Genomic DNA, 144,179 nt, shown 5'->3' with positions numbered 1-144,179 from the left:
GCCCGGTTGCTTATGTGAGCAGGAGTTTAACCTCTTCTGAAAAAAATTATCCAACCCACAAGCTTGAGTTCTTTGCATTAAAATGGGCGGCTGTAGACAAACTCAGACTATTCGTATGGGGCCAAATTTGTGGTGAGAACTGACAACAACCCCCTCACTTACCTTCTAACCACAGCCAAGTTGGATGCCACAGGAAATCGATGGCTAACAGCCCTTTCAGGATTCAATTTTGGCCTGAAGTACCAGCCAGGAGTGGGAAATAGAGATGCTGATGCACTTTCTAGAAGGCCTCATGGATCAGCTGTGACTGAAAAAGAGTGGACTCAAATAACCTCTGATGGGGTGCGTGCTCTGTGCAAAGGAACAGAGTTACAGATAAGGGGGGGCCCAGAGCCGAAGAGATAGGAGTTTTGGCAGTGGGAGTGCCCAAGTTCTACTGTAATGTGACCCAAATGGGGAGTGAAGACCTACCCAAGCTGTCAAAGAAGGATCTAAGGAGAGATAAAGAAGAAGATCCCCTTGGAAGGTTAGTCTTAGGCCGCGTACACACGGTCAGACCAAACCGATGAGAATGGTCCGACGGACCGTTTTCATCTGTTCACCGCTGAAGTGGCCTTATGGTCTGATGTGTGTACACACCATCGTTACAAAAACCGATCAGGTCAGAACGCGGTGACGTCAAACACACGACATGCTGAATAAAACTAAGTTCAATGCTTCCAAGCATGGGTCAAATTGATTCTGAGCATGCGCGGGTTTTGAACCGATGCTTTCTGTACTAACCATCCGTTTGGACCGATCGGGCAGCGGTCCATCAGTTCGGTTTTGAAGCATGTTTTAAATTTTTGGACTGAAGGAAAACAGACCGATGGGCTATACACACGGTCGGTTTGGACCGATGAAACTGAACCTCGGTCCATTCTCATCGGTTTTGTCCGACCGTGTGTACGGGGCCTCAGAGGCTTTGGAAGATCACAATCCCAGTGTACTCCTTACCAGTCCCTCAAAGGAAGCACGGCTGGTGCATAAACAGTGGGATAGGTTGCAGCTACATCAAGGGGTGGTCTACCGAAAGGGCCCCTCTGATGGTCCTGAAGAAAAATGGCAAATGTTCCTACCCAGTAAACACAGAGAGACCGTGTTAGCTGCACTTCATGACCATCACGGCCACTTAGGTCCTGAGAGGACCTTCCAGCTAGTCAGAGACAGGTTTTACTGGCCAGGTATGAGGGCTGAAGTTGAAGGATACTGCCATTCCTGCATCCGGTGTATTCAAAGGAAAACTTTACCTCGTCAAGCTGCCCCAATGGGCCATCTTCAAAGTCTGGGTCTACTGGAGCTGGTGTGAATAGACTTTCTCTGCCTGGAGCTTGATTTGAGTGGGCTAGGAAATGTCCTTGTAGTGACCGACCATTTCACTAGGTATGCTCAAGCATATCCAACTAAGGATCAGAAAGCTTCGACAGTAGCCAAAGTACTAGTGGAAATTGTTTTTGTTCACCACGGGTTACCGCAACGAATCCATTCCGACCAGGGGAGAGATTTCGAAAGCAAGTTGATACAAAAACTGTTAGATCTATTGAACATAGACAAAACCAGAACTACTCCCTATCATCCTCAGGGGGATGCCCAGCCTGAACGTTTTAACAGGACTGTTTTGAACATGCTGGGAACATTGAGCTCAGAAAAGAAGCAGTACTGGAGCAAGCATGTGGCTGCCATTGTGCATGCATACAATTGCACCATGAATGATGCAACTGGATACTCACCCTACCGTTTGATGTTTGGAAGGGAAGCCCGACTACCAGTTGATTTGGCTTTTGGAATATCCCGGGATCATACATCCGTAACTTCCTATAAGGGCTATGTAGACCGACTAAGGAAGAGTCTAAAGACAGCCTATGAGAAGGCTCATGCTAGCTCAGATAAACGGGAGCAGAGGAATAAAAGGAACTTTGACTTGAAAGTCAGGATTCAAGACCTACAGCCGGGAGATCGAGTGTCATTAAGGAATCTGGGTATCCCAGGAAAGCACAAGTTAGCTGACCGCTGGAGGTCTCAGCCGTACATTGTATGTAAAAAATTACCTGACCTCCCTGTATACCAGATTAGGCCGGAGGGGAGTGTGGGCCCTTTAAAGACTTGGCACAGGAACCACTTGTTGCCCATCACTGAGGCTGTCCGGATGCCTCCTATATCTGATCCTCTGGACTTACCCTCAACTTCCAGGTCATCTAGGCCGGTTACTAGATCCCAAGATACAGATCCTGATTCGGAGGATGAAGAGTCCACAGATGAATGGATAGGGTCAGAGTGGTTATGGCCCTCTCAACAATCAGAGCCTAGTACTTTGTTCCTGCCCTCATCTGAAGTGACACACAGTGGGACACGTTGACCAGAGGCAGGGCCGGACTGGGAATAAAATCCAGCCCTGAAAAAAAATTCATACCAGCCCCATAGCATTTTTATACCAGCCAAACAGCAAACGTCATTATTTTCTTGTTCATGAAAGGGAAAACCATACATTTTAAAGCACATTTGAAGAATGTATTATATATATATATATATATATATATATATATATATATATAGAAGACAGATATGAAAGTAGTAGGTATATGTAGGTATAGCGGTAAACTGGGAAGCCTATACTACATGCTGTGTACCCCTGGCGGGGAGTTGGATCTGGTGAGTGGGGACCCTTGTGGGGGAGTACCGGGACCACCGTGAATGCTGTATCAGCTGTATAGGAACACCTTTCCTCACTGCAAGAACCTGCATCCATAAGCCCTGACTGGAATCAATAGAACTTCTCCCACTAGAGACTATTGTGTTTTATGTTTTTATGTGATCTCCTTCATGCGGTATTACCGGTCAGACATCATATAGCCTTAGACCTGAGGCTGCAATTGAACTATATACTTTCATTCACTGTATGATTATTTTGATTCTCACCTGCACATAGCATTTGTTAATAAGCTGGCACAGGCCCACACTAACGGTTTTATTTTCTCACTGTTAATTAATGTGGAGGCTTACACATCTAGCCAAGGTTACCACTGCCAGCTGTTGTGGAAGCTCATATATTGAATTTTTTCACATATTCTATTATATTTAGTGCACTTATTTGTAGCTCACCTTATTGGATCCTATATTTGGGTCCTTTTCTCACCCTTTATGGTATAAAGCGGGCATCACTAAATGGCGGACCGCGGGCCACATGCGGCCCGCGGCACTCTGCCATTCGGACCGCTTCGGTACTGCGATGTAGGAGCCTTTTCTTCCTCCTGTGATGGCTCTGTAATCCTCACAGAGCTGACAGCGGGAGGCGGAACAATTCTGGGTGGAGGGCAGAGCTGCTTGAGGTTATCAAACAGGCGATTGGCTGCTAGGACTGTCCTTCATCCTAGCAGCCAATCACCTGTTTGTTACCTCGGCCCTCCATCCAGAACTGTCCCGCCTCCCTCCCTGCAACTCCTCTCCTGTCCCTATCCAGACATGCTGTGCCTCCCTCCGATCTGTCTGTGTAAGGTAGGACAGTGAGGGGGTGAAGTAAAGAGCTAACATCTGAATGTGGGGGGAGGATTCCGAGCCTCAGGATTGCAGTGATGTGGGGAAAGGGGCTAAGGACATCAAAGAGGGGGAGCTGAGCACTGAAGTGTGGGGGGGGGGACTGAGGACTGGAGTGTGGGGGGGGGGGCTGAGGACTGGAGTGGGGGGGGACTGAGGACTGGAGTGTGGGGGGGGGACTGAGGACTGGAGTGTGGGGGGGACTGAGGACTGGAGTGTGGGGGGGACTGAGGACTGGAGTGTGGGGGGGGACTGAGGACTGGAGTGTGGGGGGACTGAGGACTGGGGTGTGGGGGGGTGCTGAGGACTGGAGTGTGGGGGGACTGAGACTGTAATGTGGGGGGAGCCGAGGACTGTAAGGTGGGGGGACTGAGGACTGTAATGTGGGGGGGCTTGAAGAAGTTAAATTGGGGTGACCAAGAAGGACAGTGATGTGGGGGGAGCTGAGGACAGTGATGTGGGGGGAGCTGAGGACTGTAATGTGGGGGGAGCTGAGGACTGTAATGTGGGGGAGCCGAGGACTGTAAGGTGGGGGGCTAAGGACTGTAATGTGGGGGGGGCTGAAGAAGTTAAATTGGGGTGACCAAGAAGGACAGTGATGTGGGGGGACTGAGGACAGTGATGTGGGGGGACTGAGGACAGTGATGTGGGGGGAGCTGAGGACTGTAATGTGGGGGGAGCTGAGGACTGTAATGTGGGAGGAGCTGAGGACTGTAATGTGGGGGGAGCTGAGGACTGTAATGTGGGGGGAGCTGAGGACTGTAATTTGGGGGGAGCTGAGGACTGTAATGTGGGGGGAGCCGAGGACTGTAAGGTGGGGGAACTAAGGACTGTAATGTGGGGGGGGGGTGAAGAAGTTAAATTGGGGTGACCAAGAAGGACAGTGTTGTGGGGGGACTGAGGACAGTGATGTGGGGGGAGCTGAGGACTGTAATGTGGGGGGAGCTGAGGACTGTAATGTGGGGGGAGCTCAGGACTGTAATGTGGGAGGAGCTAAGGACTGTACTGTGGAGGGGCCTGAAGAAGTTAAATTGGGGTGACCAAGAACTGTCATGTGAGGGGGGCTAAGGATATTAAAGTGGAGGTTGGGAATGTAATGTGGGGGGTAGGCTGAGGACTGTGATGTGAGGGACTGAGGACAGTGATGTGGAGGGGCTGAGGACTGTAATGTGTGGGGGGGACTGAGGACTGTAATGTGTTGGGGGGACTGAGGACTGTAATGTGGGGTTATGATATAAATAGGGGCAGAGGACAGTACTGGTAATGGGGGTTGATGTTAAGGGAGTGTGAGAACATTACTGTGGAAAGAGTGGAGGGGGTGATGTAAAGGGGGAGCTGAGGACACTCTTTAAGAGGGGATCTTGATGTGAAGGGGATTAAGGACTGTTATGTGCACTGGGGACTAAGGACGCTGATATAATAATGGGTTAAGATCTGTGCATGTGCATTAGGTGCACACGTTGTGGGTGGATTAGCCTATTTTAATGGGCTGCACTACCCACAAGAAACAGAGAGAAAGAAGTCCTTGACCTTTTTAAAAAAAAAAAAAAAATTGTGCTGCAGCAACAGAGGTCCAAAAGAAAATTAAATAAAAACCTGCGCTAGGATGTCAGAGGTAAAAAGCTGCTGCCTCCCTAAAAAAACTGTCCCCTAAGGAACAGGTGTAGATAATAGATATATGGATAGGGATGTTGGCGCTGCTATGTAAGCACTATGTGAAGAGCTAGATGAGGGGTATATATCACAACCCCCTGATAGGACGCTGGGTATGCAGTGTGTTCTGACAATACTCCTCAAGAAACTACAGTAATGAAAGTCCGCAGTTAATATGTGCTACTGGTAGAATGATAGAATACAGTGTGTACTAATACACAAAATATGCTATTCACTGCACTAACCCACAGTGTATAACATTCTATACTTAGGTAGCTATATATGGGGTATCAACTGCAGATACTATATTCTTGATAATAAACCCCTGCTGTATGGTAACAGTTAGATGTAACAAGAATACAGCTAGGTGCATAAATCACATACAACTCAACCCAATCGATCATCCACGCCTCTATTTAGACACAATCTGTCCGGGCGCGATAATACTAGGTAGGCTCCTGTCCCCTTAACAGGAAAAAAGGGGGGGGGGTTATTGCTGTAAGCGTGCCCCAGATGGAGCAGTGGGTGGACTATAAATGTACACTAATTATAACATACATGTATAAAATGTGGAATAGAATGTCCATCCTGGGAAAAACATTGCACAAACTGTCAAAAAAAATATTTTGTCAAGTAAATATATAGTTCAACATTCTTCTTTCTGTAATCGAAACCATAGGAAAATATACAGAAAATCTTGGTAGTTTGGAAAGAAGTCCAACAGACAGGTGGGTGTGAAAGTGGTGCCTCTGTCACACAACTCCGAGTGCTCCCGGTGCTCCCCTCAGGCTACCCCACTCACCAGATAGAGGTCCCCTCTTGGGGTAATCCGCATATATCGGGGGTTTCAGGAGGCCACTGCTGTTAGATGCTGCTGGATCCCTCCTCCTAAGCGTGTATGGTGTTGCTGTAGATCCAGTTGGTGTGGTTCCCTTGGTTCCTCAGATAGGAAAAAAGCACATACAGGGGGCTCCGATGGTGTAATAAAGTTTTGACAGCTTGATCTTGTAAAAACGCTGGTTTATTCAAAAAGCATGTGGATACAAACCACTCACAAGCAACATTTAAAAAATAATAAAAGTAAAAAACTCATAAAAAATAATAATATTGAATGGCAATGTCCGCACCTACTGGCTGGTATTAAGGTGTGCGGGCTGGCTGCCAGTCAGACGGTAATCCCCTGCGGGCAGGTGGGCAGAGGCCACCAATGATAAAAAATAAAGAGGATAACTGAAATCACTCGTAGCTGAATTGGCTGGCTTCAATTCGCCCTAGATGCCGGCTCAGCCTAGCTACACAGAGTGATAGCGTGTGTGTCCTAGGTGGTGGCGTGCATTCCAGCCAAACCACCTCTCGTACACCCGGAAGTGACGTCACACGTACAGGCCTGACGTACGTTTCGAATTAGCTGTTCGTCTTCTGAGGCTTGTCAGCGTGGCGTCAGCTGTTATGATTTATAGGAGTCGCAGAGCAATGTTAGTGATCCCCGCCCCCGGGGAATGTCCAATCGCTACACTCCGTCCCCAGACTTCTAACCAATGGGGATGTAGTAGGGGAAGTACAGATTTTTATCCCGGGAAATGTCACCGCCGCTCTGCGTCTCCTCCTCTTAACATGAGATAAAGTTGCCAGTTCAGACACTATGCTATCTATGTGCAAACAGAGGCCTTATGCACCAAAACATAAAACCAATAGCTGTATGTCCTAACATGCATAGACCTCGGGATGTTAATATTGTCATCTCTGTGCATATAGATAGATGGAGAGTGTTTTCCATTGTGGGCAAATACATTGGGTTTAAGTATAGGTGGATGCAGATTGCTGCATATAGTGACCACCAGATGTGTCGGATATTATTCCGTACATCTAGGACCCAAGACTAATAGATGCCATATGTGACTGGGGGGTCATAGTGGGAAAATAAGATCGAGTGAAATCTCGACGGGATGGCAGGAGGACCCAAGTGAAGGTCTATATATGTCATGTCCTGCACCCATCTAGTGTATCTTATATTTATAGAGATAGAGAATAGGGGCTCGCATACAGGAGGAACTCCCTTATATTTATAGAGATAGAGAATAGGGGCTCGCATACAGAATGGACTCTCATACGTGAGTAGTGCGCAAGTACGTCCGATATGGGATGGTTGGGTAATGGGTCATGTACGGTTATGCTATATTGAAGCGGCCTTCGTATTGGGACCAATAGTTACCCTGTGACTCCCCGCTGTCCGCGAAGGAATGTCATAATCCCGTATGTACATTATTTTGAAAAAAATATATATATATATATAAGGGATAGTCATAAACCATCTTATGTGAAAATTAAGTGCATAATATAATAAGATAGTGGAAAGGTAGTGTGTCTGGAGACTCTAGTTTAGAGTATTGCCGTTTGTTCCAGTATATTGGAAGACGGTGTTAATATCCAATCTACACTACATGATAGTAACGTGTCTAACTGGGTGATAGACGCGCATCCAGTTAGGATGCGTAGAAACCTAAAAACAAAAGATATGTGTATATGCGGTGAAAATACATAAAAGCTAAAAAACAAGTGTGATACATGGGCAGGTGTGGTATCATATCCACTCCCTATAAGAATTTTTTCAATTTATCCATGGTAAATATAATGTGGTGCTTAATAGAGGGTACATAAAAACTAAAAACATAGTGTAATGCAAGGGCAGATGTGGTATCATACCCAATGCCTAAAGCGTTTGTACAATTTATCCATAGTAGGTGCATTATGGTGCTTATGTGATCACCTATGATAAATAAATATTGCTAGGCATGGTTAGAGGATATATTCATCCAAACATGTCAGACAATACATGTTTATCCTACATACATAAAGATGTGGAAAATGTTGCCACCCATTTAAGCAATATAAGTGAAAAGCTTAATAGTGTGTGTGATCATGAACAATTAAATCAAAGTAATGCAGTGAGAGTACTATTACATGTTGAGATGTGTACATCTCAATGCTAGGGATTGGCCAGAAAACAGTTGAGATCTATATCGACATTCAGGCCGTGTGGCACGAGAGTCCCTAACCGATAGATCCAGCTTGTTTCATTCTGTGATACTGCTATTTCTTTATTGCCTCCCCTCCAGTTGTCCTTGATACTATCTATGCCGTAGAATATAAGCCCCGAAGGGTCTTTCTGGTGTACTTCTTCAAAGTGGCGGTATAGGTGGTGCTTAGATGACCCTTTCTTAATAAGGTTTATGTGCTCCCGTATCCTAACCCGCAATTCTCTTGTGGTTCTACCTATATATAATAGGTGACATGGGCACTCAATAGCATATGTAACGTGGGTGGTGTTACACGTTATTAAATTTCTGATCTTGTACACTTTGTGGTCGTTTCTTGATCTAAACTCTGTTTTCCTGCGCGGTTGCTGCTTACTTTCTCTACACGCTAAACACCTTTGGCATTTGTAAAACCCCTTAAGGTCTGGGCATATTTCCACCTGTTTAGGGGGATTAATGATGTTGTGCACCAGATGGTGTCGAAGAGTGGGTGCTTTTCTATAGATAAATGTAGGCTCCCCAATAAGCCTACATTTATCTATAGAAAAGCACCCACTCTTCGACACCATCTGGTGCACAACATCATTAATCCCCCTAAACAGGTGGAAATATGCCCAGACCTTAAGGGGTTTTACAAATGCCAAAGGTGTTTAGCGTGTAGAGAAAGTAAGCAGCAACCGCGCAGGAAAACAGAGTTTAGATCAAGAAACGACCACAAAGTGTACAAGATCAGAAATTTAATAACGTGTAACACCACCCACGTTACATATGCTATTGAGTGCCCATGTCACCTATTATATATAGGTAGAACCACAAGAGAATTGCGGGTTAGGATACGGGAGCACATAAACCTTATTAAGAAAGGGTCATCTAAGCACCACCTATACCGCCACTTTGAAGAAGTACACCAGAAAGACCCTTCGGGGCTTATATTCTACGGCATAGATAGTATCAAGGACAACTGGAGGGGAGGCAATAAAGAAATAGCAGTATCACAGAATGAAACAAGCTGGATCTATCGGTTAGGGACTCTCGTGCCACACGGCCTGAATGTCGATATAGATCTCAACTGTTTTCTGGCCAATCCCTAGCATTGAGATGTACACATCTCAACATGTAATAGTACTCTCACTGCATTACTTTGATTTAATTGTTCATGATCACACACACTATTAAGCTTTTCACTTATATTGCTTAAATGGGTGGCAACATTTTCCACATCTTTATGTATGTAGGATAAACATGTATTGTCTGACATGTTTGGATGAATATATCCTCTAACCATGCCTAGCAATATTTATTTATCATAGGTGATCACATAAGCACCATAATGCACCTACTATGGATAAATTGTACAAACGCTTTAGGCATTGGGTATGATACCACATCTGCCCTTGCATTACACTATGTTTTTAGTTTTTATGTACCCTCTATTAAGCACCACATTATATTTACCATGGATAAATTGAAAAAATTCTTATAGGGAGTGGATATGATACCACACCTGCCCATGTATCACACTTGTTTTTTAGCTTTTATGTATTTTCACCGCATATACACATATCTTTTGTTTTTAGGTTTCTACGCATCCTAACTGGATGCGCGTCTATCACCCAGTTAGACACGTTACTATCATGTAGTGTAGATTGGATATTAACACCGTCTTCCAATATACTGGAACAAACGGCAATACTCTAAACTAGAGTCTCCAGACACACTACCTTTCCACTATCTTATTATATTATGCACTTAATTTTCACATAAGATGGTTTATGACTATCCCTTATATATATATATATATTTTTTTTCAAAATAATGTACATACGGGATTATGACATTCCTTCGCGGACAGCGGGGAGTCACAGGGTAACTATTGGTCCCAATACGAAGGCCGCTTCAATATAGCATAACCGTACATGACCCATTACCCAACCATCCCATATCGGACGTACTTGCGCACTACTCACGTATGAGAGTCCATTCTGTATGCGAGCCCCTATTCTCTATCTCTATAAATATAAGGGAGTTCCTCCTGTATGCGAGCCCCTATTCTCTATCTCTATAAATATAAGATACACTAGATGGGTGCAGGACATGACATATATAGACCTTCACTTGGGTCCTCCTGCCATCCCGTCGAGATTTCACTCGATCTTATTTTCCCACTATGACCCCCCAGTCACATATGGCATCTATTAGTCTTGGGTCCTAGATGTACGGAATAATATCCGACACATCTGGTGGTCACTATATGCAGCAATCTGCATCCACCTATACTTAAACCCAATGTATTTGCCCACAATGGAAAACACTCTCCATCTATCTATATGCACAGAGATGACAATATTAACATCCCGAGGTCTATGCATGTTAGGACATACAGCTATTGGTTTTATGTTTTGGTGCATAAGGCCTCTGTTTGCACATAGATAGCATAGTGTCTGAACTGGCAACTTTATCTCATGTTAAGAGGAGGAGACGCAGAGCGGCGGTGACATTTCCCGGGATAAAAATCTGTACTTCCCCTACTACATCCCCATTGGTTAGAAGTCTGGGGACGGAGTGTAGCGATTGGACATTCCCCGGGGGCGGGGATCACTAACATTGCTCTGCGACTCCTATAAATCATAACAGCTGACGCCACGCTGACAAGCCTCAGAAGACGAACAGCTAATTCGAAACGTACGTCAGGCCTGTACGTGTGACGTCACTTCCGGGTGTACGAGAGGTGGTTTGGCTGGAATGCACGCCACCACCTAGGACACACACGCTATCACTCTGTGTAGCTAGGCTGAGCCGGCATCTAGGGCGAATTGAAGCCAGCCAATTCAGCTACGAGTGATTTCAGTTATCCTCTTTATTTTTTATCATTGGTGGCCTCTGCCCACCTGCCCGCAGGGGATTACCGTCTGACTGGCAGCCAGCCCGCACACCTTAATACCAGCCAGTAGGTGCGGACATTGCCATTCAATATTATTATTTTTTATGAGTTTTTTACTTTTATTATTTTTTAAATGTTGCTTGTGAGTGGTTTGTATCCACATGCTTTTTGAATAAACCAGCGTTTTTACAATATCAAGCTGTCAAAACTTTATTACACCATCGGAGCCCCCTGTATGTGCTTTTTTCCTATCTGAGGAACCAAGGGAACCACACCAACTGGATCTACAGCAACACCATACACGCTTAGGAGGAGGGATCCAGCAGCATCTAACAGCAGTGGCCTCCTGAAACCCCCGATATATGCGGATTACCCCAAGAGGGGACCTCTATCTGGTGAGTGGGGTAGCCTGAGGGGAGCACCGGGAGCACTCGGAGTTGTGTGACAGAGGCACCACTTTCACACCCACCTGTCTGTTGGACTTCTTTCCAAACTACCAAGATTTTCTGTATATTTTCCTATGGTTTCGATTACAGAAAGAAGAATGTTGAACTATATATTTACTTGACAAAATATTTTTTTTTTTGACAGTTTGTGCAATGTTTTTCCCAGGATGGACATTCTATTCCACATTTTATACATGTATGTTATAATTAGTGTACATTTATAGTCCACCCACTGCTCCATCTGGGGCACGCTTACAGCAATAACCCCCCCCCCTTTTTTCCTGTTAAGGGGACAGGAGCCTACCTAGTATTATCGCGCCCGGACAGATTGTGTCTAAATAGAGGCGTGGATGATCGATTGGGTTGAGTTGTATGTGATTTATGCACCTAGCTGTATTCTTGTTACATCTAACTGTTACCATACAGCAGGGGTTTATTATCAAGAATATAGTATCTGCAGTTGATACCCCATATATAGCTACCTAAGTATAGAATGTTATACACTGTGGGTTAGTGCAGTGAATAGCATATTTTGTGTATTAGTACACACTGTATTCTATCATTCTACCAGTAGCACATATTAACTGCGGACTTTCATTACTGTAGTTTCTTGAGGAGTATTGTCAGAACACACTGCATACCCAGCGTCCTATCAGGGGGTTGTGATATATACCCCTCATCTAGCTCTTCACATAGTGCTTACATAGCAGCGCCAACATCCCTATCCATATATCTATTAGCAACAGAGGTCCGACATGATATTCGGACCTCTGCTAGAAGAAAATGTTACTGACCGGACCTCGGCGAATTGTAATTCAATACCCCTGGTATAAAGGGATAAGGCACAGGCAGCGCCATCACCCCAATCTTCACATTTTCTATCACGTTCACCTACCCCTTTAAGGCCTCATTCACACGGACGGACCGTTTGGGTCCGCATGTCAGTTTTGACGACAGACCTAAACGGCAGCTCCGTGCATCTCTATGGAGCGTCGGATGTCAGCAGAGACATGTCCGCTGACATCCGACCCTATCCGATCTGCTAAAAACAGACGTATGGGGGCCACGTCCCCATCCGTCCATGCGGATCGGATCGGGTATGATTTGATGAAAACGGACATGCTGTCTGTTTTCATCAGATCGCTCCATAGGACACAGTGGTGCCCGACAAGCCCCTCCCCGCTCAGTGAGCAGAGAGGAGCTTGTAATCCGTCGGCTCAGCGGAGATCATGGCATCCGGCGGCCGCCACCGTGGCCCACAGCTGATACATTTGACTGACAGCAGGCGGCCTACCGGGAATTTTCCCAGTATCCCGGTAGGCCAGTCCGGCCCTGACCAGAGGCTCCTGAGTTTGTTCCCTCTAAACGTGCTTGTAGAAGAGTTGGAGGAAGATGCTGACTTATACTCTGCAGATGGTTTCATAGAGGCCTCAAGCCTTCCTGATAGAGACTTAAATGATTCAGAGGATGTGGAATCTATCGTATCAAATACTGAGGACATTGCTGATCCGAAAGAAAGTGAAGCTGACCCTGTTCTTCCTGAACCTATAATGCCCAGAGAACAGAGAGAAAGAAGGATCATTCACCCACCAAAGAGACTAACCTATGACCAATTGGGGGAATGCTCTGAAACAGCCATCATTACCTCTAAACGGTCCAATACTCTACTCAGCCCTCCCACCGCAAATTTGGTGGAGGACGACCCCAGCTCACCCCCTGGCACATCTGAACAAAACACCTCAGTGTTAGTGAGTAGTGGACAGAGTAGCTTGCCCACACCCAACAATTGGTGGGAGGATCCCCTGTCCACTTTGTGTCAGAAGATGAGCTGTCTAGCTTTGCATAATGTCAGGAATAATGCACAGTGTTTGTTGCCTTGCATTACCTAACCAATTTCTCCCCGCTTGTATTTTGAAAAAGCATGTATCAGGATACATACTGTTGTCCTCTTTGGGGACCAAAGACTTTGAGTGGAAGGAGTGTGTAGCGGGGTCATCCTATCAGAGACTATTGATAGCCTGAATCCACATCGGGCCTCCAGTTACATCTGTATATATGTTGATATGCCTTAGAGTTATGCATTGTGGGACCAGAAGTACCGGGAGATATGGACTCCATTGACACTTACTGTAGTAGAAACAGACTACACTTCCCACAATGCCCTGCCTTATTGGAACATGTGTGAAAAAAGAAAAGTGTGGCGCAAACGAAAATGTTAACACATATAAGTGAAATAAAAATAAAAATAAATATAGAAATAAAAATATGCCAATGAATAAATGTCCAAGTGTCCAAAAATAGTGTCCTTTAAGTGAAGAAAATCACACAAATAAATCCGGCAAGGGGTGAAGGTGAAGAGGAGACACCAGAGGAAAATCCGCCACCAAGGTCAAGATGGACTCTCACCTCATTGCTTCGACCCGTAAGAGTCACAAAGCATGTCAGCAAACAATTCTCAGTCAGGTCCAACCTCCAGATAAATCACCAAATCTTATAGGTATCCGCAGACCACCATAAATAAGAAGAAAACACAAAGAAACTCTAGTGCTCTCTGTATAAACCGGTTTAATAGTTAAAGATAACAATTAAAACACTCACATTTAAAATCACTCAAAGCCGAGTGCAAGCTGTATCAGCATAGTCAGAATGGTCACAGTAAACAGCGGCAATGATCGAGGTGACGTCCAGCGTAACTCCTCCTCCTTCGTACGCGTTATGTCCCGTGGGCGGGACTTCCTTAGCGTCAGGTGGAGAGAGAACGCCGAACGTCCCCAATGGCAAAGAATATATAGCAATACCCTAATTCGGCAGCCAATCGAATCGCTCGCGGATGCGGCCAATAGGAATCCTGGATGGCCAACAACATCTGGGGCAAAGGCAACAGTATTTTTACAATGAGGACTCGGCAACCAATCACAACGCTCACGGATGTGGCCAATAGACCATATACAGTGGACATCAACATCTGGGGCATGGCACAGAGTCTCGGTTATGCGGAAGTAAATGAAAAAATATAGTAATAGATAAACAGGACTCGGATAACTGAATGGAATAAGGAAATAAAAACCAAACAGTTAAAGTCCAATGCCTCCCAGTGACTAATAAGTTCATTCATTTACAAAAAATATATAAAAAAGTGTATAAATACCTTTCATATTAATAAAAATTTAAAAATATACAAAAAATATATATAAATATATATAAATTATACATATATAAAACGGACGTCAGCCTCGATCATCGCCACTACTCAATGACTAATAACAACATTAAAATTAATTTAAAATTAAAACTTCCTACATGATTAAATTATTACATAAATATAAAAATCAAGTTGAATAAAAATTTCAAAGACCAATAATACTAACGATTAGAAATGAAACAGTTTAAATCAGACTCCACGTTAAGGCCCCGAGGGGAGGCAACTTTGAGCTCAAAGATCCAGTAAGATTCTCGTCGGCTCAGCTGGCGAATAAAATGCCCCCCCCCCTCCAATGTCTGGACACTTTTTCGATTCCCCAGAACTTCAAACTTTTAGGGTTGCGGTTATGATGTTGTCTGAAATGCTTTGACACACTATGTGTTTTGACACCTCGTTTAATGCAACTGATGTGTTCGCCTACACGAACATGTAGGGCACGTGAAGTACGGCCAACATACTGAAGTCCACAGTCACATTGTAACATATAAATAACCCCTTCTGTGTCACAAGTAACAAGCTCCTTAATAGTGTATTCATTACTAGTGACCGTTGAACTAAAGGTTTTCCGTTTCTTGATGTTGTTCTTCGCATGTTTGCATGTGGCGCATCTTCCACATGCATAAAAACCAAAAAGGAAGTTAAATAGTCTGGGTCTAGGCACAATAGGCGGGTCGATGACCCCTGGTGCGATAACATCACGCAGAGCTGGGGCTTTCTTATAAACAAATTGGGGCCGATCAGGTAGGACAGGACCCAGGACGGCATCTCCTTTTAACACTGCCCAATGTTTGACAATAATCCATTCAAACTTTTTGTATTGGATATTGTAATCCAGTAGGATTTTATGATTGATGTTTTGATGGGGTCAGATGGTTTGTCGGAGACAATAACCTCCCTGTTCATTAAGCGTACCCTTTCAATTTCTAAATCCATATCCGAGGCAGAGTAGCCTTTCTGAACAAATCTCTTGGCAAGAATCTGTGACTGTGAGACATAATCAGCTTCTATAGTGCAATTTCTACGTAATCGCACCAACTGACCCCTGGGTATATTGCATAGCCAGAGTCTGTGATGGCAACTGGTCAAAGGTATGTAACCGTTGCGATCCGTAGCTTTAAAATGGTTCCTAGTTTGCAGTTTAGAATCATTCTTAAAAATCTCCAAATCTAAAAAAGTAATTTTGTCACATGAAACTGTCCAAGTAAGGACTATATTTTTAGTGTTGGCATTAAGTAAATCCATAAAGTGCTGAAGGCTAACCATATCACCCTCCCAAACCATAATCAGATCATCTATGTACCGTTTGTAACATAGAAGCTGAGGGGGACGGTTTTTGAACACTGTCTCTTCCTCCCAGTGGGCCATAAATAAGTTGGCCACACTGGGAGCAAATCGTGCGCCCATAGCAACTCCTCGTTGCTGTAAATAAAAGTTCTTATTGTACCAAAAGTAATTTTTTAAAAGGCAAAAATTTAAACCATCCAAAATAAATCGGACCTGTTGATTGTTCAAATCTGTGCCCTTTAAGGCCCAAATGGTCGAGGCTATGGCTGCTTCATGGTCAATTATAGTATAAAGGGATCCGACGTCTGCGGTCACTAACATAGTATCTTTGGTACATGTTAAAGTATCAAGAATCTGTATAACCTGCTTAGTATCTCGTAGATAGGCCTCCATTTTGGACACCAGAGGCTGAAGAAAATGGTCCAAATATTGGCCAAGTCTAGAGGTAACAGAATCTATCCCATTGACTATGGGACGACCCGGAGGTCGCTCAGAGTCTTTGTGGAGTTTGGGGAGAAAGTAGATAATTGGTGTACGACAATAAAAGGGATCCAAATAGGTGCTTCCTTTTTGTTTAAAACCCCTTCCTGTTTCCCCCTTTCCACAAGAGCGTGCAACTAATTTTTAAAATGAACCATCAGGTCACCTCTCAACAGTAAATAAGTATCATTGTCACTAAGGAGTCTGGCCATCTCCTCCTGATAGTATATTTTACTGAGCACAACCAGACCACCCCCCTTATCTGCCGGGCGGATCACAATATCATTCCTAAGCTCTAATGACTTAATGCCCTTTTTGATATGGTGGGAGTCCCGGACATTTTTGATCTTTAGGTCATCCAGATCTTTACAGACCAAATTCTTGAAAACATAAAGATGTCTAGTGTCCTGACCCTGAGGGTTAAAGACAGACTTATTCCTTAAATTGGTATGTTGCACAAAGGATGAGGAAACATTCCTTTGGATCGGGTTAGAGAGAAAGTACCTCTTCATATTTAACCCGCGCACATATTTTTGAACATTGACATAAGTGTGAAACTTATTAAGATTTCTAATCGGGGCAAATTTTAAGCCCCTATCCAGGACTCGTATTTCATCCTCAGAGAGTAAAGTCCCACTAAGATTGAAGATACCGGTCTCTAATGAGATCTTGGCTTTTTGGACTCGTCGGCCCCCCCTGTTTCCTCTCGGTTTTCCTTTTTTGGCTGAATTGACCATTTCCGGGAGGAGCCAGTGGGGGCGGAGGGTTTCTCCAAATGTCCCCCAGGGAGGTTGGAGCTCCCTCCATCCTCCCGAGGTTGGAGTATAAGGCGGAGGACCCCTCCAAGGGATCCTCTCCTGTCCTAAAAAATGATTGGAAGACGTAGTGGGCTGTTCCCAATGGTCCTGTAAGGGGGTATAATAGTTGTAGGTAGACAAGGGAGGTGGGCCTGCAGGGTAACCACCTCTCCCGCGTTGTTGGCCACCACCCCTCATTGGTGCTGGTCTCCAGGGGGGATTATCCTGATAATTAGATGGCACCTGCTGCAATTGATGACCGTTGGATTGGAAGTAACCTCCCCTATTTTTCCCTTTCCCTTTTCCCCTTGGTTTAGAGGGGCCTTGTCCTCTATTATTAGACATATTGGTCCTAATAGGAGTAACTTGGGCTTCCACTATGTTGGCCCAGGTCTGTGAAGGACCCTGATTGATTTGATGAGAATCATCAAAAGGTGGCTCCATGGTATCCATGGATACTGACTGAGGGGGATCAGCCCGTGTGGTAATAAGGGACTGCCATTTGAACACCTGATTGGATGTAAAGTCATTATAATCACGCAAGAATTTTTTACGTTTCTTATCTTGACTCTCTTTATCCCATCTTACTAGTTTGGTCTTCAGTTCACCAGAAAGACGAGTAAATTCCGGTGATTCTTTACTGGGTTCAATGAGATCAGTAATAGCCTTGATCTGCCCTTCAAGCCACAGCTTTTTCCGTTGTTTGCGTGCTGCCAACAGACGGATCAGATCAAAACTCTTATTGGTGAAGAACTCATACCACTCTTTAATCGACTCAATATCTGTAAGACCATCATTAGGTGGTAAATCCCACCGTAAGCGTCTCGGGATGATCTTAGCAGTCAGATATTGATCAAATGATGTGATATCCCACCAGGTTTTGATCTTTTTGTCAAATAAATGACCTAATTTTCTAAACCATGGAGCCACCTTTTGATGATTCTCATCAAATCAATCAGGGTCCTTCACAGACCTGGGCCAACATAGTGGAAGCCCAAGTTACTCCTATTAGGACCAATATGTCTAATAATAGAGGACAAGGCCCCTCTAAACCAAGGGGAAAAGGGAAAGGGAAAAATAGGGGAGGTTACTCCCAATCCAACGGTCATCAATTGCAGCAGGTGCCATCTAATTATCAGGATAATCCCCCCTGGAGACCAGCACCAATGAGGGGTGGTGGCCAACAACGTGGGAGAGGTGGTTACCCTGCAGGCCCACCTCCCTTGTCTACCTACAACTATTATACCCCCTTACAGGACCATTGGGAACAGCCCACTACATCTTCCAATAATTTTTTAGGACAGGAGAGGATCCCTTGGAGGGGTCCTCCGTCTTATACTCCAACCTGGGGAGGATGGAGGGAGCTCCAACCTCCCCCGGGGGACATTTGGAGAAACCCTCCGCCCCCACTGGCTCCTCCCGGAAATGGTCAATTCAGCCAAAAAAGGAAAACCGAGAGGAAACAGGGGGGGCCGACGAGTCCAAAAAGCCAAGATCTCATTAGAGACCGGTATCTTCAATCCTAGTGGGACTTTACTCTCTGAGGATGAAATACGAGTCCTGGATAGGGGCTTAAAATTTGCCCCGATTAGAAATCTTAATAAGTTTCACACTTATGTCAATGTTCAAAAATATGTGCGCGGGTTAAATATGAAGAGGTACTTTCTCTCTAACCCGATCCAAAGGAATGTTTCCTCATCCTTTGTGCAACATACCAATTTAAGGAATAAGTCTGTCTTTAACCCTCAGGGTCAGGACACTAGACATCTTGATGTTTTCAAGAATTTGGTCTGTAAAGATCTGGATGACCTAAAGATCAAAAATGTCCGGGACTCCCACCATATCAAAAAGGGCATTAAGTCATTAGAGCTTAGGAATGATATTGTGATCCGCCCGGCGGATAAGGGGGGTGGTCTGGTTGTGCTCAGTAAAATATACTATCAGGAGGAGATGGCCAGACTCCTTAGTGACAATGATACTTATTTACTGTTGAGAGGTGACCCGATGGTTCATTTTAAAAATGAGTTGCACTCTCTTGTGGAAAGGGGGAAACAGGAAGGGGTTTTAAACAAAAAGGAAGCACCTATTTGGATCCCTTTTATTGTCGTACACCAATTATCTACTTTCTCCCTAAACTCCACAAAGACTCTGAGCTACCTCCGGGTCGTCCCATAGTCAATGGGATAGATTCTGTTACCTCTAGACTTGGCCAATATTTGGACCATTTTCTTTAGCCTCTGGTGTCCAAAATGGAGGCCCATCTACGAGATACTAAGCAGGTTATACAGATTCTTGATACTTTAACATGTACCAAAGATACTATGTTAGTGACCGCAGACGTCGGATCCCTTTATACTATAATTGACCATGAAGCAGCCATAGCCTCGACCATTTGGGCCTTAAAGGGCACAGATTTGAACAATCAACAGGTCCGATTTATTTTGGATGGTTTAAATTTTTGCCTTTTAAAAAATTACTTTTGGTACAATAAGAACTTTTATTTACAGCAACGAGGAGTTGCTATGGGCGCACGATTTGCTCCCAGTGTGGCCAACTTATTTATGGCCCACTGGGAGGAAGAGACAGTGTTCAAAAACCGTCCCCCTCAGCTTCTATGTTACAAACGGTACATAGATGATCTGATTATGGTTTGGGAGGGTGATATGGTTAGCCTTCAGCACTTTATGGATTTACTTAATGCCAACACTAAAAATATAGTCCTTACTTGGACAGTTTCATGTGACAAAATTACTTTTTTAGATTTGGAGATTTTTTAGAATGATTCTAAACTGCAAACTAGGAACCATTTTAAAGCTACGGATCGCAACGGTTATATACCTTTGACCAGTTGCCATCACAGACTCTGGCTATGCAATATACCCAGGGGTCAGTTTGTGCGATTACGTAGAAATTGCACTATAGAAGCTGATTATGTCTCACAGTCACAGGTTCTTGCCAAGAGATTTGTTCAGAAAGGCTACTCTGCCTCGGATATGGATTTAGAAATTGAAAGGGTACGCTTAATGAACAGGGAAGTTATTGTCTCTACCATCTGACCCACCAGTTATTGATCAAAACATCAATCATAAAATCCTACTGGATTACAATATCCAATACAAAAAGTTTGAATGGATTATTGTCAAACATTGGGCAGTGTTAAAAGGAGATGCCGTCCTGGGTCCTGTCCTACCCGATCGGCCCCAATTTGTTTATAAGAAAGCCCCAGCTCTGCATGATGTTATCGCACCAGGGGTCATCGACCCGCCTATTGTGCCTAGACCCAGACTATTTAACTTCCTTTCTGGTTTTTATGCATGTGGAAGATGCGCCACATGCAAACATGCGAAGAACAACATCAAGAAACGGAAAACCTTTAGTTCAACGGTCACTAGTAATGAATACACTATTAAGGAGCTTGTTACTTGTGACACGGAAGGGGTTATTTATATGTTACAATGTGACTGTGGACTTCAGTATGTTGGCTGTACTTCACGTGCCCTACATGTTCGTGTAGGCGAACACATCAGTTGCATTAAACGAGGTGTCAAAACACATAGTGTGTCAAAGCATTTCAGACAACATCATAACCGCAACCTTAAAAGTTTGAAGTTCTGGGGAATCGAAAAAGTGTCCAGACATTGGAGGGGGGGGCATTTTATTCGCCAGCTGAGCCGATGAGAATCTTACTGGATCTTTGAGCTCAAAGTTGCCTCCCCTCGGGGCCTTAACGTGGAGTCTGATTTAAACTGTTTCATTTATAATCGTTAGTATTATTGGTCTTTGAAATTTTTATTCAACTTGATTTTTATATTTATGAAATAATTTAATCATGTAGGAAGTTTTAATTTTAAATTAATTTTAATGTTGTTATTAGTCATTGAGTAGTGGCGATGATCGAGGCTGACGTCCGTTTTATATATGTATAATTTATATATATTTATATATATATTTTTTGTATATTTTTAAATTTTTATTAATATGAAAGGTATTTATACACTTTTTTATATATTTTTTGTAAATGAATGAACTTATTAGTCACTGGGAGGCATTGGACTTTAACTGTTTGGTTTTTATTTCCTTATTCCATTCAGTTATCCGAGTCCTGTTTATCTATTACTATATTTTTTCATTTACTTCCGCATAACCGAGACTCTGTGCCATGCCCCGGATGTTGATGTCCACTGTATATGGTCTATTGGCCACATCCGTGAGCGTTGTGATTGGTTGCCGAGTCCTCATTGTGAAAATTCTGTTGCCTTTGCCCCGGATGTTGTTGGCCATCCAGGATTCCTATTGGCCGCATCCGCTAGCGATTCGATTGGCTGACGAATTAGGGTATTGCTATATATTCTTTGCCATTGGGGACATTCGGCGTTCTCTCTCCACCTGACGCTGAGGAAGTCCCGCCCACGGGACGTAACGCGTACGAAGGAGGAGGAGTTACGCTGGACGTCACCTCGATCATTGTCGCTGTTTACTGTGACCACGCTGAATATGCTGATACAGCTTGCACTCGGCTTTGAGTGATTTTAAATGTGAGTGTTTTAATTGTTATCTTTAACTATTAAACCGGTTTATACAGAGAGCACTAGAGTTTCTTTGTGTTTTCTTATTATTTATGGTGGTCTGCGGATACCTATAAGATTTGGTGATTTATCTGGAGGTTGGACCTGACTGAGAATTGTTTGCTGACATGCTTTGTGACTCTTACGGGTCGAAGCAATGAGGTGAGAGTCCATCTTGACCTTGGTGGCGGATTTTCCTCTGGTGTCTCCTCTTCACCTTCACCCCTTGCCGGATTTATTTGTGTGATTTTCTTCACTTAAAGGACACTATTTTTGGACACTTGGACATTTATTCATTGGCATATTTTTATTTCTATATTTATTTTTATTTTTATTTTTATTTTTATTTCACTTATATGTGTTAACTAGAGTTGAGCGGACACTTGGATGTTCGGGTTCGGACCCGAACCCGGACTTTGAAAAAAAAGTTTGGGTTCGGGACTGAACCCGAACCCGGACTTTGACCCGAACCCGAACCCCATTGAAGTCAATGGGGACCCGGACTTTTGACTACAAAAATGTCTCTAAAAAACTAAGGGAAAGTGCTGGAGGGCTGCAAATGGCAGCAAAATGTCGGGAAGAGCATGGCAAGTACTCTGGAAATAAATGTGGATAGGGAAATAACTCGAAATAACCTAAAAAAATAAAAATAAAAAATATAATGATTTTGACCTTGGAGGACGAGGTCCATACAGTTTTGTTCAAAATTATTCAACCCCCCAATGCTGTAAAGGGTTTTAGGGAATTTAGTGTACATTTGTAATTGTATTCAGAATGAAATCCTACAAGGACTTAATAAAGAACCATATGCAACTAAAATGATATCAATTGGTTTTGTAATACAGTAGTAAATGCAAAATTCAAGGCAATGGGCACTGTTGAAACGCTACCTGGTCGTGGCAGAAAGAAGATGCTGACTTTGACTGCTGTGCGCTACCTGAAGCGTAGAGTGGAGAAAAGTCCCTGTGTGACTGCTGAGGAACTGAGAAAATATTTGTCAGATGTGGGTACTGAAGTTTCTGCTCAGACAATACGGCGCACACTGCGTAATGAAGGCCTCCATGCCAGAACTCCCAGGCGCACCCCCTTGCTGTCTCCAAAGAATTTTTTTTTTTTTTTTTTTTTCCTTTCCGCCTCAGAGAACTATCAGGATATTCAATCAATTTGCGTTCATTTCGCAGTCTCCTTAGTTCGCATCATGGTTGGAAAATTTATTTATCTATTCATTTCATTTTCTTCCCCCTTTTTTTTTTTTTTTTTTTTTTAAAATATATGTCAGTTAATATACAAAAGAAGAGAAAGGAAAAGATACTTAAATACATAAATAGATACATTAGTTTCCCCTAGCCGAACAAACCCTCGTCCCACCCTCAAGCCACCCCCAACCCTTATCCCCTCCTTCCCACCCTCCCCTATCTCCGGAAATCAGTCTCTTATTGAATCGCTCTTTGCCCAATAATCTTCCTACACTATATCAAATCATCATATCATCCTGTCAATATACCTTGGTGCAAGTTTAAAGTTAGCCCAGTCCTGCCATTTTCGTTTAAATCCGCCTTCTCCTTCCTCTCCCATATACCTGAGCTGTTCGGCATAATATATATCATTAATTCTGCAAAACCAGCTCTTCTCTGTCGGGCTCATAGGGTCCTTCCATTGTTTGGGAATCAAACTCTTTGCTGCATCTAGTACGTGAGGAAGTAAAGTTCTCATGTACTGTTTAGTTGACATTTCTGTCCCATGGAACAAGCAGACCCATGGATCAGGAGGTATTTTAATTCCGGTTATCTCCTCGATTACCAATAATACATTATTCCAGTATGTTTTAATTTTTGGGCAGGTCCACCATATATGTGACATAGTTCCCACTTCAAGACAGCCCCTCCAGCAATTTTTGGAGGTGTCGTCTTGATATCGGTGTGCTATGGCCGGGGTTATATACCATCGTGCTAAACACTTAAAATTCATTTCGATCAGTGCACAATTAAATGAGGTCGTATGGGTCCTTTCTAATATTTTCCTGACCTCTATCTCGATTTTACCCGTTCCCAATTCCTCTTCCCATTTATTAATATAAGGAGGGAGGCCGGGGTCTTTCAATCCCATCAATATTTTATAAATTGCGGAAATCGCGCCCCTTCCCCTTGGGGCTAAACACAAACGCTCCAAAGGAAGCAAGTGTCTATCTGATCTCAGGGGGGAGGGGAGGGAATCTACAAAATGCGTCAACTGCAAGTATCGCCACCTGTTCAACTCAAACAAATCTTTTTTTTTACTTAGTTCCTGGTAGGTAAGAATTTTGCCATCTGTTAATATGTCTTTCAATTGTGCATCTGGTTTTTTAATCCAATTACCAAACAGGTCCATTTTCCCAGGTACAAAAAAATTTGTGTCATATAGAGGGATTAGTGGGGAGTTATAGCCCCATCTATGTTTTTTATGTGCCCTATCCCATATAGACGTGGATGCCAATGTGATTTTGTGCATGTGCGGATTTGTTTGTCTAAGATGTGGCGGTATCCAAATCTCTTTTCCTAACCGTGACTTATTTGAGCAACTTTCTATTCTCACCCACCTTTTCTCTTTGTTATCTCTGACCCAATCGATCACCCGTGCCATGTGTATAGCCCTGTAATATGTGTAAATATCCGGTACCCCCAAACCACCATGTTCCTTATCTCTAATTAACACCTCCATACTTATGCGCACCTTTTTGTTCCGACATATGAACCTATTTAGTAACTGTTTTAGTATTTTAAAATAAGCACCCGGTAATGCGATTGGTAACATTTGCATTATATATAATATCTTAGGGAGTGTAAACATTTTAAAACAATTTATTCTCCCTAGTAGGGATCTTTGTCTCAATACAATTCTCTTTAAGTCTTTTTTAATATCATTTAATAATGGTATATAATTCTGCAGGTAAATTAGGTCAGGGGATGATGTAATATTGACTCCCAAATATTTTATCTCCGTATCTTTCCAAATAAATGGGAACTCTTGCTTATATCTCCGTACATCCTGTGCGTTCACGCTAATATTAAGGATTTCTGATTTTAGAGGATTGATTTTAAAATTAGATACGTCTCCATACAATTTGAGGGTTTTTAATAGATTCAGGAGTGTTATAGTTGGATTCGTTATAAATAATAAGATATCGTCGGCGAACGCTGCAAGTTTATGTTCCCCATCATTTGTTTGAATCCCCCTGATGTCGGGGTTATTTCTAATCCCGGCCAGCAATGGTTCCAAAGATAAAATAAATAAAAGAGGGGACAGGGGGCATCCCTGTCTAGTCCCATTGAACATTTCGAATGACCCTGACAATGTCCCGTTCACCTTAACTCTTGCCGTTGGGTGTTTATACAGAGCGCTTATCCACCCCATCATCTTTGGACCGATCCCGATAAATTCCAATGTGTTCAATAGAAATCCCCAGTCTACCCTGTCGAAAGCCTTTTCGGCGTCTATAGACAGGAGTAGACCTGGGGATTTACTATCTTTTATTATCTGTGTCAACAGAAGTGTTCTGATGCTGTTGTCCCTACCTTCCCTCCCGGGGACAAAACCTACTTGGTCAGTATGTACTAAATCTTTCATGATTGTTTTCATTCTCCCTGCTAGGATTTTGGCGAACAATTTTACGTCTGCATTTAATAGCGAAATGGGTCTAAAACTAGAACATAAGGAGGGATCTTTACCTATCTTAGGGATTACTGTAATTGCAGCCTCCAAAGCCTCTTGACGAATATCCCAATTTAAACCAATACCGTTTATATAGGAGCACATCCTGGGGATCAGAATGTCACTGAACTTTTGATAGTATGCAATTGTTAGCCCATCGGGGCCTGGGCTTTTCCCCTTTGGTAACTCCTTTAAATTATTACGGATTTCCATTTCCGTTATAGGTTCTTCTAGAAAACTAATTTTGTCCTCTGGTATTTTATTTAAACATGTGTTACTTAAGAATTTTTTTATATTAACACTTCTCCTTTTTGTTTTTTCTGAGGTATCCCCTTGCGATATCGAATACAACTTCCCATAGTATTCTTGAAATTCTCTTGCAATTTCTGATGTTGTATGTACCTTACTCCCTTTGCCTGTTTGAATACTTTCTATATAATTACCCTTAAATTTGTTTTGAAACCTTTTTGCTAGGTATTTACCAGACAAGTCCCCCAATTGATAGTTCTCTTTCTTACGTCTGTAGGATGCCGCTCTATTATCATATTCAATGAGATCTCTTAATTCCTCTCTTTTTAAGATAATGGTACGCTCCGCTTCCTGCTCTCCTGTTAGTTTATGGGTCTGTTCAAGATCCAAGATAGTTTTGTATAGCTCATCATATTTTTTCTTAGTTTCTTTTTTTTTCCCTGATCCTATTGCGATCAGTATGCCCCTGATATAGGCCTTGTGAGCCTCCCAAACTAATGATTCCGACATGTGTTCGGAACAGTTTGTCTTGAAATACCATTCCAATTCCTGTTTTATCCTTACTACAACCTCTTCGTCCTGTATTAAATCCTCGTTAAGTCTCCATTTGGTGTTACTTTTAGGGGTTCCCTCGTTTTTTAAGTTGATTGAAACTGGCGCATGATCCGACAGGGTCGTTATCCCAATTCCCGAACCTGTCACTACATCCAGTGAGCTATGATCCACTAGAAAAAAATCGATCCTAGAGTACGTCCCGTGCACAGCGGAGTAGAATGAATAATCTCGTATTTTCGGATGCTGAATTCTCCAAACGTCTATCAATTGGAGTTGGTGTAATTTTTTTTTAAGTAATTTTCTTTGTACATCTCCAGTCCGCTGTGCACGGGACGTAGAATCGAGGTCCAGATCCAGGCAGAGATTCATATCACCCGCCACAACTGCCCTGCCTATCCTAAAGTCCATAAACATCTCAATGACCCCCCTAAGAAATCTCATGGAGTTCTTATTTGGGCAGTAAATGTTTGCAATAGAATAGTCCACTTCGTTTATTTTTCCTCTAAGTAGGAGATACCGCCCCTCGGGATCTACTTTTCTCTCTGCCAGGACGAATCTAACTTCCTTAGCAAACCCTATGGCAACCCCCTTTGCCAGTTTAGTCGGTGAGTCTCCATAGTACCATAGTGGATATTCCGGTGAACTTATTTTAAGATTTGACTCCTGCGAGATATGTGTCTCTTGTATGAGTACTATGTCTGCTTTAAGATGTTTAATTTCTCTTAAAATATTACCCCTTTTTAACGGGGAATTTAATCCCCTTACATTATATGAGAGTATTTTTAAGGTTCCCATAGTTCTACTAGATAATCCCTCGCCCCCGGACCACTCCCGTTACATTGTTATTATTATATTCAGTTGTTATGAATTGAGTCATGTCACTCGTCATCTTACATAGATAGGATTTCCAATAGGCATCAGAGCAAAGCCACAACAGGCAGCTTATTTCTAATACTGCTAACCGGAGATACTCCCCCCCAAACCCTCTCCCGCACCCCCCCACCTCCCCCCATATACTCTGTGCTATGACCCCTATATTCACCCTAACCCTCCCCCCCTCCCTCCCTTCCCCCACCAATAGGGGCATTGCGGCCTAAAATAGGCACCTGGATCCGTGGCCAACCTGCACCACCCGGCCCACGGTTCTCGCCCCAGAGGTTGAGCTCTGTAAGTGTGACTACATCCGGAACTGCCCCCGCCCCCCCCCCCTACCAGGGGCTGGGGGCGGGTGAGTAGCCCCAGGACCCCCGAACCCCCCCGGGCCCACACCAGCCAATCCCCCCCCATCCCCCCTTAACCCCCCCCCACCCCCCGACTCCCCCCATCATCTCCCCTTTTTATTCATCTTATGTGGATTTTTCCCTAATTATTTTCCTCTTTTATTTCCTGGGATGAGGTTCCATGTCTGATGACCCGGTATAGGTGATGTCTTCTCTTGTGGTTCATTCCATCCAGGTATCTCTATCAATGGAATGTCTAGTCTCTTACAGAACTTAGTCATCTCTTCAGGGAACCTTAAGGTCGCGGACCTGCCCTCCTTCTTCCCGATTAAACACGCTGGGTAACCCCAGGAATATTGGATACCATGCGCTTTTAAATGTTCGAGTAACGGTTTTAATAATCTCCTTCTAGAGAGGGTCTCGGTGGCGAGGTCCGGAAAAATCTGTAATTCAGTCTCATTGAATGTAACCGGCCTGATGGTTTTAAGACGCTGCCATATCTGTTCTTTATCTTGGAAATTATGAAATCTTGCGATCACGACTCTGGGGATTCCGGCTGCCAATTCAGCCGGTTTTCTAATCCGATTAAATCTTTCAAATTTGATTTTTTCCGTTTCAGTTTTACACAGAATGGGGCCGAATAATTTATCGAGTTTTACTTGGAGGTCTTCTCCTTCCAGGTCTGGTAGACCCCGGATCCTCAAATTTTTCCTCCGGTTCCGATTTTCTTGATCTTCCATACGATACCTCAGATTCCTTTGTTCTATTTGTAGTTCCTTCATTTGCATTTTTAACTCTGACACCTCCGCTGCTTGGCTATCCAGTTTTTCTTCGGTTTCTTCCACTCTTCTCAATAAGTGACTCATGTCTTCGTGTACAATCGTTATCTCATTTTTTAACGAGAGCTCCATTCGTGAGATTGATAATTCTAGTCGCGAAAACATCTCTAATAGCTCTGTTTTTGATGGGGGTAGATCTTTATGGGTGGCACCGTGTGGTCCTGCAACCTCCTCCTCAGACTCTCTGATTGTCACTGTTTCTGAGTACCTTCTCTGTCCATTTTTTTGTTGGCCCAATGATGATCTGCTTTTGGCCCCAGATGTTTCGCTAGGGCAGTCTTTGGAAGTGTCTTGTGTCATGTATTTTTTTATGGTGCCAGGGCTGGCACTTATTTTGGGGGCGTTAGCCACCGCACCCCTTACTGGGCGGCCTCTCATTTCCAATATTCAGTTGATGAACCTCTGAAGATAGAAAGGTGTCCTTTGTTTTCCTTAATTTTTCTCTTTCTCCTTTATCTCACATCTCCTGCTCAGTCGTCTCCCATCCTTTGGTATTTAAAGTGTAGTGAGAACCTGCGGACTGTGGGAGCAATGTGAGCTGGTAGGTGAGCTTGAACTTAAGCTGAAGGGTGGTAGGAGGCAGGGAAAGAAAGCTACGTCTCCCCGCACACTGTTCTGGCACACTATTCCCCACACACCCCACGCCCCTTGTGATCCCTTAAAGTGGCAATCCACTATCCACTATCCACTTCGGTTTCTGCTTCAGCTTCAGCCTCGCTCACTAAAGTGCCCTGTAGTGCGCTGTCCCCTGATACGCTGATCACCACTCCATCGCTTATAATTGTAATCATTTAAGATGACTTATAGTTACTTATGGTTACTTATAGTTGCATACAGTTGCTGTATAATTAGCTTATGATTAGCGTAATGAAGGCCTCCATGCCAGAACTCCCAGGCGCACCCCCTTGCTGTCTCCAAAGAATAAGAAGAGTCGACTGCAGTATGCCGAAAGTCATGTGGGCAAACCACACACGTTTTGGGATTGTGTTGTGTGGACTTATGAATCAAAATTACAACTGTGTGGGCCCATGGATCAACGCTATGTTTGGAGGAGGAAGAACAAGGCCTATGATGAAAAGAACACCTTGCCTACTGTGAAGCATGGGAGGGGGTCAATCATGCTTTGGGGCTGTTTTGCTTCTGCAGGTACAGGGAAGCTTCAGCGTGTGCAAGGTACCATGAATTCTCTTCAGTACCAAGGAGATATTGGATGACAATGTGATGCAGTCCGACACAAACCTGAGGCTTGGGAGACGTTGGACCTTTCAACAGGACAATGATCCCAAGCATACCTCCAACTCCACTAGAGCATGGTTGCTGATTAAAGGCTGGAACATTTTGGAGTGGCCATCGCAGTCACCAGACTTAAATCCGATTGAGAACCTCTGGTGGGACTTAAAGAAAGCAGTTGCAGTGCGCAAGCCTAAGAATGTGACTGAAGGTGGAAGCGGCGGTGTAGGAGGAGGAGGAGGAGGAGGTAGCCAACACAGCAGGTTTTGGTTTTTAATTGATTTATTTTTTAAATTAGGGTAAACCCCAAAATAGTTAGACAGATCTAGGGTTGCTACCTCATCCCTTTAAACCTGAACACAGAGTTACACAGGTTCTGGGGCCAATTTAATGTCGATAGACTCGATAAGGCACCAAGTGAGTTTCATTAACAGCACCTTAATCAGCCAGAGAACCTGTGTAATTAATATGTTTTTGCTTTGAAAGGGATGAGATGGCAACCCTAGAAAGCTCAGAAAAAAACAATGGCTGGGTAAGGCCGGCCCGGTGTCTATTCTGCACAAGGTACGGACAACTCCTCTGGGATCCATGCCTGGTTCATTTTAATGAACGTGAGCTTGTCCACATTGGATCTGGACAGGCGGCTGTGCTTGTCTGTGATAACGCCCCCTGCCGTGCTAAATACACGTTCAGACAATACACTGGCCGCAGGGCAGGCCAGCACCTCCAAGGCGTAAAGGGCAAGCTCAGGCCATGTGCCCAATTTGGAGACCCAGAAGTTTAAGGGGGCATTGCCGTCATTCAGTACGTGTTGGGGTGTGCTGACATACTGCTCCACCATGTTGCTGAAATGCTGCCTCCTGCTAAAACATTCCATATCAGCTGGTGGTGCTGTTTGTTGTGGCGTGCTGACAAAGCTTTTCCACATTTCGGCCATGCTAACCCTGCCTTCTGAGGTGCTGGCGGTGCCCCTGCTGCGTTGGCGACCTCTTCCTCCTCCTCTGCCTTCACCTTCTGCTTCCACTGTGGCCCCGCTGCCAGGTGGGAATTGCACCAGCAGCGCGTCTAACAGCGTGCGCTTGTACTCACGCATCTTGCGTTCACGCTCCAGTGAGGGGATTAAGGACGGTACATTGTCCTTGTAACGGGGATCCAGCAGCGTGGCCACCCAGTAATCAGCACCTGTCATAATGTGCGAAACACGCCGGTCGTTGCGGAGACACTGCAGCATGTAATTGCTCATGTGCGGCAGGCTGCCCAGAGGCAACGAAAAGCTGTCCTCTGGGGAGGTGTATCATCTGTTTCCTCTGTATCCCCCCAGCCACGCACCAGTACTGGCCATGAGCTGGTCTGGATGCCATCCTGCTGTGAACATGGTTCCTCCTTGTAACGGACACATGCATGCTGCCGAGACAGTTATAATCTTCGTGCAGGGGGACTACAAGGAACTGCATGGCTTGTCACAAGTGGATGTACCACATTGTATTCTGAGCTCAAAGGGTTAATTGGACAAGTCTCTTTCATTGCTGGAATGCTAATGTTCCCTTCGCATACCTAATGAACTCTCTTTTGTGTGCAGGTAAACAGCCCCCCTGTGAGGTGTATGCTGATGGGGATTATGTGTGAGTGATAATTGTTTTAAAGGTTAATTGAATTCTATGTGCCTGGCCAGGAAATGTTAAGTGGGGTGAGGTGCCGAAGCGTCTAGAAACTGGCCAAGTGATTAATTCAAGGAGATGTCATTGTTTCAGGGGGTCTGTGTTGAAGCCCCCTACTGGGAAAAGGGGAGGGCGGAAACTGTCATTGTTCTTGTAACAGTTGTAACCAGATATAAGCAGGTGAAATATGCCAAATAAAGTCAGTCTGCTTGACCCTCCAAACGTAGCCCGTCTCGTTTCTTGGAAGGGCGTTCGATGGGATATACCGGCGGTAACTGCATATCATAACTTGTCAGCAAAAAGGACGTCTCCAACGGCCGATACCCCTCACTACCAGGGGGTAGCCGTTACATTGGTTGGCAGTAGTGGGATGGTCCTTTTATCCAAAGAGCAAGTTCTGAATGGAGTCGCAGTACGCCAGGCTGAAAAGATCCACACTGAAAGATCTATTGGAGATTCGTGGTAGGAGCGCCAGCAACAGACCACGGAGGGAGCTGATAGCTGAACTGCTGGAGCTGGACGAAATGGATGGATCCATGGAAGGAACGGAGCCCCTTGCACCGGTCAGCGAGGAAGATGTAATTACTGGGATTGTACAGCGGAGATTATCCTTGTATCCAGAAACGTCCGTGGAACTAATCAACCAGCTGTTCCGGGAAGCAAGGGAAGAAATACAAACGAAGAGGGGACAAGAACTGGAACTGGTAAGAGCGAGACAGCCCATTACACCTGCAGTTCCTACCCCCCCACCTGCTGCTACAGGAAAGAAAATACCGTTCACTGCATTTAAAGCTTTTGTAGAAAGTGAGGAGGAAATCGATGGATATTTGGCGGACTTTGAGAGGCAGTGCTCACTACACCAGGTACCACCAGACCAATGGGTCACTATTTTGTCGGGGAAATTGTCGGGCAAAGCCAATGAAGCCTTTCGGGCTCTCGCTCCAGAGGATATTTTACAATATCAGCAAGTTAAAAAGGTGTCAGGGTACTAGCTCCATCTCTGACAGATTCCCGCACATGCCCAGTAGAATGACATTTCGGCGCATGCCTGTGCGTGGTTTGCGCGCACGCATGCGCGGTACGGCAGCGCGCCGTGTGCGTGGAAGCGCGCACGTGCACGTATGCGGCAACCCTGGGGCCAATCAGAGGCCGGACATTCCTATTTAAACCAGCAGCCTTCCCTGAACAGGTTGCTGGTTTGTCTTCAGCTCCTATGTGTTTACCTGTTGCCGTACCTGCCTGTTTTGACCCGGAATTCCTGACGACTCTCCTCTCACCTGGAACCTCTGACCCTTTGGCTAACGTTACCTGGATTGCTGTTATCTCCTGCCCATTGACCTTGGCTTGCTCTCATGGACTCCCTCTGAACTCTCCTGCCCTTGACCCTCGGCTTGTGACTCGGATTTGCCCTCATCTCCTGTGGACCCTACCAGACTCACCTACCAGTTCCTGCCTGACCAACGCTTGTCTCCAGTCTTCTGCACCTGCCCTGCTTCTGTCAGCTGCACCAAGTCTTCCTGCCAGCTCCCGGCGCCGGTGCCTCCTTGTGCCGTCCCTCCTCTGTCCCAACTCCAGGGAGTGGTCTGCACAGGGTCGCAAAGGTGAGCCGCCCTCAGCATCTCGGTCTCGGTGAGTACAGGTTCTGACAGTACAAACCAGCCAGATGTCTGAGACCGACAGGGCGCGCTCACCCTTTGAGACGCTGTGCCAACAGGTCTCCGCCTTAACAGAGGCAGTCCAGAAGCTTCAGGAAGGCTACCTCCAGATTGATGGCCGCCTCCAACAACTGGCCGGTTCCCCAGGTCCATCCACTGCGGCCCTAGCCTCTTCACCCGGACCTTCTGCTGCCCAAGCTCCTACAAGCCCTGCCATGATGGGGAGTAATCCCGAACCCCGGGTCTCCATGCCCGAGCGATTCTCAGGCGACCGCCGGAAATATCGGGCTTTCAAGAATGCCTGTTCCCTTTACCTGGCCTTGCAACCTAGAACTTTTGCGACCGAAGCTGTTAAGGTTGGATTCGTAATCTCTCTCCTTTCTGAGGAGCCTCAAGCATGGGCACACTCCTTAATGGAACAACGCAGTCCAATACTTGACTCTATGGACACCTTCTACACCCACATGGGGAAATTATACGACGACCCCCTACGTGCAGCCACCGCAGAGGGTAAATCAAGGGAGACGGCCGGTGGAAGACTACACCGCCGAATTTAGAAAGTGGTCTGCTGACACAGGCTGGAATGAGTTGGCCCTCAGGTACCAATACCGCCAGGGCCTCTCTGAGAACCTAAAGGATGAGCTTGCAAGGTCGGCACCCCCTGCCTCTCTGGAGGATTTAATCCAAACCGCCACTCAGCTGGATAGGCGCCTTCGAGAACGTCGTTCGGAGAGGTTCCAGTCCAACCGGCCTAACTGGGTTCCACCAAGATATGCTCCAGTACCTCCGCCTCACCCAGCTCCACCAAACACCTCATTACCCGACCCAGAGCCGATGCAGCTTGGTATAGTACGGGCCCCTCTGACTCCAGAAGAAAGACTCCGGAGGCGTCAATCTAACCTCTGTCTGTACTGCGGAGCCGCCGGACACTTTTTGCGCACTTGCCCAGTAAGGCCTTGTAAGTCGAAACCTCCATCTGCTATCAATTTCCCTGTTACCAGTTTGCCTCAGACTTATGTTATCCTCTTTCTTTCCCTACAGCTCCCGGAAGGGGCAACACGTCTGCCGGCGATAATTGATTCCGGGGCCTGCAGCTGCTTCTTGGACTCATCCTTGGCCCAAAAGCTGCGTATCCCCTGCCGTACCAAGGATTTTCAGCTGCAAGTTCATCTGGCTGATGGCTCTCTTCCCCGTTCCGGATTGATTACCCAGGAAACCCTTCCTCTTTGTGCCATCTCAGATTCTGGGCACCAGGAGTTCCTCTGTTTGGACTTGATCCCGTCCCCCATGTTCCCTATCATTCTGGGTCTCCCTTGGCTACAAGTTCATCTGCCCTGCATTGATTGGCTCAAGAAAGAAGTCAGCTTCCCTTCCACCTACTGTTCCCAGCACTGTCTCGCACCCGCTCCAGTCGCCTGCTCCACGCTAGCTACTCCACCTGAAGACCTACAGCATGTTCCTCCAGCCTACCTAGACTTCAAGGATGTCTTTGACAAAAAACAAGCCGATTGTCTCCCACCACATCGGTCATATGACTGCCCCATTGACCTCTTGCCCGGATCTGAAATTCCCTTTGGGCGCATATTCCCCTTGTCAGAGACTGAGTTGAAGACCCTCAAGGTCTATATTGAAGAAAATTTAAGTAAGAAGTTCATCCGTCCCTCCTCCTCGCCAGCGGGGGCGGGGATCTTCTTTGTCGAGAAAAAAGATGGATCGCTTAGACCCTGCATTGATTATAGGGAGTTAAACAAAATTACCATCAAGAACCGGTACCCGCTGCCTCTAATCCCCGAGCTCTTTCAAAGGTTCCGATCAGCTCAGGTTTTTTCTAAATTGGACCTCCGGGGCGCCTACAATTTGGTCCGAATAAGGGCAGGAGATGAGTGGAAGACTGCGTTCAGGTCCAGATTCGGGCACTTCGAGTATCTGGTCATGCCCTTTGGGCTCTGTAATGCGCCCCGCCACCTTCCAGCATCTAGTCAATGACATTTTTCGACAATTTTTAGATGACTTCCTCGTAGTCTACTTGGACGATATTCTCATCTTTTCAGCCACAAAGAATTACATCGGCAACATGTCAGGCAGGTTCTCACCATCTTGAGACAACACCGGCTTTATCTCAAATCAGAAAAATGCGAGTTCGAAAAGACATCAGTGCAATTTTTAGGATTTATCATTTCTGTGCATGGGGTAGCCATGGATCCCCAGAAAATCAGTGCTATTCAGGAGTGGGCACCTCCAACAGACAAAAAGGGCGTTCAGCGCTTCATTGGCTTCGCCAATTTTTATAGACGATTCATCATCGGTTTTTCATCAATTGTTTCTCCCATCACCAAGTTGACCCGCCAGGGGCACCGCTTCCAGTGGCCACAAGAGGCTCAGGAGGCCTTTATCAAACTCAAAGCGGCCTTTACCTCGGCACCTGTACTTTGTCATCCGGATTCTACGTTACCTTTTGTTCTAGAAGTGGACGCCTCGGAATCTGCTACAGGCGCTATTCTTTCCCAGAGACAGGGACCGAAGTCGCTTCTTCACCCAGTAGCCTACGCCTCTCGGAAACTAAGTCCTCCTGAGCGCAATTACGACGTAGGCGATAGAGAACTATTGGCCATAAAATTTGCACTGGAGGAGTGGAGGTACCTGCTGGAGGGGGCAGCGCATCCCATTATCATTTTCACTGACCACAGGAACCTAGAATACTTACGGTCTGCAAAACGCCTTAGGCCCAGACAAGCCCGTTGGGCTCTTTTTTTTGCTCGCTTCAATTTCCATATTACCTATCGTCCTGGCGCAAAAAATGGAAAAGCTGATGCCCTCTCCAGGATGTTTCCAGAGACGCCCGATACTTCCGAGCCCAGCACGATCCTGTCACCTCAAAATTTTTTGCTTCTCCCTCAAACAGATTTGTTGACTGCTCTAAAGACCGCATGCCAACGGTGCCCTGATCATGAGGTTTCCTCCTTGGAGAAAAAGGACGACCTGCTGTGGTCTCGTGGAAAGATTTTTGTTCCAACAGAGGCAAGACAGTTAATCCTCAGCACCTTCCATGATCGTAAATTGGCTGGCCATTTTGGTACCCGTAAAACTTCCGAACTGATCTCTCGCTCCTTCTGGTGGCCTAAATGGAGGTCCGACTGCAAGGATTATGTCTCTTCCTGCATTCGCTGCCAGCGGAGTAAGGGGCCAAACACGAAGACCTGGGGGCTGCTGAAACCCCTTCCTATCCCAGAACGGCCCTGGATTGACATCTCCATGGACTTTATTGTCGATTTGCCTCCTTCAGCCGGGTTTACCACGATCCTAGTCGTGGTGGACCGTCTGTCCAAGATGGTGCATTTTTTGCCCATGGTGGGTACGCCCTCCGCGGCAGACACAGCCAAAATCTTTTTTAAAGAGATTATCAAGCTCCATGGAGTGCCCAAAAGCATAGTATCTGACAGAGGTACTCAATTCACATCCAAATTTTGGAAGGAACTTTGCAGAGCTTTGGAAGTGAAGATCTGTCTGTCCTCTGCCTATCACCCTCAAAGTAATGGCCAGACAGAGCGCACTAATCAAACGCTAGAACAGTATCTACGATGCTTTTGCTCAGTCTCCCAAGACGATTGGTCCTCCTTGTTATCTACAGCCGAGTTCGCTTACAATAATTCCATACATTCTTCCACAAACCAAACCCCGTTCTGGGCTAACTTCGGTTTCCACCCTTCCTTTTTGCCGGACTCCATCCCGGAAACATCTGTGCCAGCGGTCCAGGAACGTGTGACCTGCATCCAGCAAAACTTTCAGAAGTTACAGGAAAGCATGCAGCAAGCTCAGCAGGACTATAAGAGGTTCCATGACAAGGGGAGGAAGGGTTGCCCTGTCTTCAAAGTGGGTGAGAAGGTCTGGCTATCCGCCATCAACCTCAAGTTACCTATTCCCTCTCGGAAGCTGGGTCCAAGGTTCATCGGGCCATTTGAGATCAGGCGAGAAATCAACCCAGTAGCTTTTGAGTTGGCTTTACCCAGGTCCTACAAGATCCACCCTGTGTTTCACGCCTCTCTGCTTAAGCCCGTTGTGTCTGACCCCTTCAACAGTAGAGAAGAACTGCCACCTCCACCAGTGGAGATTGAGGGTGAAAAAGAGTTTGAGGTGGAGGCTATTTTGAGCTGCAGGAAAAGAGGAAGGCAGTTGCAATACCTTATAAAGTGGAAGGGATATCCCCCTGAAGATAACTCTTGGGAGCCTTCCCGCAATCTCCATGCCCCTCGCCTGATTCGGGCCTTTCACCTGGAACACCCGGAGTTAATGACCAGTTTGGGCGTCCGGAGTCCGCCCCTTGGGGGGGGGCACTGTCAGGGTACTAGCTCCATCTCTGACAGATTCCCGCACATGCCCAGTAGAATGACATTTCGGCGCATGCCTGTGCGTGGTTTGCGCGCACACATGCGCGGTACGGCAGCGCGCCGTGTGCGTGGAAGCGCGCACGTGCACGTATGCGGCAACCCTGGGGCCAATCAGAGGCCGGACATTCCTATTTAAACCAGCAGCCTTCCCTGAACAGGTTGCTGGTTTGTCTTCAGCTCCTATGTGTTTACCTGTTGCCGTACCTGCCTGTTTTGACCCGGAATTCCTGACGACTCTCCTCTCACCTGGAACCTCTGACCCTTTGGCTAACGTTACCTGGATTGCTGTTATCTCCTGCCCATTGACCTTGGCTTGCTCTCATGGACTCCCTCTGAACTCTCCTGCCCTTGACCCTCGGCTTGTGACTCGGATTTGCCCTCATCTCCTGTGGACCCTACCAGACTCACCTACCAGTTCCTGCCTGACCAACGCTTGTCTCCAGTCTTCTGCACCTGCCCTGCTTCTGTCAGCTGCACCAAGTCTTCCTGCCAGCTCCCGGCGCCGGTGCCTCTTGTGCCGTCCCTCCTCTGTCCCAACTCCAGGGAGTGGTCTGCACAGGGTCGCAAAGGTGAGCCGCCCTCAGCATCTCGGTCTCGGTGAGTACAGGTTCTGACAAAAGGCGTTGCTAACCCGATATGCCGTAACGCCAGAAGCCTACCGCCGGTGCTTCCGGGAGTCCAAGAAGATGGCTGTGGACTCCCACATGGAATGGGCCAACCAGTTACAAAGGGTGGCATCCCTTTGGGTCCAAGGGTGCAAGGCCAACACCGGGGAGGAAGTATTGCAGCTGTTCCTAATGGAACATTTCTTCCAAGACCTGGCCGCAGACATACAAGACTGGGTACGAGATCGCCGTCCCGCTAACTTAAACGAGGCGGCTCGGCTAGCCGATGAGTACGCGGAAACAAGGAAAGTAAGCCAGGGTACTACACGGCTGGCTCATAAGGTAGAACCGCGTACTCCAACCGTCACCCCACGCCCAGAGTCTCCGGCTCCAGTTCCACCACATCCTCAGGGGCCTAGCAACTACCCCCGGGATTCGCCTAGGGTGACGTGCCATCACTGCAGCGACACGGGACATATTGCTCGTTATTGCCCTTTGAGAGCTACAAATAACAATTGGAGACGCACAACACCCAACACAGAGGTCACTCCATCACGTCCCTCTGCGGCCCACTGCCTGGAGACCGAGGGGGGCCCGGAGGAATGTCTGGGAATTTGGTATGAGGCGGACCCAATACAAGCGGCCTCTCCGGATAACCGTCAGCATCACCGTCAGGAGGTACGGGTGAATGGACAAGTAGCACAAGGCTTAAGAGATTCCGGGACTACTATCACTCTGATTCAAAAACATCTGGTAAAGCCAGAGAACGTGTCCACTCGCACAGTTGCCGTCCGGGTCGCAGGGGGTGCTGTATTTCGCGTACCCACCACCCGGGTGCACTTAGACTGGGGAGCCGGGTCAGGAAAGACCACAGTTGGTATCATGGACAACCTACCTGCCGAGGTGGTGCTGGGCAACGACATTGGCCCTCTGACTTCGGCTTATTTACCTACACCTGCTGCTGCTTGTCCCGTGACCACCCGCGTTGCTGGAATCAACCCGCTTGCTGCTGAGAACCGGGTAAGACTACCTTCCCCGACATGTACTGTAGATCCGGCACAATATCACAGTCTAAAATGGGAATGTGACAAGTTGGCCAGTGAGAAATCAGAGATGCAACGACACTATGTCATGTATTATGAGATGTCCCGTGGCTTGAACATTGAAATGCACAAACAGGCGGAAATTGTCAAAAGATTAAATGGGATTTGCATCCAGGTGGTGCCGTATCTGTCCCAAGAGCATCAGCAACAGGTTTTGGGAGCCATTGAGAGAGCAAAGCAAGTGACTGTCTCAGAACTGAATTCTATTATTCACCGTCACCATCAGCTACCGACCTGGTAAGCCAATGGGAAGGCCGACGGACTGTCCAGGCAAACGGAACTTTTACCCTAACAGCAGACCGGACATCCCCAAGTTGATCCGAAAAGGATCAATCCGGGTCTGCCGGAGTGTTCCACAAAGGGGGAGTAGTGTAACGGACACATGCATGCTGCCGAGACAGTTATAATCTTCGTGCAGGGGGACTACAAGGAACTGCATGGCTTGTCACAAGTGGATGTACCACATTGTATTCTGAGCTCAAAGGGTTAATTGGACAAGTCTCTTTCATTGCTGGAATGCTAATGTTCCCTTCGCATACCTAATGAACTCTCTTTTGTGTGCAGGTAAACAGCCCCCCTGTGAGGTGTATGCTGATGGGGATTATGTGTGAGTGATAATTGTTTTAAAGGTTAATTGAATTCTATGTGCCTGGCCAGGAAATGTTAAGTGGGGTGAGGTGCCGAAGCGTCTAGAAACTGGCCAAGTGATTAATTCAAGGAGATGTCATTGTTTCAGGGGGTCTGTGTTGAAGCCCCCTACTGGGAAAAGGGGAGGGCGGAAACTGTCATTGTTCTTGTAACAGTTGTAACCAGATATAAGCAGGTGAAATATGCCAAATAAAGTCAGTCTGCTTGACCCTCCAAACGTAGCCCGTCTCGTTTCTTGGAAGGGCGTTCGATGGGATATACCGGCGGTACCTGCATATCATAACTTGTCAGCAAAAAGGACGTCTCCAACGGCCGATACCCCTCACTACCAGGGGGTAGCCGTTACACTCCTCCTCCTCCATGTCTTCCTCCTCCTCATCATCCACCGCGTCATCCTCCAGAACTGTGCCCTTGCTAGACAATTGTCTACCTGGCCTTTGTTGGTGCACAAACCCACCCTCGGAGCCACTTGTGAATGACTGCCCTGAAAGCCTTTCAAATGATCCCGATTCCTCCTCCTCCTCTTCCTCCTGTGCCACATCCTGTTCCATCATCGCCAGTAGGGTTTTTTCAAGGAGGCATAGAAGTGGGATAGTCACGCTGAGAGCGGCGTCATTGGCACTGGCCATGTTGGTGGAGTACTCAAAACAGCGCAGCAAGGCACACAGGTCTCGCATGGAGGCCCAGTTATTGGTGGTAAAGTGGTTCTGTTCCGTAGAGCGACTCAAGCGTGCGTGCTGCAGCTGGAACTCCACTATCGCCTGCTGCTGCTCGCACAGTCTGGCCAGCATGTGCAAGGTGGAGTTCCACCTTGTGGGCACATCACATATGAGGCGGTGAGCGGGAAGGCCTGAAGTTACGCTGCAGCGCTGCCAGGCGAGCAGCAGCAGGGTGAGAACGCCGAAAGTGCGCACAGACGGCCCGCACTTTCTGCAGCAGCTGTGGCATATTGGGGTAAGATTTCAGGAAACTCTGCACCACCAAATTCAGCACATGCGCCAGGCAAGGAATGTGCGTCAAACCGGCTAGGCCCAGAGCTGCTACGAGATTTCGCCCGTTATCGCACACCACCAGGCCCGGCTTGAGGCTCAATGACGTCAACCACTCATCGGTCTGTTGTTCCATGTCCCTCCACAACTCCTGCGCGGTGTGTGGTTTTTCCCCCAAACAGGAAAGTTTTAAAACTGCCTGCTGGCGTTTACCCATGGCTGTGCTGAAGTTGGTGGTGAGTTTCTTAAGCTGACTGGATGAGGAGGCGGCAGAGGATGAGGAAGCGGAGTAGAAGGAGTTAGGAACAGGAGGCAAACTGAAGCGCCCTGCAATCCTCGGTGGTGGAAGGACATTCGCCAAACTGCTATCGGCCTCAGGCCCATCCGTCACTGCATTTACCCAGTGCGCTGTTAGGGAGATATAACGTCCCTGACCGTGCTTACTGGTCCACGTATCCGTAGTTAGGTGGACCTTAGCACAGATGGCGTTGCGCAGTGCACACCTGATTTTGTCCCCCACTTGGTTGTGCAGGGAAGGGATGGCTCGCCTGGAAAAGTAGTGGCGGCTGGGCACGACGTACTGTGGGACAGCCAATGCCATCAGGCTTTTAAAACTCTGCGTCTCCACCAGACGGAATGACAACATTTCAAAGGCCAGTAATTTTGAAATGCTGGCATTCAGGGCCAGGGCTCGGGGGTGGGTAGAGGGGTACTTCCTCTTACGCTCCAGTGTTTGGGAGATGGAGAGCTGAATGCTTCCATGGGACATTGTGGAGATGTTTGGTGACCCAGGTGGTAGTGTTGTTTGCCGGTCCTCTAATTAAGGGGTGGCAGGTGGCACTGTCACTACGGAGGTGGATGAAGAGGCAGAGAGGCCCGAGACTGATGCAGAAGAGGAAGCAGGAAGAGCCAGAGACCTTTCTTGTTTTTTGCGGTGTCTACTCCACTGCAGCTCGTGCTTTGCACTTAGATGCCTGGTCATGCAGGTTGTGCTCAGGTTGAGAACGTTTATGCCTCGCTTCAGGCTCTGATTGCACAACGTGCAAACCACGCGTGTCTTGTCATCAGCACATTGTGTGAAGAACTGCCACGCTAGGGAACTCCTTGGACCTGGCTTTGGTGTGATCGGACCCTTGCTGGGTTGGGCAGTAGCAGGCGTACTGTCTAGGGGACGGACGCTCTGCTTTGGCACCCTGCTCCCTCTTCTGCTGTGCTGGTGGCTCTGTGCGACCACCGCCTCTTCCTCCGAACTACATGGGTCACCTGCACGAGGTTGATTCCATGTCGGGTCGAGGACCTCATCGTCCTGCACATCATCTTCCACCCAGTCTTCACCACTGCCCTCCTTGTCGCTCTGCACAATTGCAAAAGCACCAGCAGTTGGCAACTGTGTTTCATCATCATCATCATGCAAGACGTGCTGTGATGGCCCCCCCATGAACTCATCCTGAAATAGAAGTGGTTGGGCATCAGTGCACTCAATCTCTTCCCCTTCTGGGCCTGGGCTAGTTGGATGGCCCTGGGAACACATGCTAACAGACTCATCAAAAAGAAGAAGATACTGCTACATGCTTTGGGGCTCAGACTGCTTGGCTGATTTGCAAGGGGGTGAGGTGAAAGACTGATGGTGGACATCGGCTGCAGGCACCAACTCTGAACTTTCAGCACAAGACTGGTTGGAAAACAATGTGAAGGAACTGGAGGCACTGTCAGCAACCCAATCTACTACCGCCTGTTCTGCTCCTGGCCTCAACATTCGTAGAGCTGGATTAGGCCCGACCAAATACCGCTGCAGGCTCTGTCGGCTACTCGCACCTGAGAAAGGTGTTTCACTTGTGCTTGTAGCTGGCACAGATCGACCACGTCCTCCCCCTCTAACAGGAGCTCCACCAGCAGCACCACGCCCGCGGCCACGTCCCTTATTTGACGGTTTCCTCATATTTCTCAAATTTAGGGTCTTGCCCTAATTTTGAGAAATTTTAAATACAAAAAAGTGTAAGCTGGTGAAATAGGCAGAGATTCACCTATATATTTATCCACCTATAGCAAGAAGCAGGAAGCCAGCACTAAACAATGTACTGCACAGACAGTATATCACAGGGGACAGGTAGACTGTGCTGGTGAAATATACAGAGTCACCTATAGAGTGCTGACTGCCCCTACAGAAAATATATTTCAGGAAACTCTCCCTGACTATGGAACTTGACAGGAACACAGAATAGCACAGATGTGCACAGGTGGTGTGGCAGATGTACTGTTAAATGAAATATTTGTCACCTCACATATACAGTACTGACTGTCACTGGCACTACAGAACTAATATGTCAGCAAACAGTGCCTGATAAGGAACTTGACAGCAACACAGAATACAACAGATGTGCACAGGTGCTGTGGCAGATGTACTGTTGTTGAAATACTCAGTCACCTTTAGTGCTGACTGCCCCTACAGAACAAATATTTCAGCAAACTGTGCCTGCCTGCTAAGGTACTTGACAGAAACACAGTATATGACAGGTGGGGTGGCAGGTGTACTGTTGTTGAAATACTCAGTCACCTTTAGTGCTGACTGCCCCTACAGAACAAATATTTCAGCAAACTGTGCCTGCCTGCTAAGGTACTTGACAGAAACACAGTATATGACAGGTGGGGTGGCAGGTGTACTGTTGTTGAAATACTCAGTCACCTTTAGTGCTGACTGCCCCTACAGAACAAATATTTCAGCAAAGTGTGCCTGCCTGCTAAGGTACTTGACAGAAACACAGTATATCACAGGTGGGGTGGCAGGTGTACTGTTGTTGAAATACTCAGTCACCTTTTGTGCTGACTGCCCCTACAGAACAAATATTTCAGCAAACTGTGCCTGCCTGCTAAGGTACTTGACAGAAACACAGTATATCACAGGTGGGGTGGCAGGTGTACTGTTGTTGAAATACTCAGTCACCTTTAGTGCTTACTGCCCCTACAGAACAAATATTTCAGAAAACTGTGCCTGCCTGCTAAGGTACTTGACAGAAACACAGTATATCACAGGTGGGGTGGCAGGTGTACTGTTGTTGAAATACTCAGTCACCTTTTGTGCTGACTGCCCCTACAGAACAAATATTTCAGAAAAGTGTGCCTGCCTGCTAAGGTACTTGACAGAAACACAGTATATCACAGGTGGGGTGGCAGGTGTACTGTTGTTGAAATACTCAGTCACCTTTAGTGCTGACTGCCCCTACAGAACAAATATTTCAGCAAACTGTGCCTGCCTGCTAAGGTACTTGACAGAAACACAGTATATGACAGGTGGGGTGGCAGGTGTACTGTTGTTGAAATACTCAGTCACCTTTAGTGCTGACTGCCCCTACAGAACAAATATTTCAGCAAAGTGTGCCTGCCTGCTAAGGTACTTGACAGAAACACAGTATATCACAGGTGGGGTGGCAGGTGTACTGTTGTTGAAATACTCAGTCACCTTTTGTGCTGACTGCCCCTACAGAACAAATATTTCAGCAAACTGTGCCTGCCTGCTAAGGTACTTGACAGAAACACAGTATATCACAGGTGGGGTGGCAGGTGTACTGTTGTTGAAATACTCAGTCACCTTTTGTGCTGACTGCCCCTACAGAACAAATATTTCAGAAAAGTGTGCCTGCCTGCTAAGGTACTTGACAGAAACACAGTATATCACAGGTGGGGTGGCAGGTGTACTGTTGTTGAAATACTCAGTCACCTTTTGTGCTGACTACCCCTACAGAACAAATATTTCAGCAAAGTGTGCCTGCCTGCTAAGGTACTTGACAGAAACACAGTATATCACAGGTGGGGTGGCAGGTGTACTGTTGTTGAAATACTCAGTCACCTTTTGTGCTGACTGCCCCTACAGAACAAATATTTCAGAAAACTGTGCCTGCCTGCTAAGGAACTTGACAGAAACACAGTATATCACAGGTGCACAGGTGCTGTGGCAGGTGTACTGTTGTTGAAATATTCAGAAATAAGATGATGCAGATATCAAATTAATAAAGTGTGCCTCTTGATATTTCTGGATCAGTAGAACAGCATAGACCTAACACTTTCCCTCAGAACAATCAGGAACCTTCCCCTCACATAAGTGCAGCAGTGACAACGAGCCAGATACAATAAGATGATGCAGATATCAAATTAATAAAGTGTGCCTCTTGATATTTCTGGATCAGTAGAACAGCATAGACCTAACACTTTCCCTCAGAAGAACAATCAGGAACCTTTCCCTCACATAAGTGCAGCAGTGACAACGAGCCAGATACAATAAGATGATGCAGATATCAAATTAATAAAGTGTGCCTCTTGATATTTCTGGATCAGTAGAACAGCATAGACCTAACACTTTCCCTCAGAAGAACAATCAGGAACCTTTCCCTCACATAAGTGCAGCAGTGACAACGAGCCAGATACAATAAGATGATGCAGATATCTAATTAATAAAATGTGCCTCTTGATATTTCTGGATCAGTAGAACAGCATAGACTTAACACTTTCCCTCAGAAGAACAATCAGGAACCTTTCCCTCACATAAGTGAAATCCAGCCAGATACACCTAACTTTCCCTATGCAGCAGATTCCACCAGCCTTTCCCTATCTACAGTGAAGCAGAGTGACGATCTGTGCTGTGTGCCTCTATCTAATATAGAGGCACGTCACATGATGGGTCACATGCTGCACTGGCCAATCACAGCCATGCCATAAGTAGGCATGGCTGTGATCAGTTCCCAGTCACAGTTGTAACACGAATGGCGATTGGCTGCCGTGCAGCGCTCCGAAACATACCCGAACACCGAACCCGAACCCGGACTTTTTCCAACTATTCGGGTCCGGGTTCGGGAAAAACCCAAAGTCCGTACCGAACCCGAACTTTACAGTTCGGGTTCGCTCAACCCTAGTGTTAACATTTTCGTTTGCGCCGCACTTTTCTTTTTTCACTTATGCTTTGGGAATATTTTTATGAATTTATTCTTAGTGCTGGCTAGCATATATTTTTTATTATTGTTTGTATTTCCCAGCGCTGAATTTTCATATTTTTTATTATTGGAACATGTGACACCTCCGCACAGAATTATGGGGGAGGTTACTTAAGGACAGGGAGGAGCTGATTTCTCTCTCTCGGGACCTGCATTTTCTCCTCTGCGGAGCTGTGTAGAGCTCCACAGCCAAGTTGTTAGGCCTGAAGCCTGGGTCTGGATCCACCGGAAGACCAGCCATCTGGAGGCAAGCAAGACCAAGAGTTCCCAGTTTGTGTTCCAGGAGACCGGAGAAGCCGCCCAGCTGACAATTGAAACAGTGGAGAGCCTGTTACCGGAGGCCTTTTTGCCACACAGCAGTGATTGGCCAGCACGCCTCTGAGGAGAATTCAGGCGGATAGGGCCTGTTGGGTGAGAGAGCACATGCTCAAAACCTTGGATCTCACTTCAGCTTATAACCTGGTGGGCACTCCATGAGTTGGAGCCACAGGTTGGATCTCTGACTGAATCAGAGAGGCCTAGTGACTTAGGGGTTGTACTTGCGAAATAGACTGACGCTGACGAGCGATCAGTTTATTAGCATGGGTGACTGTCCTACCCTGTTTGACTGAGCTTACTTCCTCGTTTACCCTTGTTCTACATTAGCTGATCTGCAGGACTGCCCGCTAGGGGAGCTCGCGAGCATAGACTATTAAAAGTGCACTATAGGGTTAACCTGTTAGGCCTAGTACACACGAGAGGATTTATCCGCGGATACGGTCCAGCGGACCGTTTCCGTGGATAAATCCTCTCGAGGATTTCAGCGGATTTGGATCCGATGGAGTGTACTCACCATAGGATCGAAATCCGCGCCGAAATCCCCTCGCGATGACGTGTCGCGCCGTCGCCGCGATGATGACGCGGCGACGAGCGCGACGCTGTCATATAAGGAATTCCATGCATGCGTCTAATTATTATGACGCATGCGGGGGATCCCTTCGGACGGATTGATCCGGTGAGTCTGTACAGACCAGCGGATCAATCCGTTGGGATGGATTCAAGCGGATAGATTTGAAAGCATGTCTTCAAATTTATATCCGCTTGAAATCCATCCCAGGGGATAAAAATCCGCGGAAAAAGATCCACTGGATTGTACACATCATAGAATCTATCCGCTGAAACCGATCTGCTGAGATTTTTCAGCGGATGGATTCTATCGTGTGTACGGGGCCTTAGACATTTCTTTTGCTGTTTTCTGACTCTCGCAAGGGCAATTGCAGAGTCATTGTGTGATAATATCTGTGTTTAATTAATTTAATATTCAAACCCCTTTATCCTCTTTACAATATACACAGTAAAGTTATTCTTTTGGTTTGAATATAATAATTGTGTGACGGGTGTTTACTCCTGGGTTAGGTTGAGCGAACCCGAACTGTAAAGTTCGGGTTCGGTACGGACTTTGTTTTTTTTTTGCTCCCGAACCAGAATAATTGGAAAAAGTCCGGGTTCGGGTTCGGAGTTCGGGCATGTTTTGGCGCGCTGCACGGCAGCCAATCGCCATTCGTTTTACTACTGTGACTGGGAACTGATCACAGTCATGCCTACTTATGGCATGGCTGTGATTGGCCAGTGCAGCATGTGACCCAGCATGTGACCAGCCTCTATATTAGATAGAGGCACACAGCACAGATCGTCACTCTGCTTTAGTTATGATAGGGAGAGGCTGCTGATTCTGCTACTTAGGGACAGTGTCAGTGAATTGTATCGTGCTTCAGAAATCGAAACAAGCACTCTTTATTCATAGAACTCTGCTGCAGTTATGATAGGGACAGGCTGCTGACTGATTCTTAGGGACAGTGTCAGTGAGGTGTATCGTGCTTCAGAAATCGAAACAAGCACTCTTTATTTCTTTGACATCATTATCATCTTATGGTTTATGGGCCCCTCGTCAGTCTGTTGTAGCTACGGTAGGGACAGGCCCCGGATTTTGAGGGACAGTGTCAGTGAAGTGTATCTAAACAAGCACTCTTTATTTCTGTGACATCTGCTTCATATAGTACATTGTTTAGGGCTGGGTTCCTGCTTCTTGCTATAGGTAGAGAAATATATAGGTGAATCTCTGCCCATTTCACCAGCACTCCACCTGTCCCCTGTGATATACGGTCTGTGCAATACATTGTTTAGGGCTGGGTTCCTGCTTCTTGCTATAGGTAGAGAAATATATAGGTGAATCTCTGCCCATTTCACCAGCACTCCACCTGTCCCCTGTGATATACTGTCTGTGCACTACATTGTTTAGGGCTGGGTTCCTGCTTCTTGCTATAGGTAGAGAAACATATACATGAATCTCTGCCCATTTCACCAGCACTCCACCTGTCCCCTGTGATATACTGTCTGTGCACTACATTGTTTAGGGCTGGGTTCCTGCTGCTTGCTATAGGTAGAGAAATATATAGGTGAATCTCTGCCCATTTCACCAGCACTCCACCTGTCCCCTGTGATATACTGTCTGTGCACTACATTGTTTAGGGCTGGGTTCATGCTGCTTGCTATAGATAGAGAAATATATAGATGAATCTCTGCCCATTTCACCAGCACTCCACCTGTCCCCTGTGATATACTGTCTGTGCACTACATTGTTTAGGGCTGGGTTCCTGCTTCTTGCTATAGGTAGAGAAATATATAGGTGAATCTCTGTCTATTTCACCATATTACACAATTTTTGTATTTAAAATTTCTCAAAATTAGGGCAAGACCCTAAATTTGAGAAATATGAGGAAAACGTCAAATAAGGGACGTGGCCGCGGTCGTGGTGCTGCAGACCGATGAGTGGTTGGCGTCAGTGAGCCTCAAGCCGGGCCTGGTGGTGTGCGATAACGGGCAAAATCTCGTAGCAGCTCTGGGCCTAGCCGGTTTGACGCACATCCCTTGCCTGGCGCATGTGCTGAATTTGGTGGTGCAGAGGAGGAGGAAGAGGCCGCCAACACAGCAGGGGCACCGCCAGTACCTCAGAAGGCAGGGTTAGCATGGCCTAAATGTGGAAAAGCTTTGTCAGCATGCCACAACAAACAGCACCACCAGCAGATATGGAACGTTTTAGCAGGAGGCAGCATTTCAGCAACATGGTGGAGCAGTATGTGTGCACACGCCTACACGTACTGAATGATGGCTATGCCCCCTTAAACTTCTGGGTCTCCAAATTGGGCACATGGCCTGAGCTTGCCCTTTATGCCTTGGAGGTGCTGGCCTGCCCTGCGGCCAGTGTATTGTCTGAACGTGTATTTAGCATGGCAGGGGGCATTATCACAGACAAGCGCAGCCGCCTGTCCAGAGCCAATGTGGACAAGCTCACGTTCATTAAAATGAACCAGGCATGGATCCCAGAGGACTTGTCCGTACCTTGTGCAGAATAGACACCGGGCCGGCCTTACCCAGCCATTGTTTTTTTTCTGATCTTTCTAGGGTTGCCATCTCATCCCTTTAAAAGCAAAAACATATTAATTACACAGGTTCTCTGGCTGATTAAGGTGCTGCTAATTAAACTCACTTGGTGCCTTATCAAAATTAAATTAGCCCCAGAACCTGTGTAATTACTCTGTGTTCAGGTTTAAAGGGATGAGGTAGCAACCCTAGTTCTGTCTCACTCTTTTGGGGTTTACCCTAATTTAAAAAATAAATCAATTAAAAACCAAAACCTGATAGTAACAATGGGTGATCTATAGAATGCGCCCTAAAAAGTCGCCCACCGTTGCGCCTATGGAGGAGTGGATGATGCCTAGCTGCTGTTTAGAAGATTAGAAGTGAACAAAAAGAATGTAAGATGATGAAACTCTCTAAGGAGTGTCAACAAATTAAAACAGCGCTATCAAATAACTGTGCATATTTGACTATATAAAATACATTACTACAACCCATATGTAATGATATACAGTGATAATAAACAAAATATATCCAGTTTAAGAAATAAACACTAAACTGTGACTGTAATAATAAACACCCGTGATTGACTTAAACGTGAAGTGAACGCACTGAAAGTGCAAGAGACAGTCTTTAAAAATAATTTAGAACGTGGCCAAACAAAGCAAAGTTCATGTGTATAAGGATCCTGCGATCTTCAAATTTTTTCAAAAACTTCCACCACACCCGACAGTGCTCAGTGACTCCTCCCCCATCAAATGGACACTCACCGGATAGGTATGCCTCACACTCTCGTGTTTTGGCACAAAAAACCTTATCAGATGTAGTTGTTCCCGTCAATAGAGATGTAATCCAAATATGACATCCAATCAGTTCCACATATATGTCAGAGAGAGACAAAAGAAGTGCAAATAGTGTGATACCATCAAAGGTTTAATAGCACACCAAAATAAAACTTCAAACAGTGCACTCACAAACAAAATCTTGTAAAACAGCAGAATATCACATCAAGAAACTCCTTCAAACGTCAAAATGGTGAGAAGCGGTCACGGCGGACCCCCGATCAGCGAGAAAAAGTGAAACCAATTCTCCTACTCACGGTGCCATGGACTTCTGTCAGATGCAGCTGCACATCCACTTAAATAAAAAACTTCAAACGCACTCAGTCCCATGAATAAGTTTTTATAACGAAACATGTCGGGGTATTGCCATACAGTCTAATTTTACTAGTGAGTGCTGCGTTTTTGGATGCAGAGTGCGTTTGAAGTTTTTTATTTAAGTGGATGTGCAGCTGCATCTGACAGAAGTCCATGGCACCGTGAGTAGGAGAATTGGTTTCACTTTTTCTCGCTGATCGGGGGTCCGCCGTGACCGCTTCTCACCATTTTGACGTTTGAAGGAGTTTCTTGATGTGATATTCTGCTGTTTTACAAGATTTTGTTTGTGAGTGCACTGTTTGAAGTTTTATTTTGGTGTGCTATTAAACCTTTGATGGTATCACACTATTTGCACTTCTTTTGTCTCTCTCTGACATATATGTGGAACTGATTGGATGTCATATTTGGATTACATCTTTATTGACGGGAACAACTACATCTGATAAGGTTTTTTGTGCCAAAACACGAGAGTGTGAGGCATACCTATCCGGTGAGTGTCCATTTGATGGTGGAGGAGTCACTGAGCACTGTCGGGTGTGGTGGAAGTTTTTGAAAAAATTTGAAGATCGCAGGATCCTTATACACATGAACTTTGCTTTGTTTGGCCACGTTCTAAATTATTTTTAAAGACTGTCTCTTGCACTTTCAGTGCGTTCACTTCACGTTTAAGTCAATCACGGGTGTTTATTATTACAGTCACAGTTTAGTGTTTATTTCTTAAACTGGATATATTTTGTTTATTATCACTGTATATCATTACATATGGGTTGTAGTAATGTATTTTATATAGTCAAATATGCACAGTTATTTGATAGCGCTGTTTTAATTTGTTGACACTCCTTAGAGAGTTTCATCATCTTACATTCTTTTTGTTCAAAAACCAAAACCTGCTGTGTTGGCTACCTCCTCCTCCACCGCCGCTTCCACCTTCAGTCACATTCTAAGGCTTGCGCACTGCAACTGCTTTCTTTAAGTCCCACCAGAGTTTCTCAATTGGATTTAAGTCTGGTGACTGGGATGGCCACTCCAAAATGTTCCAGCCTTTAATCTGCAACCATGTTCTAGTGGACTTGGAGGTATGCTTGGGATCATTGTCCTGTTGAAAGTTCCAACGTCTCCCAAGCCTCAGGTTTGTGACGGACTGCATCACATTGTCATCCAATATCTCCTGGTACTGAAGAGAATTCATGGTACCTTGCACACGCTGAAGCTTCCCTGTACCTGCAGAAGCAAAACAGCCCCAAAGCATGATTGACCCCCCGCCATGCTTCACAGTAGGCAAGGTGTTCTTTTCATCATAGGCCTTGTTCTTCCTCCTCCAAACATAGCGTTGATCCATGGGCCCAAACAGTTCCAATTTTGTTTCATCAGTCCACAGAACACAATCCCAAAACTTGTGTGGTTTGCCCACATGACTTTTGGCATACTGCAGTCGACTCTTCTTATTCTTTGGAGACAGCAAGGGGGTGCGCCTGGGAGTTCTGGCATGGAGGCCTTCATTACGCAGTGTGCGCCGTACTGGCTGAGCAGAAACTTCAGTACCCACATCTGACAAATATTTTCTCAGTTCCTCAGCAGTCACACGGGGACTTTTCTCCATTCTACGCTTCAGGTAGCGCACAGCAGTCGAAGTCAGCATCTTCTTTCTGCCACGACCAGGTAGCGTTTCAACAGTGCCCTTTGCCTTGAATTTTGCATTTAATACTGTATTACAAAACCAATTGATGTCATATTTGTTGCATATGGTTCTTTAACCACGTAGCTCCCAAACAAAATTGGCGTCCTTTTTTCCCCACAAATAGAGCTTTCTTTTGGTGGTATTTGATCACCTCTGCGGTTTTTATTTTTTGTGCTATAAACAAAAATAGAGCGACAATTTTGAAAAAAATGCAATATTTTTTTACTTTTTGCTGTAATAAATATCCCCCAAAAACATATATAATTTTTTTCCCCCCTCAGTTTAGGCCGATACGTATTCTTCTACCTATTTTTGGTAAAAAAATCGCAATAAGCGTTTATCGATTGGTTTGCGCAAAATTTATAGCGTTTACAAAATAGGGGATAGTTTTATTATTTATTTATTTTTTACTACTAATTGCGGCGATTAGCGATTTTTTTCGTGACTGCGACATTATGGCGGACACTTCAGACAATTTGGACACATTTTTGGGACCATTGTCATTTTCACAGCAAAAAATGCATTTAAATTGCATTGTTTATTGTGAAAATCACAGTTGCCGTTTGGGAGTTAACCACAGGGGGGCGCTGTAGGAGTTAGGGTTCACCTAGTGTGTGTTTACAACTGTAGGGGGGTGTGGCTGTAGGACTGATGTCATCGATCGAGTCTCCCTATAAAAGGGATCACTCGATCGATGCAGCCGCCACAGTGAAGCACGAGGAAGCCGTGTTTACATACGGCTCTCCCCGTTCTTCAGCTCCGGGGAGCGATCGCGATGGAGCGGCTATAAACGAATAGCCGTGCCGTCGTCCCGGTTCGCTTCCCGCGGGAATCCGACCGCCGCATGTAGCGGGGGGGGTCCCGATCGGACCCCCGACCCGCGGAAAGGCAAGGACGTACCTGTCCGCCCATTTGCCTGTACGTGCCATTCTGTGGACGTACATATACATGTGGCGGTCGGCAAGTGGTTGTAGGATTTCATTCTGAATACAATTACAAATGTACACTAAATTCCCTAAAACCCTTTACAGCATTGGGGGGTTGAATAATTTTGAACAAAACTGTATGGACCTCGTCCTCCAAGGTCAAAATCATTATATTTTTTATTTTTATTTTTTTATGTTATTTTAAGTTATTTCCCTATCCACATTTTTTTCCAGAGTACTTGCCATGCTCTTCCCGACATTTTGCTGCCATTTGCATCCCTCCAGCCCTTTCCCTTAGTTATTTAGAGACATTTTTGTAGTCAAAAGTCCGGGTCCCCATTGACTTCAATGGGGTTCGGGTCCGGGTCAAAGTCTGGGTTCGGGTTCGGTCCCGAACCCAAACTTTTTTTTCAAAGTCCGGGTTCGGGTCCGAATCCGAACATCCAGGTGTCCGCTCAACTCTACTCCTGGGGACCGCCAACAGGAAGAAAAGGTAACGATAGTATTGTATTACCATTACATATTTATGTATGCTATTGTGGCCTCAGCCAAGTAGAGGTCACAATACATTACAGGTTATCTGGTGTGCCAAGGGAGGGTTCGAGCCAGTTATCAAGGGGTGAGCCAAATAAAGAGAGTAGATCCCAAATCTAACCAGCGTCTCCTCCAGGGGTAGCGCTACATATATTTTATGCACTGCAGAGTCACCTGCCTGAAAGTGTCTTTGAACACGTACACCAAGAATGGCCTACAGTCAGGTATAGGCTTGGCTGGTCTAGAATGCAATGGATATACTGTACAGGGAGTGCTGAATTATTAGGCAAATGAGTATTTTGACCACATCATCCTCTTTATGCATGTTGTCTTACAAGCTGTATAGGCTCGAAAGCCTACTACCAATTAGGCATATTAGGTAATGTACATCTCTGTAATGAGAAGGTGTGTGGTCTAATGACATCAACACTCTATATCAGGTGTGCATAATTATTAGTCAACTTCCTTTCCTTTTGCAAAATGGGTCAAGAGAAGGACTTGACAGGCTCTGAAAAGTCAAAAATAGTGAGATATCTTGCAGAGGGATGCAGCACTCTTAAAATTGCAAAGCTTCTGGGGGCGTGGCCAAGATGGCGACCTAGACGGACGTGTGCTAGAGGAGCTCCGTTCATCAAGACCCGTTTACCCGTTATTCCAGGGATCCACCACTACCTTTTACCCTGACTGAAGCTGGAGGCACTCGGGTATGCGTAAGGCCAAGGCCGGCTCTGGACGGAAAGGAGGCTCCACGACTAAAGCAAGTCCCCAGCCGAGATTGCCGTTGACCCCTGTAGGCCGCACGCACATGGCATCCCAGACGGCGCCTCCCCCGGCAAATGCATCGGAGGAAGACCGCTTCCAGGCGCTCATGCTGGCGATACAAGGCTGCCAGACCACCCTTACGGGTAAGATCGACACCCTGCAGCTGGACCTCGGGCTCCTGCGGAGGGACCTGGACGGCATACTGGAGCGGCTGGGGGAGGCGGAGCGGCGGGTCGGGGATTCGGAGGACTCCATCCGCGATCACCGTGCCTCCATACATACTCTCCAGGTGAGAGTGAAGGCCCTAGAGTCGCGGGCAGAAGACAGCGAGAACCGCAGCAGGAGAAATAATCTCCGTGTGGTGGGTCTCCCGGAGGGGGCGGAGGGCCAAGACCCGACGGCGTTCACTGAAACTCTGCTCAGGAATTTGCTGCCACAGGCCCAATTTTCCCCGCACTTCGTGGCTGAGAGGGCCCACAGGATGCCACCGGGCCGCGCCGTGCCTGGGGCCCCCCCCGCGCACCTTTATTTTCCGTCTGCTCAACTTCCGCGACAGGGATCTGGCGCTGAGAGAGGCCAGGAGAGTGGGGGAACTCCGCTTTGAAAACACGCGGCTGATGATGTTCCCGGACTACTCCTTGGACACCCAGAGGCTTCGCAGGACATTCGACCATGTCAAGGTGCTGCTACGTGCTAAAGGCCTGAAATATAGTATGCTTTTCCCGGCTCGCTTGAGGGTCATTGACGGCGAGTCCACCCGCTACTTTACTTCGCCGGAGGAAGCTTCTCACTGGCTGGACACCCTGCCCCGGCATCGGTAACTGTATTGTTTCAGCTGTGGTCCCCACCTCGCTCTCTTCCCCCTCTCACTTTGTTTCTCCTCCTTAAAAGTGGCTGCACATGAACGTTGCTCTCTTGACTACCTGCCACGTGGACTGAGGAACAGAGCTGGGCCTCTATGGCGTACTTGGCCGGGGGCCCCCGCCATTCCCTCCCCCCCTGTATATTGCCAGTTCCCTCGCATGATCATCCATGGGTAACACACAGGGCACTGTTTGGTGCTGGCCTGCTGGACCTCGGGTTTGTTGGCGGTGCATTAGAGGATGGGAGACTCGGGGCAGCTCGGGAGTGGGTACGATTGGAGGTGGGGAGGCTCGGGGGGCTCTTCCGAGTTGATGCTGACCGGGACAGGGTTGTAACGTTATAATGTTTAAGTGTGTGCCCCTAGTGTAGACTAGGAGAACCGTTTTGTGCCTTTAATTTTTTATGTTTTACATTTGTTTAAGATAACCATATTTCAGTCACTATGCTATGGGTGGATCCAATGTTATCCGGTGCTCTGTATGGGTCTGGGAGCGGTATCCTCTTCTGAGGCTGCTGTTGAGCCGGGTGTTTGCTCTTCTGGTACCTCTGGATTGGTCGCCCTGCCAGTTGCTCCCATAGGAGACCTTCCTACTGTTTGATGGGGTTGGTTTGGGGTGTATGCACTCCGGTCCTTTTTTCGGACGTGCGGGGTGGGGGGGAGGGGCGGTTTGGTTATGTTTTCATGTTTTCTTTTTTATTTGATGTTTTTATGAGTTGCCAATCCATTTGTCAGACGAATACATGCAGTAATATGCCTTGGGTGCCTAGCTCGGCCTCCTTGGGGCGCTTAGGCTGGGCGCCCAATGCTCTTGAGGTGACGGTTTATGTGTGGTCAGGGGGGTACCCTTTCCCACGCTGGCTCCACTGTCATTATTTCAGCTGCCCTGTAGGGTTTGAACTCCAATGGCTCCCATTAGGCTAGTCTCGTGGAATGTCCGCGGGCTGAATGACAAAATAAAGAGGTCATTGGTTATGGCCTACCTCAAGAAATACTCTCCCCATATATGCCTCCTGCAGGAGACTCACCTGACGGGAAGGAAGATTCTAGGCCTGAGAAAGCAGTGGGTGGGTCATTCATACCACGCCACTTACTCCAACTATGCCAGGGGGGTTAGCGTGTTGGTTAGTTAGGCAGGGGTACCACGGAAGTACCAGATGAGGTAGGTACACAGGGAAACCCAGGGGCGGAGTCAGGAGCCAAGCCGGAAGTCATGCACAGGAAGCAGGATGTAGTTGGAGTAGATCAGAAGGCAAGCCAAGGTCATACACTGGAACAATCAGGCAGGAACAGGATAAGGGTAATCCGAAAGACAAGCCGGGGTCATACACTGGAGAAGTCAGGTCAGGCAAGCCGGGTCGTCAATGGGTAAACAGGAACACAGGAACAAGGGCTCAGGAACACACACAGGCTAACGATCATGCAGCAGTTGGTAACTGCTGCAGCAAGTCTTTAAATAGGGCACTGACGCCAGGAGTCCCGCCCGCATTGCGTGCGTACTGGCGCACACGCATGCGCAGTGAAGAATACAGGATTTGCAGAGTTGTTGCCCGTTTGCGCGCGCATGCGCGTTGCGCGCATTTGCGCGCGCATGCGCACTGTGCTTGCTGGTCCGTGAAGAGCACATCTGACAGCTCTTCCACGGTTGGTTCCCTGACAGCCTCCTTGTACGGTTTTACAGATGTTTGGCGATGGAAGTTCCCAGAAGTTAAAGCCTACACTTGCCACTCCACCTCTTATAGAGCTATGTCTAGGATAGATCTAGTATATGCCAGTGGGGGAATGCTCTCGAGGGTCAGGGAGGTGCAGATACTCCCCAGAGGTATCTCGGACCACTCGCCCGTGCTCCTAACAATACAGACCCTAACGCCCCCATCGGAGAGATTGTGGCGACTTTCTCGCTACTGGATCTCGGATGAGAGAGTGGCGGCGGAGATCCCCAGACGCATCTCTGAGTTTTGGGGTGACAATGAGGAATCCACGACGGAGGGCAACAGGTGGGATGCATTCAAAGCATTTACACGGGGGTGTTATCAGGCCGTTATCTCTCGGGAGCGCAGGGCCGCCACTATCTGTTTGGAGGAAGCTGAGGCTAAAGCCCTAGATTTAGAGGGCCAATATGTAGCGACCCAGAACCCAGTCACATACGTGGACATGCAGGCAGCCTATCGGGAAGCTATGCTTCTTAGGGTGGCTAAGGCGGGGAAGAGACAGTTGGCCCAAACGCAGCGCATCTTTGAGCAGGGGGAGAAGACGGGGCGCCTCTTGGCCTGGTTGGCTAGGGAGCAGCAACCCGTTACTACCATAGCTAGGATTCAAAATACTAACGGACTGGTTGAGGTAGACCCAGTGGCCATCAACGCATGCTTTGCTTCCTACTACGAGGCGCTATACTCGTCCAGGGTTGACTACACGGGAGAGGAGCTGGACTCCTTTCTGGGACAACTGACCTTTCCGAGCCTCTCGGATGAGGCCCGTACCCACCTGGACAGTGGAATAACCCTTGAGGAGGTGCAGCAGGCTTTGGGGGAGTTGCAGGCGGGGAAAACACCCGGGGTGGATGGCCTTCCCCCAGAATTTTATAAGGAGCACGGAGAGCTGCTGACCCCAAGGCTTCATGCGATGATGGTTGCATCTCTCAAAGATGGCAGTCTCCCTCCTTCTATGGCGGAGGCCGTCATCGTAGTGATCCCTAAGCCGGGCAAGGACCCCGAGTTGTGTGCCTCATACAGGCCTATCTCGCTTTTGAATGCGGATGCTAAAATCCTCACTAAGGTTCTGGCCAGACGTCTTAATTCGGTTATTCTGACGTTGGTGCATGAGGATCAGACCGGCTTCATGCCTGGAAAGGGCAGGGATATAAACCTCCGTAGGTTGTACACGGTATTGGGTGCTCAGGGGGCCCTGGCCGAGTCCGACGTTGTGGCCTCCCTAGACGCGGAAAAAGCTTTCGACTCAGTAGAGTGGTCATTCCTGTGGGAGGTCCTGCGTCGGTTCGGCTTTGGTCCCAGGTTTGTATCGTGGGTGCAGGCCCTCTATAGGGCACCCACTGCTAGGGTCCGTACCGGGTCGGCTCTCTCCCAACCATTTCGCCTAAACAGGGGTACAAGGCAGGGTTGCCCCCTATCTCCCGGCCTCTTTGCTCTGGCTATCGAGCCTATGGCGATCCTCCTTCGCTCCTCCCCGGCGGTGCGCGGTATTCCTGTGGGCCCGATCCACGAAAAAATATCTCTATACGCGGACGATACACTGTTGTATTTAAGGGACCCCGCTGTCTCTCTTGGAGCGGCCCTCGCGCTTATCGACACCTTTGGCAGGTTTTCCGGCGTTTGCATTAACTGGGAGAAGTCGGTCGTTTTCGCCCTAACGTCTTCGGAAGCGGCGGTCACGGCGGGCACCCCTTTGAGACAGGTATTGCAATTCAGGTATTTGGGGGTGGAGATCCACAGGGACCTAAGACAGTTTATCCCCCTCAACTTGACCCCGGTCCTGTCCCTCCTGACTCAGAGGTGCGCTGCTTGGAAGACACTACCCCTTACCCCGGTTGGGAGGGTCAATCTGGTCAAGATGACTGTCTTGCCGAAGTTTTTGTATATTTTTAGACAGACCCCCGTCCCTATCCCCAACACATTTTTCACGAAACTGGATGCTGTGATCACTTCCTTCATTTGGAATGGAGGCACTCCTAGAATAGCCAGGTCCACCCTGCAGTTGCCGGTCACTCTTGGCGGTCTGGCTTTGCCATGCTTCCAGAAGTACTATTGGGCGGCGGTCCTTGTCACACTCAGGTGGTGGCTTTCGGAGGAACCGGCCAACCCGGCTGCTACTCTGGAGGCTGCGCTTCTGGGATCCTACTCTGAACTCCGCAACCTGATTTATAGGGGACCTAGGTCCAGCCCGTCTGTCACATCTTCTATGAAGACTACCCTGCGGGTATGGGAGGTAGTTAGGACCAAGGTTCAGGGCCCAGGCCGCTATTCTCCGCGTACTCCGCTATGGGGGAACCCGCGACTATTACATTTCCACACCATACCTGACCCGGCCCTATGTGCTCGCTTTGAGGTAAAGACGCTAGCGGACATAGCCCCGTCGGGTAGGCTACTCACCTTTGACGAATTGAAGCAGAGGAAGGGACTCACGAATCCAATGTTCTTCCGGTTTCTTCAGCTGCGTCATGCTTTTAAATCGCAATTCCCTGGACTGGTGGTGCTGGAGACTACAGGGGTGGAACGCTTGCTGAGGGCAGAGGACGAGACTAAACCCTTGTCTGCCTTGTACTCACTGTTGATAGGCTTAGACACCTCTAAGGTCTCTCAGCTGTACTCGGTGTGGCAGGGGGACATTCCAACACTGGCCGATGACGACTGGGAAGAGGGGATACAACAGTATCTTACCCTGGTGGTGTCTGCCAGGGATAGATTTATCCAACTGAAATTCTTGCACAGGGCTTATTACTCCCCCCAGCGCCTGGCTAAAATATACCCGCAGCGGAGCCCCATCTGCCCAAAATGCGGAGAACAGGAGGGATCCTTTTTCCATGTGGTCTGGTCATGTCCCACAATGAAAACCTATTGGCAGGGGGTGGTGAGTGTGATCCAATCCGTTAGTAAGATAAATGTACCCTGTGAACCCCAGCCACTGCTCTTAGGTATAGTTGACACACTGCCGGGCACTCAGTCAAAGAAATTGTTCATCTTCTTCGCTGCTTTCTATGCCAGGAAAGCAATTCTCTTAAAGTGGAAGGAGGCCCCTCCCCCTTCGGTGCAGCAGTGGAGGGCATTGATCAATGCGGCCCTTCCTCTGTATAAACTCACATATATGGGTTGCAACTGCCCCGGGAAGTTCGAAAAGGTATGGGCGGCCTGGGTAAAGGCAGAAAAGTTGCAGCTAGACTAGCTGGAAGGCACCCCGGGATGGCCTGGTCGCCCCTTTCTTCCCCCTTCTTTTCCTCTATGTTCTTGGGTCTTGGGGCTGATTGCACTGGGAGCCACGTGGGGTCACATGGGGGCGGTGGCAAGAGCCACGAAGATCCTTAGATCCGGTAATAGAGGCCTCTCTCCCCCACCCCATCCCTCTTTTCCCCTGAATACACGACTCATGGTACAGTGGTGGAGGTCTTCTCCCTTTTGCCCTGTTAGGAAAACTTATATCCGTCTCAAGGGTGGAATGAGTGTTATTGATATTGTTCCCAACATGTGTGTTTCTGTATGGGGGGGGTCTCGGGGGCTACTTGGGGTATACAAGTGTTGACATATTTATTGAATCTAAGCTCTGCACTCCGTCTCCCTCCTTCTTAATTCTTTATCTCCTTCTGCGTACCCTTCTCTTTTCTTGTCAATTTTGATACAGGGAGTACGCACTCATACATGGACGCTCACCTTATGTGTTGTTTTAACTTGCTTTCAGGTATCTAAACTGCATTTACTGCTGATCTATGTATAACCAATGTCTGGCAACTGTATATTTACTCTGTTTATACATCAATAAAAATCTTTTTGTTAAAAAAACAAATTGCAAAGCTTCTGAAGCGTGATCATCGAACAATCAAGTGTTTCATTCAAAATAGTCAACAGGGTCGCAAGAAGCGTGTGGAAAAACCAAGGTGCTAAATATCTGCCCATGAACTGAGAAAAGTCAAGCGTGCAGCTGCCAAGATGCCACTTGCCACCAGTTTGGCTATATTTCAGAGCTGCAACATCACTGGAGTGCCCAAAAGCACAAGGTGTGCAATACTCAGAGACATGGCCAAGGTAAGAAAGGCTGAAAAACGACGACCACTGAACAAGACACACAAGCTGAAACGTCAAGACTGGGCCTAGAAATATCTCAAGAATGATTTTTCAAAGGTTTTATGGACTGCTGGAATGAGAGTGAGTCTTGATCGGCCAGATGGATGGGCCCGTGGCTGGAATGGTAAAGGGCAGAGAGCTCCAGTCCGACTCAGACGCCAGCAAGGTGGAGGTGGAGTACTGGTTTGGGCTGGTATCATCAAAGATGAGCTTGTGGGGCCTTTTCGGGTTGAGGATGGAGTCAAGCTCAACTCCCAGTCCTACTGGCAGTTTCTGGAAGACACCTTCTTCAAGCTGTGTTACAGGAAGAAGTCTGCATCCTTCAAGAAAAACATGATTTTCATGCAGGACAATGCTCCATCACACGCGTCCAAGTACTCCACAGCGTGGCTGGCAAGAAAGGGTATAAAAGAAGAAAAACTAATGACATGGCCTCCTTGTTCACCTGATCTGAACCCCATTGAGAACCTGTGGTCCATCATCAAATGTGAGATTTACAAGGAGGGAGAACAGTACACCTCTCTGAACAGTGTCTGGGAGGCTGCGGTTGCTGCTGCACAAAATGTTGATGGTGAACAGATCAAAACACTGACAGAATCCATGGATGGCAGGCTTTTGAGTGTTCATGAAAAGAAAGGTGGCTATATTGGTCACTTATTTGTTTTTGTTTTGTTTTTGAATGTCAGAAATGTATATTTTAGAATGTTTAGATGTTATATTGGTTTCACTGGTAAAAATAATTAATTGAAATGGGTATATATATTTTTTTTGTTAAGTTGCCTAATAATTATGCACAGTAATAGTAGTCAACTGGACACAAAGATATCACCCTAAAATAGCTAAAACTAAAAAAAAAAAAACTACTTCAAAAAATATTCAGCTTTGATATTAATGAGTTTTTTGGGTTCATTGAGAACATGGTTGTTGTTCAATAATAAAATGAATCCTCAAAAATACAACTTGCCTAATAATTCTGCACTACCTGTATATGCAGGAGACTGTATGTATATTTTATGCACTGCAGATCACTGGGTCACCTGCCTGCCAGCCTGAAAGTGTCTTTGAACTGTCATGGATATAAGGCAGTACGCAGAGCACACAGCCAAATCTCCTGTCTCCTGTGCTAATAGGCACACATTTTGTCTAATGATATAATGCATCTTACCAATCATTCCACCACCCGTTCATCCCCAGTAAACAGACACCACCACAGCTACATTCCCAGCTCCGTCAGCATCTCTGACTGAGCCTAGCCAGCTCAGCCTTTTATTTGTAAATCACTAAAGCTTTCACAAACAGGAAGTGATGGCTCCAGCAGCCAATCACTTCCTCCATGGGAAGTGACATCACAGGATGTGACCTCCACACAGGAAATTACCATATCAGGATGTGACAATACAATACTAACTGGGTTAGTTAATACAATCAACAACATGAGTAACAAAAGAAGGTGGTGGCTTCACACACAGCCAATCAGACATTTGTTTTCTTTCAAAAGAACCAATCGCAGACATGTATATATTCAAATAGAATGCTTACAGTAATGTGTGCAAACGGTCAGGTGCAGAGCCATGCTTTACAAAGACGGCTCTGTACAAGACAGTGTGCAATCCAACTAACTGCTTCCAATGACGCAAACCATACTCTATCATGGCTCAGTGACAGTGGGCCATAATTTTCGTATAGGTATGCCATAGTTCCCATGTACATAGATGTGTTTGCTTGGAGTCATTAAATGCAGTCGCCAAGAAGTGGCCAGTCTCTTGGTGAGGCATAAATGAACATCCCTAAAAGAGCAAACATATCTGCTGTATCCACGGTAAGGTTTTCGCGCCAATGGTCTTCCACCAACATAAGCGCATTACAGCAAAATCGACACTGGGGGACATCTGACAACATACATTAATACAAATTTCCATAACAGAACACATACACCAGGAAATGGCCTACAGTCAGGTATAGGCTTGGCTGGATTAGAATGCAATGGATATATATGTAGGAGACTCTATATATATATTGTATGTACTGCAGATTACTGAGTCGCCTGCCTGAAAGTGTATTTGAACATGTACAACAGGAATGGCCTACAGTCAGGTATAGGCTTGGCTAGACTAGAATGCAGTGGAGATTATTATATATATATATATATATATATATATATATATATATATATATATATATATATATATATATATATATATACACAAGCCTGTATATATATATATATATATATATATATATATATATATATTGGAAGATACTGCGCAGGTCTAATATGTGAAATAGTGATGACACTATAAAAATAATGTGAAAAATAATAAAAATGAAAATAATAAAAATAAAAAAAGGCTGCTGCAGCTTATATGTCAGATACACACAAAAATACGATTTTAAAAGGAAAAGCTGCGCTGCAAATTACATCAACATATATTCAATTTTGTTATGGGCACACTAAACCCCAGTGCATAAAACTGAAAAAAAAAGGTTGTGCAAAAGTCCATAAAGGATGTATCACAGAAGATTGCAGGAAGTGACAAAAAGTTCTCCGAATGGGTGAGGCTAAATATCCAGGCAAAATCTTGTGAATCAGATGACAAATCCTCCACCACTTATGTACCAACTGCTTACCAGAGCAAGAAATAAATCAGGCATGTATACACATAGGTCAGTAAGGGTCCTGGGTAAACTGCCACTCTCTCTCCTGTTTCACCAATCTTCTATATCAGATCAACTTTCTCCACCTGAAGAAGGCACAGGTTGTCCCTCAGAGAGGCCAGGACACCAATGAAGGACACCACAAACATGACCAATCCAAGGAGGATAAGAATGATAGCTGGAGCCAGGAAAGCACCATGGAGCGTTTTATACTTCTGCCTCTCCACTTCAGCATATATCCCGATAGCCAGGACCAACGCACCGATCAGCCAGAAAATGGTGCAGTATGCGATGAGGGTGAACTTCAGGCACAGGTAAGGAAGGTTCCCGCCCGATGTGAATGCCCGACGTAATGTGTTGTGCTGCTATGGCAAAAGGTGATTGGTGTCGCCATTTGGCAGACATCCTGGGATGAAGCGATAGAACTTTGCTTTTGTCGAAGTTAATTCGAAAGCCTGAACAGTCGGCAAGTATGAAAGAGTTGACAGTCTATCAAAGTCTGTGAGGGGTTGTGTGGAGAATAACAATATGTCGTCCGCAAATGAGGCGGAGTGGAAAGTTTGGTTACCTATTGTGATGCCACTGACCCCGTCAGGTGAGTTGAGTATTCTGGATAGCGATGTTGAAAAGTAAACGGTAAAGGGGGCATCCCTGTCTAGTTCCTTTTGATAGGGGGAAAGTCTGGGTGACCAGACGCGCAGTTGGGGATTCATACATTCGCTGTAAAAAACACACAATTCATCCACCCATGGTTAAAAAGTTAATGGACGATCTACGCCAATGGTCCCTGTATAATTTATCTTGGCTTGGCCGTGTTAATGCAGTTAAGATGACCCTCTTACCCAAAATTTTGTATCTTTTCCGCTCCCTTCCCATTCCGGTCACTAAATCATATATTGACTCTCTTCAATCTGCTATAACTCGATTCATTTGGGAGAAGAAGGGAAACCGCCTTTCTAAGACAGTACTTTTTAGGCCTAGATTGAAAGGGGGCCTTGGTCTACCTAATTTGTGGTGGTACTATTGTGCGGCCCAACTTAGCCAGTTTTTGATAATCTACCTAAATGGTCCCAAACCAGACTGGGTCTCCATGGAAAGAGCTGCTACCCCAGGGTTCACCCTGGATTTCCTTTTATGGAGTCATCCTAGGAACCGACCCCTAATCTTAGCTCCTACACTGTCCCACTCTATGTCCTTATGTGACTCATTATACAAACTGAAATCACTGGTATCCCATTGGCACCCTCTTGCACATATCTTTCACAACTCCCGATTCCCACCCCGGGTTAGACATTGTTGCCTTCAAATGGTGGCTTAACAAAGGCTTATACAGAATTGGCCACTTTTTCAACTCAATCGGGCCCCTCACGCTAGGCTATTGTACCTCTAGACTCAAAATGCCCCCTTCTGAGAAATTTTGCTTCTTTCAACTTTCCCACTTTTTAAACCAGATTAGGAGAGCCTGTCCGGAACAACCTTCTGTGACCCCCTATGAGCAGTGGTGCTCCTCAGCCATGGACACAAGGGGAGGTATATCTTTAATTTACTCAGCTCTAGCCGAGCCTCTGGAGAAAGCACTCTACATGAAGTGCTGGAATCGTGGCCTTGATCTCGATTGGTCATTAGAACGGTGGCATTCTAATTTGGCCCGTTCCTTTAAGGGCATTTTGAATGTGTCGCTTGTTGAAGCGAGCCTCAAGGTCATGACCCGCTGGTACTTGATCCCTACCCGTATTGCCAAATTTTACCCGCAATCCTCTCCCTTGTGTTTTAGGGGTTGTGGGCATTCTGGATCCTTCCTTCACATACTGTGGGAATGCCCTAGGATCCGATCCTTCTGGCACAAAATCTTCCACCTTATTAGAAAAATCACGGGAGTGGGGGTTGCTCATGATCCTACCATTGCCTTACTCAACAACCCTATCCCTAAAATCTCCAAAAGCACACAGGCGATGATATTTTTTATATTATTGGGAGCAAAGATGACTATTACCAAGGCTTAGAAATCCTCATCAGTCTCTTTCTTAATGGCCAAAAGAAAAATCTCCTGGATGATGTCCAATGAGAGGATTTCCAACATTATCCTTGACACTGTTGATGGCTTCAAGCTCATCTGGGAACCTTGGGCATCGTATGTTGGAGTCCTCCTTTGATTCTTTTTTTTCGCCATTGAAACCGCTGCATACTAGGCCTTCCGTGTGTCTCCTGTCTTCTGGCCTTCTGTCCTTTTCTCTCCGTTCTGTTTTCTCTTCTTTTACCTTCTTTCTTTCTATTTCTCTACTTTTTTAGTCTTTTTAATTTAGATAACGAAGCAGTTATGGACCATGAGGGTCCGTTCGTCATTTTTCCCTTGATTGCATACTGTTTTGTTTTTTGTAATAAGGGTTTACTGTGCATCATTAGCAGAATCCGGAAGTTTTTAGGGTAATCCCTTCTCTTCTGACCCCTATGTTTTGATGGCCCTTAAGCCCTGTTCGAGTTGGTCCTAGTCCGGAGCTTCGCACAATATAGCACGCCCATCCATATTTCTGATGCTCTATATGGGGCAAATGTTATTTTGGGGGGGGTCCTAGGCCGCCCACTCCCGGAGCAGTGTGATCCCTTTTGGGGCTCGGGGGGAGGGTGGGACGGGAATTCCTGCCATCTTAGTATGATTTAACTGTACTTAATATTTGATGCTATTATGGATCTGGCTATTTAATGTCTTATTTTGCCTTTCTTTGTATCATTGCAAACTTTTTCAATAAAAACTATTATGAAAGAAACAAAAAAAAAAACACACAATTTGACCTGAAAAACAAAAATCCGCCATCACCCTGAACGACCAACTGATATTGTCAAAAGCCTTCTCGGCATCAAGTGACATTATGGCGATGTCTTGTTTACGGTTCATTCTAGCATATTCTAACGCCATCAGAACCTTGCGTATGTTTAGGATGGCCGAGCGTCCCTGGACAAAACCTGATTGTACCAGGTGTAATATAGAGGGGAGTAGGTGGGCTAAGCGAGATGCATTTATCTTGGATAATATTTTGACATCAACATTGATTAATGAGATTGGGCGGTACGATCCTGGAAGTGAGGGGTCCTTACCTTTTTTGGCGATTAGTCTAATATGTGCCTGCGTTCCCATAGGGAGATAGGGGCCCCCATCCCACATGTTTGCATATACATGTTTCAGGGTATCAGGAATAAAATCTTTAGCTAGCTTATAGAATTCGGCCGTGAAGCCGTCCGGGCCAGGGGCTTTAGCAGACGCCTAAGACTTGATCGTCTGTTGGATATCCTCAACGGTGATGGGTGCGTTCAGAGCAGCTAAATTATCTTCCTGGAGTTTGGGCAGGCGATTCTTAGCCAGGAGGTCTTCTGTAGTGGGTTGGTCATTCGGGTCCACCGAGTATAGAGTAGTGTAATCGTCTGCTAGTAATTTACTAATTTCAGTAGGTGAGGTAACCAGTGTGCCAGCTGCATTTTTCAGGGCAGAGATATGGGTGGGTCGTCTTGGTCCTGTGCAGAGTTTCGCCAGCAGTTTGCCCGTCTTGTTACCAAACCTGTGAAAGGGTAAATTAGAAGAGGAGGTTTTTAGCCATTTCTTGTTGCTCAGCCCATAGGTCGAATTCTCGGTTGGCTTTTCTCCAAGCGTGTGTGTTGTCAGGTGTACGGCTAAGTGTAAGTAGTTTGTGGGCTGAGCGTAGAGCTTCACTCGCACGCATGTAGTGTTTAGGGATGAGCTTCGTGTTCGAGTCGAACCCATGGAGGAAATTTTGCAACTAATGCTCCTGGAGCAATTTTACAATCACATCCAGACGGATGTCAAAGACTGGGTGAGAGATCGCAGGCCGATGACTCTACCAGAGGCCGCTAAGTTGGCGGATGAATATGCGGATACTCGCAAGACGAACCAGGTCACACCACGGGTACAACCTCCACGACCAACGGTGCCCTCACACCCACCAGCCGCTAGATACCAACCTCCTAACAGACCGGTGACATCTAGCCTTCGCTATCCACGCCAGGAGGACAATGGACAACGCTGCTTCTGGTGCAAACAGCTGGGTCACTTCAAGCAGAATTGCCCCATGGACGACCACACCAGGTCAAATTGGTCTCGACCTGGGTACCGCCCACCAGCAGCAGCCCATTGTGTAGACTCGGCTTGGGATCCCCAGGAGCTGGGTCAGGAAGAACCATTGGGCACCCTTTACAAAGCCCTCATGATACAATCTGGTATTATGGACAACATGAAACACCATTGTCAGCTGGTCATGGTTAACGGAAAAAACGCCTGGGGATTAAGAGACAGTGGGGCGACCATCACGTTGGTACAAAGACACCTTATTAATGCATCAGAGAAACCAGGGAAATCAATTGCTGTGAGAGTGGCAGGGGGCAGTATACCGTATTCCTACTGCACAGGTACACCTGGACTGGGGTGCGGGAGCTGGCAATGTTCATGTGAGCGTCATGAAAGACTTACCTTCTGAAGTCATCTTGGGCAACGACATTGGCCCCCTGACTTCGGCGTTCGCCTCTACCACCGCTCAGGAGGCCCACGCAGTAACCACCAGAGCACAAAGTCGCGCTGCCGAGAGCCTGCAGGACATGAGCAAGCAGGAGCTGATCCGTGAGTACATGGAGCTGGAGAAGTGCATGAGCCGCATGGAGGAGGAGAACAACCGCCTGAGGTCACAGCAGGCCGACCCCCCCCAGGCTCCATGAACTGGATATGGAGCTGGAGAAGCTCAAAGAGGAGAACCGGCGGCTGCGGAGGGAGCAGGTGGTGGCTGACCCTATGGGGCACTGATCCAACCCCCCCTCCCATAGCGGGACACCTAGACGGCGGCGCACAGACCCATCCAACGTCTTCACACTGACTTCTGGTGACTCTGCAGATCGCACAAAGACTTGGGGACTGACCGGCGTGTGATCTGACGACCCGGTGGTATACCTGAGTCGGAAGCTGTTGCCAAGGGAGGTCAGTTACGCCACCATTGAAAAAGAGTGTTTGGCCTTGGTATGGGCACTCAAAAAGCTCACACCTTACCTTTATGGCCGGGCTTTCACTCTCATCACCGATCACAACCCCTTAACCGGGTTTCAGGGGACAACACCCGTTTGCTACGCTGGAGCTTGGCCTTACAGCCCTATGACTTTACGATTCATTATCGCCCAGGCAAGCAAAACGGGAATGCCGATGGATTGTCACGCCAAACGGAGTTAACCTCGGACTAAAAGCTCGGAACCCGTCAACCCTACTGGACCAGGAAAGGTCCAACCGAGTTGCCGGAGCAGGGAGAAAAAGGGGGGCCATTGTGAAGGACTTTTATGCAATTGCCTATATGCTTCAGTTTAATTCCCTCCCTGCTATTCTAATGTCTGTGTTATGTGTAGAAGGCGATTTCATGGGGACCCGAATGACTCATTCCTCTGCATAACAGACTGTTGAAATGTTAATGTCCCATCCCCAGCCAGATCTCTATTCTAAAGGGTAATTGATCTATTGTGTGTGTGAAGAAGACCTGTGTTTACCCTTAAGAGATGTGTATTGTATCGTCAGGCTAAATGATTAGATAATTGACTAATTTTAATTATTCTGATTGCTTCGTTGTAGTAATTAACTTCACTGATGTCATTATCTAAAGAAATGTGCCTTGTCAGGGTCGGCTCCAAAGTGTCTACCTATAATCTGTATGGGAGCCCCCAGTGTGTGGAAAGGGGGTGGAGATTTCATTGTTCTTTGATTGATGATTAGCTTGTAAACTGTATATAACTAGCTGAATGCTGCCATTAAAGTGTGTCTTGTTCCAGCATTAAGCTTTGGCTCATGTGTGGATTATTGGGCGATTCCAGGGATTCCTACTCGTGGAATATTGGGTGATTTTCTTTATGGGAAGAAGGGAATGCTTGACGGGGATATTTTCTACTACCATCACAGTCCCCTTCCCCCACAGTTAGTAACACTATATAGGGTACATATTTAACCCCTTTCTCACCCCCTAGTGTTAACCCCTTCAATGCCAGTCACATTTATACAGTAATTAGTGCATATTTATAGCACTGATCACAGTATAATGTGAATGGCGCCAAAAATGTGTCAAACGTGTCCGATGTGTCCGCCATAATGTCGCAGTACCGATAAAAATCGCAGATCGCCGCCATTACTAGTAAAAAAAAAATAATAATAATTCTGTCCCCTATTTTGTAGGCGCTATAACTTTTGCGCAAACCAGTCTCTTATTGCAATTTTTTTTTTTTTACCAAAAATGTAGAATACGTATCGGCCTAGACTGAGAAAAAAAAATAAAAAATGTATCTATTTATTACAGCAACAAGTAAAAAATATTATTTTTTTTTCAAAATTGTCGCTCTATTTTTGTTTATAGCGCAAAAAATAAAAACCGCAAAGTTGATCAAATACCACCAAAAGAAAGCTCTATTTGTGGGAAAAAAAGGATGTCAATTTTGTTTGGGAGCCACGTTGCATGACCGAGAAATTGTCAGTTAAAGCGACGCAGTGCCGAATCGCAAAAAGTCCTCTGGTCAGGAAGGGGGTATATGTGCTCAGTAAGCAAGTGGTTAAGGAAAACCCAGCGTCAAATTAAATAAAAAAATGACATGGGGTTCCCCCAAATATCCATTCCAGACCCTTCAGGTCTGGTGTGGATTTTAAGGGGAACTCCACCCAAAATTTAAAGAAACAATGGCGAGGCGTTCCCCCAAATATCCACACCAGACCCCTTATCCGAGAACGCAACCTGACCGGCCGCAGGAAAAAAGGGGGGGACGAGAGAGCGACCCCCTCCTCCTGAACCGTACCAGGCCACATGCCCTCAACATGGGGAGGATGTCCCCATGTTGATGGGGACAAGGGCCTCATCCCCACAGCCCTTGTGGTTGTGGGGGTCTGTGGGCAGGGGGCTTATCGGAATCTGGAAGACCCTTTTAGCAAAGGGGACCCCCAGATCCCGGCCCCCCCTATGTGAATATATAATGGGGTACATTGTACTTCTACCAATTCATTAAGGAAGTGTAAAGTATTGTAAAAACACACACTCACACCGTGGAAAAAGTCCTTTATTAAAAAAGAAAAAAAATCCAGCGGTGGTAATCTACTCAAGATCCCCACTCCAATGTTGTCGGTATCCTGCGACGGGTGCCCAAGAACCGCCTAATCTGTGACATGCCCACCAGGTGGAAATCTACGTTGGCCATGCTGCAGCTGCTGCACATGCAGCAGAGGATGAAAGTGTGGGGGTGCTCTCGCGCCTACCTAATAAAACTTAAGATGAGAAGTCAAATAGTGTAATAAAATGAGTGATAATACTGCTCAATCTAATGGTGTATAAATATAAATAAAAATACAGTAAAGTGATGAAAGATAAAGTGACGAGCGCAATAATATGACTGTGTATCCAATGTGTTAATCAGTGAATCAAACTGATAATTAACTAAAAATGAAACACAGTGCCAAAAAACATAAATAATGAATAAATAACTTAGCCAGCATGTGGCCAGTGAAAAAACATGCACAAAACAACTGCGGAATGTTAGCAGACAAAATAAAACTCAATAAGTCCTGGGGAAATAGGCTAGTAATTAAGCCTTTGAGTACCATGTGCATAAATAAACAAACAAAATGCAATATGATAAAAAAGTTCCATAAAGCAAAAGCTCTCCAAAGATAGTGATGTGGTGTTTTCAAGGATCTTCTAATGTGGATCTTCAAATAATATGTGCTCACAAAGCGCTTACCTTCCCAAAGAAGTAATCAAGCCTTGATTATATGGATGTCCATAAGAGGTGCTGTTGGATCTGCAACTGGCTATGGGTGTCCAAGACGTCCTGTATAATCCTGTGTTTGTACGCTCCAAACTTCTAGTGGGCAACGATGGTGCTCAGCATGGGGAAATAAAAGAAATAGCTTCCCATAGTGCAGTAAACAAGGGCTGGTTTATTTGTAACAAACGCTACATTTGCATTTTCAAAAGCAAGATAAAAACGAAAGGAAAAAACAGCTGATCACAGCTTCCTGGTGTGTTGCTATAGTAAGTCCGTCCCTTACATGTTACGCCACGTCACGTGGCTTCATCAGAGGTGACGGATTGGTTGTTGGGCTTGTCTTTTATAAGAGACAGCAGGAAATAGTTTGATCGCCATTTTGCCAGAGAAAGTGTCTCTGTACTGGCGGCGGCCATTTTAACGGTGGGCTTGCATCAATATGACCGTGTCAATGGGTCCAGAGCGCTGTGAATTCCCGGCGGCCATCTTATTGTAGCCCCAAACTGGACAGCAAGTAATTGGCTCATATAAGCCTGGAAATAAACAGCAATGTAGATGATCTGGAGCTGACAATGGCCAGAATATAGCAATGGAACTATCTGTTGTGAGAGCCACATACATGTTATCATGAGTAGTTAATGAATATTAAAGCAATACATCATAATAAATAATCAATCAAAGTTAATAAACACTATATATAAATAAAACCACGTGATATATCTGTATAATATCGACTAATAAATACATAATAGGAAAATATACATACATTCATATGGTATATAATTAAAAAAATGGATGAGGGATAAAAATATATTTAAAATTGCAATATGCATAAAATATAAAAATATATATTAAAAATTACTTAAGAAACAATTTAGATCAAATTCTACATTCATACCATCAGGTACCATGGTCTGTAAGCTGTGTATCCATCTAGATTCTTTCTGGCTGATGGACCTTACCATGTGTGCCCCTCTCCAAGGTTTTTTATATTTTTCTATGCCCCAAAAAGTAAGGTGTTTGGGGTCTTTATTGTGAAAAAGTGCAAAGTGCTTACTGACATTATGTTTCGGAAAACCATTAAAAATGTTTTGAATATGTTCTTTTATCCTAACCATGAGTGGTCTTTTTGTTCGGCCTACGTACTGTAAATTGCAAGTACACTGTAGTACATAGACCACTCCTTCTGTATGACAACTAATAAAATCATTGATAATGAATTTTTGGCCAGTTTTGGTACAAATGAAGTCTTCCCTTTTCTTTTGTGGTTTTTTGGAGTGTCTACATGCATAGCAATATTTGCATGGTACAAACCCTTTACTTGTGAAGAAGGTGTAACCACTTTTTGGTGGAGGTACCACCACATTTTTGACAATCAGGTCTCTCAAAGTCGGAGCTCTTTTATAAACTATATTTGGTCTATCCGGTAATATAGTTTGTAGGTTTCTGTCACTTCTCAGAATGTGCCAGTGTTTCTTTATTAATTTTTCCACTTCTCGGTGCTGGATGTTGTAATCTAAAACAATAAATGGAGCCTCATTTTTGTGTTTTTTCATTTTTGGTCCTTGTAGTAGGGTATTTCTATCCGTTTTGGATACCTTCTCAATCTGTTTTTGGATGAAATTATCTGTGTAACCCTTTTCCTTAAATCTGTTTCCAATAAATGTGGCTTGTTTTTCATAGTCCTCTTGGTGTGTGCAGTTTCTCTTTAATCTTGTTAGTTGTCCCTTAGGTATGTTGAAAAGCCATGATTTATGGTGACAGCTTTTTACGGATAAATAGCTCTTGGTGTCAATATTTTTGAAATGTGTTTTTGTCACCAATTTGTTGTCTACAATCGAGATGTCCAAATCTAGGAAATTAACCATAGTATCACTGATGTTCCACGTAAGTGTGATATTTTTATCATTTTGGTTCAATTTAGACAAAAACTTTTCTAGTGCTGGCTGAGTTCCATTCCATACTATGAGTATATCATCAATATACCTTTTGTACAGTGTTAATTCCATTGGTATATCAGAGTATATTGATCCTTCCTCCCACTGTGCCATAAAGGCATTGGCCACACTTGGGGCAAATTTAGCTCCCATCGCAATGCCTGTTATCTGCCTATAATACGTCTGGTCATGCCAGAAGTAATTGTGTTTCAGGCAGAAATCTATGCATTTTATCAAGAACTTTCTTTGTTTGCATATTAGAGTGGTGAATTCTCTCAAAAGCCATTTTGTGCCCCAAGTGTGGCCAATGCCTTTATGGCACAGTGGGAGGAAGGATCAATATACTCTGATATACCAATGAAATTAACACTGTACAAAAGGTATATTGATGATATACTCATAGTGTGGAATGGAACTCAGCCAGCACTAGAAAAGTTTTTGTCTAAATTGAACCAAAATGATAAAAATATCACACTTACGTGGAACATCAGTGATACTATGGTTAATTTCCTAGATTTGGACATCTCGATTGTAGACAACAAATTGGTGACAAAAACACATTTCAAAAATATTGACACCAACAGCTATTTATCCGTAAAAAGCTGTCACCATAAATCATGGCTTTTCAACATACCTAAGGGACAACTAACAAGATTAAAGAGAAACTGCACACACCAAGAGGACTATGAAAAACAAGCCACATTTATTGGAAACAGATTTAAGGAAAAGGGTTACACAGATAATTTCATCCAAAAACAGATTGAGAAGGTATCCAAAACGGATAGAAATACCCTACTACAAGGACCAAAAATGAAAAAACACAAAAATGAGGCTCCATTTATTGTTTTAGATTACAACATCCAGCACCGAGAAGTGGAAAAATTAATAAAGAAACACTGGCACATTCTGAGAAGTGACAGAAACCTACAAACTATATTACCGGATAGACCGGTAATATATATTACCGGATAGACCAAATATAGTTTATAAAAGAGCTCCGACTTTGAGAGACCTGATTGTCAAAAATGTGGTGGTACCTCCACCAAAAAGTGGTTACACCTTCTTCACAAGTAAAGGGTTTGTACCATGCAAATATTGCTATGCATGTAGACACTCCAAAAAACCACAAAAGAAAAGGGAAGACTTCATTTGTACCAAAACTGGCCAAAAATTCATTATCAATGATTTTATTAGTTGTCATACAGAAGGAGTGGTCTATGTACTACAGTGTACTTGCAATTTACAGTACGTAGGCCGAACAAAAAGACCACTCATGGTTAGGATAAAAGAACATATTCAAAACATTTTTAATGGTTTTCCGAAACATAATGTCAGTAAGCACTTTGCACTTTTTCACAATAAAGACCCCAAACACCTTACTTTTTGGGGCATAGAAAAATATAAAAAACCTTGGAGAGGGGCACACATGGTAAGGTCCATCAGCCAGAAAGAATCTAGATGGATACACAGCTTACAGACCATGGTACCTGATGGTATGAATGTAGAATTTGATCTAAATTGTTTCTTAAGTAATTTTTAATATATATTTTTATATTTTATGCATATTGCAATTTTAAATATATTTTTATCCCTCATCCATTTTTTTAATTATATACCATATGAATGTATGTATATTTTCCTATTATGTATTTATTAGTCGATATTATACAGATATATCACGTGGTTTTATTTATATATAGTGTTTATTAACTTTGATTGATTATTTATTATGATGTATTGCTTTAATATTCATTAACTACTCATGATAACATGTATGTGGCTCTCACAACAGATAGTTCCATCGCTATATTCTGGCCATTGTCAGCTCCAGATCATCTACATTGCTGTTTATTTCCAGGCTTATATGAGCCAATTACTTGCTGTCCAGTTTGGGGCTACAATAAGATGGCCGCCGGGAATTCACAGCGCTCTGGACCCATTGACACGGTCATATTGATGCAAGCCCACCGTTAAAATGGCCGCCGCCAGTACAGAGACACTTTCTCTGGCAAAATGGCGATCGAACTATTTCCTGCTGTCTCTTATAAAAGACAAGCCCAACAACCAATCCGTCACCTCTGATGAAGCCACGTGACGTGGCGTAACATGTAAGGGACGGACTTACTATAGCAACACACCAGGAAGCTGTGATCAGCTGTTTTTTCCTTTCGTTTTTATCTTGCTTTTGAAAATGCAAGTGTAGCGTTTGTTACAAATAAACCAGCCCTTGTTTACTGCACTATGGGAAGCTATTTCTTTTATTTCCCCATGCTGAGCACCATCGTTGCCCACTAGAAGTTTGGAGCGTACAAACACAGGATTATACAGGACGTCTTGGACACCCATAGCCAGTTGCAGATCCAACAGCACCTCTTATGGACATCCATATAATCAAGGCTTGATTACTTCTTTGGGAAGGTAAGCGCTTTGTGAGCACATATTATTTGAAGATCCACATTAGAAGATCCTTGAAAACACCACATCACTATCTTTGGAGAGCTTTTGCTTTATGGAACTTTTTTATCATATTGAATTTTGTTCGTTTATTTATGCACATGGTACTCAAAGGCTTAATTACTAGCCTATTTCCCCAGGACTTATTGAGTTTTATTTTGTCTGCTAACATTCCGCAGTTGTTTTGTGCATGTTTTTTCACTGGCCACATGCTGGCTAAGTTATTTATTCATTATTTATGTTTTTTGGCACTGTGTTTCATTTTTAGTTAATTATCAGTTTGATTCACTGATTAACACATTGGATACACAGTCATATTATTGCGCTCGTCACTTTATCTTTCATCACATGCAGCAGAGGGCCATCAATGTGTATCTGTGCCAATATGGCAGCAGGACAGGGTCAGGGGAGCTTGGGTTTTTCCCCCATGCCAGTGGGCCATGATCAGGGATGCATGCACTGTCCTGTCATCATTTGAGGAGGCCACAAGGATGGTGAGCAGTGACAGTGCATGCATCAGTGACACTGTCCCTCTTATCCACCTGTTGGAGCACATGCTGCATGGAATAATGGATAGGGCCCTTGAGGCAGAACAGAGGGAGGAAGAGGAGGACTTCCTTACCCCTCATGGAGGTGGAGCCTTGCACTCAGCATCAGAAGCAGTCTTCAAGGGATCAATTACAGTCCCAAGAAACCCATGGACTTGTACATGACTGGGACGAGGTGGCTGCGGATCCTGTCGTCCTCAGAGACCCAGAGGACTCCGCACCGAATGTCTCAGCAAACCTACGCTGTATGGCCTCCCTGATCCTGCAAAGCCTGCATTTGTGCTATCAAGGAGAGGGATCATTACTGGCTGGCAACCCTCCTTGATCCACGTTACAAGGGTAAGGTTGCGGACCTTATCTTGCCGGCGCAGAGGGAACAGAAGATGAAACATCTTCGGGAGGCCTTGCAGAAAGGTCTGTGCAATGTGTTCCCAGAGACTGGGAGGTTACAAAATCCTGGTCCTGGACAATGTGTTGCTGAGGCTTCGGTCAGTCATAGAAGGAGCAGTGGAGAAGGTGGCCGTCTGACCGATGCGTTCAGATAATTTTTTAGTCTGACCGGTTCCAGCAACCATTGCCAGCGTCTGTTTTACAGGGTGCGGGAAAACCTAGGGGCAAGATCAGACTTGGACACCTTTCCCACCGAAAATCCTCTTGCTTACTGGGTCTTGAGGATGGATCACTGGCCAGAGCTTGCACAGTATGCAATTGAGCTACTGGCCTGTCCTGCATCCATCGTTTTTATGGAACGCACATTCAGTGCTACTGGGGGCTTTGTAACCGATCACAGGGTGCGCCTCTCCACCGACTCGGTCGATCGACTGACCTTCATAAAAATGAATCAGGCTTGGGTCACCACCAGCTACCAAGCACCTGATGCTGATGTAACTCAATATTTTTTTGAAATGTCAGATCCCTTCAAGACTACCTATGCTGATGCTGAGTGACTATCCTTTTATGCTGAGTGACTATCCTTGTCCTCCTCAATGATCATGCTGATAGCTTGTAAGAACATTTTTGGTTCTGGGCACCGCCACCAGTGGCTAAGGCCCACATTTTTCTGCCCCTGCCAATTTTTGATACAATACTTTGCAGCAGGGCTCATTCCAGAAAGGCCCGGAGCAGAAGACAAGTCTGCAATAGGCGTAGGGCCGGCATGACAGGGTTAACAGAAAACCCTTTGCAAGCAGGTAGGAGTGGTTAGGGAGAGGGCAGTGGGGAGGGGAGGAGAGGTGATAAATTCCTTCTCCCCTCTTTCCGGTCAACACAGCGTGGGAGAACGTTCCCACCCACCCTCCCTTGTTTACGGATTTGCTGGTATGGTAGTTTATAAAGGTTTGTGTTAGTTGGTTTTGTTTTGGGTGCTTTCCTTGTTTTTGTTTCTCCTATACAGGTACGAGGTTTATGATGTCGTGGCGGTGGCGGGTGTTTGGACTTTGCAGGAGAAGAAATTACCCCAAAGATGGATGCCATTACCCAGCGGTGGTATGGGTTCTGAAGGTGTGTTATTTGCCAGTTTACCAAGTGTAGCTGGGAGGTTGGTTAATGGGGGCACTGCGGTCAGTGGTTGTCTCTGAGCCAGCTTGTCGGCTTGAGGCCTATGAACAGAGGTTTGGTACCGCAGTGCCCAAAAATGTTATAATGTTAAAATGGTTACAAGTTAGTGTTTAGTGGTGCCTGCAAAGTCCAGCACTAGGTGGGTTAAAACTGTTGTCTCAGGAACATGTGGTTTATATTAGGGTTGTCCCGATACCACTTTTTTAGGACTGAGTACGAGTACCGATACTTTTTTTTAAGTAGTCGCCGATACCGAATACCGATACTTTTTTTTAAATGTGTCTCCATATGCAGCCATGTCCCCCCACAGATGCAGCCATGTCCCCCCCATATGCAGCCATGTCTCCCCCCATATCCAGCCATGTCCCCCCATATCCAGCCATGTCTCCCCCCATATCCAGCCATTGTCTCCCCCCATATGCAACTATTGTCTCCCCCCATTATCCAGCCACTGTCTCCCCCCATTATCCAGCCACTGTCTCCCCCCATATGCAGCCATTGTCTCCCCCCATGCAGCAATGTCTCCCACCAGTAGCGATGGAGGAGTGGTATACACATTGCTCCTTCACCGCTCCAAGTATGTGGCAACAGGCATTTTCAGAGGGAGAGTACAGTAGAAGCTATGTGTAGACTTACAATATTTTTGGATGTAAAAACCCTGTATCTATTGCTGAGGAGCTGGGTAGTTGTGGGTTACAGAGCATCACTGTGAACTTTCATTAAAATCGCTGACATTGCTGATTTCCTTGGAATAATAAGTTTGCTTATAATATGCATGCTGGGTCTTATCCATGTAAATGGCAAATGTTGCTTTCCTGCTAACCTCTTCCTCATGTGAATGCCACCCTTGTCCTTCTTCCATGATGATTGTTATATGCTTTCAGCTGGCATACCACGTTCAGTATTAAAAGACTGGAGGAAAGTGAAGAAACTCAAGCAGACTGGGGAATCCTGCCTCCCCCCATATCCCCCTTACCTGCATCCGCGCTGCCGCCGAATGTTTAACACACGCGGGGAGTGTAATGATTGGCGCCGCGCTGCGTACAGACACTCCCCCTTGCTCGGGATTGGACAGTTCACCCGAGCAAGGGGGAGTGTCTATACGCGGCGCGGCGCCAATCATTACAGCTGTAATGATTCGTGCCGCGCTGCGTACAGACACTCCCACTTGCTCGGGATTGGACAGTTCACCCGAGCAAGGGGGAGAGTCTATACGCGGCGCGGCGCCAATCATTACAGCTGTAATGTTCCCCGCGCGTATTAAACAGTCCGCGGCAGCGCGGATGCGGCGGGATGCGACGTAACGGCGGCGGGATGCGGCGTAACGGCGGCGGCGGCGGGGGGGGGGGAGTATTCTATTTCGGTATCGGGGGTATTTGCGGGAGTACGAGTACTCCCGCAAATACTCGGAATCGGTCCCGATACCAATACTAGTATCGGTATCGGGACAACCCTAGTTTATATGTTATTTATTATTTAATATTTAAAGTTATTTAAATAAAGGAGGCTGCTACGGCGAGTTTTTACTCCAAGTTACAGTGGTGGTCTCATTATTTATTAAAGGTTGAGGGGGAGTAGAAGTGGTGGGGTCTTAGCAGTAAAAGGGTAAATTATGGGATACCATAGTCATGCACTCCAACTAGAGTATATGTGAGGGGTTGCAGTGTTGTGGCACCAGCACCAGTGTCTAAGACCCAATTTTTCTTACAATTCTTGATCTAATATTTCACAGCAGGGCCCATTCCTGCGCCCACCAAAAATATCTGTGAGGGCTTACAGTGTTGTGGCACCAGCACCACCACCACCACTAACAAAGGCCCGATTTTTTTGCCCCTGTTCAACAGGGGCATGTAATTACAATTCTTGATCTAATATTTCACAGCAGGGCTCATTCCTGCGCCCACCAAGAGTAACTGTGAGGACTTACAGTGTTGTGGCACCAGCACCAAAGGCCCAATTTTTCTACCACTGTTCAACAATGGCATGTAATTACAATTATTGATATAATAGTTCACAGCAGGGCGTTCCAGCGCCCAAGACTAACTGTGAGGGCTTACAGTGTTGTGGCAACACCAACACCTAGGGCCCAAATTTCTGCAGAGTATATACGGCAGCCCCCTACTTTCAAACATCCAACTTACAAAAGACTCCTACTTGAAACGGAAGGAGACAACAGGAAGTGAGAGGAAATCTACCCTTAGGAAGGGAAATTCTCTTCTGTAAGAGGTGTCTCCTGTCCACTGATGCTTTATCACTAGAGTTGAGCGGACACCTGGATTCGACGGGTTCGGCCGAACTTCGGAAAAAAGTCCGGGTTCGGAACCCGAACTTGACCCCAAACCCCATTGAAGTCAATGGGGACACCGAAATTTTCAGTACTAAAATGTCTCTAAAAAACGAATGGAAAGGGCTAGAGGGCTGCAAATGGCAGCAAAATGTTGGTAAGAGCATGGCAAGTACTCTGCAAACAAATGTGGATAGGGAAATAACTTAAAATAACATAAAATACCTAAAAAAACCTAGGAGGACGAGGTCCATATGGAGTAGGAGGTTGAGGTGGCGGTGGATGTGGCGGTGTAGGTGGAAGTGGCGGTGGAGGAGGACGAGGTAGCCAACACAGGTTTTTGTTTTTCATTTATTTATTTTTTGAATTAGGGTACAGTCCAAAAGAGTGAGAAAGATGAGAAATAAAAGAATGGCTGGGTAAGGCCGGTATACGTGTCTATTCTGCACAAGGTACGGACAAGTCCTGTGGGATCCATGCCTGGTTCATTTTAATGAACGTGAGCTTGTCCAAATTGGCTCTGGACAGGCGGCTGAACTTGTCTGTGATAACGCCCCCTGCAGTGCTAAATACACATTCAGATAATACACTGGCTGCAGGGCAGGCCAACACCTCCAAGGCGTAAAGGGCAAGCTCAGGCCATGTGCCCAATTTGGAGACCCAGAAGTTTAAGGGGGCAGACCCGTCATTCAGTACGTGTAGGCGTGTGCACACATACTGCTCAACCATGTTGGTGAAATGCTGCCTCCTGCTAAAACGTTCCATATCAGCTGGTGGTGCTGGTTGTTGTGGCGTGCTGACAAAGCTTTTCCACATTTCAGCCATGCTAACCCTGCCATCTGAGGTGCTGGCGGTGCCCCAGCTGCGTTGGCGACCTCTTCCTCCTCCTCTACCTTCGCCTTGTGCTTCCACTGTGCCCCCGCTGTCAGGTGGGCATTCCACCAGCAGCGCGTCTACCAGCGTGCGCTTGCGATCACGCTCCAGAGAGGGAATTAAGGAAGGTACATTGTCCTTGTAACGGGGATCCAGCAGCGTGGCCACCCAGTTATCAGCCCCTTTTAAAAATTGCGAAACACGGCGGTCGTCGCGGAGACACTGCAGCATGTAATCGCTCATGTGTGCCAGGCTGCCCAGAGGCAACGTAAAGGTGTCCTCTCTGGGAGGTGTATCGTCTGTGTCCTCTGTATCCCCCCCAGCCACGCACCAGTGATGGCCATGAGCTGGTCTGGGTGCCACCCTGCTGTGAACATGGTTCCTCCTCCTCCATCTCCTCCCCCTCATCCTCCACCTCGTCATTCTCCAGAACTGTGCCCTTGCTGGACAATTGTGGACCTGCCGTTTGTTGGTGCAGCAACCCACCCTCGGAGCCACTTGTGAATGACTGCCCTGAAAGCCTTGGAAATGATCCTCCTCCTGTGCCACAGGCATAGAACTGGGATAGTAACGCTGAGAACGGCGTCATCGGCACTGGCCATGTTGGTGGAGTACTCGAAACAGCGCAACAAGGCACACAGGTCTCGCATGGAGGCCCAGTTATTGGTGGTGAAGTGGTTCTGTTCCACAGAGCGACTCACGCGTGCGTGCTGCAGCTGAAACTCTGCTATTGCCTGTTGCTGCTTGCACAGTCTGGCCAGCATGTGCAAGGTGGAGTTCCATCTAGTGGGCACGTCACATATGAGGCGGTGAGCGGGAAGGCCGAAGTTAAGCTGCAGCGCTGACAGGCGAGCAGCAGCAGGGTGAGAACGCCGAAAGTGCACACAGACGGCTCACACTTTCTGCAGCAGCTGTTGCATATCGGGGTAAGTTTTAAGGAACCTCTGCACTACCAAATTTAGCACATGCGCCAGGCAAGGGATGTGCGTCAAACTGGCTAGGCTCAGAGCTGCTAATAGATTTCGCCCATTATCGCACACCACCAAGCCCGGCTTGAGGCTCACTTCCGCCAACCACTCATCGGTCTGTTCCATGTCCCTCCACAACTCCTGCGCGGTGTGGGTTTTTTCCCCAAAACAGGAACGTTTTAAAACTGCCTGCTGTCGTTTACCCATGGCTGTGCTGAAGTTGGTGGTGAATGTGTTACGCTGACCGGATGAGGAGGCGGTAGAGGATGAGGAAGTGGAGTAGGAGGAGTTAGCAACAGGAGGCAAACTGAAGCGCCCTGCAATCCTCAGTGGTGGAAGGACATGCGCCAAACTGCTATCCGCCTCAGGCCCAGCTGCCACTGCATTTACCCAGTGTGCTGTTAGGGAGATATAACGTTCCTGACCGTGCATACTGGTCCACGTATCCGTAGTTAGGTGGACCTTGCCACAGATGGCATTGCGCAGTGCACACCTGATTTTGTCCCCCACTTGGTTGTGCAGGGAAGGGATGGCTCACCTGGAAAAGTAGTGGCGGCTGGACACAAGGTACTGTGTGACAGCCAATGCCATCAGGCTTTTAAAACTCGGCGTCTCCACCAGACGGAATGACATCATTTCAAAGGCCAGTAATTTTGAAATGATGGCATTCAGGGCCAGGGATCGCGGGTGGGTAGGGGGGTACTTCCTCTTCCGCTCCAGTGTTTGAGAGATAGAGAGCTGAACGCTTCCATGGGACATTGTGGAGATGTTTGGTGACCCAGGTGGTAGTGTTGCTTGCCGATCCTCTGATTGAGGGGTGGCAGGTGCCACGCTAGGGAACTCCTTGGACCTGGATTTGGTGTGCTCGGTCCCTTGCTGCGTTAAGCAGTAGCAGGTGTACTGTCTAGGGGATGGACGCTCCGATTTTGCACCCTGCTCCCTCTTCTGCTGTGCTGGTGGCTCTGTGCGACCACCGCCTCTTCTTCCGAACCACACAGGTCACCTGCATGACGTTGATTCCATGTGGGGTCGAAGACCTTATCGTCCTCCACATCATCTTCCACCCAGTCTTCACCACTACCCCCCTTGTCGGTCTGCACAATTGCGAAAGCAGCAGCAGTTGGCAACTGTTTCTTCATCATCCGAGACGTGCTGTGATGGTCCCCCCATGTACTCATCTTGAAACATAAGTGGTTGGGCATCGGTGCACTCAATCTCTTCCACTTCTGGGGCAGGGCTAGGTGGATGGTGCTGGGAAAACATGCTAACAGAGTCATCAAAAAGCAGAAGAGACTGCTGCTTGATTTGGGGCTCAGACTGCTTGGCTGATTTGCAAGGGGGTGAGGTGAAAGAATGATGGACATCGGCTGCAGGTGCCAACTCTGACCTTTCAGCACAAGACTGGTTGGGAGTAGAGTTGAGCGGACACCTGGATGTTCGGGTTCGGACCCGAACCCGGACCTTGAAAAAAAAATTCCGTTTTTCGGGACCGAACCCGGACTTTGACCCAAACCCGAACCCCATTGAAGTCAATGGGGACCCGGACTTTTGACTACAAAAATGTCTCTAAAAAAACTAAGGGAAAGGGCTGGAGGGCTGCAAATGGCAGCAAAATGTCGGGAAGAGCATGGCAAATACTCTGGAAATAAATGTGGATAGGGAAATAACTTAAAATAACATAAAAAAATTTTAAATAAAAAATATAATGATTTAAAGGGTTTTAGGGAATTTAGTGTACATTTGTAATTGTATTCAGAATGAAATCCTACAAGGACTTCATAAAGAACCATATGCAACTAATATGACATCAATTGGTTTTGTAATACAGTAGTAAATGCAAAATTCAAGGCAATGGGCACTGTTGAAACGCTACCTGGTCGTGGCAGAAAGAAGATGCTGACTTGACTGCTGTGCGCTACCTGAAGCGTAGAGTGGAGAAAAGTCCCCGTGTGACTGCTGAGGAACTGAGAAAATATTTGTCAGATGTGGGTACTGAAGTTTCTGCTCAGACAATACGGCGCACACTGCGTAATGAAGGCCTCCATGCCAGAACTCCCAGGCGCACCCCCTTGCTGTCTCCAAAGAATAAGAGTCGACTGCAGTATGCCGAAAGTCATGTGGGCAAACCACACACGTTTTGGGATTGTGTTCTGTGGACTGATGAAACAAAATTACAACTGTTTGGGCCCATGGATCAACGCTATGTTTGGAGGAGGAAGAACAAGGCCTATGATGAAAAGAACACCTTGCCTACTGTGAAGCATGGCGGGGGATCAATCATGCTTTGGGGCTGTTTTGCTTCTGCAGGTACAGGGAAGCTTCAGCGTGTGCAAGGTACCATGAATTCTCTTCAGTACCAGGAGATATTGGATGACAATGTGATGCAGTCCGTCACAAACCTGAGGCTTGGGAGACGTTGGACCTTTCAACAGGACAATGATCCCAAGCATACCTCCAACTCCATTAGAGCATGGTTGCAGATTAAAGGCTGGAACATTTTGGAGTAGCCATCGCAGTCACCAGACTTAAATCCGATTGAGAACCTCTGGTGGGACTTAAAGAAAGCAATTGCAGTGCGCAAGCCTAAGAATGTGACTGAAGGTGGAAGCGGCGGTGGAGGAGGAACAGGAGGAGGTAGCCAACACAGCAGGTTTTGGTTTTTAATTGATTTATTTTTTAAATTAGGGTAAACCCCAAAATAGTGAGACAGATCTAGGGTTGCTACCTCATCCCTTTAAACCTGAACACAGAGTTACACAGGTTCTGGGGCTAATTTAATGTCGATAGACTCGATAAGGCACCAAGTGAGTTTAATTAACAGCACCTTAATCAGCCAGAGTACCTGTGTAATTAATATGTTTTTGCTTTGAAAGGGATGAGATGGCAACCCTAGAAAGCTCAGAAAAAAACAATGGCTGGGTAAGGCCGGCCCGGTGTCTATTCTGCACAAGGTACGGACAATTCCTCTGGGATCCATGCCTGGTTCATTTTAATGAATGTGAGCTTGTCCACATTGGCTCTGGACAGGCGGCTGCGCTTGTCTGTGATAACGCCCCCTGCCGTGCTAAATACACGTTCAGACAATACCCTGGCCGGAGGGCAGGCCAGCACCTCCAAGGCGTAAAGGGCAAGCTCAGGCCATGTGCCCAATTTGGAGAGCCAGAAGTTTAAGGGGGCATAGCCGTCATTCAGTACGTGCAGGGGTGTGCTCACATACTGCTCCACCATGTTGCTGAAATGCTGCCTCCTGCTAAAACGTTCCATATCAGCTGGTGGTGCTGTTTGTTGTGGCGTGCTGACAAAGCTTTTCCACATTTCAGCAATGCTAACCCTGCCTTCTGAGGTGCTGGCGGTGCCCCTGCTGCCTTGGCGACCTCTTCCTCCTCCTCTGCCTTCGGCCGTTCTGCTTCCAGCTCAGTGCCCCCGCTGCCAGGTGGGAATTGCACCAGCAGCGCGTCTAAACAGCGTGCGCTTGTACTCGCGCATCTTGCTTCACGCTCCAGTGAGGGGATTAAGGACGGTACATTGTCCCTTGTAACGGGGATCCAGCAGCGTGGCCACCCCAGTAATCAGCACCTGTCATAATGTGCGAAACACGCCGGTCGTTGCGGAGACACTGCAGCATGTAATTGCTCATGTGTGCCAGGCTGCCCAGATGCAAAGAAAAGCTGTCCTCTGTGGGAGGTGTATCATCTGTGTCCTCTGTATCCCCCCAGCCACGCACCAGTAATGCCATGAGCTGGTCTGGATGCCATCCTGCTGTGAACATGGTTCCTCCTCCTCCATGTCTTCCTCCTCCTCATCCTCCACCGCGTCATCCTCCAGAACTGTGCCCTTGCTAGACAATTGTGTACCTGGCCTTTGTTGGTGGCACAAACCCACCCTCGGAGCCACTTGTGAATGACTGCCCTGAAAGCCTTGCAAATTATCCGATTCCTCCTCCTGTGCCACATCCTCTTCCATCATCGCCCGTAGCATTTTTTCAAGGAGGCAGAGAAGTGGGATAGTCACGCTGAGAGCGGCGTCATTGCAGTGGCCATGTTGGTGGAGTACTCAAAACAGCGCAACAAGGCATACAGGTCTCGCATGGAGGCCAGTTATTGGTGGTAAAGTGGTTCTGTTCCGCAGAGCAACTCACGCGTGCGTGCTGCAGCTGGAACTCCACTATCGCCTGCTGCTGCTCGCACAGTCTGGCCAGCATGTGCAAGGTGGAGTTCCACCTTGTGGGCACATCACATATGAGGCGGTGAGCGGGAAGGCCGAAGTTACGCTGCAGCGCTGCCAGGCGAGCAGCAGCAGGTGAGAACGCCGAAAGTGCGCACAGACGGCCCCACACTTTCTGCAGGCAGCTGTGGCATATCGGGGTAAGTTTTCAGGAAACTCTGCACCACCAAATTCAGCACATGCGCCAGGCAAGGGATGTGCGTCAAACCGGCTAGGCCCAGAGCTGCTACGAGATTTCGCCCGTTATTGCACACCACTCACGGCCCGGCTTGAGGCTCACTGACGCCAACCACTTCATCGGTCTGTTGTTCCATGTCCCTCCACAACTCCTCAGCACGGTGTGTGGTTTTTCTCCCAAACAGGAACGTTTTAAAACTGCCTGCTGGCGTATACCCATGGCTGTGCTGAAGTTGGTGGTGAATTTGTTACGCTGACTGGATGAGGAGGCGGTAGAGGATGAGGAAGCGGAGTAGAAGGAGTTAGGAACAGAAGGCAAACTGAAGCGCCTGCAATCCTCGGTGGTGGGAAGGACATGCGGTCAAACTGCTATCCGCCTCAGGCCCCAGCCGCCACTACATTTACCCAGTGCGCTGTTAGGGAGATATAACGTCTCTGACCGTGCTTACTGTCCACGTATCCGTAGTTAGGTGGACCTTGGCACAGATGGCGTTGCGCAGTGCACACCTGATATTTGTCCCCCACTTGGATGGGCAGGGAAGGGATGGCTCGCCTGGAAAAGAAGTGGCGGCTGGGCACGACGTACTGTGGGACAGCCAATGCCATCAGGCTTTTAAAACTCTGCGTCTCCACCAGACGGAATGACAGCATTTCAAAGGCCAGTAATTTGAAATGCTGGCATTCAGGGCCAGGGATCGTGGGTGTTTAGAGGGGTACTTCCTCTTACGCTCCAGTGTTTGGGGAGATGGAGAGCTGAATGCTTCCATGGGACAATTGTGGAGATGTTTGGTGACCCAGTGTGTAGTGTTGCTTGCCGGTCCTCTAATTTGAGGGGTGGCAGGTGGCACTGTCACTACGGAGGTGGATGAGAGGCAGAGAGGCCCGAGACTGATGCAAGAAGAGGAAGCAGGAGGAGCCAGAGACCTTTCTTGGTTTTGAGGTGTCTACTCCACTGCAGCTCGTGCTTTGCACCTAGTGCCTGGTCATGCAGGTTGTGCTCAGGTGAGAACGTTTATGCCTCGCTTCAGGCTCTGATTGCACAACGTGCAAACAACACGTGTCCTTGTCATCAGCACATTGTGTGAAGAACTGCCACGCTAGGAACTCCTTGGACCTGGCTTTGGTGTGCTCGTCCCTTGCTGCGTTGGGCAGTAGCAGGCGTACTGTCTAGGGAACGGACGCTCTGCTTTGGCACCCTGCTCCCTCTTCTGCTGTGCTGGTGGCTCTGTGCGACCACCGCCTCTTCCTCCGAACTACATGGGTCACCTGCATGAGGTTGATTCCATGTCGGGTCGAGGACCTCATCGTCCTCCACATCATCTTCCACCCAGTCTTCACCACTGCCCTCCTTGTCGGTCTGCACAATTGCAAAAGCACCAGCAGTTGGCAACTGTGTTTCATTATCATCATGCAAGACGTGCTGCGATGGTCCCCCCATGAACTCATCCTGAAATATAAGTGGTTGGGCATCGGTGCACTCAATCTCTTCCGCTTCTGGGCTGGGCTAGGTGGATGGCCCTGGGAACACATGCTAACAGACTCATCAAAAAGAAGAAGAGCTGCTGCATGCTTTGGGGTTTTAGACTGCTTGGCTGATTTGCAAGGGGTGAGGTGAAAGACTGATGGTGGACATCGGCTGCAGGCGCCAACTCTGAGCTTTCAGCACATGAACTGGTTGGAAAACAATGTGAAGGAACTGGAAGCACTGTCAGCAACCACCAATGCTACTACCGCCTGTTCTGCTCCTGGCCTCAACATTCGTAGAGCTGGATTAGGCCCGACCAAATACCGCTGCAGGCTCTGTCGGCTACTCGCACCTGAGAAAGGTGTTTCACTTGTGCTTGTAGCTGGCACAGATCGACCACGTCCTCTCCCTGTAACAGGAGCTCCACCAGCAGCACCACGACTGCGGCCACGTCCCTTATTTGACGTTTTCCTCATATTTCTCAAATTTAGGGTCTTGCCCTAATTTTGAGAAATTTTAAATACAAAAATAGTGTAAGCTGGTGAAATAGGCAGAGATTCACCTATATATGTCTTTACCTATAGCAATAAGCAGGAAGCCAGCACTAAACAATGTACTGCACAGACAGTATATCACAGGGGACAGGTGTAGTGCTGTTGAAATATACAGAGTCACCTATAGAGTGCTGACTGCCCCTATAGGAAAAATATTTCAGGAACCTGTCCCTGACTATGTACTTGACAAAAACACAGTATATCACAGGTGCACAGGTGGTGTGGCAGGTGCAGTGCTGTTGAAATACTCAGTCACCTATAGAGTGCTGACTGCCCCTATAGGAAAAATATTTCAGGAACCTGTCCCTGACTATGTACTTGACAGAAACACGGTATATCACAGGTGCACAGTTGGTGTGGCAGGTCTAGTGCTGTTGAAATACTCAGTCACCTATAGAGTTCTGACTGCCCCTATAGGAAAAATATTTCAGGAACCTGTCCCTGACTATGTACTTGACAAAAACACAGTATATCACAGGTTCACAGGTGGTGTGGCAGGTGCAGTGCTGTTGAAATACTCAGTCACCTATAGAGTGCTGACTGCCCCTATAGGAAAAATATTTAAGGAACCTGTCCCTGACTATGTACTTGACAGAAACACAGTATATCACAGGTGCACAGGTGGTGTGGCAGGTGCAGTGCTGTTGAAATACTCGGTCACCTATAGAGTGCTGACTGCCCCTATAGGAGAAATATTTCAGGAACCTGTCCCTGACTATGTACTTGACAGAAACACAGTATATCACAGGTGCACAGGTGGTGTGGCAGGTGTACTGCTGTTGAAATACTCAGTCACCTATAGAGTGCTGACTGCCCCTATAGGAAAAATATTTCAGGAACCTGTCCCTGACTATGTACTTGACAAAAACACAGTATGTCACAGGTGCACAGGTGGTGTGGCAGGTGCAGTGCTGTTGAAATATTCAGAGTCACCTATAGATTGCAAACTGCCCCTATAGCTGAACAAAATTCCTAAACTATATGAAGCACAGCAGATGTCACAGGAATAAAGTGCTTGTTGATATTTCTGGAGCAGCATACACCTAAAACTGTCCCTAAGCAGATTCAGCAGCCTTTCCCTCACATAAGTGAAGCAGTGACAACGAGCCAGATGCCATAAGATGATGCAGATATCAAAGAAATAAAGTGTGCTTCTTGATATTTCTGGAGCAGCATAGCAGCATACACCTAACACTGTCTCTGAGCAGATTCAGCAGCCTTTCCCTCACATAAGTGAAGCACAGTGACAACGAGCCAGATACACCTAAGACTTTCCCTAAGCAGCAGATTCCAGCAGCCTTTCCCTATCATGAGTGAAGCAGAGTGACGATCTGTGCTGTGTGCCTCTATCTAATATAGAGACTGGTCACATGATGGGTCACATGCTGCACTGGCCAATCACAGCCATGCCATAAGTAGGCATGGCTGTGATCAGTTCCCAGTCACAGAAGTAACACGAATGGCGATTGGCTGCCATGCAGCGCGCCAAAACATACCCGAACTCCGAACCCGAACCCAGACTTTTTCCAATTATTCGGGTTCGGGTCCGGGTTCGGGAAAAACCCAAAGTCCGTACCGAACCCGAACTTTACAGTTCGGGTTCGCTCAACCCTAGTTGGGAGACAATGTGAAGGAACTGGAGGCACTGTCAGCAACCCAATTTACTACCGCCTGTTCTGCTCCTGGCCTCAACATTCGTAGATCCGGATTAAACCCCGACCAAATACTGCTGCAGGCTCTGTCGCCTACTCACAAGGTGTTTCACTTGTGCGTGTAGCTGGCACAGATCACGTCCTCTCCCTGCAACAGGAGCTCCACCAGCAGCACCACGACCGGGGCCACGTCCCTTATTTGACGTTCTCCTCATATTTCTCAAATGTAGGATCTTGCCCTAAATGGGTGTTTTTTGAATAGCACAATAGAAGAACAGTATCTAAAATGTGTATCTCACACGTACAGATATGCAGGAAACACTGCAAACACTGGAGGAAACACTGCAAAATATATATTTTTTGCCCTAAATGGGTGTTTTTTGAATAGAACAATAGAAGAACACTAGCTAAATAGCTGGATTCAAGTAGCCCGCCGCATCTTTGCGGCGACGTAGTGTATCGTATTTACACTACGCCGCCGTAAGTTAGCTAGGCAAGTACTGTATTCACAAAGTACTTGCCTGCTAAGTTACGTCGGCGTAGCGTAAATGCGGCCGGCGTAAGCGCGCCTAATTCAAATTAGGCTGAGGGGGCGTGTTTTATGCTAATGGAGGGTGACCTGACGTGATTGACGTTTTTTACGAACGACGCATGCGCTGTCCATGTACATATCCCAGTGTGCATTGCGGCAAAGTATGCCGCAAGGATGTATTGGTTTCAACGTGGACGTAAATTACGTCCAGCCCTATTCACGGACGACTTACGCAAACAACGTAAAATTTTCAAATTTCGACGCGAGAATGACGCCCATACTTAACATTACTAGTCCAGCTATTTGATGGAATAACTTTACGCCTGAAAATGCCTTACGTAAACGGCGTATCTTTGCTGTATGTTCGTGAATAGGCGTATCTAGTGATTTACATATTCTACACTGAGCGCAATGGAAGCGCCACCTTGCGGCCAGCCTGAATTTTGCACCCTAAGATACGACGGCGCGGGCCGTCGTATTTTAGATAGGTTTAAGTGTATCTCAGTTTGAGAATACACTTAAACTTAGGTCGGCGCAGATTCCGAGTTAGGTTGGCGTATCTACTGATACGCCGGCCTAACTCTATCTGAATCCACCTAAAAGTGTGTATCTCACACGTACAGATATGGAGGAAACACTGCAAACACCGGAGGAAACATTGCAAAATATTTTATTTTGCCCTAAATGGGTGTTTTTTTTAATAGAACAATAGAAGAACAGTAGCTAAAGGGCCAGATCCACAGTGAAAGTACGCCTGCGTATCTACTGATACGCCGGCGTACTTTCAAATTTCCCGCATCGTATCTTTAGTTTGAATCCTCAAACCAAGATACGACGGCATCTGGGTTCGATCCGACAGGCGTACAGCTTCGTACGCCTTCGGATCGTAGATGCAATACTTCGGCCTTCCGCTGGGTGGAGTTCTCGTCGTTTGCCGCGTCGGGTTTGCAAATTAGCGATTTCCGTCGATCCGCGAACGTACGCGCGGCCATCGCATTCTCTTACGTCGTCTCTAGTCGGCTTTTTCCGGCGTATAGTTAAAGCTGGTATTTTGCGGCGTATAGTTAGATTTGCCATGTTAAGTATGGCCGTCGTTCCCACGTCGAAATGTGATTTTTTTTTTTTGCGTAAGTCGTCCGTGAATCGGAATGTATGTTACATAGTTACATAGTTAGTCAGGTTGAAAAAAGACACAAGTCCATCCAGTTCAACCACAAAAAATAAAAAATAAATAAAAAAACACAGTAAAATCCTATACACCCAACTCCATACCCACAGTTGATCCAGAGGAAGGCAAAAAACCCCAGCAGAGCATGATCCAATTTGCTACAGCAGGGGAAACAATTCCTTCCTGATCCCCCGAGAGGCAATCGGATTTACCCTGCATCAACTTTACCTACAAATCTTAGTACTCAGTTATATTCTGTACATTTAGGAAATAATCCAGGCCTTTCTACCAGGCAATCTACTGAGCTGGCCAGAACCACCTCTGGAGGGAGTCTGTTCCACATTTTCACAGCTCTTACTGTGAAAAAACCTTTCCGTATTTGGAGGTGAAATCTCTTTTCCTCTAGACGTAAAGAGTGCCCCCTTGTCCTCAGTGTTGACCGTAAAGTGAATAATTCAACACCAAGTTCACTGTATGGACCTCTTATATATTTGTACATGTTGATCATATCCCCCCTTATTCTCCTCTTCTCAAGAGTGAATAAATTCAGTTCCTCTAATCTTTCCTCATAGCTGAGCTCCTCCATGCCTCTTATCAGTTTGGTTGCTCTTCTCTGCACTTTCTCAAGTTCTCCGATGTCCTTTTTGAGAACTGGTGCCCAAAACTGAACTGCATATTTCAGATGAGGTCTTACTAATGATTTGTACAGGGGCAAAATTATATCTCTGTCTCTGGAGTCCATACCTCTCTTAATACAAGAAAGGACTTTGCTCGCTTTGGAAACCGCAGCTTGGCATTGCATGCCATTATTGAGCTTATGATCAACTAAAACCCCCAGATCCTTCTCCACTACAGATCCCCCCAGTTGTACTCCCCCTAGTATGTATGATGCATGCATATTCTTAGCCCCCAAGTGCATAACTTTACATTTATCTACATTAAACCTCATCTGCCACTTAGTCGCCCAATTAGACAGAGCATTGAGGACGGCTTGTAAATTGGAGACATCCTGCAAGGACGTTATTCCACTGCATAGCTTGGTGTCATCTGCAAAGACAGAAATGTTACTTTTGATCTCAGACCCAATATCATTTATAAGTATATTGAAAAGTAAGGGTCCCAGCACTGAACCTTGGGGTACACCACTGATAACCTTGGACCATTCAGAGTAAGAATCATTAACCACGACTAAGTCCCGTCTAAGTTTAGCGCAATGCACACCGGGAAATTTCGGGACGGCGCATGCGCAGTTCATTCAGCGCAGGGACGCGCTTCATTTAAATGAAACCCGCCCCCTAATCGCCAATTTGAATTCCGCCGCCAGAAATACACTAAGCCGCCGTAACTTACGGCGCAAAATCTTTGAGGATTTGAAAGAACGCCAGGTAAGGTACCTCTGATACGCTGCGCCAATCCATTTCTATGTGGATCTGGCCCATAGTGTTTATCTCACACGTACGGATATGGAGGAAACACTGCAAACACTGGAGGAAACACTGCAAAATATAATTTTTTGCCCTAAATGTTTTTTTTTTGAATAGCACAATAGAAGAACACTAGCCAGATTGTCGTAGATCAGCATATCTTTACGCGGGCGTAACATATCCGATTTACGTTACGCCTCCGCAACTTAGACGGGCAAGTGCTGTATTCTCAAAGCACTTGCTCCGTAAGTTGCAGCGGCGTAGCGTAAATCGGCCGGCGTAAGCCCATCTAATTCACATTTGGAACAGGGGGGCGTGTGTTATGTAAAATAACCATGACCCGACGTGCTTGACGTTTTTCACGAACGGCGCATGCGCCGTCCGTGGAAATATCCCAGTGTGCATTGCTCCTAATACGCCGCAAGGACCTTTGGTTTTGACGTGAACGTAAATTACGTCCAGCCCCATTCAGGGACGAGTTACGCAAACAACGTAAAATTTTCAAATACTTAAAGCGGTGGTTCACCCTCCTTAACAACAATGCAGCATTACATTCGGCATCGTAGCGCGAGCTACAGTATGCCGGTCTTACATTTTTTATCCCCGTACTCACTGCGCTATTGCACAGTGAATATTCCGACTCCCGCGGGGAATGGGCGTGCCTATGGAGAGGGAGGATGATTGACGGCCTGCTCTGGCACGTCACGCTCCCCGAAGACAGCCGGAGTAGGTCTCGGCTCTTCACGGCGCCTGCGCACAGGCTATGCGCAGGCGCCGTGAAGAGCCAAGCCTATTTCGGCTATTTCCGGAGAAGCGTGACGTGCCAGGGCCGGCCGTCAATCACCTTCTCTCACCATAGGAACGCCCATTCCCCGGAATCTTCAATGTGCAATAGCGCAGTGAGTACGGGGATAAAAAATGTAAGACCGGCATACTGTAGCTCGCGCTACGTTCGTGAATTTGCGTATCTAGCTGATTTACATATTTTGACGCGTAAATCAGCGTACACGCCCCTAGCGGCCAACGTAAATATGCAGTTACAATCCGACGGCGTAAGAGACTTACGCCTGTCGGATCTAAGGGAAATCTATGCGTAACTGATTCTAAGAATCAGGCGCATAGATACGACGGCGCAACTCAGAGATACGCCGTCGTATCTCGTTTGTGAATCTGCCCCAAAGTGTTTATCTCACATGTACAGATATGGAGGAAACACTGCAAACACTGGAGGAAACACTGCAAAACATTTTTTCCCCTAAATGGATGTTTTTGGAATAGCACAATAGAAGAAAAGTATCTAAAGGGTGTATCTCACAGTAACATATGCAGTGCTGGTGTAATTTGATTTCTGAAGCAGGACTGACTCCTATATATTTGTCTCCCTACAAGCAAAAGCAGGAACCTTTCCCTAAAGTTTCTAATGCAGAGTATCTCACAGTAACATATGCAGTGCTGGTGTAATATGATTTCTGAAGCAGAACTGACTCCTATATATTTCTCTCCCTACAAGCAAAAGCAGGAACCTTTCTCTAAAGTATCTAATGCAGAGTATCTCACAGTAACATACAGTGGGTGACCGCGATATTGTGTCAATCTCGCTCCCTTTCTCGGCGAGATTGAGCACCTACGAGCCCCATCGCGGGAGCCAGCGCCGAGCTGGCCAGCCGCGATAGAGACAAAGCCGCCATGGAAGCGACAGGAGATCCGACTTGGATTCCCGCCAATTCTAGTGTCGGCATTTGGTATGCATTCCCGAGAGGGAGAACTACACGCCAATTTTTTAATAAAAAACCGGCATGGGTCCCCCCCCCCCCCAGGAGCATACCAGGCCCTTAGGTCTGGTATGGGTTGTAGGGAGACCCCCCCTACGCCGAAAAACCGACATAGGGGGTCCCCCTACAATCCATACCAGACCCGTATCCAAAGCACGCTACCCGGCCAGCCAGGAAGGGAGTGGGGACGAGCGAGCGCCCCCCCCTCCTAAACCGTACCAGGCTGCATGCCCTCAACATGGGGGGGTCGGGTGCTCTGGGGCAGGGGGGCACACTGCGGGGCCCCCCCCACCCCAGAGCACCTGTCCCCATGTTGATAAGGACAGGGCCTCTTCCCGACAACCCTGGCCATTGGTTGTCGGGGTCTGCGGGCGGGGGGTTTATCAGAATCTGGGAGCCCCCTCAAATAAGGGGGCCCTCAGATACCGGCCCCCCACCCTAAGTGAATGAGTATGGGGTACATCGTACCCCTACCCATTCACCTGCAAGAAATGTGTTAACACAAATAAACAACACAGGGTATTAAAATATTTTATTAGTGTCATAGACGTGGCCGGCCACTAGGTGGCGCTAACGGCGCAGTTGCGCGCACGGGCGCGCGCAATGGCGCACCAGCACGCACAGGCGCGCGCAATGGCGCACCAGCACGCACGGGAGCGCGCGTTCGCGGCAGATCGGCGTGCACGGGCACGCGCAATAGCAGCAGCGGCGCGCGGGCACGTACTGACGCCATTTTGGCGCCAGTTCAGGCTATTTAATGGGGCTCATCCCATAGCCTCTTGCTGCTCGGTCTTCAGCGTTCCCGTTACCCTCCTGTTACCCATTACCTGATTGACTTCTGTTCCTGTGAACCCGGCTTGTCTCTGATACTCCTGACCTCCGCCTGCCCTGACCTCTGGCTTGTCTGACGCTGCTCCTGCCTTACCCTTCAAGTTAGTCACTGCCCTCCTGTTACCGATCCGGCCTGAACCACAACTCTGCTACTGCCTCCGCCTTGTACCTGATCTGCCCGCCTGTGTCTGACCCGGCCTGCCTGACCCTGTCTGTACCGGTACTACAGTACACCTCCCTCCTGCTGACTGTTTCCAGTTACCTGCACCACGCTCCGGCTACCTGCCACCTTGCGGCTTCCGGTTACCTGCACCAAGCTCCAGCTGTCTGCTGTCCTGCTGTCCCAGCACCGTTGACATCTTCCTGGAGTCTACAGGAGACCTCCGCAGTTCCTGCACAGCATCCTTGCCAGGCGCTCGTGCGACTCTGTACCACGGCGCTCCCTGTCTACCCTACCAGGGGTTCTGGGGTCAGAGGAGCAAGAGAGGCCATTCCCTGCACGTCAGGCTCTGCCCGATACCAGGTACGTGACAATTAGTCTGCTCCGGAGGCCCCCCCCTGTCTTCTTTAGCTCTTTCAGCAGGGGGGGCTTCTTCTTCACCACCGTCTGGTTCTCTTCCGCTCTCCGGGGGGTGGCTTCTTCTTCCGCTGTCCGGGGGTCTCCTCCGCTCTCCGGGGGTCTTCTCCGCTCTCCAGGAGTCTTCTTCTATTTTCGCCGCTCTCCGCTGTTGATTCGGCGCACCCCGGTTCTTCCTCCCGCTGTCCGGTGCCTTCTCCTTCAGGGCTGGCCGCCGCTATACTAGCGGCAGCCAGTCCGCTCTTCTGTGACGTCATCTTCTTCACTTCTCTTCTTCAGCCTTCTCCCGATGTTGACCCGCCGGCTCTTCTCGCTGCAATGACGGGTGCGCGGCTTGCATCCGACTTATATAGGCCTCACAGTCCCATCATGCTCCGGTACCTACCCACGTGGGTAGGTACCACATGGGTAGGTACCGGAGCATGATGGGACTGTGAGGCCTATATAAGTCGGATGCAAGCCGGGCACCGGTCATTGCAGCGAGAAGAGACGGCGGGTCAACATCGGGAGAAGGCTGAAGAAGAGAAGTGAAGAAGATGACGTCACAGAAGAGCGGACTGGCTGCCGCTAGTATAGCAGCGGCCAGCCCTGAAGGAGAAGGCACCGGACAGCGGGAGGAAGAACCGGGGTGTGCCGAGTCAACAGCGGAGAGCGGCGAAAATAGAAGAAGACTCCTGGAGAGCGGAGAAGACCCCCGGAGAGCGGAGGAGATCCAGACAGCGGTGGAGAAGAAGCCCCCCTGCTGAAAGAGCTAAAGAAGACAGGGGGGCCTCCGGAGCAGACTAATAAAATATTTTAATACCCTGTGTTGTTTATTTGTGTTAACACTTTTCTTGCAGGTGAATGGGTAGGGGTACGATGTACCCCGTACTCATTCACTTAGGGTGGGGGGCCGGTATCTGGGGGCCCCCTTATTTGAGGGGGCTCCCAGATTCCGATAAGCCCCCCGCCCGCAGACCCCGACAACCAACGGCCAGGGTTGTCGGGAAGAGGCCCTGTCCTTATCAACATGGGGACAGGGTGCTCTGGGGTGGGGGGGCCCGCAATGCGCCCCCCTGCCCCAGAGCACCCGACCTCCCCATGTTGAGGGCATGCAGCCTGGTACGGCTCAAGAGGGGGGGGCGCTCGCTCGTCCCCACTCCCTTCCTGGCCGGCCGGGTAGCGTGCTTTGGTTTTTCGGCGTAGGGGGGGTCTCTCTACAACCCATACCAGACCTAAGGGCCTGGTATGCTTCTGGGGGGGGGGAACCCATGCCGGTTTTTTATTTAAAAATTGTCGTGGAGTTCTCCCCCTCAGGAATGCATACCAAATGCCGACGCTAGAATTGGCGGGAATCCAAGTCGGATCTCCCGTCGCTTCTATGACGCGCTCGCTGGAATGTGCTTTGTCTATTCCAGCGAGTGCGAGATGTCGGCACCCTGTCGCCGAGAATCAGCGCGATTCTGTCGTGCTTAAAACACAATATCGCAGTCACCCACTGTATGCAGTGCTGGTGTAATTTGATTTCTGAAGCAGGACTGACTCCTATATATTTCTCTCCCTACAAGCAAAAGCAGGAACCTTTCCCTAAAGTATCTAATGCAGAGTATCTCACAGTAACATGTGCAGTGCTGGTGTAATTTGATTCCTGAAGCAGGACTGACTCCTATATATGTCTCTCCCTACAAGCAAAAGCAGGAACCTTTCCCTAAAGTATCTAAAGCAGAGTATCTCTCAGTAACATGTGCAGTGCTGGTGTAATTTGATTCCTGAAGCAGGACTGACTCCTATATATTTCTCCCCCTACAAGTAAAATCAGGAACCTTTCCCTAAATTATCTAAAGCAGAGTGACTTGCACATATGTAGATCTCTGAGTAATTTGATTTCTGAAGCAGGACAGTCTGACTCCTATCTAATTCTCTCCCTCAGAGCAGCAGCAGCAGCCTTTCCCTACTCTAAATCAGAGTGACGAGCTGTACTATGTGCCTTTAGCTTATATAGAGGCTGGGTCACATGCTGGGTCACAGGCTGTACTGGCCAATCACAGCCATGCCATTAGTAGGCATAGCTGTGATGGCTTCTAGGTCACACAAGTAAAACACACGGTGATTGGCTGCCTTGCAGCACGCCATTGCATTGCCGAACACCGGACTCGAACCCGAACCCGAACTCCGGTACGCTCAACCCTATTTATCACCAATCCTTGTTTCACTAAAAAAAACATTTGTCATTGGGACAGAAAGTGAAGTGCAATCTTCTGAACAGATGCCCACAGACCGCAAAACAAATGTTACAGGGGTGATAACCCTTCTCTATGTTTTCCAAAAAGCTTAAAAATAGATTTTTTTGCTCTAGCTACACTTTAAAAACCGGCCGCCCACTGTAAATATACGTCGGTACTTTAAAGATAGATATCTCGGTAACGGCAGCAGCTGCTGCCACAACCGAGATATCCATCTCTTCAGTGAGCGGTCCTGTAAACGATAACGGTGGTCTCCGCGGCGGATTCATCGCAAGATCGCCGTTATCGGTGGCGGGAGAAGGGCACCCCCCTCTCCCGCCGCTCTCCCGCGCCCTCCACCGCTTACCGGAGCCGTCGGTAGCGGCGGAGGCGATCGGGTGCTGCTGCCTACTGTGTGAGGATGCGAGTGAGGGCAAGATGGCCCCCACCCGTCCTCATAGCATTGCTGGGCAGAAGTGACGTCAAAACGTCAGTCCCGCCCAGCGTCTTAAAGAGACATTTTTTTGTTGTCATTTTTTTAAATGACAAAATTTCCATTTTTTTTTGCATTGAAGTCTAAATATGAGATCTGAGGTCTTTTTGACCCCAGATCTCATATTTAAGAGGACCTGTCATGATTTTTTCTATTACAAGGGATGTTTACATTCCTTGTAATAGGAATAAAAGTGATCAGTTTTTTTTTATTTCAGTGTAAAAAATGATAAAATCAATAAAAATAAATAAGAAAACAAAAAAATATTTTTTTTAAAGCGCCCCGTACCGACGAGCTTGCGTGCAGAAGTGAACGCATACGCGAGTAGCGCCTGCATATGAAAACGGTGTTCAAACCACACAAGTGAGGTATCGCCGCGATCGTTAGAGCAAGAGCAATAATTCTAGCCCTAGACCTACTCTGTAGCTCAAAAAATGCAACCTATAGAATTTTTTAAACGTCGCCTATCAAGATTTTTAAGGGTAAAAGTTTGACGCCATGCCACGAGCGGGCGCAATTTTTAAGCGTGACATGTTGGGTATCATTTTACTCGGCGTAACATTATCTTTCAAAATATATAAAAAAATTGGGCCACATTTATTGTTGTTTTATTTTTTAATTCAAAAAAGTGAATTTTTTCCAAAAAAGTGCGCTTGTAAGACCGCTGCGCAAATACAGTGTGACAAAAAGTATTGCAATGACCGCCATTTTGTTCTCTAGGGTTTTAGAAAAAAAATATATAATGTTTGGGGGTTTTAAATAATTTTTTGGCAAAAAAAATATTTTAGTCTTGTAAACGCCGAATCTGAAAAACACCTTCTGTCCTTAAAGCGGAGGTTCACCCAAAAATCAACTTTCTGCCATTAGATCCAGCATACTGCTGACATCTGCAGTATGCTGATTTTTTTTTGTACTTATCGTTTTATCAGCCGCTGTTATCCGGCTCCGAGCGGGGATTTATTCCGGGTATAGGCGTTTCTAAGCCAAGCGGAGTTGATTGACGGGCTGCTAAAGCGCGTCACGCCTTCCGAAAATACCCAAAGTGACACTCGAGTGTTTACGGCGCCTGCGCAGTCAGCTCTACATGGCAGGCGCAGGCGCCGTAAACCCAACACAAAAACGTAAAAAAAAAAAAAACAGCATACTGCAGATGTCAGCAGTATGTTGGATCTAATGGCAGAAAGTTGATTTTTGGGTGAACCTCCGCTTTAAGTGGTTAAAAAAGTACCAGTTCCAAATTACAAACAGATTCCACTTAACAACAAACCTACAATTCCTGTCTTGTTTGCACCGGCTGTATACTGCTGTTAAAAGTATATAGGGCCAAAGGGGCTGGTAATGACCTGGGGGGTGAAAAAAAATGAAAAAAAGGATTACCGCGCTAAGGAACAATCAAAATTACTAACGGAGCTGCAACATACACAATACACTTAGAGGTAATGAACACATGGAGATCAGTGGATTCGTTTGGGGGTTTCAACATCTTTCTCCCCCCCCCCCGTGAGGATCGCCTAAAGGCCCTGGCTGGGGTTTGCAGCCGCAAGCATTCATTGCTTGCCATGTGGTAAGCCTCCAATTTTTATTGAATCGTGGTGGTGGCTGTCTCATTTGCTCTTCAACATTTGTTCACTCTCATATGAACTTTATTTATTGTGGACACACTGGGACTATTTTTCATCTTCTTTTCACAGCTTCCCATTAATTTGGGCTTACTGGTTTAAATTTTTATTCAATCTTTGTTTAGATCTAATTAATTAACTAGCGCAACAACTCCTCTCTTTTTCCTTAATGACCTGGGGGGAACTGGGGGGGGGGGCATGCTATTTTTCTCAATGATTTTCATCCATGTGGCAAGGACCAGACATTACATTAAAGCCGCAAGCAGTTTTAAATGACTTTTTTCTTATAGTAATGTCATTTTGTTCAGGGACAGTTCTAAACATGGGAAACATGTGCCACTTCACAGGCATACTACTGTATAGACACCCAGCAGGTACAATATTTAATGGCATTTTTATTTATTTTTTCACTTTAAGCATTATTAAAATCACTGCTCCCAAAAAAACATAATTTTTTTAAAAACTTTTTTTGCATTAATACATGTTCCCTAGGGCAAGACCCGGGTCCCCATGGCTGACCTATGGCTGTTGGTATCCTGGTGGGGTTTGGGTTGTGCTCCTCTTTCCCCCCCTCCTTTGGGATTTGGTTCTGACCCCTTGTGGCTTCCTGGCAGGGCGGGGGGATGAGACCATTGTCTGTGTCCCCCCTTGTCTGCTCCAGTCGGCGACTGAATGGCCACTCTCAGCCACTGACGTCAGCTTCGCCCTGCCGGCGGCATCCCGTGTTCACCTCCAGACTGCTTGTGGCAAGGTGCGCATGCGCTTCATGCTATGTGCGCACGTCGCCATGATATCCCGTTTATTGCGGAGGAGTTGAAGACAACGTTCGGGGCTTCCGGGACGCCGAGGGAGCCACACGTGGGCTGTTTGTTTTTTTCTCTCAACAGTCTGCAAGTCTTTCCTGTGGGGGAGGGGGAGTTCACTGGCACCTGTGTGTGATCATCCCTATCATTAGACCTACTAGCCCAAATAAGACTTTAAGCTTGAGACTCCAAAATGATTCCAAGCAGGCCAGTATGGACGTTATTGCATTTATTCCCTAGTGGCATCCGAATCTTTTCCTGCATAATTGCAATGAGGTCTCCAAATACAAAGGAACCCTACAAGACCAAACAAACCTATATTACTTCTATACTATTGCACAGGTAAATTTCATTACCTTTTACCACACCCTTACTTTTGTTTTAGTTTTTTTTAACATTATTTTTGGTCACTCACCAGCAAACAGCTGGAGCACACCCTGGTGTTAGAATAAATGTTTTCTTACCCTAAGGTAATTTTTCAATCCTCAACATCACTGAGCACATAGTGCTTTGTCTGACTGTATACTGTCAGTCTCCTTGACACACCATTGCACTGTTTGTTTACCACTATATTCATTCACATGATCACCTACCTATACAATTTTTTGGACTACTATACCACTACATTACTTTAACCAATTACTTTTAACATTGGCTACTTATCCCTATGGTACGCCAATGATACCTAGAGGATTTAGCACATCGGCAATTCCTATTTGCCGTTAGTCCCTACATATACTTATATGGGCATACAAACATTCAGAAATGTTTATAGTTAAACTTACTCTCAGGCTTAATATGCTATGAGTTTACTTTTTTAATCTTTTCACTAACACATGGCTATTATCTGGGTGGCCTTTACAGGTGCCGACTCCTCCTCTTTTCAGTGGACGTTTTCTGTGTGGCTCCTTGCAAGCCCCTTGGGGTGGTCCCCTTTTCCTTTTGGTGGTGCTTCGGGGGGGATGTGGGTGGCAATCCAGCCCCCTGGATTCTTCAACAGCATTATTATCTCTGGTCACAGGAATAGTTATTTCACCGTTGAGTGGTAAATATACCATTATGATTTATTTAACAATATGTATGACGTTTTTCTAAACTTTAAATTATGTAATTAATGTAATGTATGTATTTTTTAGAGCCAATTGTCCCCCGAGGAGACTGAATAGAGGTCGAAACGCGTCGGGGCTTGCAAACCCCATAGCATATGCTATGTAACGATGTGCACAATTATGTTCTTTTATTGCATTTAATTGTATTTGTACTGTACATATACTGTATCATTGGACCAGATTAAATTCTATTGTATTTTATTCATGCTACTGCATCACACTTCCAATAAACAACTCCTTTTATTATTTGAATTTCTGATCCTGTTACATTGCTGTCCAAAGCCCCACTGGGGAAACTTTCCATTCACATTTATTTTCGGTGTGCAGCTCTTTCGTCTCTGCTATGTGTGTCTTTTCCATATTTTTTTTTTTTAGACCCGGATCCCCAAACCCGTTTTAAGACAATAACTTGCATATTAGCCTTTAAAATTAGCACTTTTAATTTCAAATGTTCGAGTCCCATAGACTTCAATGGGGTTCTAAAGTTTGTGCGAACATTCGGTCCGTTCGAAGGTTCTGGTGCGAACCGAACGGGGGGTTTTCGACTCATCCCTAGTAGTGTTGTTTGGCATTCCTCTTTAATTGCGTGGTGTAAGAAATATTTTTCCCTCTCAAGAAGGCTTTCCCAGCCTCCCAGAATAGGTTTGGGTCTGTAAGGTGCATCGCGTTGGTAGAGGCATATTCTTCCCACGCTCCATAGAGCATCTGACAGAAGTCCTCACTGTCCGCTAGGTAAGAAGGGAAGCGCCATATGCGTGTGGGAGAATGTTAGGACTCTGCTATGTATAAATTTAATACGGTTGAATCTTAGCTGCAGAGGCTTCACAGGTATAAACCTTCAGTTCACTCTCTTATATGAGCAGAGAGTTTTGGGTTTAAGTCATCACAACCTCCTATAGATAACCAACATAAAGCTTAGGATAGCTTATTCCGTCATAAGCATGGCAAGTAAAAATAAATAATATGAATGTCTCTCTGGAACGTAAATAGGTAAGTCTCCTAGGTTGCAAGGCAGTATATATAATTATGTATTATTTCATGAGTCAATGGTAAATCTCCTAGCTTGCAAAGGTGAAGTTGGAGTGATGTATATTGTGGCTGCGTTCTCAGTCTATGGTAAATATCATAGTGTTACATCACACTAATTGGCAGATTAGTAAGTACTGGCACAGTCCATATGATTATGAGTTTCAATTTCAGGCAAGGAGGTAATACAGACTTCCAATGTCCCTTCAGACTAACAAGACAGAGCATAGACAGTCAATGCTTGTAATAAATCAAAACAAGATACTTGCGGTTCTGCTGTCTGCAGAGGTACACTGGTTAGCTGCTTAGAAGAGAACATGCAAGAGAGTCTCAGAACGCAGCAAGGTGGAGATCTGGTCTCTGGTTCAGATATTCAAAGTCTGTGGTTCCATGCTGCAGTGTCACAGGCTGTAGGAAGCTGGAGGTTTGGACCATGGAGGAACAGAGGGACGAGATGTCCACAGGCTGTGAGGTTCAGGGGTGCTCAGTCCGGAGTCCCAGGTGACGGCAGGCGTCCAACAAGAATAGCGGAACAACCTGCCGTCATCTCTGAGGGTTTTAAATAGTTGCAATTCGCGGGGAATGAGCTGCAGGACGCCAGGACGCGCTTCCGCGTTCCAGCGTGGAGCGCATACGTCCGCGCACCGTAAGTGACGCGGACGTACTACAGAACGGAGCCCAGTTGCTTAGAATAGATACAACTGCGCTCGATCTGCACAAGGTAACGACACTGTCGTTACAGAGAAGAAGGTTGAGCATTGATCAAATGTATTGCAATGGGGCTGTGGTCTGAGATTCTGGCATCGTTGATTTCTGATTTTGCATAGCAGTGGGAGAAGTGCAGGGGAGGCAAAAAAATAGTCGATGCGAGAGAAGGAGTTGTGGGGGGGGAGTAAAAGGTATAGTCCCAGTCCGTCAGATGTGCTAATCGCCATACGTCGATCAAGTGCATGGAACCAATGGCTTGTGTTAGGAGTGTCGAGGTCGAAGTTGGTGCTGTATTTCTGGTCGTCCTATGTGTCGTGTCACCTACTCGGTCGATTGTTGTGGACATAACTGAATTAAAGTCCCCTCCTACTAAATGTAGAGTACCTGGGGTAGCTAATATCCAAGCCTCCATGTCTTGGAAGAATGAGGTGTCTGGCGAGTTGAGAGCATATTTATTAGTGATAGCTATTTCCTTGTTAGCTAAGGTCATATGTAGCGTAATTTTACGGCTTGTCAGATCAGTCTTCACGTCCTTAATAGTATGTTTCAGATTTTTGTGCAGTAAGATGGCTACTCCAGCTTTGCCCCCTACGGCTGGTGAGCCATATACAGTTCCCACCCACAATTTGCGTAACCGGGTCAAATCGTCTGCGGAGAGATTGGTCTCCTGAAGCCGGGCCACATCTGTCCGGAGACGCTTCAAGTGTGTAAGAATGGAAATGTGCTTGCTTGGAGAGTGAAGCCACTTAACGTTCCATGATACCAGTGGCGGCCCGTCCATAGGGGGTGTCCGGGCGCCGCCCCCCCTCCCCAAGTCAGTTAAAAAATGATAATAATAATATTTTTTTTAAACATGTCCCTTTAAAAAATAAAAAAGCAAAAAAAGGTCTTTATGTGCACTGTGTCAGGCGCCAGGCGCCGGGTGCAGTTCGGTACGAGTAGCACCACGTCTGTGCAATCACAAGATTGCAGACGAGGCGCTACATTGGCAGGAAAAAAATGCATTTGTGGCGGAGCCGATCGCGCCACAGCTTCCGGCGTATTGAACTATATTGTGGCCGGGCGGGTGCACTGCACCCAGTATATTGCTGTGCATAGTGCCGACATCAGGAAGTGACGTCGGCACTCTGCAACTCAGAGGGACGCATCCCTGTCAGCCACACATCCCCGTGAACAACACATCCCCGTGAGCCAGCCGTTCTACAGGTACAGAAGCAGGCTCAGTAATTAGCAAAAGTGTCCCTGACTGTTTGTTGAATACAGAAGGGTGCATCACTGTCGTAGTGAAATCAGTGCAGTGATAAATGAAATGGTGACATGCAACCAGAGGGGTCATAGCAAGAGGAAAGGGTGAGGATCATGTGCAGTGGAGTGTGGGGGTTGGTATGCGGGGTGATGGAGGTACTGTGATCTGATCTGAGCAGAGCAGAGCGTGTGTTATCCTGTCAGTGTCATACAGCAGCACCTTGTACTGTGATCTGTGATGATCGGACTGCAGGTGGAGGGAGATCTGCTTCTGTGTCCCGGGAATCAACTCTGCCCTAAAATCAGCCATTCACCCGACAGTGTCAGGCAGGAGAGGGGAGAGAAGGGGGGCCATGGGGGATTGATCTAATGCTTCTCTTATTCATTACTAATTCCCTGGTGAAGGACAGTGATGCATCTCCCTCTCTCATCTATCTATCTTCATATCTATCTATCTATCTATCTATCTATCTTCATATCTATCTATCTATCTTCATATCTATCTATCTATCTTCATATCTATCTATCTATCTTCATATCTATCTATCTATCTTCATATCTATCTATCTTCATATCTATCTATCTATCTATCTATCTTCATATCTATCTATCTATCTATCTATCTTCATATCTATCTTCATATCTATCTATCTATCTATCTATCTATCTATCTATCTATCTATCTATCTATCTATCTATCTATCTATCTATCTATCTATCTATCTATCTATCTATCTATCTATCTATCTATCTATCTATCTATCTATCTATCTACATGTTTGTCTATCTATCTATCTATCTATCTACATGTATGTCTCTCTAGTTATCTATCTATCTACATGTCTATCTATCTATCTATCTATGTATCTATCTACCTGTCTGTCTGTAGGCCCTATTGCGGGCGAGTGATTGGGGGGGGTGGTTGTGGTATTGTTTGCGCCCCCCCCAAAAAAATGGAGCACCAGCCGCCACTGCATGATACAATCTTTAGGTGATTCCTATCGGTTGAGGAGGCCATGTCCGGGCTGGAGATATGTATTGAGCTTGAAGCGTTGAATGAAGTCTACCTTCAGGCATCATCAATCCGAGAGTCACCCAAGTATTGAAAGTTTCCTGAGGTTATAGGCACAAGACAGGTAATCAGAAACATTACAAACATTAAACTATTACAATACAAAAAAAACAAAACAAAGGTCCGGTGCAAAAAGCACCTATCAAACAATAAGCACCTCACTTTTTTCCACATGAGATTAGAGCGCATGGCAGAGTCCCCTCCATATGCCCGCTCCCTTCCTAAGGAAGAAGTGTGAGCTTCAGAGGAGGAAAGGTAAGGGGAGGGGATAGGGGAAAAAGGGTGGAGGGGGAAAAGGGAGGGTAAATGGGTGATTGCTACTTGAGTGGGGATTAGGTAGGTATCAACGCAGAGAAGGATGGAGGGTTTAGGTTCTGGGAGGTTTCAGTACATTTAAAGGGTCATCTCAAGGAGGGAGAAAGATGACAATACTACCCGTCTCCCATGAGCCTCCTCCAATAGGTAGTCCCTGAGAACGATCCGCCCGATGGGTAAAGCGACTTCACTTGTATAGTGACTTAGTTGGGCTGCCGGGTTGTTTGCGGGATGCAGAAGAAGTAGCCGCAGTTGAGGAGGAGTCCTCCACAGAGTTGGTGTGGTCCATTTCTGTGCCATTTGATGCAAGGAATCGATCCGCTTCATCAGGTGAGGTAAAAGTGTTCCCCTGACTGCGTTTGGATGCGCAGGGTGGCCGAATATGCCAGGGAGAATTTCACTTGATTGTGGTGCAAAGTTGAGCAGATTGTGGAGAACGCTTTACGTTGTTTCATCACCTCGATCGAGTAGTCCGCAAAGATCAACAGTTTCCCCCCATCCAGTGAAAGGGATCGCGTGCGGTGGAATGCCTGCATAATGGCGGTTTTGTCAGCGCAATTTAGATACTTAACGATGACGTGTCTGTGTTTGGTGTGATTTTCCACGTACTGACCGATGCGATGGGCACGCTCGATAGTGCAGGGTATGCGGAGTCCCAGTTGTTCAGGGATATCTTTAGCGCATATGTTTGTGAGCGGATTATTAGCTATTGACTCTGGCAGTCCAATTATGCGTAAATTGTTTCTTCTGGAATGATTTTCGAGATCGTCCAACTTGTCCCATAATTCTCTGTTTTCAGCGGTTATGCGGGCTATTACTGCTGACTGTGCAGTTGTATCATCCTCCAGGGAAGACATCCTGTCCTCTGCCTGTGTGATTTCTCTGGGCTTGTGCTTGTACATCCAGGTGGAGCTGCTTTAGCCCCCTGTGTATTGCGAAACCTACAGTGGCAGCCAGAGTGGGTCCCAGCAGGGCGACTACTTCATGGGCAATGCCTGCTGGTGATGCAGGATCAATTGCCTGTGGTTCTGGAGCAGCGTGCAGCTGAGAGGATTCCCCTGTACACTGAACGGCCGCCATTTTGGCTAAGCCTGGAGGGGGTGCCGAGGAGACCTCTCGAGCGTACGATCGCTCCCACAAAGCGTTGTCCAAGCGGTGACAAAGTGTGCCCGCTGTATAGCGGGAGTGGATGGGGGTTACCCCGAAGCTCTGGCCGGGCTTTTTAGCCAAAATCATAAAGGAGGGCGGCGAGAGCTGTGTCTGGCTACCGCTGTCTCATGTGGCGCCGGAACCAGAAGTAGTGGGGGATGAACATTTTGAAGAAAGGCCTCGTTTCTCCAGTTCTAGTGCCCAAAACATCTTCCTCCAAATAATGGCGTGTAGTAGGGAAATGGACGTCATCAATAAAAAAAAAAGATGTTTTTTGTTGAGCAAACCTTTAAGGACATCATTGATGTCTGGGGGCAAATCGAATAAAACCCCCCTTTTTTTTGTTCCCAGTTTGTATTACATTTTTTTGCACTTTTTTAAACAAGCCACTTTTTCAAACAAGCACGTGTTTTGTGGGTGCAACCCCTTCCTTACAACTCAAGTAGGTGAAAGGAAGAAGGGGTTGCACCCACAAAACATGTCCATTAATCACCCATGATGACAGATAGCACATGTTGACAATAGGGATCAGGAGGGAAATACCCATTTTTAACCTCAAAAAAACTGTGTGCATCTTCAAATTTTGGCTTGTTCAGGGGTGACAACACCCCATCTTATTAAGGGCAGATAGACATTTTTGAAAAACTAGAATGTCTGAGATATTGCCTAGAGGTTTACATTGTTGTATTTTGTGGTATGTTAATGAGAGTTTTGTATAAACTCTCATTAACATACCAAACAAAATACTAAAACAAGAAGACCAACACAAACTGACTGCACAGCACGAACTCTAGAACGAGAATGTACCCGCAGCATGGCTAGAAAACGAACGTCTGATCAGAACGAACTAAACAGAATGCACTAAATAACAGCAAGTCCTATTAAGAACGAAGTGAAAATCAGAAACGAGCGGACAGGAACTCACTGTAAAGCAAATACGAATTGACTACATGCCCTGAAAGACAAGATATGAACCCACAAGCACAAACTGAACAACAGAAAATGATCTGAAAGCACAAAGACTGAAAAGCGCGAATTGTCTCTCCCCAAACTTTTACTAACACACAGTAACACGAGATTAGCAAAAGCAGCCCCAAGGGTGGCGCCAGTGGAATCGAACCTTCCCTTTATACTGCCATCGTACGTGTTGTATGTCACCGCGTTTTAGAACAACAAGATTTTGGCTTGATAGTGTGTATGCAAGGAAAGCTAGACAAGAATCACGTCAAGCTTGACAAGAATCCCATGGAGAAAATGTTTTTTTTTTTTTAATGACGGGATTCTCACCCGTGTGTACAGGCCTTCAGGTATTATTGCATTGAACAAATACCTCCTGCCAATAATAACCTGTGTTTATTCATCTGTTACTTATACCAATTCCTTATGTTATTCTTTACCATAGTAAACATTTACAAGTGGTTCATTGATATTGTGTGTGAGTCTCTATTTACTACCACAGCTGATGAAGTGACGGAACCCAGGGCCTTGGTAAATATACTTCATGATTTATCATTATTCTTCTTTCTCTCTGTTGCTGGGTTCCACACTAATATTATCAAACAGAAAAGTAAGTAAACTAAAGCGCTGGCCAACCATGAAAATTAATGTGTAACCAGTGAACAAATATAAACAAAATGCTGCTCAAATCTAAAATGTGCTAACAACAAATAAAGGTATGAATAAAGGGTGATGAGCGCAAACTGAAAATCTAACAGTGAATAACAAGACAGTCCATAGGGACTGATAACAATCTATTTATAAACCAAATCAATGGGCTGTGCATTAAAGTTAAAAAAACACCCATATAAAAAACTCAATAATAAAGTCCAAAATTTAAGTGAATAAAAGTGCTATGTCAATGATGGACAAGTCTTCTGTCCTTGGATCATCAATGTGAAGAATCTGGATACACTTCGCTAAGCCTGGGCTCACAGAGCGCTTACCTCCAGTCACTGGGTAATGTGCATCAACGAAATCCTCCAAGGCCTGGGGCAGGATCCAAACAGTGGATAACTCGTATTCCACAGAGTCTTCCAAGTGCTGAGGTGGAATCCAGGGATGTTCTCTGTGTCTACTGCCAGTACAGGTCCAGGCAAAAGCGAAGTCAACTCAGCAGGATAGCCACACCATATATCAGGAGCAAATATGGAAATAAAAAGCTCTCATAGTGAAGTATGTAAGCACTTCTGGGTTTAATAAAAGTGATCCAAGGACAGAAGACTTGTCCATCATTGACATAGCACTTTTATTCACTTAAATTTTGGACTTTATTATTGAGTTTTTTATATGGGTGTTTTTTCACTTTAATACACAGCCCATTGATTTGGTTTATAAATAGATTGTTATCAGTCCCTATGGACTGTCTTGTTATTCACTGTTAGATTTTCAGTTTGCGCTCATCACCCTTTATTCATACAATATTATCAAACAGGTGAGTCAGAGGGGATGAGACCGTTCTTGGGGTTGAGAGGCAGAGTACAGAATCAAACATAGATTAAGCGGCTCCTCCGGGGGTAGCGATGCATTGTCATAATGTGATAGTATGCAATGCATACTAGGACATTATTAGGTGGATTCAGATAGAGTTAGGCCGGCGTATCAGTAGATACGCTGACCTAACTCAAAATCTGCGCCGACCTAAGTTTAAGTGTATTCTCAAACTGAGATACACTTAAACCTATCTAAGATATGACGGCTTGCGCCGTCGTATCTTAGGGTGCAATATTTAGGCTGGCCGCTAGGTGGCGCTTCCATTGCGCTCGGCGTAGAATATGTAAATCACTAGATACGCCTATTCACGAACGTACGCGCGCCTGTCGCAGTAAAGATACACCGTTTACGTAAGGCATTTTCAGGCATAAAGTTATTCCATCAAATAGCTGGACTAGTATTGTTAAGTATGGCCGTCGTTCCCACGTCGAAATTTTAAAAATTTACATCGTTTGCGTAAGTCGTCCGTGAATAGGGCTGGACGTAATTTACGTCCATGTTGAAACCAATACGTCCTTGCGGCGTACTTTGCCGCAATGCACACTGTGATATGTACACGGACGGCGCATGCGCCGTTCTTAAAAAAGGTCAATCACGTCAGGTCACCCCCCATTAACATAAAACACGACCCCTCAGCCTAATTTGAATTAGGCTCGTTTACGCCGGCCGCATTTCAGCTACGCCGCCGTAACTTAGCAGGCAAGTACTTTGTGAATACAGTACTTGCCTAGCTAACTTACGGCGGCGTAGTGTAAATACGATACGCTATGCCGCCGCAAAGATGCGGCTGTCTATTTGAATCCAGCTATATGACTTGAACTGCCTGGTGCCTTTTTTTTATGTGGTTTACTACTGCTTTAAAAAAAATTCTGACATCACACGGAGTCGCGCCATCCTACCGACACAATGCCGGTGTTTTTTTTTTCTCAGCACATACCTCTTTATCCCGATTTTCACCTCACGGCAATCCCGCGGGAGTGGGCATTCCCAAGCACTGCCTGTGATTGATTGGCTTCCGAACGGCGCATACTGCGCATCACAGGTTGCCGACAGAACCCGAACGTCGGTGCGCAGGCACCGTATAGAGCCGCACCGACGTTTGGGTTTTTTCGGCAACCTGTGACACGCAGTATGCGCCGTTCGGAAGCCTGTCAATCACAGGCAGTGCTTGGGAACGCCCACTCCCGCGGGATTGCTGTGAGGTGAAAAATGGGGTTAAGAGGTATGTGCTGAGAAAAAAAAAAAACACCGGCATTCTGTCGGTAGGATGGCGCGACTCCGTGTGATGTCAGAAATTTTTTTGAGGGTGAACCTCCACTTTAACATAACATAATCTGATGAGTATGTAGACTTCAACTTTAATGCAGGTCTGCTGCCTTTTCTTGACACAGAATCAAGACTATACATGTGTTCCCCACATTCTTGAATGCTTATTAATATCAGTAGCATTGCAATTTAGAATATTCTGAATACTTTACAGATTTCAATGTACTTGCACCACAAAGTTTTAGTTTGTACAGACATCTGTATGATTAACAACGCCCTTCCAAAAACACATTTCCCTGCTTCATTTGGATGAGAATTTACATCTTCCAGCACACAAGAATGCAGTAAAAACTTCAGCTACTGCATTGCCCATAAAGTGTCAAGCCTGTGGTCACATAATTCTGAGAAAAGCATATTGCACATTCTTGGCAAGGAAGATCTTTGCAGTTCGAAGGGAAATTACAGCAGCTCTCCAACTTTCCTTCAAAAAAATATTTTTTTTTTATTTTTTATAACAGCTTGATGACTTGGAAAGGCTGCTGTGATGGAGAGACAGAGAAAACAAATATTGCTTTTTGTGACTATTTTTTAATGTTTTCTTTGAGGTAGATTAATTCCAGTCAAGCCGTTCTACTTTATAGCTATAGATTATCCTGACAAGAAATAATTGGCAGAAAAGCTGACCCATATGTGGCATGTCTGTAATCATGAAGCAATGTTCCTATTTACCTATAACATGGTAGAAGAGCCAGGTCAATGCAAATTATGAGTCATAAAACATTAACATTTCAAGAGGAGACAGACTGCCTGTTTCTAGACTATCTTCTCACATTATTCTGTTACGAAGTCTCTCTTGTGAAGTTAATCCTTAAAGCAAAAGTTTAATCTGTCTATATTTGCTATTTCCTGGTCCCTCCCTCATCAACCTGAAAATGCCATTTTAAATAAAACTTGTTTACATAACATAATGTATTTTAGATCCAGTATCGTCAACACTGTGTCTCTGTGTTTTTGTATGCAATACATAGCTTTTTTAAAACATCACAACAGCCTGCACCAGTATACCTCTCAAGATGCAAGCAGTAGGCTGGCTCTTACATAGGTTAGGGTGACCAGACATCCCCAGTTTCAGGGGACAATAAATAAAGAAAAAAATTGCGCTAAACCAATGTAAATAGAAAATGATTTCCTAAGAGGCAGCAGTAAACGTGTAAACCACAAATAACATAAGAAAAAAGTAGGGCTGTGCAAATTAACTTTTAATTAATCGATTAATCTTTAATTTTTTTGATCGATCAAAATCTTTTTGATCGATTAAAATTCTTTTGATTGGTACTCACCTCTCCGCCGGCTTCTGGTCCTTCAGGGAGTTCCGTCGGAGGTCCAGTAACGTCACGGACACCAGCGGGGCTTGCCGTGTCCATCTGAAGGGCTCCTTTGCTGTGCCTTCATATCTGCATGCCGGCGGGACCTTACTATCTGCCACACGCAAGGCTGTTACACTTCCCTCTATCACTTCCCTCTATCAACCTGGGATTCTACAGCCATCCACTGGGAGTTGTGATAGTTCACTTCACAGGACATCTACATGCCGACGGACTGATGTTAACTTCTCCTCATATGGATTCAGCAGTGGTATCGTTGTACACATTTTTATACCAGTATCATACTTAGCTACATGTTTTTATGACTGCTTTTGGTACCATTTGGTATTACTCGCACCATTTTTACAGTTTATGTAGCTACATCGATGTTATCTCCAGTGCAATATTTATTTGGTTACCTACTTGAAGACTATAAAAGTTTTAATGCTATTCCCATCGAGCGCTGCATTTGTGTGTTTTTTGTATCCTGCTATCCATTTTTCCAGTGGTTGGTAGCTGCACTGGGAATCAGCCTGCAAGGAGATCAGCTAAAAGTAGTTGGATCTGTATGTGCGTTATAATTAATCAAAATTAGTCGATTAATCGATTAAAAAAACAAACGATTAATCGAACAGAAACATTTTGATCAGTAACAGCCCTAGAAAAAAGTAAAAACTGCGCCAAGAAGTGTAAATAAGACACAACAACACTAGTCCTTGTGAATAAAGAGTATTAGTCCAATAAACTGATGCTTGAAACAGACAACACCCAGGTGCTTGCAAGATCCAGTGAACCACCACCACATGGACAGAGGCTTACCAAAAGGTAATGAAGTGTCAGCATAAATATATTCCACAGCCGTTCATGGATCACAGGCAGATGACAGCAAATTCAATCCAGGAAAACAGCCACATAGAGAGTCCTCAGTACTGGTACAGGTTAACATCAGCTCATAGACAAAGGTAATTTTGGTTGTATAAAAACAAATGCCGGTCGGCATAGAGAGGAGCCCTTCCTCATAGCGTCGAACGCGGTGACGTCACTGCACGCCGTGTACCCAGACAAGTTTCGTCATAAAATGACGTTCTCAATGGGGATGGGCTCTGCAGTGATCCACCGCTATTTAAATACCCAAGCCTCGCTTTGGATACCAGGAAACGGAAATACCAAAAACTCCATTTTGGAAGTGGGAAACTAACAGAGAGACCGCCACATATCCGCAGCAGACTCTGTGAAAAGTGAGACAAAATGATAAATAAAATAGAAGAACTTTGGGGTATTAATCCAAAGTTAACATATTAGAAAACTAAAATAATCTAAACGTATATATATAAATGACCGAATTGATGATCATTACAAGTTAATATAGGTTTATAAAGATACGATAGTGGCCTCCCAAACGATACCTAACACCCCCTAGTGGGGAGAAAAAGTAATTATTGGGTTTAAAATAACAATATATATATATATAAATACTAGAAATTATATCCACTTAATGGACACAATATAAGGACATAAGGGACAAAGGATAATAAATATCCAAAAATATTTTAAATATTTTAAAAATGAACAAGGAAAACGATTTTATGTTTTGTTTTTACAGTAATTGATACTGGTAAGTGAAAAAATACTAAAAATAGACATCCAAAAATATTCTTAATTGATCTCTATCCTGGTATATCAAACCGAGACTTGTACACATAGGAATATATTAAAACTTTACACAGAAGACATTATATTACAAAAAGGATCAGGCATTATTAATAAAAGCGTTGACATCGGTTTCAATGTTTAAACCATAAGGCGTGTAACATTTTAAACAATGAATCCAAGACATCTCGAGTTTAGAGATTTCTCTCACTAGAGCACTACCCCTCCAATGAGGCTTAAATTTGTCGATACCCAGAAACAGTGTATTTGAGGGATCCTTATTATGCTTCAAGAGGTAGTGTTTTGACACTGAATGGTCTTTAAACCCATTAATAATGTTGGTAATATGTTCATTTAACCGGCCTTGTAACGGTCTTTTGGTCCTGCCCACATACTGAAGACCACATGGGCACTGTAAGAGATAAACAACACTGGTAGTCTTACAGGTAATAAAAGGTTTTATACCATGTACTTTACCCGTAGATGAAGATGTGACCACAGTAGTTCTTCTAATTCTACAAGAGTTATTAGAACAAACTCTACAACGTCTGCATTGATAATAGCCAGTTAGTTGTTCAAAGAAAGATCTACCAGCATCACGTGGAGGGTTCAGAACATTGGGTGCAATAAAGTGGCGTAATGATGGTGCACCCTTAAAGATTACCCTAGGTCTCTCAGGGAGAAGATCTTTTAGTACAGGGTCATTCCTAGCTAAATGCCAGTGTTTGTTGATTAGCGGCTTTACGCCTCCATGTTGAATGGAGTACGGGGTAACAAAAGGATAATAAAGCCTCAGGTTTGTGACGGACTGCATCACATTGTTATCCACTATCTCCTGTTACTGAAGAGAATTCATGGTACCTTTCACACGCTGAAGCTTCCCTGTACCTGCAGAAGCAAAACAGCCCCAAAGCATGATTAACCCCCCACCATGCTTCACAGTAGGCAAGGTGTTCTTTTCATCATAGGCCTTGTTCTTCCTTCTCCAAACATAGCGTTGATCCATGGGCCCAAACACTTCTAATTTTGTTTCATCAGTCCACAGAACACAATCCCAAAACTTCTGTGGTTTGTCCACATGATTTTTGCATACTGCAGTCGACTCTTCTTATTCTTTGGAGACAGCAAGGGGGTGCGCCTGGGAGTTCTGGCATGGAGGCCTTCATTACGCAGTGTGCGCCGTATTGTCCGAGCAGAAACTTCAGTACCCACATCTGACAAATCTTTTCTCAGTTCCTCAGCAGTCACAAGGGGACTTTTCTCCACTCTAAGCTTCAGGTAGCGCACAGCAGTCAAAGTCAGCATCTTCTTTCTGCCACGACCAGTTAGTGTTTCAACAGTGCCCTTTGCCTTGAATTTGCGAATGATGTTTCCTATGGTGTCTCTTGGTATGTTTAACATCTTTGCAATCTTCTTATAGCCATTGCCCTTCCTGTGAAGAGTAATCACCTCTTCTATTGTCTTCCTGGACCATTCCCTTGGCTTCACCATGTTTGTAACCACACCAGTAAATGTCTAGAAGGAGCTGAGTATCACAGTCATTTTAAAGCTGTCTGATTGGTGCTTATTAGGCTTTATTGCTGCTCCCTGACATCCACAGGTGTTTTCAATACCTGATTGAAAACACTTCAATGAACCTCTGTTCTTCAGAGAATTCACAAAATAAACATTTACTACTGTATTACAAAACCAATTGATGTCATTTTAGTTGCATATGGTTCTTTAAGAAGTCCTTGTAGGATTTCATTCTGAATACAATTACAAATGTACACTAAATTCCCAAAAACCCTTTACAGCATTGGGGGGTTGAATAATTGTGAACACAACTGTACATAGATGATTTTTTTCATCTGGGATGGGACATCGGATACATTGCTACTCTTCCTCGAGGAATTAAATATGAACAATAATAACATCAAGTTGACTAGTGAATTCAGTTCTACTAATATGTTGACATATTTTGAGTAGGAAATAGACTAAGCACTAAAGTATTCTTTAAGCCCACGGACTCAAACAGCTATCTGCCAACTAGTAGCGGTCATCATCCAATGTGGCTGAGAAATATCCCTAAGGGCCAATTAACCAGAGTAAAGAGAAACTGTTCTGAGCAAGAAGATTTTCTGTTACAAGCTCAAACTATAAAAAACAAATTTACAGAAAAGGGATATCAAGAAGTCATTTTGGACTCCATCATCTCAGAGCTGGCCTCAGCACCTAGAGAAACTTTCCTATGTGATGTAAGTCGACCACAAAGAGATAATGGACGTGAGTGGAATTTCCTCTCAGACTTCCACTCCCAATATAAGGAGGTGGAGGACATTTTTTTCACTCACTGGCACATTCTTACGATGGACAAGACTCTTGCCCCAGTGTTACCTCCCAACCGGGTTTTGTATACCGGAGAGCCTCGAGCTTTGCAGATAAAATAGTCCACAAAGTACTGGATCCTCCATCTCGTCCCTCTTCTTTTTGGGATCGGAATGGCTTTTTTGCTTGCGAAAAATGCTGTGCTTGCAAGGAAGCCAACCGACCAAGGGGGGTAGTTGAAAAATTAATTTCCACTTCAAACCATAAAGAATTTTCAACTGACACATTTTTTTTTAACTTCAAAACCAAGTTTATTGAGATGTAGAAAATAAGAGGTACATACACGGTAGGCATTTGATCAACATTGATCAATAACTGATACATTTTTACAGATATACATTTTACAATTCAGGCTCGCATACCGTTTCACACCAGGCCCCGTGCACATGGGCTTAACATTATCACACGTATAAGAAGAAACCCTACACACTCCAGAGACCTAATACATGTAACAAACCAACCTCGCCACCCTCCTTCCACCGACCCTCTCCACCTGTCAGAGACTCATACCGTACATGTTTCCCCATCTTCTAGCCACCTGTCCCAAACACTGGAGAACTTCTGTGGGCGCCCCCTATGAATATAAATCATCTTCCTATAGGGAAGAGTGGTGTTCACTTCCCTTTTCCAGTCCTCCAGTGTTGGGGCCCTATCCCTCATCCATGCCTTTGCCACCACCTTTCTGGCCATGAATAGTGATTCACAAATAAAAATATTCTGGTATTTATCTATTTCCACATCTGGGACTAGTCCCAACAGACATAACTTCGGGTCCATACCCACCGGTGATCCCATATTGTCATGGAGGAACTGTGTTACCTGCAGCCAGTAGGCCTGCACGTCCGGGCAGTGCCACAACAAGTGGTAGAACGAGGCTGCAGCAGCGGCACACATGGGGCAAGCAGTACTTCGTATGGGCTGAAATTTCGCAAGTCTCATAGGCGTCAGATATGCCCGGTGAATTATATATAGCTGTGTTAGCCTGTCCGATAGTTTGGGGGATGACGTCTTCACTCCCTCTAATATCTCTCCCCAGTCAGTGTCATCTATCTGTCCCAGGTCCTGTTCCCATTTTATCTTTGCCGTCTGTGACACCTTGCCTACCTTTTTCAGTCGAATAGTATAGTATAAGTTGGATGTGAGTTTTGTTGAATCAGCCCCAAAGATGACATCCAGCACCTGTGGCCTACTCAAATCTACAACGACCTGTTCCATTTGTGTTCTAAGTGCATGCCGAAGCTGCAAATACCTACAAATAAATTGGGGCGGGAGAGAAAATTCTTCCCTAAGGTTTGAAAAGGATTTAGGTCCTGTTTCAGTTAAGACCTGTGACAGAAAAAGTATTCCATATGCCGCCCATATCCCTGGGTCCGGTACTGTTCCTAATTCGGGTAGGCTTCCATTTCTCCACAGTGGTGTATGAGAGTGTACATGTGTCCTGTCCAGTTTTTTAAGGGCTATATCCCAGATTTTTTGTTGGTGCGTTAGCATGTCTGCCCCGAAGTGCGCCGACTTGCACCCTCCATGTCCCGTTCTAAATATTGCCTGTACCGGGGTATGGAGAGGGCTACCTGGTCTATTACATACTAACGACCTATGCCTCTGCACTTCCGATGTTTTAAAATGATAGACATGGGACAATTGCAATGCAATGTAGTAATCTTGTAGGTCTGGAAGGGAGCATCCCCCCTCCAATGTAGGGTTTTTAAGTACGTGCCACGCCAATTTATGTTGACTTGAACCCCACACAAATGAGTTTAGGATTGCTTCCATTTGTTTAAACACTTTTAGAGGTATGTACAATGGGGCATGCCAAACCATATATAGAATTTTGGGCAGTAAAATCATTTTCACTAGATTTATTCTACCCATTACTCCCAGGGGTAGCCTGGCCCATGCCTGTGTTCGAGCTTTAATAATAGCAAATAGGGGCTCTATATTCAAAGGGACATAATCCCTGAGATTCCTGGTCACACTGACCCCCAAATATTTAACCTCCGCCACCCTCTGCAAAGGCAGCTCTGGAGACGAAGCCGACGGGGGAAACTGATCCAGTGGGAGGATTCGGGTATTGTCCCAGTTAATCTTTAACCCCGAATATTTACCCGCCTCTTCTATTATAAGCAGGGCTGCACTTAGCGATGGGCCCTGATCTGCCAAATAGAGGACAGTGTCGTCTGTGTATAATCCTATCTTTTCCCATGTATCTCCTTTTCTGAGGCCTATCACGTCTGGACTCGCCCTAATTGCAATGGCTAGTCTCGTGCCCCGCTCCAATGCAATCTGCTCCGACAGCCACCCGTTGACAAAGATTCTGGCTTTGGGCGTCTGGTACAAAAGCTGGACCCACCTAATAAAATTCGGGCCAAACCCGTAACATCTCAGGCACTCCCAAAGATACAGCCACTCGACTGAGTCGAAGGCCTTGGCCGTATCCAAGGACACCACCACCCTAGTCCCCACGTTGTCATGTTGTGCCTGTATATTCATGAACAGTCTCCTGATATTCATGGCCGTATTCTTACCCGGCATAAACCCGGTCTGGTCCGGGTGTATCAGGGAAAGAATCACTACATTTAGTCTGGAGGCCAGAATCTTAGCCAATATCTTGATGTCAACCGGTAATAGTGATATAGGTCTGTACGATTCGGGATATCTATGATCCTTACCTGGTTTGGGAAGGACTATTATCTGAGCTTCCTGCATAGATACGGGGAGGATACCCAAGTCAAAAATGGATTGAAATACATCCCTCAACTTGGGCACCAGTATTTCTGAATAAGTGGCATAGAACTCCAATGGTAGGCCATCCAATCCTGGGGCCTTAGACTTGGCTAGTTGTGATATTGCATTTGCAACATCCTGGGCGGTGATAGGGGCTTCAAGCTGCTGCACCTGCTCTGCCTTTAACTGTGGAAAATCACAAGAAAACAGCGCTCAGAGTAATCCAATGACAACAATCAGTTAGCAGGGGTTAAAAATACGAGATAAAGTGACAGCAGCAATTATGTATAAAAATTAGTGGTTAAAAATTCAAGAGTGAGAATACAATCAGTCCATGCATTGAAGCTGTATTCTCTGGGCAAATTTCAATAGATGACCAAGGGCTGCTCTCCAAGAGTGAAGTCAACTCAGGCATACATGTAAAAAGAAAGACAGGAAAAAAAGCGCCTCTGAGTCATCTGGTTTAATTACATTGATTGGTATAAATATCCAACACTTACATGAAGTATTGCAGGAACAGGAGTGCAAGTGAGGAAGTATGGCGTAGAGCCAGCTCGTGTCTCAATCCTGGTGAGGAGCGAACAAATCAGCTGGAAGAGAAGCCGGGTCTGATGGCTGTGTAAGAGCGGTGCTGAAGCACAGCGCTCAATCCAATGAGGTTAGCAGGACAGTGGCCGATAAGGGCCAAAGCAGTACAGTTCAGAGCAAATGCAAGTGCACAGCGCTCGTTCCGGAGGTAGTGACGTCAGCGGGACGGTGGCCGACAAGGACCAATGTAACACACAACGTGTTTCAGAGCCTAGCGTCAGTCAATGACAAGACTGCGCGCTCCTTTTTCAAGTGTAAAGAGGAAGAGGCCTTACAGGATTATAAAGGGGAGAACATGTGATGGTGGTTAGCCAATGGGGAGCCTGGAAATACGATCGGTGTAAACAAGTAAGAAAAGAAGGAGAAGAATTAAAGAGGAGAACCATTAATGGCTGTAAAGAGGAGAGACACCTATAATTATTATAGGAGCGGTCAGGTAAATGTAATATGTGGAATTAGAAGATACTTAGATGGAATAATACATATATGTGTCTGGGAAGGATTAGGCAAATTATAGCCATACTTTAAAACTTGCAAGGGTGCCAGATCAACTAATAATAATAAATATATATAAATAAACGGCACTTCCTGTATACACGTGAAAAACGGAGCAGGAAATTAATAAAAAATTTAAAGTTCATATCGAGGATACATTCATGGAGATTAATAATGTAAAAATAGAGATATAATGATATCAAGGCATCCAAAAAAATAATAATAATAATTTAACAGTCATTTAAAAAAATCATTAAACGAATATATATATATATATATATATATATATATATATATACACACATATATACATATATACATACATATACATACATATATGCACTGGGAAAATTAATATCAAGAAAGAAACTGATAGATAGAGAATCATTCATATGGTAATAGCCAGCAAGGCTATATGGGAAATTATTAATAAAATTATATATATCACAATAATAACAGCAGGTTATGCATCATGCAAATTATCCACATTATAAGGGATACAGGAATTATAGAGATCAGAAAAAACACCGGTTACTATTATCTATATTTTTGTATGTTATAAGATGGTATTTACGTCCAGTTCCTCATTTAATCCGAGAGGGGCGAGACAATTAAGCGTGAATATCCAAAAGGTTTCGCGCTCACAAAGGCGCGAAAAACGCTCAGCCTCCGACAACTTTTTGGGTATTGATTCAATGACCCATACCCGCAAGCCATCAGTCGACTGATCATGGTGTTTCAGAAAATGGCGGGGGACGCTATGCTCATCGCAGCCTGCTTGGACAAGACGACGATGTGTACCAAAGCGTTGTCTGAGTGGGTTGATTGTACGGCCCACATACAGAAGGTTTTTTTTTCTGCTTTTTTGTTTTTTTTCTTTCTTTTCCCCTGCTTTTGATATAATAATTTTTTACCATCACAATTTTCTCGAGCACACATTATAATTGTGCATCACTCTAAATGTGCATTTTTTATGTGCATTTTTTTCCTTTTGAAATAACCTTGCTTTTTTATATAAAAAATCGTTTTTGATAATGGAATTAATTGATGAGATTGAGTTTCACAAATATGATATACTTGATTCCTTATATACCAGTTTACCCCCAGATATCTTCTGTAATACTTCCAAACTCACACGTCCGGATAGATATATACTTTGTGGCAAGTTTAAAAAGTTAGAAAGACTGATTAATTCCACCAATACACAATGGTGGGACAAATTTTTTCTGAAAAAATATCTAGAATATAAAATCTCTCCTAGAGGTTTGAGAATCCTAAAAACTTGTTCCTTCTTAGATACATCCCACAACACTGAATGGGAAGGTATAGCAGAATTCTGCACCAATAAACTAATAGGGGTTCTCATCAGCCAGAGACACATCAAATATGATGAACTAGTACACCAGACACAGATGATCTCATTAGATATCACCTCATTTCAACAAAAACTACCACCCACCTGGCTAGAAACCCTTAAAAAGAACACCAAATCCCATGAAAATTCCCTTATCAAAACCAAATTGGGGAAATTTCACAGAGATCTTAATGATTACCACCCATAAAAAGATCTTTTATTGGAAGAACAACAATAATACCATACCAGCCCTAATGTCGCTTGATCCGTTCTCTAAAGTTTTACCATGCGTTTTGTCCAACACCATGTCCAATAAGGCCACTATACCTTCAAAAGCCTGTCCATTACCCCAAAGAACAAAACCCATACATGGGTCCAGATGTCAACCTGCAGTTTGTCCTAATACATTATCACCAAGTATGAATCCAGTCCATACCGCACCTAAAGATATACCCTCTACTTTCAAATCCCCAGGTAATATGAACAGTAGTATCCCAGACACTCTGATAACTTGTCCTATTAAGTCCAGCTCTCCTTCTAAGGGCCAGCCCTTGAACCCCGATGAAGGTCCTGTCCTTCCATCAGTTGTCTCCCAAGCTCCTTTTGATCTTATTGTGGGTGACCTTAACTTAGAGGAGATACCGTCTTTTTCTGCCACAGCGTCCTTTTCGCCTTTTTTAGAGAAGGGTCTACATCACAATCATCGCCTAAAAAGAAAGTACATAGAAGAGGATGTAGAGGAGGACGCAAAAAACAACACCGTAAGCGCCAAACAACCGAAACTATAAAAATATTTAACTTATCTTCTCATGTTCTCTCATCAAATGACTCAGCTTTGTTGAGTAGAGGCCTTACGTTTTCTCCTACCACACAACCCAATTCTTTTCAGTTATTCAAAGACCTCAACAAGTTTATTAGAAATTTAACGCTTAAGAGATTTTTTCACATGCAGTCCCTTAAAGAAACCCCTTCATCTACCGAACCTCCCATCCAACCCCTGTCCTCTGATGATACGTTTCCATATTTTTCCATTCATGAAACTACCCATAGCAGTATACTGCATTCCGTTTCAGATGAATATGATTCCGATTTTGAATTTAATCACTTAACTCAGCATCTTATTACTTCTCCAAAGATTTTACATACCCCTTTTAAATCTAGATCATTGTTTTATCCCACTAAATCTAAAGGCCCTTATCTAGAGTTTTATTATAGAGTCGTGTTTGCGGAACTCCAGGAACTTTGCCTCCAGTCCACCACTAAACAACATAAGTCTAATCTGAGTCCGGGAGAAAGACAGTCACTCAAACTCTTCCTTAATAATCCTGAACTTATTATTAAGTCAGCTGATAAGGGGGGCGGTATTGTCATCCAAGATCGCACCACTTATGTATCAGAAGCTTTAAGACTGCTGGCAAATCAAGATACATACAAAAAACTCACTAATGACCCTCTTCCATCTTTTCGTTTGGAATCCGATGCATTGATCCAAAAAGCCCTAACGGATTCAGTCATTGACAAAAATGAAGTCTCCTTTCTCCGTAAAGACTATTATAGTACACCATATTTCTATCACTTGCCGAAAGTACATAAGGACTCCCTACATCCCCCAGGAAGACCTATCGTGGCCTCAATGAACAGCATCACCAGTGGTTTTTCGTTATACATAGACTCCTTTTTACAACCTCTAGCTCAACAACTCCCGTCCTATATAAGAGATTCTATTCATTTAATGGAACTCTTATCCCCATATACTTGGGAAAATGGCTACTCTTGGCTATCCCTTGATGTAAACTCACTATATACATCTATACCTCATGATATAGGTTTGGTAGCTGTTCGAGAGTTTCTTTATTCTGATCCTTTGCTCAACCCCAGGCAGATGGCCTTTATTTTAGAGGCTACCACCTTCTGCCTTGAACACAATTATTTTTACTTTGACGGCAGTTTTTATCTTCAAACCCACGGAACTGCTATGGGCGCTAATTTTGCCCCCTCTTACGCAAATTTAACCATGGGATATTGGGAAAAACGTTTTATTCTGAAAGATAATCCCTTTTCACGGCACATATTTTTTTATGGCCGATATATTGATGACGTAATCATCATTTGGGATGGCCCTCAATCTACAGTAAGTCCATTGGTTGAATACTGTAATGATAACAATCTAGGCCTTTCCTTTACCTTTGTGTGGAATATAGAAAGTTTGGCTTTTCTCGATCTTGAATTGAGTCATGAAGATGGACGCATATTTACACGAAACTATACAAAACCAACTGTGGGCAATTCATATCTTCACTACCACAGCTGTCATCACCCTATATGGATTAAAAATATACCTAAGGGGCAATTCTGTAGATTAAGACATAACTGCACAAGGGACAGTGATTATATTATACAAAGTCAACATCTAAAACGAAAATTTCTAGAAAAAGGATACCCAGAACCATTGATTGATCAAGCACACAATATTTTCTTACCCGGAATAAAACCAAAACAGAAAAAATCACCTGAAACATCTACCGTACGCTTCATCACTGGATACCATGAACAATATAAGAAAATGGAACACATCTTAATTAAACATTGGAATATCCTAAAACAAGACCCACATTTAGTTTCCACTTTAGGTGACAAGCCTAAAATCACATATAGGAGGGCCCCCACCCTTAAAAATAAAATAGCTCAAAGTAAACTTAAAGATCTTACATTAACCAGCACCACTTGCCTGACTCATCTGACTGGAATGTATAGATGCAATAAATCTCGCTGCAAAACTTGCCACTTCGTTACCCATGGCCAAAAACATTTTGTCCATAATGAAAAAACCTACAAGCTAGAAAACTTCTACAACTGTTCCACCGATTACGTTGTGTATTGCCTTTCTTGTCCATGCAACCTTCTGTATGTGGGCCGTACAATCAACCCACTCAGACAAACGCTTTGGTACACATCGTCGTCTTGTCCAAGCAGGCTGCGATGAGCATAGCGTCCCCCGCCATTTTCTGCAACACCATGATCAGTCGACTGATGGCTTGCGGGTATGGGTCATTGAATCAATACCCAAAAAGTTGTCGGAGGCTGAGCGTTTTTCGCGCCTTTGTGAGCGCGAAACCTTTTGGATATTCACGCTTAATTGTCTCGCCCCTCTCGGATTAAATGAGGAACTGGACATAAATACCATCTTATAATATACAAAAATATAGATAATAGTAACCGGTGTTTTTTTCTGATCTCTATAATTCCTGTATCCCTTATAATGTGGATAATTTGCATGATGCATAACCTGCTGTTATTATTGTGATATATATAATTTTATTAATAATTTCCCATATAGCATTGCTGGCTATTACCATATGAATGATTCTCTATCTATCAATTTCTTTCTTGATATTAATTTTCCCAGTGCATATATGTATGTATATGTATGTATATATGTATATATGTGTGTATATATATATATATATATATATATATATATATATATATATTCTTTTAATGATTTTTTTAAATGACTGTTAAATTATTATTATTATTTTTTTGGATGCCTTGATATCATTATATCTCTATTTTTATATTATTTTTTTTTAATTTCAATGTTTTTTTTATTGTTGTTTGCATATAAAAAGATACAAAAAGTGTTACATCCTCGTACGTATTATAACAATACACAACCAAACGTTTTTCCCTATTTTCCCCTTATCTTTTCCTACCCTCGTTCTTTATAATATTGTGAATAAATGAAAGACCACTTGTTTCTGAACTATAGCTCACCTCCCACCCCGCAAACCCTCACCCGCCCTCCCACCCTCCCATCACACCCTGTGCAGGTTTCTGAAGTTAATCTACTTCGTTAAATACGTCTTCCCCATAAAGGAATGCCCGATAGCGGGTTAAGATATTTATTGAATTTGAATGGCGATTTTTATATAGAACATCCTGTTTCGTCTAGCCAGGGTTTCCACATCCTCACGAACTTACTATAATTCCCCTGTCGGGTAAGTGTCACTCTCTCACTCCAAATCATTGTGTTAATAGTTTCAACCCAAGATTTGACAGTGGGTGGCATCTGGGCCTGCCACCTCAAAGCAATTAACTTCCTCGCCTGGAAGAGGCATCTCAGTACCACTTCAAGGGAACTGGCTGGCACTCTATTTTCCTCTATGCTGCCTAACAAGCATGTCTTAGACTCAGCTTCTAGCTTAGTTTTAAAAGTTGTATTTATTGTGTCCACCACCTCCTCCCAGTATCTAAATAGCTTAGGACATTTCCACATCATGTGGATAAGATTGCCTGTCGCTCTGCACCTTGGGCATTCGTCAGTACTTCTCCACCCGAGATTAAACATTCTCCTGGGGGTATAGTATACTCTATGTAAGAGGAACAAGTGTGATACCTTCTGAGATGGGGAGATCGAAACCAATACCCCCCTCTTCAAGATCGCACTCAATTATTATTAGTTGATCTGGCACCCTTGCAAGTTTTAAAGTATGGCTATAATTTGCCTAATCCTTCCCAGACACATATATGTATTATTCCATCTAAGTATCTTCTAATTCCACATATTACATTTACCTGACCGCTCCTATAATAATTATAGGTGTCTCTCCTCTTTACAGCCATTAATGGTTCTCCTCTTTAATTCTTCTCCTTCTTTTCTTACTTGTTTACACCGATCGTATTTCCAGGCTCCCCATTGGCTAACCACCATCACATGTTCTTCCCTTTATAATCCTGTAAGGCCTCTTCCTCTTTACACTTGAAAAAGGAGCGCGCGGTCTTGTCATTGACTGACGCTAGGCTCTGAAACGCGTTGTGTGTTACATTGGTCCTTGTCGGCCACCGTCCCGCTGACGTCACTACCTCCGGAACGAGCGCCGTGCACTTGCATTTGCTCTGAACTGTACTGCTTTGGCCCTTATCGGCCACCGTCCTGCTAACCTCATTGGATTGAGCGCTGTGCTTCAGCACCGCTCTTACACAGCCATCAGACCCGGCTTCTCTTCCAGCTGATTTGTTCGCTCCTCACCAGGATTGAGACACGAGCTGGCTCTACGCCATACTTCCTCACTTGCACTCCTGTTCCTGCAATACTTCATGTAAGTGTTGGATATTTATACCAATCAATGTAATTAAACCAGATGACTCAGAGGCGCTTTTTTTCCTGTCTTTCTTTTTACATGTATGCCTTTAACTGTGGGAACTGTAGCGCATGTAAATATGCCTGAATTTCCCTCGGTGGTTGGTGACTTTGGGAGCTATATAAGTCTCTGTAAAATCTCATAAACCTGTCCGCCACCTGCGGGGGGTCCGTGACCATCGAGCCGTCCGTCTCAGCCAGAGAAACCACCACAGGAGGTCTGTCTTCCAAATGTGCCAGATAGGCCAGCATCTTCCCTGCCTTTTCCCCGTGCTCGTAGACCCGTGTCTTACAAAAGAAAATACGCTGTTTGTCTTTTTCCATGTGTAGTTGTGTCACTACTCTGGCCTGCACCTTTACCTTATCAAGATTCTCTGGGGTAGGCTGTGTATTAAATGTTTCCTCTAGCTTCCGCAGCACTTCCTCTGACACACTATTATCTGACACGAAAGTTTCAGTCTTTTAATTCTAGTGTCTAGCACCCTACTCGCGTGTGTTTTAAATGTATCCCACTGGGAGTTAATTGTTGAGGGGTCCCGGTCTTCTGGAAAAAATAATTTTAATTCCCGTTCGATACTGTCATGATCCTGCAGGGCTTTCAACCAAAACGGGTTAAGTCTCCATACCCTCCTAGGGGCCTCCCCCAGCAGAGATAACTGCATCCAACATGGTGAATGATCTGACAGTGCTCTGGGAGCAAACCCGACCCCCCCCCACCCTGGGCACAAGGGGCGTTGATACCAGAATGTAATCAATACGGGACATTGTGGCGTGGCTGGTAGAATGGCATGTGTATGCCCTAGTCTCTGGGTTTCTTAGCCTCCATATGTCTGTCAGGGCGAATTCCTTCACCAGGCGGCCCAGTCTGCTCAGTCTGGGCCCCCCCGGATCCCCTCCCGCCTGTGCCGGTCTGTCCAGGAATGGATCCATGGTCATGTTAAAATCCCCCATCCACACAGCCGGCACCGTCGGGTGCTTAGCCATAAATGCCAAGCTCGTCGTGACGACTTCCGAGCTGTACGGGGGGGGGGGGGGGATATAGCACGCTATTAGCAGCATAGGTATTCCTCCCACACGGGCATGTACAAACACATATTTCCCCTGCCGATCCGACTCCAGGGATAGTAATTCAAATGGGGTGGCCTTTGTCACTAGTAACGAAACCCTCCTAGAGAAGCTGGTATGCGTGCTGTGATACGCCCAGCCAATCCATGGGCGCTTCAATGCTGCCTGCAGATGACCTGTGACATGCGTCTCAGTCAGCGCCATTATGTTAGCTTTCTGTGCTTTCAAATAGGCCAAAGCTGCAGTTCGCTTAATTTTATTTCTCATCCCCCTGACATTCCACGTTAGAAATTTAATTGATGTCATGGTGTCACCAGGTGAATATTGTACTGTCGGATCAGCAGGGTAGCACAGGAATACATCAAGCACATTAACCCAGCGTCATACGGGTATCCCCTTCTCATTACAGCATCATGTATATGTCCCCTTACATCTCTATAGCATTTCACACATCTCATAAACCTATGTGGGTCACAACGGTGGCCCAGCCAACTTGCCTCCCCCTCCCCCTCCCAGCCCATCACCTCCCCAACCTGGTGTGAGCATTTGATCCCTTAACTGTGTACCCAACACAAAATAGTGTCTAATCATTTCTTCCAGCAGATACCCCTGACTGGAGGCACATATCTTGAAATCTATGACAGACTTTACAACACAAAACCAGTTTGTTACGTGGGGGTGGTTGTTCACTGAGCAACACATGGAATCGGAGCTGGAAAAAGTTAACATTCCCATGATGGTGAAAAAAAGGGGAATGGGGCCCATGCTCTCCGATAAGAGAAACGAAAAAAAAAAAAAAAAGTAAGGGCCCTGTTCCCCCCGCCCAACAGTGTGTTACACTTTGTGCCCTCCCCACCTCTTCCAGCATGACCTCTCCGGATCCACTGTTCGTCCGCAGGCATATTGTGAAAAATATATGTATATATGGTGGTAGAAAAACAGACCCCCCAAAAGGGTGGAAGTTATATATGTATACAAGAACTTTCACATCGTCTTCTGTCCCCCCCCCCCCCTAAGTTTTACATGCGACTGATTCCTTCCCATCCATGTCTCACCGCCCGCAGCAAATATCCGCAGGAGCTTAATAGAAAGAACAGGTCCTGTTGGACCGTGATTCAGGGGCTGAGACAAGAGTGAGGTAGAGATAGGATCAAGAGGGGGGGACTCCTGTGGGAGACCGAGGGGTCTGGGACGGTCAAAACTGAAGCAAAGTAAAATGAAAAATAAACTTGGGGTCCCAGCCTTCTTGTGCTCCTCGTCGTCTAGGCCCTAAACATTCGGGCCCCTGACAGAAAAACGTAGAGTCCCACCGAACTCCAGGAAACAGTACTCACGGTTCACCGTAGCAGGCATTATTCCTGTCTTCCTTTGCGGTCCAGCCACGCCGCAGCTGCGGCGGGTGTATCAAAGAACTGCGCCCTTCCATCTTCTTCCACTCTGAGCCTTGCTGGAAATAACATGGCGTACTTCAGGTGTAGCACTCTCAGACGACGCTTCACATCCTGGTATTGCGCTCGTTTCTTTTGCACCTCATTGGAAAATCCGGGAACACCGCCACATGGCCATTGCCCATCTTCATATTCCCCTTTTCTCTTGACAGGCGCATAATTTTATCCCTATCCCTGAAGTTCAGGAATTTGGCAATAAACGTACGGGGGGGGGGTGCTCCTTTCCACCGCAAACATCACTGAGAATGCATCTCTCCCTATGAGGAGATTCTCCAGGAATTCTGCTGGTTCCCTGCCCTCTGCTCTCTCAGGAAGGCCTATGAACCGCAAATTACAGCGGCAAAGCCTGTTCTCCATTTCATCCTGATGGGCATGGAGCTGCCGTATCTGCTGCTACATGTCCTCTGTGGCTTCTTGCATGGGGATCAGAACATCCTCTGCCGCGCTGATTCGGGCCTCCATTTCAGTGACCCGCTCCCTGACCGTGGACAGATCCTGTCTCATGAGGGAGATATCTATCTTCACCTTGTCAATCTTGGCTGTGAGTGTGCTTTGCAGCGTGGCTATGGCCTCTAACGCTTTCGAAGTGTCCTCCGCATGGCGCCCTTCTCCCGGAGGTTCGTCAGCGCCATCTTTGGCCTGCTCTTCCTCCCCCGTGCCTGTACTTAGCCAACTTATCTGCCGCTGCGGACAACTTTTTCGGTGGGGACATCCTCCGTTCCGGTCCCGGAGACGTCTGAGCTGTATTGTGGGCTCTTTACAACCCCGATGGCTGTCTCAGGCTGTGGATCAGGAGATTCGGCGAGAGGAGCTCCGGCACCCTGCTTCCTACTCCATTGCCAGTCAGGCCACGCCCCCTTCAACTGACAAATTTATTACCTGCAATACTGAGTTTGTGGTCTATGCTCTCCAGTGCCCATGCGGTTTGACCTATATAGGTCGCACGAAACGAAAATTAAAAATTAGGATCGCTGAGCATGTCGTGAACATTATGAATGGGTTTAAGGACCACAACGTGTCCCTGCATTTCAAGCTCTTCCATGACCGAAACCCCCTAGGCTTGAAATTTTGGGGCATAGATCACCTTAAACCTGTATGGAGGGGCTCTAACCTTGTCAGAGACCTCTCCCAAAGAGAAACTCGGTGGATATTCTCTGTAGATACTTTATCACCAAAAGGGTTAAACATAGACCTTGATATAAATTGCTTCATCAGTGATTTTTAGATTCTTTTATCCTATTTTTGACATACATATTGGTAGATGATTATGAATTATGAGTTTTGTAGTATTCATCTGTATGGTCATGAGTCTAACTATAGCCATTTTATTCCATTTCTATATATATTTGTATTTTTTCTATATTTATACGTATAGTTATTTATAATTATTTATATGTGTTTATTCTATATTTATTTGAGTGCAGTTTATTTGCCTCATATTTTGTTGCATTGACACGGCTGATATTTTAATTAGTACTATATGGGTTTTTTCAATCCACCCCGTGTTTTTATAAATGTATTGTTATTTATCTATATTGTTAAATTTTACCCCGATTGTGCAAACACGGATATAATGTGTTTTTATTGAAGCTGCCCTATTGGGTCCACTGCCGCGAGCAGGGGTTAAATGCTGTGCTGTTACACATTAATCTGTGTTTTCCTCGCCCTGCTCTGCTCTATGTTTATCTCCTCAATGTGGGGTGTGCCCTGAGTGGCGTGTCGTGTACCTTTGACACGCCCCCGAGTCTCCGATTGGGTGATGAGCGGAGTGGAAATGAGAATTTAAACCAGCGTGTACGTTCGTGTAGCCACGCCCACCGTTGAAGTCACGTTACGACGAAACTAGTAAGGGCGTGAGCTAGACGTCACGCCGGAAATGACGCTTGCGCTCCACTGATGGGAACCAGGAAGGATACCATCCACCTGTAAACCAGCCGGTGAAAGCGCTAAGGAACGTCGTTCGTAACTCTGGGAACTGGTGAAGTTATTTCCATTCTGCTCTTAATTTTAAGTTACATTGTACGTAAGACAGCCCGGAGCTAGGACCGCAGGGAATCTGTGCAGGGCCCACATGACTAAGGGAACAGGGGAACAAGAGAGAGGAGTTGATAAAAGGTAGTCCCCACCCCACCCGGCAAGCACAGCGTGGAGGAAAGTTCAGGAGAGACATCATGTCGGAGCTTGCTAGCATTTGGGCCCAACTTCAGGCCGAGGCAGCACTTCATGGCCCTTAATGGTTACAGAACCAGCTGCGGCCTATTTTGGGGGGTCAGCCAGCGACAGGTACGGACGGGGGGCGCGAATCGGGATGGCTTCGGAGGTCCCGGCCCCCGGAGCGCTTCTCCCCTGAGGTGTCTCCGAGAGCCCTGCGGCCAACTGGGAGTCCCGCTTTGCAAAACGTGCGGCGCTGCCAGAAAAGGGGGGGACCGGGAGGATTCCCCCTCGTGGTCGGGGCACGGCGGGTGGCCGCTCTGTCAGCCCTCGGGCGGCCCATTCCCCCGCCCAGCGTGTGGAGTCTGAGGTAGTGGGCCCCCCTCCGCGGTGCCGCGCGCGGTGCGGGGCCTCAGCGCGGGAGGTCGAGGGGCGCGTTTGTAGGGCCCACAGCCTCCGCGGCCTGCAATCCGGCTCCAGGGAGGACGGACGGAGGGGTCGCCGGTACCAGCAGCGTTGGGGACGTCGGGGCTGGGGGCACCCCCCCCGGCCCGCGGAAGGCGACGGGGAAGTCGGTGAACGGGTCGGGTGCCCGTGCCGGCGCCGGGCTCGCGGCGGCCAGGGATCCCTCTCCTGGCTGGCTGTCTGAGGAGGGTGAAGAGCCTGCTGCGGTGCGGTCTGAGGGCGAGCTGAGTGACTCCGATGAGGATCTCCCCCCCAGGAGGGGGGTATCGGCGATGGAGACGGGACGATCGGCTAGTGGCCCTACCCCTAGGCAGCATGGTAAGTCCATTTCACCTACAGTTTTAAATGATGGGTTGGATATGTCGGATGGGGGGTTACATGTGGGGGCGGCGGTGCCTTGTCCCCTGGCTTGTCGGGGGAAGGGGGGTAGACGCGGGTTTGGGGGGTTTGCGGGGTTTTTGGCTGGTATAAAAGCACTAGTGGGCAAGTTTAAACCTGCGGGGGGAGGGGCGGTGCCCAGTCCGGCTACGGCTTGGGTCGCTCCCGCGGGGGTTGGGCCTGGTACAGTGTTGGCGGCAGTGGCGACAGCCCCGCCGGTGGTGGCGTCAGTGCCCCCGCCGGTGGTGGCCCCCGGGGTAGCTACTCCTAGCGTGGCAGCTACTTCTGGCACGGCAACCCCCGTGGCGACTGCGGAAAAAGGGGAGGCGGCTAGACAGGAGATAATCCGATTAGCGGACGCGGCAAAATGCGAGGTCTATGTTTGTTATGAGGCTTCGTTGGGGACCCATCTCAAGCCAGAAGTCAGGGAAAAAATATGGAAAGGTGAGTATGTGGAGATTTTCTCTCTTCTGCCGTTAGAGAAGTTCAATTTGGATAGGGGAAAGCCTGACGAGTCTAAAAAGGAGGAGGAAGAAAGGCGCAGGTATCGTCTGATCCCGTGCACTTTCGCCAACTGGTTACAGGCATTTAGCATCCTAGCATGCGTGTTGGGGGAGAAGAAGCCGGAGTTCTGTTCGGGGTTGTTTATTTACCAGAACGCGATCAGAGAGGCTCAGAGGGTCTATGGGGGTTCGGCGTGGCTACGGTACGACGAGCAATTTCGTCAGAGGATGGCGGTCAGGACTGACTTGCGCTGGAATCAGAAAGGCATGAATCTATGGTTGTGCTTAATGACAGCAGCTAGGGCCCTGGGTCAGTTTTTTCAGGGGGGGCCGGGGGTGCCTCTACCCAGGGGCAACCGGCCAACCGTGCAAAAGGGGTGTGTTGGCAGTTCAACTCCGGCACCTGTCGATTTGGGGGAACTTGTCGGTACAAGCACGAGTGCTCAGGTTGCGGCGGCTCCCACCCCCTTTCAAAATGTTTCAAACAGAGCAAGGGTCATGCTGGGGACCCTGCTAGCAAGAGGGAAGACTCCGGTGAGGGTGGAAAGGATGCGGCCGTTTCTCGGTAGGTATCCGGACAAAGAGGTAGCGGGCATTTTGGAGAGGGGTTTTTCGGAGGGGTTTGTGATCCCGTGCAGGCTGGAGGGGGTTCCTCCGGTGCCGTGCAATTTAAGGTCTGCGTTGCTACATCCGGAAGTGGTTTCAGATAAACTGCGGAAGGAAGTGGCTCTGGGACACATGGCCGGCCCCTTTCCGGCGGCACCCTTGCAGGATTTGGTGGTCTCCCCGCTGGGGGTGGTTCCCAAAAAGGAACCCAACAAATTTTGGCTGATACACCACCTTTCGTTTCCAAAAGGTGGGTCGGTTAATGACGCCATTGATCCCGAGGCGTGCACGGTTAGCTACACGTCGTTTGATGCTGCGGTTTACTGGGTTCGGCGGTACGGGCAGGGCGCTTTGATGGCGAAGTCTGACATCGAGGCGGCCTCTCGGCTGTTGCCAGTGCACCCGGACAGCTTCCGGCTGTTGGGGTGTTGTTGGGAGGGACAGTTTTACGTTGACCAGTGCCTCCCAATGTGGTGTTCAATCTCCTGTGCGTTTTTTGAGATGTTCAGTTCCTTTCTAGAGTGGGTGGTTCGGGACGTCTCAGGTCTCAATTAAGTTATCCATTACCTGGATGACTTTCTGTGCGTGGGGCCGGCTTCATCCAGAGTGGCTGCAGTGCTCCTGGCGACGCTGGAGCACGTCGCTGATCGTTTCGGGGTCCCCTTAGCCCCCGAAAAGACGGAGGGCCATGGAATGCAGACTCCCAGAGGACAAGGTTGTGGCGCTCAAGGCGGAAGTTAGGGGCATGCTGGGGCTGCGCAAGGTTCGGCTTAGGGTGCTCCAGTCGTTGCTGGGCAAGCTGAATTTTGCGTGCCGCATTTTGCCAATGGGGCGGGTTTTCTGCCGACGGCTGTCGGCTAGCACGTCCGGGGTGGTGTCGCCCAATCATTTTGTTAGCCTGCAGAGGATACACAGGGAGGACTTGCGGGTGTGGCATTCCTTTTTGGAATCTTTTAACGGTAGGGCGTTGTGGATGTCGGGCCCGGTCAGCAATTTTGACCTGGAACTCTACACGGATGCGGCGGGGTTCTCCGCTTTTGGAGCCTTCTTCCAAGGCAGGTGGAGTGCGGGGCCTTGGCCGGTGAGCTGGGTGGAAGCGGGCTTTACGAGGAACCTGGTGCTGCTGGAACTGTTTCCGGTGGTGCTGGCGTTGGAACTGTGGAGGTCGGATTTGAGGGACAAAAAAGTGAGATTCCATTGCGACAATCTGGGAGTGGTACAGGCAGGGCCGCCATCAGGGGCCCTGTAAGGGGCCCGGATGGCAACCCCCTTTAAAAAAAAAAAAAAATATATATTTTTTTTTAGGGGCCAATTTTTTTTTTAGAGGTCCGGAGGTCCCCAGGGGCCCGGAGGCCCCGGATGGCAACCCCCCTTTTTTTATTTATTTTTTATAAAAAAAATATTTTATTTATATATTTTTATTTTATTTTTTAATAAAGGGCCATTTTTTTTTTTTAGAGGTCCGGAGGTCCCCATATATATATAATATTATTATTATTATTATTAAAGGGCCCAGAGGTCCCCAGGGCCCCGGGTGGCAACCCCCCTTTTTTTATAAAAAAAAATATATATTTATATATATATATATATATATATATATATATATATACGTATATATATATATATATATATATATATATATATTTTTGTCTTTATATATTTTTTTATAGGGCCCCGGATGGCAACCCCCCTTTTTTAATAAAAAAATTATATTTTTTTATATATATTTTTTTTATATATATATTTTTTTGTCTTTATATATATTTATTTATATATATATATATATATATATATATATATATATATATATATATATATATATATTATTAAAGGGCTCAGAGGTCCCCAGGGCCCCATGTGTGGCAAATCCCCCCCTTTTTTTTTATAAATGTTTATTTTTTTATTTATATATATATATATATATATATATATATTTTTATTTTTTTTATTAAAGGGCCCTGAGGTCCCCAGATGGCAACCCCCCTTTTTTTTCATAAATGTTTATTTTAATATATATATATATATATATATATATATATATATATATATATATATATATATATATATAATTTTTTTTTTTTATTATTAAAGGGCCCAGAGGTTTCTTTTTTTCATTTTTATTAAAGGGCCCAGAGGTCCCGGATGGCAACCCCCCTTTTTTGTAATTTCTTTATATATATATATATATATATATATATATATATATATATACACATACATACACACACACACAAACATTTATATATATTATTAAAGGGCCCCAGATGGCTACCCCCTTTTTTTATACATTTTTTTCTTTATATCTTCTTTTTTGTGTAAAGGGCCCCCCCGCTTCTCAATCCGATGGCGGCCCTGGGTACAGGCGATCAATCGGGTTTCGGCTTGGTGCTGCGGTGCTTGCAATTGAATGTTTTTATTCATGCAGTGCATATCCCGGGAGTGGAGAACGTCATTGCTGACGCCTTATCTCGTTTCCAGTGGGACAGGTTCCGGGAGTTGGTGCCGGAGGCGGAGCAACACGGAGTACCTTGTCCCGAGGGGCTATGGAGGATTGCTTTGGCGTGATCTCTAAATGGCACAGGAGGTCGGTAAGTGAAGCTACATGGATGGCATACAGCAAGGTATGGCAGGAGTGGGAGGCTTTGGCAGGCTGGGCGGCAGTGAAACCTTTTGGGCTTTGCTTTTTTACTTGGTGTCAAGGGACATGGAGGAGGGGGTGTCAGTGTCGGCATTAAATAAGAAGATGGCTGGGTTGGCATTTCTTTTTAAATTACGGGGTTGCCAAGACTTCACCAAAGAGTTTTGGGTTCGGCAGGCTCTAAAAGGGTACAGAAAAGCCAGAGTGACAAAGGATTCAAGGCGCCCGGTTTCATTTTGGATACTGCAGGGTTTATTGGAACAATTACCGACAATCTGTTCGTCTGAATACGAGATGGTTTTGTTCAGGGTTGCGTTCTCACTAGCGTTCTTTGGGGCATTTAGGATTGGGGAGCTGGTCAGCCCATCTAAGAAGTCACCCGGCGGGCTGGGATTTCATGAGGTGAGTTGTGGGATAGACAGGTTGTCAATATGGCTGCGAAGGGCGAAAACGGACCAGGCAGGTAAGGGGCGGGAGATTCGCGTATTTGCTCTACCCGGGTCCAAATTGTGCCCGGTTCAGGCAGTTCGGGCCTTCATTGATATACGCCCTGGGGTTCCGGGCCCCTTTTTGATTCATGGTGATGGGACTCCTCTTTCCAGGTATCAATTCGGGTTCATTTTGAAAAAAGGGCTGCGAGCGTTGGGAGTAGACGAGAAAGGTTTTTCTTCTCACTCTTTCCGCATTGGGGCAGCAACGGAAGCATCCAGATGTGGTTTTAGTGTGGAGGCAGTTAAGCGTATTGGCAGGTGGGAGTCAAGGAGATTTCAGAGTTATGTGCGTCCCCACCTGCTCGATCGGTAAGTATTTCAGAGCAGTTGGTTACATGAGTGTGCATGGGTGAGGGGCAATGTGCGGGTATCCATGTTGGGGTGCTCAGTGTGTTACCCGGTTTGTGTTATCTTTCTTTCAGGTGGTTCCCCGGCATTGGTGTGGATCCTGGGGCACTCATATGTAGTATGGGGAGCAAGGCGGGCGGATGTTAGGCCGGATGGTCGGCAGCTGGGCTTCCCGAGGGAGGAAGCCTGCGTTCGCTGGCTGGGAGTCCCGGGGATGCTGTGGGGAAAAGTTGTCCCAGAGGTACATCGTTATGCACGTCTGGACCGGGCACCTGATGTGTTGTTACTGCACGTTGGGGGCAACGATTTGGGAGTCAGGTCCATGTTAGAGATCACTCGGGATATCAAATTTGATATCCTGAGATTGCGCATGTCCTTCCCGGACACAGTCATTATCTGGTCCGACATTATCGCTTGGACATCATGGAGATTGGCTAGGTCAGTGAGCAGGTTAAACAGGGCCCGACAGAAGATAAACCGGGATGTGGGCAGGTTTGTGGTGCGTAATGGGGGGCTGGTAGTCCGCCATATGGAGATGGAAGAAGAAACCTGGAGGTACCTGCGGGGCGATGGAGTGCACCTGACGGATGTGGGCATTGATATGTGGTTCTTGGGTTTGCAGGATGGCATACAAAGGGCTGTTAGGGTGTGGAGGGGCACCCAAAGATAAGGTTTTACCCTTGGTTGCTGTGGCGTGGTTTTGGTCTCTGCGGGTGAAGGAAGAGCCGGTTTAAAGATGTGTTTTAGACCTGTCGGTGACAGTGGATATGATGGGCCCAGCTAACGGAGGTTAACTGGGGGGAATGAATATGGAGCACTGCGGTCGGGAGGGTCTTTGAGCCAGCATCGGCTTGAGGCCAGTCAGAAGGGCACGAGAGACCGCAGTGCTATAGAGAAGTTATTTATATGTATATAGAGGTATATATATGTTTATATATATACAGAGTGGTTATATTTAGAGGCCTTTTGCCTGCGGAGACCAACAGCAGTTTAGTTAGTGTGACAGGTTGTTTATTTTAAGAAAATGTTAAATAATTATTTACCTTTAATAAAAGCAGGCTGCTACGGCCTAATTTTTACCCAACAAGAATGGTGTGGTCTCCAATTAATGGGAAGAAGGTTGGGTGGTTTAAAGGTAATTTTGGTTGGTTTAATTTGGGACATCTGTTATACTATAGTCATGATGTATGGGGGATCTTGATGGAAGGGGTGAATTTTATTAAACAGAATCACGCTATGTTTGTCCTTTCTGTGTTCATTCACTGCATCTGAGGTTGATTCCATTCAAGAGGCTTCCAAATAGATGGTTATTCCAGCAGTCTTCTATTGATGAGTTTATCTCACTGAAAGGCCTGATCAATTTAATCTTCTGGTGAGTTTAAAACCCTGCAGGGAGTTTGTCTCACACGTGGTGGATCGTGAGTGTGGTGGAAGGTGCGCGCTACCTATCTCTTCATACTACTACTAAGTGGACTGTTTCTTCCCCTTTTATTTCAAAACACCTGGGAGAGGATCTCCATCTATTATCTACTGTATGGTGGTGTTGGCCACCTTTGATCCAACATCAACGCTGTTTTGTATTTTTCATTGGAAACAGACTTGATTTCAGTGTTGTGAATACTTTTTAATATCTCATTTATATATATATATATTGTTATTTTACACTAATTTACACTAATTACTTTTTCTCCCCACTAGGGGGTGTTAGGTATCGTTTGGGAGGCCACCATCGTATCTTTATAAACCTATATTAACTTGTAATGATCATCAATTCGGTCATTTGTATATATACGTTTAGATTATTTTAGTTTTCTAATATGTTAACTTTGGATTAATACCCCAAAGTTCTTCTATTTTATTTCACGTTTTGCCTCACTTTTCACAGAGTCTGCTGCTGATATGTGGCGGTCTCTCTGTTAGTTTCCCACTTCCAAAATGGAGTTTTTGATATTTCCGTTTCCTGGTATCCAAAGCGAGGCTTGGGTATTTAACCACTTCAATACCGGCCCATTGTAAAATGACGTCCACAAAGGACCTCTACCGTTCAGAGTGGACGTCATATGACGAAGAAAGAATTGCTAAATGTTGGGACTTTAAATGAGGCACACTGCTGAACTCGATGAATCAACTGAAGTAAATACATTTATTGGTTACAGATAGGGCATGACAAACGCCACTAAGGAGTAGGTAAGTATAATAGTAATGAGTTACACTTGGAATTTCTCTTCCAAAACACAAGCTACATTACCAATTATTGTTATCCACCCATCTCCACAGATACCTCTGGGAATGGTTTATATTATTTGATACATTTCTGATGACGACCGATCATTTACCCCGTCTTTCACCTTCTGCTGATGCAGCCGCTGGACCCTTGGGTTTAACCATCTCAGCTCCCAGGGAAGATACTGTCCATAGCTGCCCCCTACCATTGATATTATTCTATCATCACATTATCATGCTACCATTAGGTAAGAGTGTTTGGGTCCTTGTTTGCTCCCCCTCTTTCTTTTATTCATTGTATATGTTTTATAGTTTCATTACCATTTTATTATTTTGGCATTTTCTTTCTATTGTAGATACCCCCATACTGCATATCTGCTCCTGACGAGTGGTACAAACCACGAAACGCGTAGAGCTTCTACACTATGATATGTCACAGTATAGGCCTATCCTTTACCTTACCAATTATCTCCATGGATCAACTACCATATTATTTATTTACGTGTTACCAATACAGCTTCGGTCTTCACACGCCAGGTTTATTGTCATGCTCTGTTTTTATGAGATATTTTTACAATTATGTACTGTCTAATATATATTCAGTGTAACCTACAATTGCTATGCATTACCATGTACGCTTTTATTATTAGGTACTACCATGCACTGTTTAGACTCTAGTTTTTGTAACTCATTACTATTATACTTACCTACTCCTTGGTGGCGTTTGTCATGCCCTATCTGTAACCAATAAATGTATTTACTTCAGTTGATTCATCGAGTTCAGCAGTGTGCCTCATTTAAAGTCCCAACATTTAGCAATTCTTTCTTCAATTTATCGGGGATGGAGGTATATACTAGGTTTTGCCTCATTTAAAGTCCCACTTTAGCTTTAGTTTAGCATTTCTTCCTGGACGTCATATGACGTCCTGGGCTTTGTGGGAGGATATCTGAATGATGCCTGCAGCTAGAGGCATCATTCAGATATCCTTCTCTTCTCCCAGCGATTCTGCACAACGTAAGAATGATCATAGCGGCGGTTCCCCCCCTCCCGCCGCCATCCGGTGCTTCTCCAGGCTCTCCCGTGCCATCGGGGGCCCGGAGAATGAATCGTCCGGCGCTGGCAGGAAGCATAGAGATGACTGGTGACCAGATGATCACCAGTCATCTCTATGACCGTCGGAGGACCCGGGCGCGATGTGATGACGTCACGCCCGGGTCCCCGTAAGTAAACAAAGCCGCGATTGCGGCTGCTAAGCAACTGTAATCATGAGATTGGTGAATTTTTTTTCACCGATTTCATGCTTTCAGGCCTGGAGGAGAGATGCAGGGTCTTATTGACCCCGCATCTCTCCATAAAGAGTACCTGTCACACACATTCCTATTACAAGGGATGTTTACATTCCTTGTAATAGGAATAAAAGTGATAATAAAAAAATAAAAATAAAAAAAAAGTGTAAAAAAATAAATAAATATGTAAAAAAAAAAAAATTTAACGCCCCAGTCCCCAGTAGCTTGTGCGCAGAAGCGAACGCACACGCAAGTCCCGCCGACATATGTAAATGCTGTTTAAACCACATATGTGAGGTATCGCCGCGTGCGTTAGAGTGCCAGCAACAATTCTAGCACTAGATCTCCTCTGTAAATCTAAACTGGTAACCTGTAAAAAATTTCAAAGCGTTGCCTATGGAGATTTTTAAGTACCGAAGCTTGGCGCCATTCCATGAGTGTGTGCAATTTTAAAGCGTGACATGTTAGGTATCTATTTACTCGGTGTAACATCATCTTTCATATTTTACAAAAAAATTGGGCTAACTTTACTGTTTTGTTATTTTTTTAATTCATGAAACAATTTTTTTCCAAAAAAAAGGCGTTCGAAAAATTATTGCGCAAATACCGTGCAAGATAAAACGTTTCAATGACCGTCGTTTTATTCCCTAGGGTGTCTGCTAAAAAAACATATATAATGTTTGGGGGTTCTGCGTAATTTTCTAGCAAAAAAAATATGATTTGTACATGTAGGAGAGAAGTGCCAGAATAGACCCGGTATGGAGGTGTGTATAAAAGCCCTGTATGGAAGTGGTTAAATAGCGGTGGATCACTGCAGAGCCCATCCCCATTGAGAACGTCATTTTATGACGAAACGTGTCTGGGTACATGGCGTGCAGTGACGTCACCGCGTTCGACGCTACGAGGAAGGGCTCCTCTCTATGCCGGCCGGCATTTGTGTTTATACGACCGAAATTACCTTAGTCTATGAGCTGATGTTAACCTGTACCAGTGCTGAGGACTCTCTATGTGGCTGTTTTCCTGGATTGAATTTGCTGTCATCTGCCTGTGATCCATGAACGGCTGTGGAATATATTCATGCTGACACTTCATTACCTTTTGGTAAGCCTTTGTCCATGTGGTGGTGGTTCACTGGATCTTGCAAGCACCTGGGTGTTGTCTGTTTCAAGCATCAGTTTATTGGACTAATACTCTTTATTCACAAGGACTAGTGTTGTTGTGTCTTATTTACACTTCTTGGCGCAGTTTTTACTTTTTTCTTATGTTATTTGTGGTTTACACGTTTACTGCTGCCTCTTAGGAAATAATTTTCTATTTACATTGGTTTAGCACAATTTTTTTCTTTATTTACTGTTTTTTATTATTATTGCTGCTTACCATATCCCTTCAAATGATTATTTTTGAGTTTCGCGCCACTAATATGGTAAAATTGGATGGTGTCTTTGAACCCTATAAGGATGATGAGGGTGATCTTAGTGGCATCTTCACTAGACTCAAAAATCTTTTAGTGTCAGAGAACCATACTAAGTGGGACATTGCCTATTTGGACACCTATATCAAAATACAAATGGTTCCACGTAGCCTCCGATGGGATGTGGCACCACAAAAGGGTGACACAGACCTAGAGGACTGGTATAAATATTTTAACACAGCTGGTGTCTCATTCTTCAGGTTTTTGGTCAAAAGGAAATCTGCCAAATTACTAAAACTTGATGAGGAGATTAAGACTATCAAAGTCAAATTAGGTCCTCATATTGGTAATGACGAATATATGGAGAAATCTCTAGCTCTCCTCAAAGTTTTAGAGAAAGAGGATAGGGAACAGAGAGTTAAAAAGAAGAAAAAATATAATAGGGATATGGGTGATTACCAGGGCCATATTGTTTTCAATTGGCAAAAGAAACTCCTGGAGGAGCTTGCTAAGACATCTGCCGGTGAGATGGACACATCTGCCCCACCATAAGTTGGGGGTGCCTTGGTCCACCCGCAGGCCCCCTTCATTGCATCCAGGAGAGGACAGGCTAATATGAGATCAAGAGGTGGCCCTGTTCACCAATCGCCGAGAAGAGGGTCGAGTGCACCTTAAGGTGGTACTGGATATGGGTACCCAGCTCGTCCGACCACTTCGAATGGTCCTCCCCCTAGGCAGGATCCAGACCCCCCACACCAGGCTGTTTCCCTTAGGCCCAGAGGACAAAATACCCAAGGTAGGGGATGGAATCATAACCCACAAGGGGGTCGGGGATCCTATACTCAACAATCAGATGGTTGGAGACAGGGCCATTGATCTGAGTGGGGGTTACAGTCCCCTTCCGTACATCAAATGGGCGGTTCGTCAGGTTGGGATTATAATGTGCCTGTTCAGAATTCCTTTTTTCCCCTTAGTGACCAGGATTGTCCAGAGGTTGACTGGGGTTATGGTACCCAATTTCCCCATTCCCAGCAATATAATTTTGGGCCCCTTGGTCCTCCGCTCCCCAATGACCAAGCAGGATGGGGTTTTCACAAGCCAACCCAAGGCAAAAAAAGACAGGGCGAAAGAGGCGAGGAACCAGAGTGGGGAGGCGGCTTAGAGGTACCAAAGCGGCCAAAAACTTAAAATTGGGACAAGGTATTTTTAATCTAAGCTCTAAGATCTTGACTGAATCTGAACAAATAATTTTGGATCAGGGTCTTAAATTTGCCCCTCCTAAGGGCTTAGATAAATTCCACACATATATGGATATTCATAAATGTGTGCGAAAATTACATATTAAAAGATATATGGCTACTAATACTTTTTCCAATTCAGCCAACCCCGAGGAATACACTCACTCAGGGTTGTCTAATGCTTCCCTCTTTAACCCTCCAGGTAATTTGGCACCTTCCCTCAAAGTCTTTTGTGATGTTTTGCTTAGAGATTTAGACCAAATGGAGGCGTGTTTAAATAAAAATATGCAGGAGGGACTTGATTCACTTTGTAAGAACAAGGAACTGGTTGTAAGACCAGCAGATAAGGGGGGGGGGGGGTATTGTGGTGTTGGATCGATCCGACTATCTTAGAGAAATTTAAGAGAGAACTTGAAGCCTTGGTGGCTAGAGGGTTCTATGAGGGGATACTTACTCCTAAGGAGAGGTTGTACTTGATCCCTATAGCCCCTCGTAC

Source organism: Rana temporaria, chromosome 13 (assembly GCF_905171775.1).
Source record: "Rana temporaria chromosome 13, aRanTem1.1, whole genome shotgun sequence".
NCBI lineage: Eukaryota > Metazoa > Chordata > Amphibia > Anura > Ranidae > Rana > Rana temporaria.
Note: the sequence above shows the minus strand (reverse complement) of the source record.